Raw genomic sequence first — 144179 nt, forward strand, 5'->3', positions numbered from 1 at the left:
TAGTACATAGGAAAGTTTTCCGAAGAACCGTATCCTTCTCTTTATTTCTCCGGTCTGATTTTCTTTATTTAGTTTAACTAATTATCCCAAATATACATATTCTTTTACTTGTTCTACAGTTGTTTGTGCAATAATTGTAATTATTAATTCTTCTGGTTGGCTGGTCATAATTTTCGTTTTATTATAATTCATTTGTAGACCTATTTTTGTTGATTAGCTATTTAATTTATCCATCATATTCTGTAATTCTTTCCTTTTATCTGTTATTAATACAATGTCGTCTGCATATCATAAGTTATTCAAGTATTGGCCATTTCTGTTAATACCGCGTTTTCCCATTGTAATTTTCTCATAACATCTTCCAAAGCTTAAATGAATAGTTTGGGTGATATAGTATTACCCTCTCTGACTCCTCGAAGTATCTTAATGGGCTCCGTTTGTTCAATTATTTTGATGGATGTTGTTGCTTGATCATATATATTGGAAATTAAGTCCGTATATCTATAGTCTATTTTCTCATTTTGTAAAGACTCCTTTACTGCCCAATGTTTCACCTTATCGAACGCTTTTTTAAAGTCTACAAATGTCATATACATTGGGATTTCATATTCGTTGGCCTTTTCAATTAATATTTTTATCGTATGCAGATGGTCGCTTGTACTGAATCCTTTTCTAAAACCGGCTTGCTCTTTTGACTGGTAATTATCTAACTTACTTGTTAATATGTTTGATAGTAGTTTAGATAACAGTTTGTACATTACATTTAGTAGCGTTATGGGCCTATAGTTTTTCAGATCTTTTCTATCGTCTTTCCTAAATAATAATAGTGTTATTGCCTCGGTCCATGTGGTGGGTATTTGTTTTCTGTTCAATATTTTATTCATTAGTACATAAAGGACTTCCACTACAGTTTTCCCTCCATTTTTTAGCATTTCCACAGTTATTCCATCTTTTTCAGGAGATTTGTTGTTCTTCATTTCTTTGAGTTCCTTTTTTATTTCATTTTTACTGATTTCTGGTTGTAGGTCAGAGTTAACGTTCTTTTTTTTCAGTTGTAACTGATTACGGATTTCTTGGGTTGGTTTTTGTTCTGTTTTATAGAGATTTGTAGAACATTCGTGCGTTATCTGTAAAATTTCGTTTATATTGTTGGTCTCCACTTTTGTACTTTTGTTCTTTATGCTATTAATTTGTATGTTTCCCAGGTTCTGCTTAAAGCACTTCATGTTTCTATTTTTTTAATTGTTTTCTCTGTCTTTTCTTCCGGTACTCTCCGTTTACACTCCTTGATATTTTTTCTAATAGTTTTGTTTATTTCTTTGTACTCCATTTTATTTCCGTACCCTTGTTCTAGTAATGTTCTTCTTGTGTTCATAAAAATCTTTGTTTCCTGTAATATGAAACTTTCTTTTTTTGTTGTTGTCTGTGCTATTTCTTTCCCCACTTTTATTAGAGTTCCAGTAAATATGTTTATTTCATCGATATGTTTGTGTTCTATATCTTCCTTGGTCGGCAATATTTCCTTTATTCTCTCTTCGTACGTCTTTTTTTTTTAGTTTTTCCATGTCTAATTTCTGATTATTTTCCATTTTCTTTCTTGTTTCAAATCTATTATCAATGATCAGCTTGGCTCGGATTAGTCTATGGTCGCTACCAGTTGAGAAGCGATTTAGGGCTGTTACGTCTTTAACCATGGATTTTTGCGTTGAAAGAATATAATCAATTTCGTTTTTATTTTTACCATTGGGACTAATCCATGTCCATTTTCTTTGGGGTTTTTTCTTAAAGAATGTATTGATTGCATATAGTTGCTTCTCCTCCAAGTAATTCATCAATGTGTGATGTGTAACAATACCGTTGAAAAAAGGATTATCAAAAAACTTCAAGTGATAGGAAAAAAGTTCTCTATTTCAACAACATTCAAAACAACAAACACTATTTTATTTTAAACTAAACCTAACAATGCACAAAAAATAACAAAGAATTGTATTTACAAAATACCTTGTGAATGCGATCAGTTTTATTTAGGTAAAATATCAAGGCCAATAAATGTTAGATTAAGTGGACATCAATCTTATATTAAAAATAGAGAATTTGAGAGATCTCAAATATTTAAACACGCTTGATAAAAAAAAACAGAGTTCAATGGAACAATTAAAGCATAGTATTAAAAGAAACAGATGGTAAAAAGAGGAAATTTAAAGAAGGGGCTCGAAAATTATGATAAATGAGACCAATTGCGTTGCAAATTTATCGCCAGAATGCAGTAGGATCTGGTTACCCATACTCATACTAAAAGAGAAAATACTTACCATGACAGGATAGTATTATGAGGTTTTTACTGATTTTTCCTCATGATTTACCATGGAATAGCTAACAGAACAATTTTACTGTCAGCGTTGACTGTGGTTGTCATTTTAAAGACGAATCTCATGCTATGTTTTTTCTGAAGGATATTCTAAAGTTAAAGTTGATTTTGCGTAATCAAATAAACTATCTTAAAATAAAATCGTCCAGAAACGCAACTCAGCAATATTGGCAATACCGTTTTAAAGTAGTATAGGTCGGTTAGATGTAGTGAGTCAGATAAAATTAAATTATTAGAAGAATTTTTCGCCAAGTAACAAAAAGCAAAATTTGTTCACCTAACAATAAAAATCATTACTTAAAATTTGTTTAATTTATTAATGTTTTGTATTTTGAGAACGATTTCCGAAGTGGAAATCGAAATGTCAAAATAAACTTATTTTAAACTTAAATTGTGGCTTATTCTTAATAAAAATACTAAGTGCTTTAAGATGCCTTAAGAAAATAGCTTCAGAACAATATACTCGGTTCGCTATTCCCAGTCCGAACTGTCTAGTGAATTTAGTAATTATTTTTTTGCGAAGTTAGTTACTTTTTGACAGACTAAAAGTGGCTGGAAATTACTATACAACCAAGCACACGTACTCATAGGCAATATTAATAGTAAACAAACTAAATAGTAAATAAAATAGAACTTTGCGAATTACCGACAATCAATATTTATTTATCTGCACCATATAATAAATCGTTATGCTAAATTATAACAACTAAAATATATTTTTTAAATATATACTACCCAAAATTTGATGGGTTTAGTCTACACTTCCACTATAGAATAATTCTTTTTTTTTTTTAAGAAAGAAGTCTTCAATAGTAGTATACTTGAGCTATTAATACTGAGAAGTAGGAATTGTTGTGTTGTAGGTTTCCGACAATGAATCTGTCAAAATATGCCCGAGCTAAGCGAATGGAGTATAATAGAAATTTTATTTGTATGCTTTTTTATTATTTGTGTTAGGTTTAAGATCGATAAAGAATAGTGGAAGAGGTACTTTTCTTATTCTATGTTTAACATTGATTATGTTTCCCATATAGTGATATTTTTTCACAAGCTTGATTTTTATATCATATCTATATTAAAACTAAAAATTAATAGGAAAATTCCATTAGTTGGCTGTATACCATCGTTTAAAAAACTTATACAGAAGTAAAACACTTCATATTTGTATTTAGGTATAAAACATATAATTTGACGTTTCGATCTAGATCAGATCATCCTCAGTGCCTTCTTTTGTAATTGAAGCTAATATTGTAGCTGTGACATCAATATATCGTTTTACATTGTTTCAAATTTAAATTTTAATGTGACTCTAGGTCGATGACATTGAATACAAATTAAATACTTAAAGAGCAACATGTTTCTTTACTGGACTTGAACACGTGGTTCTTGTCAGTTGGTCTGTGTCGTTTTAACAAAACAGTACGAAACTATTAAAATGCCGCTGTTTTGACATGACGCGGCTGCGCTTTCATTAGTTAGATGATGAAAAGGCCTATTGAATTAATAACTGCATTAAGACTGGTGTCACTAAACAAACATTTAGTCTTGCCAGGACATAACTTTTAGAAAGTTGTATTCGAATCAGCTTTTCATTGACTTAAAGAAATCTTTGTTGAAATCGCATAACCTTATAATGATATCAGTAATAAAGGCGCTAGTCAAACAACTGAAGGTCCGAACCTCAAAACCATTCGACCAGTTCTTCCATCAAAAATATCTGAGAATTTTTTCTAAAAGACGTGAGCATCTGAGTGGTAGATTGTGGAAATTGCCTTCATGCATACGATTTCTTACATAATCTCGGCTCATACGTACGTGTAAGTCCGTAATTCGTTTAAAATTAAACACAACATTTAGATACAGCCCTTTCACGTATAGAAATTTGTCTTGACAGTAGTTCTACTTTTAGGAAAACACCGTCATAATCAATTTACGACTCCATTGGAGACATATTTATAATCACCAATAATTTCACAGTATTGGGCACACTCCAGGTTACTCAAGTTTTACTGTATCTTTAAATCTCTTGAATAAAGCATATTTCAAATCTTAATGTTGTTAAATTATGCGAATGACTCGCAGCTTAAATAATACCTGCGAATCCCAATAAGACTATACTTTTGTTTGATTATTAGAGGTTTCCTTGTTTTGTTATATTATTTATTTTATATATATATTATTGAAAGGATATTCCTAAAAATATGCTAAATTTAAACCCGCTGACATGCCAGGACATATGATACATTTATCAATGTTAAGCTTCCTCGCCTATATTACCAGATAGCTGGAATGAGTGGGTGAAACGGACTTTATCAATAACTTCCAGTCGCAGTAAACTTGATCTCTTATCAGTGGCGTAGTTAAGCGTTATAATCTCTAAAAACATTAGTATAATTAAATTTTTAAGCGTATTTTTGTTTTTTTCATATGCAATTTTTATAATACCTACACATAATTTGATTTTACTGACAAGACTGTTTTCGCAGATACTGGTAAAATATTTGTATTATGAGAGTGTTTTGAAAGATTTTTAAAAATGAGATTCACCTAAAAAAAGGACAATGCTTTATAGTTTATACAAAATTGAAATATTGGTATTCTGGATAAAATTCCAAGTACACACGAAATATTAAACGTCGCAATAGCGCTTATATAAATAATAAAAACAAACGAAAACGTGACAATGTTTGCAACATTGATGGTTATACACTTTTACGATTTTCTTCATAAAACTGGGTATTTCGAAGGGTTTAATACAAAATCCACAGAAAACTTATATAAAAAAAGAATATTACAAAAGGTTGCTAAAAGTGAAGTATTAGGAAACGATAACTTCGAGGAAAGCTGGAATAATCTCAAAAATAACCTAAATATTGCAGCGACAGATAATATATCAAAAAAAACCCATGGTTTACAGACGAAGTGAAGACAAAATGTGAAGAAAAGAAGAAAACCTTTTTACAATACAGACTGCAACAAACACAAAAGGCATACAAATAATATAAACGAATAAGAAAAGAAACGAATAGTTTAGTCAGACAAATAAAAAGAGAACACTTACAGGGCTTAACAAAACAGATTGAATACGACTTCTACGGAACACAAAAAAAACTATAAAGAATGATCAGAGGACAAATAAAAAGAAATAAACGAACTAATAAAAACGAATAACTATTTAAATGGGAATAAGCCACAATTAAAGGTTAAAATACGTTTATTGACGTTTCAATTTCCACTTCGGAAATCGTTCTCAAAATACAAAATCGTTCTCAAAATACTAATGTTTGTATTTTGAGAACGATTTCCGAAGTGGAAACTGAAACGTCAATAAACGTATTTTAACCTTTAATTGTGACTTATTCCCATTTAAATAGTAATTAATTTAAAATGCCACAAGAAAATAGCTTCATAACAATATTAATAAAAACGAAACATATTCAGAAGGAAACATATGTAGACTACGTCCGATCCCTATTTGATAAAGGTGACGATAATAAACCACAACACCAGAAGTGACAACAAACGAAGAAATAAATATTAAGGAGAAAGAGATAAAGGACGCATTAGGGAACTTATAAAGAACGGAGGGTCAGATCTGACCAAAAAACCATTAAAACTAATCCAAAAATAATAAACCTCACTTTAAAAAGGGAAAGATCGGACCTGGAAAATTACAGAAAAATTAATTTATTAATTAATATAATCTAAATAATACGGTGCGTTATTAAAAGCAATATCCTCCTCCTACGTACTATCTTTATCGAAGTTGGCGATTAGTATGGCCAAATCTTTTTCATTGTAAGCTTGTTTTCCTTCAGTTCTGGTGCAGTCTATTATATTTCTGAGCCACGCTTTGTTTTTTTTTCTACACCAAGTTATCCTTTAATTTCTCCCTCAATAATTAGTTGTAATTGAGGACAACAGGTATTGACGAGTATTCATTCTACGTTGGTTGTTCTTCTGATCCAACTTCGCAACATTCTTCTGTACAGCAACATTTCAAATGCATTTAATTTGTTGATATCGCCTTATTTGAGTACTCATGTTTCGTAGCCATACAGAAACACGGACCATCTATAACATTTTGTGTTCTCAGTCTTAATGGTATGGACAATTTTAGGTTGCAAAGTATGTTTCTCATGTTCATAAATCCTGCTCTGGCGATTTAAATTCTTCTGTGAATTAATTTCTTTTAAGTAGCCTAGTTGGCAATTTATGGTAATATTTGGAACAATTATGTAAAAGGTGTCATCAAAATAAAAAAAAAACAATATCTAAATATCATGTACTTTATATCTCCTATAAAACTGTGATCTAAATTGGTGCAAGTCAAGCCACATACACAATCGCACAATACACAAACGGAAAGAAAAAATTCATCTACTGCCCGATGTCGTGATATATTTTAAAAGGATTTCTATCTATCTATCTATCTATACAAGAATTTTTACAGCTGTCGCCGCCTTCCTTCTTTTAGCCAACGTCTCCAGTCCTTTCTGTTCTGCCATTCTCCATCTCTAAGGTCTCGTCTTGCCATGGCCTCGTCCACTTCATCCCTCCATGATCTTCGGGGCCTACCTCTTTTCCTCCTTCCTATTGGGCTCCAATCCGAAATCTTTGCTATCCACCTTGTATGGTCTGTTATTCTCATATGTCCATACCAAATTAAACGTTTTTCTTCGATATAGCTGAGTATGTCTTGTTCTACTGCCATTCTTCGTTTTATTTCCCCATTTCTGATGCAATCCATTTTTGTCACTCTGTAGCTTCTTCTCATGAACTTCATTTCAGTTGCTGTGATTTTGGACCTGTTTCGTTGATTTATTACCCAATTCTCTGCTCCATAGGTCATTATACTGCGTACCAAGGTGTTATAAATTCTCTTCTTTGTATTTCTGGTAATCTGTCTATCCCACAGTACCCCGTTCATTTGTTTAATACATGTTCTTGTCTGTGCTAATCTGCTGGTTATCTCTTGCTCGGTGGTTCCTTTTTTTGAGAGTATGAATCCCAAATATTTGAATTTGTCAGCGCCGTTAATTTCCCTATTATCGTCCATTTCCAAGTTTCTCGCTGGTTCTTGCTCTGTTGTTAAATATTCGGTCTTTTCTAGATTTATTTCCAGTCAATTTTTTGTGTATTTCTTTTTTAATTTTCGGAGCATATAGCCCAGATCTTCTTCATCTTGAGCCGTTACCACTTGGTCATCTGCAAAGCTTATTGTGTACAAGAAGTTGTCCCGGATTGGTATTCCCATTCCTTCACATTTCCTTTTCCATGGTTTTAATATTTGTTCGAGGAATATCTTGAACAGTGTCGGAGATGTAGAGCATCCCTGCAATAAGCCTTGGTGCCGTGGTCTTAAATTCGTTGGAGCATTTAAAAGGATTTGTCACTACATATTAGGAGCTGAAAACACAGAATATACTGGAGTAGCCATACTTATAAACAATAGAATATTGAAATATATCAGGCAATATGAAATAATAAACGGTATACTCATAAAAATAATATTAAAAAGAAATCCTAAAAATTTCTATCATTCGGGTGGACAGAGTCCAGGGACTTAGGTCCTTAAGTTATTTTACAAAAAGAAACTATAGATTCTATACTTTTAAAATATTAGGATATAAGCTAACTTGCTTTTATAAAATGTAAATAATGTAATAAAACATGGAGGGAACAAGAAAATCTCGAAAGAAAGCGAGGGTCTGAAATACCAAAACCAGACTAAATTTAGGTATCTAAAAATAAAATTAATATTTTGTAATATATCAGCAGTGATAATAGCTTGTACTCTTCGGTCCATCTGCGTGAAAAAAACTATGAAATTGTTTTCTTCAGAGAGATCTTCCCAAACCTGTTGTATATCGTGCCACAGCTCTTCAGCATTTTGAGGTATAAAATTACGCCAATACAACCGTTTTATAATAACCACCCACACATTCTCGATTGGGTTTAAACCTGCACTGTTTCTGGGCCATTGTAAGGTTTTGATATTGTTATTCTGGAGTTGGTTTATTTTATTTTCAGTGTAAACAGGATAATTATCTTGTTAGAGAATGAAATTATTTTCTGGATACAACTGTTCTACACTGGGAAACATAATGTTCTCTAGAATATTCAGCTAAGTCTGATCAACAAACCTGCCATCAATACGCCATACCATTCCCATTCCTCTAGATGAAATCCATTCCCGTACATTGGCGCTATAATGACTAGCTGCTCGATATCTATCAACATATAGAGAATTAAATCTATTATTATCTGGTCTGCACCCTAATTTTGCCCTTTTTAGAAGATTGAAAAATTTTCTCATCTGTAAATATTACCCTAACCGAAAAGTCTTAATTTTGTAGCTAATGCTTTAAAGCAAATATAAGTCTTGATGACCTCTGTTGTGGTGTAAGAGCTTGTTTTTATTTGCTACAGTTCGGTACCAAGACCCGAAGTTGTTGTCTTTCTTTCCAAAAACTGTGACATAATCCTTGCAGTTTTCGCATCTTCAAAAGAATTCTCTTCTAATCTCTCCAAAAGTGTACGATCTTCATGAGTCGTAGATATTTTTGGTCTTCCAGAACCGTGCTTTCTTTCGAGAGTTTCTTGTTCTCTCCATCTTTTATTAATATTCAAAACTGTTGTTCTTCTTACGTTAACATGGTTCGCAACGGCAAATAGTGAGCAACCTTCTTCTAATTTCCTTACAATTCTTTCTTTTAGTACTTTGCTTGCATGTGGAGCCATTTTTTGAGGTTGAACAGAATAAGTTATCTGAAAAATTTTAAGATTTGGCAGAGACATTGACAGCATGTAAATAAGAAGTATGTATCCTTCAAAATACACTGCTAAATTTTCTACAAACTCCACTCTAAGAGTCGTATCAGTTTTTTTAGGAACCAGCTGTACATTTATACCGGCAGTGGCACTGACACTGCCACTTTCTACAAAATCAGTGTTCTTATTATACGCAATATTTTTAACCACAATAGTGATGTGACGTCCCACGGACACTATTTAAAATAAATAAATTTCACTCTCTACTAAATAAACTGTTTGCTTACTATACCGCTGAGCACAAGCATCCGGTCTGTTGTAAAAAAGATAAGATAAAATGGGATCAAATTTCGCCACATCTAAAGCATTCCACAATATATTATGTAAGAAAGTTTTAACATAACTTACTGTTGCTATAAGAAGGTTTAATGTCAAAAAAAAGGTTTGGCGAAATTGTATCGAAGGCCTATCCAACGAGAAGAGATAGCGCGCCAAAACAACAGGGCGTTGCCAAATTTGTCTTAGTCAATGATACTGTCTCTTTAAAATATTGGTATACTTATTGATGACATATTTCTAAAGTATTTGGAAATAACATATAAGGAAGTATGCGCTGCCGTGGGCCGTTTATTTGTTCAATATTATGGAATCTTCTTAAGACTTTGTAAGCACTTTACTAGGTTCTGATGTTATAACTTGGATGGGTGCTCAAGTCATATAAAGTCTTCCGCGCAGAATAGTACCCTGGACTATAACATAATAGACAATGATGGTAAACGATTAGAGGTATCATAAAACCCTAATTTTTTTTTTGTTGAGGCTGTAAAATCCTCTAAAGACGTCTGTTGGATTTAGAGTAAAAGGATACGCCCAGGTGCATTTCCCCTCTTGGAAGTCGTGCCCTAGGGTGCGTTTATGTTACCTTTCCTAGCAACTAAAATCATCCACAGCCACACACGTCTGCTGTCGTTCCTGTTTGGATTGTTTTTTCTTTTCAATATTTTAGTTAGTGCCCCCAGAATTTTTTTGTATTTATTTTTTCCTCCTACTACCATTTCCATTATGTTATTCGTTTTAACTTCTCCCACTTTTTCTAGCTCCTCCCTCTCGTTCGTGAAGCTTTTGCAATTAAACACACAGTATTTTGCCGTGTCGCTAACCGTGTTTAGCTGTGTCGGTAAACCCGCGGTCAACGCCGCAGTCCTCTTGCTTTTTTATTTTTACCAGGTAGGCTCTGAAAGAGCCGTACTCGTAAGGAACTGTATGAAGAAGCAGTAAGTCTCCCTATAGCCATGTCCTACTCAGTCTCTTACGTCCGGTATGTGTATTCAGCCTTATGTTTGTTTTTTTACTCTTCTTGCCATTATGCGTTGCTTAACACTCTCTCGTCTGCTTTGTCGTTTTTACTAATACCGTACGTGATTGCTCTACCTATCACTAGTAGGTAGATTGGTGACACCCTGCTGTCACTTGTAAGGTAACTACTGTTGAGGCTGTCTTATATGCGCGTACGACTTAGCAGGGTCTTTCTTTGAGTTTTCTCCAGAATTCCTCTGTATTTTTGTTTATACATTACCTGATACTATACTGGTCCTGCGTGTAGTATGGTGGAGTGGACCAATTTCATGAGAATTCTTCTTAAACCTGTTCCTGGATCTCCTATGTCGGGCATAATCTTTGTTAGCGCTGCTGTGCTTTAATCGGCTTTTTTTGCAGCATATATGTTCACCAAAGCTCTGATTGATGTCCAGTATTACGCCTATATATTTGACTTTTTTGACAGGTGGTATATTTTTTTCTACCAAAGTAAAGGAGATATGCCCACTCGCCCTTGAACCTTTGAAGATTATGGCCTCCGTCTTCTGTGTGGCTAGCGTCAGTTTTCTCTCCTCTAGCCCACATCCATAAAACCCTAACCTAGATAAAGAGAAACAGTCATATATGTGTCATAAATTTCCATAGAAACCAAATTCATAAGTTTTCACTCATACTGGAAAATAAAATCAGTGTGACAAAAGAGAAATTTTAAATGTCAGGTTCTCAAAAATATAGATTACAAAAAATAAATTACTTAACCCCTTGAGGACCAGTGGTTACCGCTACTAACTATATATTGAATAATTTTTCTTTATGTGCCTGCTGGTTTCTCACTAAATCTGTTCTATATAATTGCTTGCCTATGTACCTTACAATTGTATTTTAGTAGCGATTTATACATATCCCGGGTAAAAAAGTTAATATCGTCATATTTATATGAATCGTACATTGACAGTGACATATTCGTTGTCTTGCTTTGTGTATTTATTTATTTCGAGTGGTTTATCTTGTAAAAAGTGTCTCAAAAATGTCAGGTGGGTAGTATATTGTTTAGATAATGTAATAGTAACATAAACAGAATAGAAAGTGTATCTGACGTGACTTTTACCGGTACGTTTTATCGCCGGTTTTGGTTGGTAACCACTAGGCACTTGGAGTTATTTTTTTTTTCTAGAATCAAAGACACACTGGTCCGTAATAGACTTAGAAAATAAGAATCCACTCCACTTTCAGATATTATTAGATAAAATGCCAAGTGATGCTAAATCAGTGACTTCAGATTTGGAGAATGTGATAAACGATGAGCTGGAAGTTTTAGAAAACAGTAATCTGGACACAGAAAATATTGTTCCTCAGCAAAACAAAGATGAGGAAAGTGATGACGATTTGCATCTGACTCAAAGTTAAAGTAGACTCCAAAAAGAGATCATAAAATGGGCACTTGACGTTTCACGCGTGAATTAAATCAATGAGGTTCGGGAAGAAACTGGACCAAATGTACCCTAGACCATTGAAAGTCCTACAGATATGTTCCTACACTTATTTCCTGAGGAGCTCATTAAACACATTGTTTTACAAACTAATTTGTACGTTATACAAAGAAGGGGTAGTATTAATAATTTTATTGCAACAACCTGTGAGGAATGCACTTTTTTTTTTCTTTTTGGGTTTAGTGCCTAGTGGTTACAACTGGTAACCATATCCTGTAGTGATATCAGTTATCCTGAAAAGATTAAAATGTGTTTTTGTAAGTTCAAAGAACACTAAAAAATTTAAAAAAATCATTAAACGTTTGTTTTTCTTAAAAAAATTAATTCCGACCTCAAAGGGTTAAACAACTTGTGATCTTGATGTTTTTTTTTTATTTTTATCATATACTTGTAATTACGATATAACAAAATTTTAATTTGTTTGTATTTAATTTATAGCATATCGATATAATCTAATATAATCTAAACATACACTTACTTTTATATTAATGTGTCCCAGTTTAGACTCGCGACATTTTTTTAAAAGTTGTAAATCAAGATTTTTTGCCTTTTAACGACTCTCCCGAGGGTTTGAATTGGTCTAAATATCTGGAACCGTGTTTTTAGAAATTTAAATAAAATTCTTTTTTAATGAATTATTATATCTCGATTACTGAGATCACTGATATATTCGAAATAAATATTAAACAAAAAAATAATAATAAAAACTTTACCAGCCGGAGATTAAAACTACATAAATGTTATTTTGCTGAATATTTGGCGGTAGCTGAGGGTATTGATATACATCAGTGTCCATGTTTAATCTATATTCGTTCTATTGATTTAATTATTCTTCCTATTAATGTATATTATAGGTACACAATGTATATTTACCCTACTAATATTTAAATTTTTGTCTTTAATAGAACTGTATTCCAATATGTGCTTTAATTTTCTTTCAGTATCTCCTAGTAACACCACAGCATCAGCCTATATTTAACATCATGTATGTTACTTTGAAAGTATGCCGGCAGTTATCTTATGTAAAAGTGGATACCGTTAAATTGTTTTAAACTTTACACAGAGATAGCTTTGGTCATGCTGGTAAGTTTTCAAGTTCTCATTGATCTAAGACTCAAAAATTAATTGTTTTTGAGTTACAGAGCTTCAAAATTTTGGTTTTTACACCATTTTTTAAAATCATAAATGTAGAAACGTGTCGTGCCATGCATTAAATATATGGCATCTGAATCTAATTATAAACAAAGACTGGATCTAAATAAGATTTTTTAATATTCCCCTATCAAAAAAAAAATGAGTGGAATAATCTAGGCAGAATATCTACATGGATATCCCACTGATCAATGGAGAAAGTCCCTCGAATAACGGAGAAGTGCTACAGAGATGTCCCACTTTCCTCCATAGATGTCTGACTTATTTTGTTAGAGACTACATATACGCAGAAACCTCCAAAATAATGCCAATTTACATAGAAGACACAGGAGAGGCCGATTTATGCGCAGGAGTGTTTAGTAGATATTGCCAAGGTGTAACAGTACGGCGTGTAACGTAGAAACTGATACATATACGGAAGCAGTCAGATAATATATACATGCGCAGTAAAATTCAGTGAAACTGATATACTATAGAAGTTGCTCTAAGATGTGATTGGGCGTCAAGAAAGTAATAACATAAACCTTCCAAAGTATCTTGTCAGGCTGTATACCCTTATTGCTAAAATAAAAAGAAAAACAGGTATTAATTTTAATATTTAGTCTTAATAATCACAAATTTAATACCTAGCCAAATATATACAGTATAATTTATATGCTACCCTCCACCATTTAATGTACAGTTAACCTAGTTACTTAAATACTAAAAAATTCCCTGGTTATACACAATTAATCCCTGATGCTCTGAATTTACAAATAATAAAATATAAGAAAATATTTATTGACTACCTAAAAAGGAAATTTGCTTTCCTACTAGAGATGTAACTCTGTACTTCGGCTTTCAAGTAAATGTCCCAAAAAAGTAATAAGGACAATATTCTGACGGAATAAATGTCCAAGGGTTAAAAATATAATATTAAAATATCAATAAAGAACTCTCTGATTAAATGTATACATATAAAACCGTACAAAAGAGTTGAAAGGGAGGATTTAAAACCTCAACCTATAGTTGACACTTAGTCCTTAAATATGATTTGGTATTATTTTAGAAAAAGGGCTGATCTTTATTATTATTTGAAATAGTAGAATTTAAAGTTAAACAAAAAAATAATAGACAAAGATTATTAAAATTGATAAATAAAACTTAATAAAAATGAACAGTGTTCCACACTCTAAATGAGGGAGGTCTTTCCGACTGGTTCCCTGAAGTTGTCCGGTAAAGATCTGGACCTCTGAAGGAGCAGCTATGACAGAGGAGAATCAACCTGGGATTATGTGTAACTCCGACTAGGGAATAACTTAACCTCTTCTTCTTTTAAAAAAAATATCCCATAAAAAAACAAAATAAACGAATTCTTGCCCTTGACTTCTACTTGACTCCTAAAGTAGGCTAAAAAGAATATTTGTGTTAGAGTTCTTTCTTACTATGGATAAAAAAAAGTAGGGAAAAACACAAGGTTTATGAACCTTGAAAGGTTTTATAAAAAGTTACCTATGAAGCATGAAGTATAAAAGCAAAAAACCTTAATGGTTTTGTAAATAATGTGACCTTCGTATGGTTTGACAATATTTTAAGTAAAATGGATTGATTAGATAGATAATTTTAACGAAAAGCATGCTATGCATATATTTTAGAATATAGAACAACGGAATGAGATAGAATATTTTATAGATACTCTTAATAGATAATAGATAGTTTTAAAGATAAATAATTATATGTTTTTAAGGCCGGAAAGTAAAATAGAAAATTGACATATGATTTTATCTTATTATAAATACGTAGAATATTTTTTAATGAAATGATGTGAAACATTACAGATAGATATATCGACTATCAAAGGAAGCATGACAATATTATAGACATCAAAATGGCTGACGGTTTTTATATATTTTTTTTATTTATAATTGGATACACTTACCGGCTTAGAGTGGCTACAAACCAAACGGGGCACTCAAAAAAAAACAAACCAAAACTTTCTGCAACATCTTCTTCCCCAAAAATACTTTAATATTCTCAAAAACTTCTAAGCCATCACTGGCCAACTACTTTTAAACCCAAGTGTCTTTAACCAACGTCAGGGCAGAAGTGTGCGATGGCCACTCGTTTTTAGTGAGCTAAGCATGTTTGCCAAAATGGCCGCTTGGTGTCGCTGTTTAATACCAACTTACAATTTAAAAATTAAAAAAATTATTATCAGGATATGGATTTAAAATTTTTATTTTAAGTGATTAAAGAATTATTGAAGTGACGGACTCGTTACAAACAATGTTTTATAGTTTTTGTCTTAGATACATTATTCTGATTACAATCTTTTGCTTTCTTTGCTTTATGTTTGGCTACGTTATACATTCCTTTATTCCTACCTGGTGTTAAGGTTTTCTTATAGATATTTATATGATTCTACTTTATCTTTTGCTTTATTTTGTTTTTTGTTATGAAGATTTATTAACACTTTTTTAACCAGTTTTCTATTCTTTTTTGCTTAATCTATAATTTAGCTTTGGTTTAATTTTAACAAATTATATAAGCACTCTCGCTAATGTTCCAGATCTCTCATATTATTAACATCCTTCATCTGACTTTTGTATTCAACTAGGAATTTTTATCTCTCACCTCGATATTTTGCCCTTTTGTCTCATGTACTTTCTAAGTATCTTCGGTAAAAGCAACTTGAATTGTTCTTCTTTTAAATGCAGCCACTACCTCCATATTCTTCATAGATTTCTACGATTCCAAGATTCAAAGGGTTCGGTGGCTAATTTGGCATTCGGATTATTTTATCTCGAGATATGCTATTATTTTTAACGCACAATGCGTATTATTAAATTTCTTCTCTATCTCTCCAATGGCGCTACAGTCCAAAGCGAACCTTGGCCTCCTACAAACTATGCTTCCAACCTTACCGGTCCCGCACCGGTCTTTATCAGGATCCCACGTCTAGCAAATTTTGCGCGTCTTCTGCAACTTCATGCTCCCACCTTTTCCGTGGCGTATCTTTTGGTCTTCGTAAGAGATCGGTGCTTCTTTTTAATAGTTGATAAAGTTCATGGTTGTACCTGGATCTTCATACTCCGAGTTCGTTAATAGGTCCAAATATCTTTCTTAGAACTTTTCCTAAGTTTCTAAAGTTTATCATAAAAATACTGTTTTATCATAAGCAGCATTTGCAAAAGTAAATGCATTTTTTTAAGTGTTTCAAATTTTTGAGGCGTAGAAACCTTTGGCCTTTTACTACTTTACGCCGATTTGTCTAATTAATGAATAATTATTTTTCATGAACAGATACCTCCAGTACATGTTTAGAGTAACTAGCTAAAATACAATGTGTAAAAAGTGAAATAATTTAAATATTATAATAAACGATTTTATTTAATTAAACATTAAACATTAATTTTGCAATGCAAAAACGTTTGGAAAGCTTTGTCTGTCACCAAAATTTCTACTAATAGTGTATATTACAAAAGATAGTTATGCATTGTCACCTTTTTCCTGGCATAATAGACTAGAAGCCCATGAGAAATTTTTTAATGGTTCATTTGAGTCAGCATAAATCACAAAAAAAACAATACTACAAATATGTAATAACAACTTTAAAAGCTCTGCCGTCAATTCTTATTACTCCAGTTTCCACTTTTACCCCCGGGCTTCCCCCTAAAACTCCCCTTGTAGCAAACGCAAGTAAGTAAGTAGTAAAACGCAAAAAAATCGATTTACCAAGAATCCGTACGCTGTAGAAAAAAATGTTTTAAATAAAAAATGTAGCTGAGATAGTTTTAAACAAAAATGTTTATTAGCATTTTTTGTGTAGAATGAACCGCACTCTCACAAATAACGCTTGAAACGACCGTTGATTTTAAATGTAAGTTACGCGCGCGAAATCAATGTTTATTAAAATTTGTATCAAAAGGCTTGTACACGAAGGCTGCACTCTTTACCTTTAAAACGAATCTTGATTTTAATCGGTAGGGCACATGGATCAAAAGATATCGAATTTTTACCGTCGAGCTGATACAAATTTTATTGAACATTGATTCGCGCGCGTAACTGACATTTAAAATCGACGGTAGCTTCAAGCGTTGTGTCTGAGAGAACGGTTCATTTTACAAAAAAGTGCTAATAAATATTATTTTTGTTTAAAATCGTCCCAGCTGCATTTTTTATTTGAAACATTTTTTTCTACGGCATACAGATTCTTGGTAAATCAATTTTTTTGCGTTTTTACCACCTACGGGGGATTTTAGGGGGAAGCCCAGAGGTAAAAGTGGTAAACTTTTTTTGTATCTATCAAAATTAATATTCTTGGCAAAATTCAGCTTGTTTGTATGATTTTTAGGGGTTAAATCTCTCACGACTGGACTATATCAATATAGGTGAGTCATAGGTAAGATAAACTTACTACTTATGGTAGGCTGGGGGGGGGGGGGGACTTTTTGTTCAAACATATTTGTACGGCATTTATATTTTAGATACGTAATACAAAAATAAAAAAATAATTACCTGCGACCTACAAAATTGGTATCATACAGGAAAAAATTTTTATTTTCGGAAAACTTTTTCCCCATTTTCGGCAATTTGTCATAGTACAGCATTCATACACAAAGTTTCAGATTGGTATATTTTTCTTCGGATATCGGATTTTTTTTGCAATTTTTGCATAGTTAATGAGAAAATCCTGAACTGTAAACGTTTATAAAAAGTACACCCAACTTTTGTCAAAATAACACCCAACACTCGTGGAATAATTTATACAAGTAAAAATCTACGTTTCCAATTCAATTAAGAAAGCTGTTCTAAGTTTTAAAAGAATACCTCGGAAAATAAAATATATACTAAACTGGAGCGTATGCAATTCTTATTAAATTAAGTGTACATTTTAATCATATAAAGAGATATTTTATGGAAGTTTTCGCTTGCTTCATTAAGTTTGATATTGATTATTAATGTCCAGCCCTAACTCGAAAATTAGGTCATTTATATTATGTTTTTAGATTAAACGACGAAGTTGTTTAAATCGGTGTTGCAAATTAACTAAATATTAATTATTGTATGCCTGAAAATAGAAAATACAAAATAAAAAAGATCCGTATAAGTAAAAAAATAGTAAGAATTAAAACATTTGCTACAAAAATAATGAAGTCGTTAAAAAACAGAAAGCTATTCTTGAATAGTACAAAAACTATTAAACGATATATATTATTATATTCTTGAAAAGTACTTAAAATAGGCTTTGAAATCAGGTATTATTTGCCATATTATCCCATTTAACTGTGCAGTGGAAATGAACCATCTCTTATACCGAAGAATTAAAATTTCATTCTAAAATTTTAACATACATTACCAGTACCAGTTTCATTTGCACCAGTATCTTTCTGCGCTCGTATATTTTATACCGTGAAGAAATGTCAGCTGTTTTTTGTATGAGGTGTCAGAGATTGACGTTACCAATCACGTTACTACTTTCGACGTTGAATATCGGGGATATATAATTTGGAATCATATATTATATACGGTTTCCGAGATTTTTAAAATTGCTTTCAACAAGATATACTAAGAAAAATTCGTTCCCGATTGAGACAGATTTATGCCATGACTACACAAAATCAAGGTCATGCATTTTCTGTTCTTGCTTCGGAGGTACATAAATATACTAAAATTTAAAGAGGAGACAATTTTTATGGGTGTGAAAATCATTTTTCTGTACAAATTTTTATTTTTTGAAAGCAAAGTGTTGAATGAGCAGAAAAATAATGAAAATTTCTAATTTTTAACAACTTTTGCATGTTCCACGACTAAATCTACATCCAAACAGTTTAAAAATAACCCAGAAGTCAACAAGATATGTTTTTAGACGTATTTTTGCACGATTATCATAAATCCATTGTCAAAATAAGCGTATCTGTCGTTGTTTGTGAGTTATAGCGTTTTATTAATTTTCTTAAAACTGGAAGTAAATATTTCCATTTTGATAATTTTTAATAGTTTTTAACGTAACAAAGTTAAGTTCTGAATCAGAATCTGTCGTCAGTTTTTCTCCAGCAATTACGATTTTTTTAATCCACGACTGAACAGATGGATATACACATATATAGTCTATAAAAAATGATACACAGATACAGAGAAGATTATAAAGATAAAATTGTGAATCGTTTTTCATTTTTAGCTTCACTATAGACCCAATAACAAAAATTAACGTGTTTTGCTTGGTAAAAAATGTATTATCATCTACAAATAAACTAAAAGTTGTCTACAAATAAACAATTGCTACACTACAAGCCTATATTAAACCGGTTTGGATATATGATTACTACTTTTGGGGTCTTGTTAGTTAAAGTAACCAATTCATATATATATATATATATATATATATATATATATATATATATATACAAGGATTTCCACAGTTTTCACTGTATTCCTTCACTCAACCGTTTTCTCCAATTTTTCCTGTTTAGCCAGTCCCCTTTCTGTAGGTGTCTTCTGCTCATTTCTTCGTCCACTTCATCTCTGAAAGATCTTCGGGGTCTGCCTCTCTTTCTTCTTCCTATCGGGCTCCACTCTGTTATTCTATTTATCCACCGATTTTGGTCTGCTCTTCTGACATGTCCGTACCAGGTTAAGCTCTTCTGTCGATGTAGTCTATTATGTCGGAGTTCATTCCCATTCTCCTCATAATCTCCATGTTATTTATTCTATCTCTTCTTGTTACTCTGCAGCTTCTCCTTAGGAAGTCTATCTCTGTTGCTCTTATTTTGTTTTTGGTTTTCTTATTTATTGTCCAATTGTCACACCCATAAGTGAGGATACTTCTTGTCATGGTATTATATATTTTTTTCTTTGTTTTGTTCGTAACCAATTCAATGATTCATAAGTAAAAGTGGCTACAAAATGGTACCATTAAGTTTAGGCTTTTGTCAGAAGCATTTTTAGTTAATTTAGTATGGAAGTTTCTACGCCGAAAGTGGATAGGACCTTTGTCTTCAAGAATTTTACGTAAGTTAGGTTGGAACAAAATTACTCAGTAATATTATGGATTCGATTGTAATATCTAATCCATAAGGTAATTAAATTGAGAAATGTAAATATTTTCACTTTTACTCTTAATACATTTACAGACGCTCTACTACGTCATGCAGCACGTATAAGTGTATACTATACTGCAGTGCTTACGACGAACTAGTGTGTCTATTTTTTTTCTTAATTTTAACAGGGGAAAATTTTATTTCTCAACATATAATTAACAATTTTTTTATGTAATTTAACTCATATAATTGGATTAAAGCAAAGTTTTTATACCTACTGGAATCACATTTCAGAGTTGAAATATTAAAGAGGAGCTGAAAGGGTATCCCATATAGTTACACACAATATTTAACTTGAACTTAGACATCCCATAAGAAAACAGTTTCAGAAAATTGGAACAGTAGGTTCTTCGCGTGCCATATCAGAATTATCTGACGTTGGCGATCACCATTGCGAAGGTTTCTCGATCTTCTGCAATATGGAATAATTGTCCTGCATTTGATATCTGTGTCCATTCACGAATGTTTTCTAACCAAGAAACTATATAAATGTTTATTTTACTTATTTTTACCCATCCAAAAGATTTATATATATATATATATATATATATATATATATATATATATATATATATATATATATATATATATTGTTATGATTTATTGTTTGTTTGAATGATGAGCAATGAGTATTTTTTAATAATATAGGGTTTTAATCGCGGTTCTCAAAGAATTAGTTTGTAAGTACTTCTTTAAATTATCTTTATTATATCTATAATGAAAAACACATATATATCTAACCTAGCCAATGTAAATTTAAAATAAACTATCTTTAAATTGAAATTCTTATGAAACTAATTAAATTCTATAGACAATGTAAAATTTAAATAAACTATCTTCAAAATTGAAATTGTTATGACACTAACTAAATTATATTAACAAATTTTTGTACCTTTCTGTCACTGAATGCCTAAATGAACTGTTTTCCACTGTATAGATTATAATCACCACTCAATGTCTTCTTCTTAGCCTCGGTTATCCTTGTTTTTGTGAAATTACTTTTTCCAATTATTAGCTTCCACCAATTTAAGATATTTTTCTTCACCAGCATTTATAAACCACCAAGCAAACCAGCAAACAGCATTTATATTTATTCTTCTTTTCTATATACCAATATCCAATCACCAAATATATTATTTAATTTTAATATTCAATTAATACTTCTTCCATTATCCAATTATCATTTATACATAACATAATTTTTAATCTTCAATATTTTCTTTATACTGTTTCTTACTTTTGATTTAACTTACTATATTGAACAATTATAACTGATTTGAATTCTTCTTACTAACTGAATGACCCCTAACTGATTGAACTGAATGGACTTTCTTACTAAAACTTTCTGACTGACTGACTGACTTTCTGAATTAAAATCACCGGGTATTTATATCTTTTTGGATGTTCCAGAACCATCTGGTAAGAAATCATGTTCCATTTGTTCTATTAAATACATGTCTGAATTTTCTGGAACAAACCATTTCGCAAACAAGGCCATCTCCGGTGATCTAGAGAATTCCATACTTTTCTATTAATAATTTTGTTGACATTTAGGCTTTTCAGATCAGAATAAACACTTAAATCAGTAAATATATATAAATTAAACATTTTAAACTAACATTATAATTATAACCCCACTTAATATTCGTAATCATTACTTAAACTGTCACTTCGAGAGTATGTATATCTGGTTGCCTAATCACATGGCTCACTTAAATATATCTACCACATTATAATTACTAAAATACAACTTTTTACAATTATTATATGCTAATTTCTTAAAAATGCCCTCACATAAATATATTTTTATAAAATTCTCTAGTATATAACTTATTAAAATAACCAAACACTCTCCATATCTAATATTATACAGTAGTGTAACTTATAAATTATTTTCTATAAACACCAATCATATCAATATATATATATATATATATATATATATATATATATATATATATATATATATATATATATATATATATATAATGTACCTTTCACCGACCACTTAAGGTTTTCCTTATAAGCAGATTTAATATTAAGAAGAATACATATTTATTTTTCTTTGCATAATTTTTAAAGATAAGTTTTAATCTTTCCGAATTAGCTAGTAATATAGAAAAAATAATATTATACAAGTTTAATTCTTTTTTTAAATGTTTCAGTAATTATGTATAATTTCATTGAAATGCTCCCTTCACCGACCGGCTTGAAAAATACTATATACTATTATTCTATTTGAAAGTAATTCTTCCAAAAAAATACAATTTTGTTCAACTTTCATATTACTTCTTTTAATTGAAAATTAAAATCTAGTCGGTCGGTAAATGCTCAAGTGAAACGTTGGTTTATTACCTTTAAGAAAAAAAAATATTCTGGATGACAATTATTCAATGTCAATTACTAGATTCCTCTGAGCGTCGGTTAAATTTGCCGATCTTTTTGGTTTATATAAACCCGTTTCCTGCTTTACCTTGTTGCCGAGGTTAAACATATCGTTTTTGCGGTCTAGTGTCTCTATTTCTGTACATTGTTCTTCCCTCCACTAGTTTTTCATTTTGCTACAGATGTTAAATTTCTTTTATTTTTATTTGTTATTTATTTTAACTTTATCTGTTTGATTTTAGGTAAGTCAATCATCTTTAACTTAAAGCTTGTGGTGAGTACATTTTATTATTTACTTCTAATACTGAACGTATCTTACTCGAAATGGCTCGGATTCATAAAGTGGGAAAATATCGTATATATTATTGTAATTTAAATTATAACTTGCTTTAGTAAGTTTTATAATAAGATAAATTTATTTAACTAGGGTGGATCGAAAAATCGAAGTTTTGGAATAGTGCTCAAAAGCTACCAATTGGTATTACAAACCTTTTTTTGCGATTTTTTAAAAAATTATCATCTTCTGCCCTCTATCGGGGGTTGAAGAATTTAAAAATAAAAATAACAACTTATGATTTTAATTGAAAAGTTAAGTAACAAGCACCTATATGGTATTATTATAAAAATGATATCGATATTATTATAAAAATGATATCCAATTGAAATATCTTGTTATTTTTATTCCTCTATCCACTTCCTACCCTTTCTCTGAATTTTGATTATTTATTGTTTGTAGTTTTTTGACTTTAAATTTTGGAAAATCTGCACAAGTCAATTTTTGCCTTGATAAAACTGTCACTGTTTTGTGACCCAGCAACGGATCAAGATATTTCAGTTACGAGCTTCACGAACCTCCCTACAGATTGGGTGTCACAGGGAAATATAGCGATGTCGATAATTTTTTCATGATAGCCGGAACAATATTTTTCAAATCTTCTGCTTTCAAACTTTGAAACAATAGAGGGCAAGTTATTTTATTGTTTTGCCAATCAATCAGATTATTACAGTTATCTGCGTCAAAATTAATTTGTGGAATAATAAAGGATCGGATATTAAATGAATCATTATTTTTCCTAAATTTTTAAAAATGCGACAAAGTGCAAACTCATGCAGCATACATAACAGAAGATTTTCCCGGTGTACAAAACACTTTTCAAATTTTGCTTTAGGTATCGACTACGTTTTATTATTTGTAAAACATGCCTTGCACCATTTACACATGATGAGTTGCATTTTAACTCATATAGGAAACCATAAAGGAGCAAAAATAGTGACAATAATCTTGGCCAGTTCCCTTAATTCTGATATTGGATTTCAGTTGGATTCGCCAACGTGGGCCATCGAGAATAACTCAACTTTCCAGGTTTTCGGTTTAATAAATTGACAAAACACTCCCCTGTAGAAATTACGACACGACTTTAAAACAAATATTTCTGATCGACACTCAAGTCAATTAAATCTACTTCTGGTAACGCATAGTCAATAATATTGACTATGAGTTACCAGAATAATACAGATGGCATATTTTCGTACTGCACTATTTGATTTCCTAACCGACCTTTTTCTGTTCTAAACCCGAACACCTTTTCTTGATTGGTCTCTTGATCTTCTCAGTTTATTTCTATATATTAAGTTATATTTTTGTCCCATCTACAAAATGTCTTCAATGTTTGATCTCAGGGTATTGATTCAGGGTATAATATTTGTTATATTGTATTCATAGGAAATATCAACTTATCCTTTTGTTCTACAGTTACAAAATCATGATGTATTAATAATCAGTAATCTCGATATACCTTCAAGAAACAAAACAATAATATGTCCAGTCCTAACATTTGGTTCAGAGAACTTCAACAAAAAGTCATGAAACCTGAATCAGTAGATCTCAATGGAGTGTGAAGAAGACGGTACAACTTTAAACTTTATAGATAGATAAAGATAGACCAGATTACCAGATATCGTAAAACATATTAAGATAGGACGTCTGAGGTTAATAAGGCATGTAAGGCGCTTGGAACAAATTGAACCAGCTAGAAAAACACTACATGATAGACCTATTGGTCAGAGAAGAAGAGGAAAACCCAGAACAAGATTCGTTGACAACATCGATGAAGACATGAGACATATGGGAATACGTGCTTGGCGGAGGACGACTTCTAAAAACCTAGAATACAATCATTCAATATTAAATTTTTTTAGTCGTATATGCGGTAAAAATATGAATTCTTAATATTGTTAACTCTTACATTAAATTTATATTTTTAATATGTGTTCATTGTATTTAAGGTTTTAGAACATGCAGAAATTATTATAAAGAATACCCTTTTACCTAAAACTAAAAATAAAAAAGTTTTCTATATAAATATAATAAAAATAAAAAATAAAAATATAAAATAAAAACGTTTATTGCCTTACAAAATATATTTACATGTCAAACTTAAAAAATTTTTGCCTTCTTTCTTCGGCGTACCGCTCTTGCACCGCCAGCGTTTGTTGATTCTTCCTCTCGGCTCCTGGATTTTCCTTGGTGGTGTCCTCGTCTGCTTCTGTAGGTACTTGTATCGGCAAACGTACCTACTTCCCTGCACGCCTGGTTTTCTAGACCCTGATCAGGTGGTCGATCAGTCTGTGGGTGGATCTAAATATCCTCTGGATCCTGTTCTTCTCGAGGATATCCCTGGTCTTTCGTAGTCTTCGCGTGGCCTGGTTGAAGAACCACCTGGTTCTGTTCTCGGCCACTTCCCTTAGTGGCGTGTATCCTAATCTGTTCCTAATCGTCGCGTTTGTAACTCTATCCTCCCATGATGCTCCGTCGATGATTCGGTAGCATGATGTCTCAGTTGCTTCTAACTTTTTCCAGTGTGATTCCGCAATGGAGCTCCACACTGGTATTGCATACAGAATCACCGACCTAACATATGCTTGGTAGAGCTGAATTTTCTTAGCCTTCGAAAGTGAACTGGACCTAAAAATGAAAGGAAGTATTAGTTTTTTAGCTGCATTAGCTTTTACCTTTGTTTTTTGTGTATGCACCCGGAAGTTGAGTCTTCTGTCGAGGTGGACTCCTAAGTATTTGACCGTCTCTGATTCCTAAATTCTGTTGCCTCCTACTGTGATCTCGTTCCGTGGTGGTCGTTTGTCCTGGCTAAAGATGATGAACTGCGTCTTTTCGGCGTTGATCTTGATTTTCCATTTTTCGGTGTAGTCCGTGATTTTTTCCAGGTGGTACTCCATGTCATCTATGATTCTTCCTTCGTCTTTTCCGGATGCATACACTGCTGTGTCGTCTGCATACAGGGCTGTAGAAGTCCTTGGATCTGTTGGAAGGTCTGAAACAAAAATGTTATATAATATGGGTAATAAGATGCTGCCCTGAGGCATTCCTTCCTGGATTTCTTGGATCGTCGACATCTTTTGATCAGCTGAAACTTGGAATGTTCTATTGGATAGATACATGTCGCAGATGTTGATGAGGTAGTGTGGAAGTCTAGCCTTATCTATCTTGAACATTAGTGCCTTCTTCCAAACCGTATCGTATGCTTTCTCTATGTCCAGTATGGCTAATCCTGTCTTCTGTTTCCTGTTGAATTTTATCTTCGTGTCGCTGATAATCCTTGCTAGTTGAAGTTCGCAGTTTGTTCCTTTTCTGAAACCGAACTGGTCTTCTTGGATGATTCTTCTTCTTTCTGTGTGCTTTACCAGTCTCTTGTAGATGATTTTTTCTAAAATTTTTCCCATCGTTTCCAGGAGTGATATGGGCCTGTAGCTTTCCGGTCTTCTTCCATCTTTCCTTGGTTTCAGAAGAGGTATGATCTTGGCGTGTTTCCAGTTGTTCGGAAAATGTCCTTTTTCCAGGCAGTATTTGAAGATATAGTACAGCTGTACTATGATCTTCTTCGGAAGTTCCTTGAGGGTGATGTTGTGGATTCCTTCTTGTCCTGATGCTCTGCTTCCTTTCAGCTTCCTGATGATTTTCGCAACTTCGCTTGGGCTGGTATGGTCTTCCTCGTCTATTTGGAACTCGTTCCTTCTTCTGATCCTGTTGTATTCTTGTTCGACTTGCCTCCTTGTTCTTGCATCCAACATATCCTGGTTTTGTCTGTGTGTGGCTGCCATCTTCCTTGATATTGCATCTACTTTTCCTTGGGTGTCGTAGTGTGTTCCCTCGTTGTCTATGATTTGTGGCATCTTTTGTTTTCCTCTTCTTCTTGCCTTCAGCATTTTTCAAACATTTTCATGGTTTTCTTCAGCTCTTCTGATGTTGTTGTGCCACTGGTTTTCAGTGGGACTTCTCAGTCTTACTCTTATTTCTTCAGATAGAATGTCTCCGTAATCTTTGAATTCCTGTCTTCTAGTCCTTTGGAATGCTCTTCTGGCCTTGTTTCTGTCCTTGATGATGTCCTGTAGTTCTGTTGGAATGACCAGTCCTCTGTTGTTCGTCATGGATTTTGGAATGTTGGTTTCCATGGCACGTTGAATTCTTCTTGTGATTTCTTCAATTTTTTCCTCTACTTCTTCTGTTGATTGGAACTCTCTCTTCATTTCCATTTGGTTTAGCTGTCTTCTGTAGTTAGGCCAGTTAGCATCTTTCCATTTCCATCTTTCTACTGTTTCTATCCTTGGTAAGTCGACTCTCGATGTCATCCTTCCTATTACTGGTTTGTGGTCCGAACTGCATTCGAAGTAGGTTTTGACGTCTTCTATTATTACATCTTTGGTGATGAAAAGATCCAGTGTTAAGTTGTTGTGTCCTCTTATTGGGCTGATCCTTGTTGGTTCGTCTGGAGCGAATAACATCCTATCTCTGTCTTCACAGTATCTTAGTAGGGTTGTTCCTGGTGCTGTGTCTGTCATACATCCCCATGCTGTGTGTTTGGCGTTGAAGTCTCCTGCTACGACTACGGTTGGTGCTGAGTTGAGTAAGGCGTCTAATTCTTCTATGGCTAGATCTTCTGACTGCTTCCTGTAAATTGAAAAGATATTAGCTATACCTACTTTACTTCCAACACTTTCGAATTGGTATGTTTCCATCAAAACTTGGTTCCATTCTTTGTTGTTTTTAACATAGATGGCTACTCCTCTGTCGTTTGGTTCGTCTCTTCTTCCGAATCCATCGTAGTTTGTAATCCTTGGTAGTTGGGAGTCCGCCATGTATCGTGTTTCAGACAGGCATATGACATCTGGATTATGCCTTATGACTGTCTCTCGAAGTTCCCTGATCCTTAGCCTCAGTGATGCTATGTTAAACTGGAGTATCTTCAGATGTTTATGGTTCATCGTAGATGTCTTCATACTTCATGAAAACCATTGCTTTTTCTGCAAATGATTTTGCCTGGAGTAGTTCTTTCTTCATATCTTGAAGTATTGCCATCATTTTCTCTACATTAACTATTTGGTTAATTTCCGCCCAGGTACTCTTGATTCCATCTGTCCTTGTGGATGTTTGCTGTCCTCCTTTACTAGCTTGAGCATAAGATACTCCGCTAGTGGTTGTCCTGTTCCATATAAAGCCGACTTAATATACCTATATACTTTATGTACTTATGTAAGTGTACCTTTCAAAGCATTCTACAAATTTTACACCAAATTAAATCCCTGTTTCAACAAACTCGACAAATAACAAGTTTTTGCACGTTTTATTTAAACGAAATCCATGATGCAATTACTTGAAAATTGATTTTTGCCACAGCTTTGCAATATCCGATTAGGAAAAATATAAACTACATTTGACATCGTTTCAGTTCAGTTACTTAACGTAAGGTTTTTATGTTAGTGGCATGTAAATGCTTTTAAGCTTCGATTTTCAATTTTATTACAGATTTTAAAAGCTGTAGCGATTTTAGTAAATATTAGTATATAACTTTATATACAAAAATTATTGGGCCCAAATTAGATCAGATTTTTTCAAGTTTTTATATGAATATTATACGAGTTAGAACGAAAGTGTAATTTTCATGTTAAAAAAATTATTAAATTGTTCACTTTTATGTTAGTTAATTTTTGGACTACGTTATAATTTTGAAAAACAAAACTATTTGATTGCACAAATCATCATTATTTTCAGCATATTCTACCGATTATGGTGTAGCCACCCTTACATACTCATTCTTCATTTCTGCCCACGATTGTCTAAAATTCGTTTTTCTGTGCCATGTTGTACCGGCACGTTTCCTTATGTCATTGTCCCATCTTAAATTTGAAGGTCTTCTTATTCTCTTGAAGCCTCTTGGATACCACAGTGTAATATATAATGTTAATTTGAAAAGGTACCATCCTCTATAATTTGGTTCCTATAGAAAATCTAAAAATTTTTAAAACACGCCACATTTTGTAGACCAGTTTTCAATTAAATTACATTAACCATCTAGATATGGCAAACACAACCCCCAAAATCTTTAATGAAAAGGGTGGAATTTTATTTTATTTTCAGCACTTTTGATATTTAAGATATTTAAGTATAAAATGATTTGCAATAAATTACAAAAATTCAATGAAAAGTAACTTCCTAAAGTAAAAGTAAATGTAAAAAAATAGAAGTTACTTACTAAAGTAAATGTTCGAAATGTTATTCATTATTTTGTAAACAATAATAAAGCCCGCTCTCAAACTCCTTTCTAATAAAAAAATCAATCATTTCTTTATTTTTCATAGTAATTATTTCACTAGAAGTTTTATTTTATGGTATTCTCACTCAATCCGTTGAAGCAACAGGTGTTGGTTGCAAACTGCTCTGTGAAGGTACTAAACAAGCAATTTTAATTGTCTGTACATGAAATATTGTTTGTTGTGCTTGAAACCTACTCAGCAGCATACAGAATAGTAGCAATATGACTACATACTTCACCAAGCCCTGCCATACAGGTACAATGAACAGTACACACTGAACCATCTTTTTGTACAATGATCCAGACTTTCAGTTTTGGTTCCCTTGCTTTCATTGAATGTTGTACCTAAAACAATGAAATACACGATAATAATTTATTTTTCCAAGGGCGTTTTCTAATGTTTCATTGTACCTTTCAGAAATGCCAGAATCGGATAGTAATTAAATACAATAAAGCTTAATTTAAACCTAGTTTTTAAGATTTAATGTGTAAATTAGGTACTGTACAAAGCTAGTTTGAATACCGCATAGACTAGAGAAACTATTTATATTTACTGATTGGTCACAAATCTTTATAAGTATAGCAAAATTTTAATTATATACAATCAGCTGCCTATCTCTAGAAGACAATATAATTCACATATAATATTTTACAGTCTGCTCAAATCGTTACTGCTATAGATAAATCTTATTATAGCCAGAACGAATTCCTAAAGGACAATATTCTTAAATAAATTATTTTAACATCCATATTTTGTTTTTTAAAAGTGACTATTATTATTATTTTATTTATTTTTTACTTGTAAACGACTTGCCAAATGCAATTACTCTGCCTACTAGCACCATATAATCATTAAACTTCTTCACACGAACTTTTTCTAGAAATCCTGGATCAAAGTACTTGTATGCTGTCAAGCTTTTGTAGGCTTTTATCTGTTCTTGAAAATAATAACTATGTGTTAGTACCAGATAGCTTATAATATCTATATTGGTGATAGGAGTTACATATTCTTTTCCAAACTCCACATCCAAATCACTTAAAGTGCAGTGATCGCACATTATTGGCCCTATTTTCTCCAAATACCTTTTGGCTGATTCTTTGCAAGATTTTGTAAAATCCCATAAATAGGCACTTGACTTTATTGCTGGATCCAGCATAACATCAAATACAAAAATAATCGAGAAAGATTGAGAAATACAAGTAGTGATGTATCTTATCGCATAAAAAAATTCAGGAAATAATATAAACATAAAAGCTACGAAATCAAATTTATTGTATGCCAATCATTGGCCATATTGAATGTCAAAATATTGTGTGATTTGGAATGGCTTATTGCACAATACACTGAAGTTAATAAGGTCTAGAGATGTTACGTACATTTTACGAGACTATAATGCAAAAAGTGGAGCAGTTATAGCTGAAAATATAGTAGGACAGTTTTAATTGGGAACTAGAAGCGAGAGAGAAGAAAAGCTCATAGAATTCCAGCTTTCTAAGAGAAGACTATATACATGGAAATCTCCTTCGCATACAGAAAATCATATTTTTAGAAATCCAATAGATTTCATACTCGAAAACAGTTAACAGATGTTAACTTAAAACAAAATTCGTTAGTGGCTGTCATGAAAATAAAATTAAAAAAAAAATTAAACTCGGAATACAAGGATCCCAAATTAATATAAGAATACTAAACAACTAAAAAATTAAAAAGAAATTATAATTTCTTAAAAATTAAAAAGAAAAAACTTATTTAAATATTAATATGCACAAAACACCAACTGATAACAAACAAATTATTCTTCTTCTTCATGTTCCGCTCCTATCGGAGATTGGAAATCATTCTGGCAATTATAATTTTGTTGGTTACGCGCCTGAATAGTTCAATTGAACTGCATCCAAACCATTCACGGAGATTGCGTAGCCATGAGATTTTACGTCTACCTACGCTACTTCTGCCTTTAATTTTATCCTGCATTATATTCCTTAGTAGTTCATATTTTTCACCTCCCATGATGTGCCCCAAGTATTCCAATTTCCTGATTTTTATGGAATTTAAAACTTCGCATTGTTTTCCTAGTTGTTCGAGAACTTGTTCGTTTGTTTTGCGATACATCTATGATATTTTCAAAATACGTCGGTAACACCACATTTCGAATGCTTCTAGGTTTTTAATGTTGGATTTTTTAAGTGTCCAAGCTTCAACCCCATACAAAAGGGTAGGGAAAATATAACATCGAAGCATTCTTACTCGGAGCGATATATTGATATCGCGATTACAAAAAAGTTTTCGCATTCTATTAAAAGTTGACCGTGCAATTTTAATGCGGCTTCTCATTTCCTTTGTCTGATCAGTATCTTTTGTGATCCATGCTCCAAGGTATTTGTACGAAGATATTTGTTCAATTTCTGTATTATCTAGTACTAGCTTAACTTTGATGTTTTGTGCTTTTGTAAATATCATGAACTTGGTTTTCTTCAAATTTATTTTTAGTCCATAATTGTTGCAATATATATTTAGTTGTTCAGCAAGGTGTTGCAGTTCTTTTAGTGTTCCTGCCAGAAGGACGGTGTCGCCAGCATATCTTATGTACATGTAAAATGTAACAGTCAGCATATCTTATGTACATGTAACAAATTATGGACGTACATAAAAAGTGGAATAATATAAAAGACATATTATTCACGAAGGTTTGACAAAACACAGGTCAGAAGTTAAAAAACAATAAATGACAGACAAAACACTACTTACTACACATGGGAGAAAGAAGTATATATAGAGGAAAAGGTCTTCAAAAGTATAAAGAAATACAACGGAAAAAAATCAAAACAGCTAAGAAAATGTATTTGATGAAACAGTGTGTACTATAAAAACATCTTATGTGGTATATCTACAATAACTAATTAGTATTGACTAATCCTTATTCTAATATCGTCTTCGTATTTTTATTTTCAGTTATACAAACAAATGTGTGTTTTTCAATGTCTCTCGTTCATGGTAGTTTTAATGTAAGTTTAATTTTAAATAATTCGTATACGACTTATTCTTTATTGTAAGCAAAAACATTTTATTTGGTATTAAAGGAATGATTGAAAGTTCATTAACTATTTTTCAGTAGGTCCATTTTCAATAATTATTGACTATATTTATCTCTGTATAAATAGGTGAACAACCGTTGAGACTTGAACGTTAAAAGCTGAGACTTGAACATTAAAAAAAAACAATTTAAAAAGAAACGAAAAATCTGGTTATACTGCAGATTATTAAACATATGATGGACTTATAGAATCATAAATAAAGAAGTACTGAAAAGGGATTGCTAAAGAAACAGAACTATTTACAACTATAAAAACAAGAAAGCTGGAATACCTAGGCCACGTGATTGTAGGACCAAAACATGTCATTTTGAAACTCATAATACAGGAAAGAAGATATGTTGGCCAAAGGCAGAATTCTTAGTTAGTAATAATGCAGATCGGTTAATTTGTTTAGAGCAGCAAGTTCAAAAATAAAAATAGCCAATATGATTGCCAACCTCCGTAGGGAGATGGCACGCTAAGAAAAACAAATACTATCAAACGCTGTAGAACTATATAAAAAAAGAAGTATTAAGAATATTTAAAGTATTCTTTTTGACAACGTTTAATTAAATTCGAAATTCTCATTTTATTTAAGGCAGATGGGATTATGGTATAAGAAAAAATTTGTTTATTATTCCAACTACCAAATTATAGAAAAAGAAATATTTCATATTGAAATAGTTTAGAAAGCTATTAAACGTCTCATAGTATTAAATTTAATATCCAAAGTTATCAAGGTTTAAAAAAATGACGAATCATTCTCTGTTATATATTCAAAAGATTTTACGGTTTCGGCTGGTGATAACATGTGCTTTTATGGCGTTCTCTAAACTACAACGCCATACTACTAAATTTCCATATTATGGAAATTTACTAAACCATTTTATTGGTGTTATAACTCTCTGCAAAACATTACAATTTTCAGTCTAGCTATGCCAAAGTATAATTAAAATTAATGGACTATATAATACGATATAAATGCTACAAGTTTTATGACTAAGGTGTATTGTTCAATATATATATATATATATATATATATATATATATATATATATATATATTATATCTAAATATATATATATATATAATATATATATATATATATTATATATATATAATTTATATATATATATATATATATATATATATATATATATATATATATATATATATATATATATATATATATATATATATATATATATATACTTATTTGTATATATAAGAAATACTGGATATTATTGACTGTCGATATAAACAAACAACACAGTTTATTAGAGCTGCAGTCATGGAAATGTGTTTCATAAAATCTAATACGTCTTGTATAAATAAAAAGTCAGACATAGATAAATTGAGCAACATTTATTGTTACTTACTGACAAAACATCAAAAATAAAATAAAGATTTACTTTTACATATGCACACCATAATACACCTGCATACAAAACATGTTGCATACTATCAAGACAGGTTTAATATACTACTTCCATTAATATAATAGCAAGAACTCCTAATTACCGTTTAATCACACTATTTTTGTTTTTTTTTTCTGTTCTCTATGGATCAGTCAAAACACACCATTAAAAGATGTGCCGAACAAAATTTTAACTTTCCAACTAAATTTTAAAATGTATTTTGTCCATTATTTTACATGTTATATTTTATATGTGTGTTTTTAATGTTGAGTGTCGTAGTTTTACACAAATAATCTCAACGACTAGTAAGTTGTAATGACAATTTGAGATATGTTGTAAATATTTACACTTTCTTCTAATTACAGTGTCTTGAAGAAGGAATAAAAGAATTCCGAAAGCTCGACCAAAAGTCAAAAGAGTGTTTCTATAACATCCCGGCCAAACCAACTGACTGCAGCCCTAATAAACTGTGTTGTTTATATATATATATATATATATATATATAAACATATATATATATATAATATATATATATATATATATATAATTATGCACAGATATCAAAGTGAGGTCCTGACACTACACGCACTTAGTGAGGACCGGTAGAAAACGTAGACATAATTGTTTCAACTCTTCATAGTGACCTTGACAAGTAAATAGCAATTAAAAAATGACCAATATACACAAAAAAAATTACGTGTATGTGTCCCGTATTGTTCAAGTATATTGCCACCCAAGTGAGGCCATTATACGCAGCTGTTAAAGTGAGACTGTATATATTTTTTAGTTATGCACACAAAGTGAGGACAACTTTACGTGTACATTTCCTTACAGCTCATCAAGTAAGGACCATACAGTGTTGTCGATAAATATGAGATTAGTGGTTTCTACCGCCTTTTTCTGTATAACACAGTAAGAATTATTGTTTCGATGTTTCAGTCACTTGTACTTAAGAAGGATTTCGCTTTGTTCTTGCTCGTACTGTTTGTTAATTTTATAACATTTTAGTACCTAAGCATTAAATCACGGTAGACTTGTCGGAGACTAGCTCAAAGAAATAGTTTTATATTTTTCAATAATTTACATTAAAGATGGATAGGAAATCAAGAATTTTAAAAATGGCATTAGTTGAGAAAAATAATAATAAAAATGGAGGACAGGACAAATACAGTGATAGTTCAGGAATGCGAAATTTATATTGCATTATTATGTGTTACAATGTGGGCCAAGGAAAACAGTCCACTTCGATATTTGGCAGTATTTATTATATTTTAAGGAAATAACGAAACAGGTCGATTTTTGATCTAAGGCGGACATTACGGTACATACATCTGTCATTTGTCAAACCCCACCGTTTCACTTCCCCCACCTCTTATTTTTAAATAGGGAATAGGGGTTGTCTGCTTTTGCTTTTTGTACACTTTTTCGTTGTCACTTTTAATGCTCTATTAAACCGTTATAAAAAACTGTATATCCGACCTTTCGTCTTTTTGGAACCATCATCAACTTTATTGTTAGACAACGTTTCGACTTCATAAAACCATCTTCAGTGAAATTAAATGGAAAAATAAAAATACACAGGGTGAGTCTGTTTTTTTTTGAAGTACGATTTTACACTAGACCTCATTTAGTGAAAAAAATTTCATATAAACAAAGGTCGTATAATGCTTTGTTTCTGAGATACGGGGTAATAAAATATAAATCATTTTTTAGTTTTTCGCAAACATCTCAAAAATAGTATTTACAATTGACTTCTAATTTTACAGTTATTAAAGGGCCATTCAAACTTATCGAAAACATAAATAAACTCATAACATTATCAATCAGTGACGTGCACCGAGGTTAATAGTTGCACTATTTTAAATAGAACTCCTAGGCCACTGCATATTTGGCAACATTTCTATATTTTTTTAAATGTTCGATCAATTTTACATAAAAAGTTCCTGTTGTTAAAATGTATTTAGTTTTTGAGAAAAACAGCAGTTAATCATTCTTTGCAGTGTTTTTTTTTAATGCTAAAATTTATCGTTTTTAATATTGGCTGTTGATAGAAGTTAATAGTAAAAATCATAATATTCTTATTGATAAATAATAACATTTGGTACAAAATTTAATATTTTTAATATTATTTTTACTATTAACTTTAACCAACAGCAAATATTAAAAAAGATAAATTTTTACACTTAAAAAAATATCTGCAAAGAACGATTAACTGCTGCTTTTCTCAAAAACTAAAAGAGATACGACATTTTTACAACAGGCATTTTTTATGTAAAATTGATTGAGAATTTAATAAAATTTAGAAATGTTGCCAAATATGCAGTGGCGTAGAAGTTCTATTTAAAATTGTGCAACTAGTAACTCCAATGCACGCCACTGATTGATAATAAGATGAGTTTATTTGTATTTTAGATAAGTTTGGATGCCGCTTTAATAATTGTAAAATTGGTCAATTGTAGATACCATTTTTGAGATATTTACAAAAAACTAAAAAATTATTTATACTTTATGACCTTGTAGCTCAGAAAAAAAGCATTATACAACCTATGTTTATATAAACTTTTTTCACTAAATAAGGTCTACTATAAAGTCCTTATAGCCATAAAGTGTTATGGCGTCGAAACGTTGTCTAGCAATAAAGTTTTATATATCGTTGAATTTCTAATAAAACGATAATATCAAATCTGCAGAAAACTGAATTTAGTACTATTGGAAAAAATGAAGTTAATGATGGTTCCAAAAAGACGAAACGTCGGATATAAAATTTTTTATAACGGTTTAATAGAGCATTAAAAGCGACAATAAAAAAGTGTTATTAATTTTGTTCTTAGTCTGTTAATAACTCAAAAAATAAATAAAAACCGAATTGCAAAATTTTGGTTTTTTGTGAATTTTTTCAAAACGGCTTAAGATATCCTTGATTTTTTAGTGTAAAATTATTGCGCTTTTAATTACGCAACTTTGCCCCAGTTTAACCTTCTCCCTATGTTTTACTTTGCATCTAATTTAACTCACCCTGTACAATACAATTAACTTTTTGCATAAATATTTTACAAGTTTCTAAAATGCTTAATGTTTATTATTCATCAAAAACATTTTCTGTTTACCATTTTTTTAGGTAATGAGATCAAAAGAAAAAAGATTATGTAATAAAAAAGACTATTGATTTTTTTGCGATACAGAAGTTCTTAAATTTTCTCGACATATTACCAGACATCATGAAGCCGAGATTGAAGTTCAAGAAATTTTGTCATGTTCAGTTTGTAGTAAAAAAAGAAAAATACTTTTTAATAAACTCAAAAGCAAGGGAAATTTTCTAAAAAGTTTTACCAATGATCGTGTTGTCCCTGTGCGAAAACCTTTATTGGGAGAACTAGAACCAGCAACAATATCATCCTATTTACCTTGCAAATTTTGTAAAGGTTTCTATAAAAGAAAATTTCTTTATAAACGTGTTAAGAAATGCCCTCATAATACAACAGACACCACAGAAAGAATTATTGCTCAAACAGAAGGACAATCTTTATGTTCGACATATTCCAAAAGTGATTTTTTGAGGAAAGAAGTATTTCCAAAAATGAGATCAGATATGATATCTTTTCAGCTAAAACCGATAATTTAATTTGTGCTGTTACAGAACGTTATTTGAAAAGTCACCAAGATAAACAGTTCCTACTAGTTGCATCAAGAAAAATGAAACAACTGGCATCTCTTCTAATCGAAATAAAGAAGAAAATAAATGAAAAAATTTGCTTGGTGCACTAGATCCAATTAACTTTGATACTATAGTAAAATTTACCAAAATAATAGCTAAATGTGATACTGATAATGAAAGTTTTGAGCGCCATCATTAGCTGCTAACATGGGCACACAATTAAAAGAATGCGTTGATGTATCTTATAGTATACAACTTAAAAGTTGTAGCACATAAAGTGAAAATATGAAAAAAAATAAAGTTTTGAAAGAACTAATTTCAAGTGAATGGCAGTATGAGATCTCTACTGAACAAACGAAGAGTAGGTGAACTACAAAGAATGACCGTAAATTACTACACAACTAATATCGACAATCAAACCTCTACATAATTTGATAGTTGTATCAGCGAGAGTGAGAAATTTCTCATGAACGCTTTCAAGCGAATAGTGATAAAGGGAAAACGAGGAGGGGGAGTTCCTGTATTATTTTTACAGAAGATATGTCTAAAAATATAGAATTACTTTTGGCCCTCAGGGACAAAATTATCAAACAAAAAAACGTGTATTTATTTGCTAACACTGTGCTGTATATAACTTATTTATTTTTAGAACATAAGAAAAACGCTCGGACAGGTCGATTTTTAAAATAATCATCGTATATTATAGCGTCAATGTTTCGAACTTTACGCGATACGTTTTCAGGTGACAGGCATAACTTTGATTTTCTAAATAGGAAAGTACATGATGTGACACCTTATTTAAAAGCTTTTGAAATACTGATTACAAAAATGTATATTATTTTAAGCCATTCTGAGAACACAGGCGCAAAATTTTGCTCGAAATGTTTTTAGCGTTTATTTTTTTTCGAATCCTGAGAAAACTCTTAAGTATTTTTGAAAAATTTAAACGCAGAATAAAATAATACTGTATTATCTATGATCGAGAGTCCCTGAGAACTTCTATAATATTTATTTTAATAAGTCACAGAGGTGAAAAAAATTTTAGTCTGATTTTTTATTTTAAATATATCATTCAAAAGAAACTTTTTGTTTATTATAAGGGACTTTCTGCCCTCGGCAATAATGTAGTCTTTTATTCTGCGTTTAAATTTTTTTAAAATATCCATTAGTTTTCTCACGATTCGAAAAAAATAAATGTGGTTAAAAAGAATTCGACCGAAATTTTGCGCCTACGCTCTCAAAAAGGATTAAAGTATTATACATTTTTGTACTATTTGAATTTATGCGACGATCCACTGTTTTAAAATGGGTTGAACAGATGTTGCCAGTTGTATGGTCCTCACTATGTGTATCGTAAGTTATTCAACAGGGCATAGAATATACATGGTTAGAAAATATACGCCAAAGTCAGCGCCTCTATGCGGAAAATCTCTAAACTAAAAATTGATGTGGACCATACAAAATGAGGTCCCACTTTTTTTTGTAAAAAAACAGTTTTTGCTATCAGTACATGTCTACGAAAAAGTCTTACATTGATTGACTAAGTGAGGTCCATATACTGGACCTCACTTTGTACAGGACCTCACTTCAACCGCAGTTTCTTTTGATATGTGGCTCACTTAATACGCTGGGAGAAAATATATATATATATATATATATATATATATATATATATATATATATATATATATATACGTATATATATAATATATATATATATATATATATATTATATATATATATATATATATATATATATATATATATATATATATATAAATATATATATATATCCAGGGATTCTACAGTATTCACTGCCTTCCCTCGCTCAACCGTTTCCATCTCTCTCTGTTGTTCCATTCTCCATCGTTTAGGCCTCTCTTACTCATGGCGTCATCTACTTCGTTCCTCCATGATTTTCGGGGTCGTCCTCTTTTCCTCCTTCCTATGGGGCTCCATTTGGTTATTCTCTTTATCCATCTGTTGTCACTAGTTCTTCTTACATGTCCATACCACTTTAGTCTTTTTTGTTCTATGTATGTTAGTATGTCTGTTTCTATTGGTGTTCTTTGCTTTATTTCGTCATTACTTCTATTATCCATTCTTGTTACTCTGCAGCATCTTCGCAGGCATTCCATCTCTGTTGCTACTATCTTACTGCTGTTTTTCTTGTTTATCATCCAATTTTCAGCCCCATATGTCATAATACTTCGCACTAATGTTTTATAAATCTGTGTTTTTGTTTTTATATTTAGGTGTCTATCCCACCATACTGAGTTAAGTTGTCGGATTGCTGTTCTTGTTTGTCCTAATCTTTGTGTAATTTCTTCCTTTGTTGTTGCCTTTTTCGTGATTATAAACCCCAAGTATTTGAATTTATCCTTTCCTTTGATTGTTACGTTGTCATCAATCTGTAGATCTTCTATGTCTTCTTTATTGTAGATAGGTACTCTGTTTTCGCGAGGTTAATATCTAGGCCAGCCTTGGTATATTCTTCTTGTAGTTTCTTCATCATGTAGCTGAGGTCGTCTGGGTCTTGTGCAATCACTACTTGATTGTCTGCAAAGCTTAATGTATATAGGTATTCGTTCCGTACCGGTACTCCCATGCCTTCGCATTTTCTTTTCCATGTAGTCAAGGCTTTCTTTAAGTATATTTTGATAGTGTTGGAGATGTGGAACAACCTTGCAGGAGCCCTTTTGTTGTGGTGAAGTCTCCTATGATTCTTGTTCCCATTTTAATGGACACAATTCACATTGCCTCCCATAGTTCTAACCTTGGTACAGAGTCATACGCCTTTCTCAGGTCCACAAATGCCAAATGTATATCTCTATTTTTTGCTTTTTTTTTCCAACAGTTGATCCAGTGTGTATATGTGGTATATGCATGATCTTCCTGCCGTGAAGCCTGCCTGATCCTCCCCGATTTTGCCTTTTATCGCTTGTTCTATCTTTTCTCGCAGTATCTTCCCATATAAACTTCCTATTGATGATATTACGGTTATTCCTCTGTAGTTTTCGCATCGTTTTCTATCTCTTTTCTTAAATACAGATGTCATATATGCCTCCGTCCATTCCTTTGGGAGCTGTTCTCTATTTATGGCTTTCTGTAATATCCATTGTATCATATGGATATACAGGGTGGTCCTTAAGTAATTGTACAAACAGAAACCGTAGATTCTTTACTTTAAAATATTACGATTTAAGCCAACTTGCTTTAATACAATGTTGATATTAAGAAAGATACAGGGTGTTAATATGAAAATTAAAAATTTTATTTTTCGCTATAACTTTTACGTTTGTAAATATTTTAGACAAAAATTTACAGCTGGATGCTTTTGAGTGGGATAAATTATAATTTTATACATAAGTTAATGTAACATATAGAGGGCGCCACATATGTCACATGTGTGGCATAAATTTGCGCTTAACTTTTTTGCTCTTTAAGTTAGCTCTATTTGTGTTAAAAAATATTAAAGATACATTATTTTTACAAAGAAAAGGTATACTTGTTAGTAACCTCAAAATTCAACGGTTTTCGAGATAATCGCATTTTATAATTCAGCTGCATAATAATATTATTGCAGCTTGCGGTAAAGCACTGAATATCCGTAGATAGGCATAATTCATAGTTTATTCGTATTAAAACAACTTAAAGATGATAATGTTACATCACAAAATGCTTTGTTATGGCTGCTTAATGTCTTATTAGAGAAAAGATTCTTCATCTTCTTCTTTAGGTGCCGTGTCCGTATTCAGACGTTGGCTGTCATTATGTTTACAATTTCCCTTTTCTATCGCTTCTTAAGTTCCTATACTGGCGTTGTATTACTTTTTCTCTATTGTAAAATGCTGAAAACCCAAAACATGTAGTTTATGCAAGATGGCATACCTCCACATTCTAGAGAGAAGGCAGTGAGAACATACCTAGATTAGATTAGATTAGATTATGTGAGGTCGTTAAGGCCATGCGGCCTCACTGCACTTCGACCTATAGAGATCTTTTGTGCATACCTTAATCTAGTTAAACTCTAGAATGCCAATACTTCTGATGAAGTTGATTAGCTTCCTAGGTGACTTGTTTCCTATGTCAGAGGACGCCAGACTGACCTCTCCTAGGAATTTTAGTCTTTTGCAGAACAGTGCTACGCAGTTGCATAGTATATGTTCTGCCGTTTCTTTTTCATTGTGACAGAAACGACAGTTCTCACTATCTGATTTGCCCATCTTCTTGAGATGATATCTCAGAGGGCAGTGACCAGTGAGAAGGCCAGTGACCATTTTGATATCTTTTTTACTCATTTCGAGAAGGCAGTTTGTTGCAGTAGGCGACACTTTTATGAGCCTTTTTGCTTGCCTTTGTCCTGGTGTGTTAGACCAATATGATCTTAGTTGATTGAGTTCCCAGGTACGGAGTTCCACTCTGATGTGGCTTTTCGATAGTCCACAGAAGGGTTCCGGACCCTGGAATGGGGTATTAGCTCCTTCTTTTGCGAGGCTGTCAGCTTCCTCATTTCCTGCAATTCCCTTGTGACCTGGCACCCACATCACAGTTACATTGTTGCGTTCCGCCAGCTTCTTGAGAGATTGTTTACAGTCCCAAACCAACTTCGACTCACATGTAAATGACTTTGGAGCCTTTAAGGCGGCTTGGCTGTCTGATAAAATAAGGACTCTTGCCCTACGGGTGTCTCGGTTGAGACATTCTTGGGCACTTATGTCTATAGCATGTATTTCTGCCTGGAAGATAGTTGGGGCGTTTCCAAGAGGTTTAGATAGCCTGAAATTGGGCCCAGTAACTCCCAGTCCTGCCCTTTCATCTATCTTAGATCCATCCGTATACCATACGAGTGAACCTTCTTCCACTTTTGGTTCAATTTCTTCACCCATTTGGTGGTTTTTTATGACCACTTCAAAGGGTGTTTCAAAGTCGAATTTGACTGGCATAACATCTGTCGGCATGTCCTTAGAATCCAATGGAATTTCTTCTAAGATTTTCAGGTGGCCAACTAGATCTCCAGGTTTCATTATTTGTGTCTGTCGCAGTTTTAAGGCGGTAGTTACTGCCTCCCTCCTTATGCAGAACTGCAAGGGAGGAAGGTTCAGCATCGCCTCTAGAGCTGCAGTGGGACATGTTGACATTGCCCCTGTAATTCCCAGACAAGCTAGCCGCTGCACTTTTTGAAGCTTGGCGTTAGCTGTTGTTTGTTGTGTTTTTGGCCACCATACGAATGATGCGTATGTGACCATGGGCCTAATTATTGTTTTATATGACCAGAGAGTCATTTTCGGTTGTAGGCCCCAAGTTTTTCCAAACGTCTTGCGGCAGGTCCAACTTGCCACCAAAGCTCTGGATAAAATTTTTTCAATATGACTATTCCAGGTGAGTTTTTGATCTAGGGTTACCCCCAGATATTTTACTTCCTTGGAATAGTCTAATGTGATGCCATTCATAGTTGGAGCCTGTAAATTGTATTTACGTCGCCTTGTGAAAGGTATCAAAGTCGTTTTACTGGGGTTGACATTTAAGCCCTCTTTCGAGCACCAACTTTTAATTTCGTTAAGAGCAGTTTGCATGAGACTAGATATAGTCTGGTCATGCTTGCCTCTAATTGTAACAACTAGGTCATCTGCGTAACCTTGGGTTATAAAACCAGAATCATGCAACTTAGTGAGAAGGTCATCCACAACCAAAGACCACAGCAGAGGCGATAATACTCCCCCTTGAGGGCACCCCTTTACCGCTGTCACAGTCTCCTCCAATACTAGCAGTGATGATTCTCGTTTTTAGCATTGACTGAATCCATTGTATTAGTGAGACTTTAATGCTCCTCTTTACTAGTGCTCTTTTTATGGATTCAAAAGAGGTATTATCGAATGCTCCCTCTATGTCAATGAAAACGCAAAGAGCTATTTCTTTTGCCACTATTGTCGTTTCAATTCTTTCGACTAGCGAATTCAGAGAATTTATAGTGGATTTGCCAGTCTGGTAGGCAAACTGATGTTTGTGAAGTGGTTTCCTCGCTAATGTTTCGCTTCTTATGTAGTAATCTACTAGTTTCTCCATTGTTTTTAGGAGAAAGGAGGTCAGGCATATAGGACGATAAGAGTTCGCTTCGTCTGTAGGACGTTTCCCCGCCTTTGTTATAAATACCACCTTTGCGTCCCTCCAAGTTTTTGGAATGTGACCTAACACCAGGCTTGCTATGAAAAGCCGCTGTAGTTGCGGCTGTATTTGCATGAAGCCTTTTTGAAGTAAAGCAGGAAATATTCCGTCCTTACTAGGGGATTTAAAAGGTTTAAAGCTTTTAACGGCCCATTCGATTTTATTTTGTGTAAAGATTTTTTCCGCTAGTTGCCTGCTGGATCTGTTGAGGCCCCTTGGAGCCTCTGCCAGCTGCACACTTTGCGGTTCATCTTCTTGTATTTGTCGAGAGCCAGGAAAATGGGTCATTAACAGTTCTCTAATAGTTTCCGTTAGACTCTCATAATAATCACCATTCGGCTTTTTGATCAGTCCAATTTCATTTGTGTGGTCTTTTGAGAGAACCTTTTGGAGCCGTTGTGCAGGAGCTAATTCTGTTATACCTTCGCACATTTTTCTCCACGAGTTTCTTTTTTGATTTTCTTAGTTCTTTGTTGTACTCAGTAAGGGCATTTCTGTAGGAGTCCCAACTACCTGTAGATTTTGCCCTATTGAAGAGTTGTCTGACCTTTTTTCTAAGTTTGGATAACTCTTTATTCCACCAGGGAACATCCCTAGGGGTTCTCTTGTGTTTTAGAGGGCAGCTTGATTCATAGGCCTGTATTATGGCATTTTGAAGTTGCCATGAGGCTCGGTCTAGATTTTCTTCTGTGTCGAGCGACGTATCGAGTTCCTCCATTTCGCTTTCGAGACACTCTTTATAAGTGTCCCAATCGGTCTGTTTTGGGACTCGATATTCCTCAAGACCCTTCTCAGATGTACCCAAGTCGAACCTTATGTGTTGATGATCCGACATTGGGGCTTCATTCGAGACATGCCAATTGTATATTTTATTTGCTATAAACGAACTAGTTAGGGTTATATCAAGAACCTCTTTCCTAATTGCGTTTATAAATGTGGGTTTGTTACCTCTGTTTGCAATATCTAAGTTATTAGCAGATATATAGTCCAGGAGGTGCTCACCCCTGTTATTGATTCCTGTGCTACCCCATACTGTGTGGTGTGCATTTGCATCGCAGCCAATAATTAATTGTCTGTTCTTGCTCTTGCACCATCCCATAAGTCTTTGAACTTCCTCTGGAGGTGGATGGTTTTCAGAGTCACCCGGAAAATAGGCCGAAGCAATAACGATTTCTGTTGGCATTTCCACTATTGCGGTTACCAAATCTGCCGTGGTAAATTCTGGAACAGAAATATATTTAATATTATGTGAGAGCAGTAATGCTGCTCTTGGATTATCAGTATTGATATTATAGAGTAACCTACTTGATTTCATGTTGAGTCCTTGTATTCGTCCTCCATTAATCCAAGGCTCCTGTAGGAGGCCAATGGCTAGGCTGTCGTCAATGAACCTTTTTCTAAGCACACTGGTAGCTGCTTTTGAATGTTGAAGGTTTATCTGCAAACATTTCAGCCTTTGAATCATTTTTATAGGTTGGTTTGGGGATTTTTTAATTTTCCCTTGCCTTTATTGTCTGGTTTCCCAGATTTTTTTTGGTCACTAGCTGATTCCTTGGAGTCAGGCCTTTGCTTGCCTGTCCTCCTGGATTCATCTTGAGCACTTTTTTGCTCATCCGGGGCCTTAGACAGCGTAGCAGGTTTTTGAGACCCGCTAGCTGATTCCTTGAAGTCAGGCTTTTGCTTGCCTGTCCTCCTGGATTCATCTTGAGCACTTTTTTGCTCATTCAGGGCCTTAGACACCGTAGCGGGTTTTTGAGACCCGCTTGTTGTGGGTTGATTTCTGCCACTCTTGTCTCTTAGGACCGTACGACCATATCTGTAATTGATCGTATGCCCCGTTGATTTTAGCCTTTCGGCGGATTGGCTGTCCACTGAAAGGGTTAGAATTTCCACGGCTCCACTCGTAGACCTATTCAGTATTCTCCATGCGGAGGTATGGAGGCTAAAGTTTTGAGCCTCTATTAGACCTAGAATTTTCTCCGTGGAATAATCCTTACTTCCGGGAAGGTACGCCGTAAAGACTTCAGTGTGAGGAATTTCTGTTCCCTCTACAAGTCTCAATGTGGCACCCTTCCATGGCTGTATCTCTCCAATGTGTGTCTTTAGCCACTGCAAGGTGGCTTTGTCGGCGCACATCAAAGCTAGCCAGCCAGGTCTGTTCTGAGCGCTCAGAAAGTTAGGCTTTTCGAGAACATACCTAAATACAACTTTTCTGAATGTTGGATTGGTCGAAGTAGTCACATTCCTTGGCAATGTTGTGAGATATTGATATAATTATTTAATTCATAAAAAATCCCAAAAGAATACTTATTATTTATTAGACAGCAAACACACAGGCAATTTAGTTCAACATAATATTAGTTCTTTATTAAATCATAATAGTCCATTTGTTTGAGATATAATTATAGTTACTCGTAAGCTGTAACATAATCATATAAATAAGTAATGTCATCGATAGGTTATTTCGTGTATATATAAGTAACCAATGAACGAGATACCTCACAGTTTAATACATTATTTAACCTCTGCGATAAATAAGATGTAGTTCCACAATATACCATAAGATTTGGATATGTAGCCAAAAGAATATATTCATCCATTATACATTATAGCCACCACGTAGCCCAAAATTTAATCACCTTGATTTTGGTGTATGGGGCGCATTAAATTAACGTGTTTATAAGAATCCCATAAACATTCGCAACCAACTGTGGGAAGAAATAAATACTGCAGCAGGTTCTGTTGCAGCAGTGAAGCTGTTTAATATGAGACGATCTTGTATGGAATATATTGTCAAATGAATTAAAGAAAATGGTGGATATATCGAACACTTACTTTAACAAAAAGGTACGTTATTTAGTTTAACTATTTCTTAATTTATTTTGTAAACAAAATGTTTTGATTATGACTTTAATTTAACATAAAACGTAAAATATTTGACGTAAAATCCTATTATTCTGTTATTTTGTCAAATCCTATTATTAATTCTACTGCTGATATATTTATTTTATTTAATATTTCGTTAACTATTAACTTTAGTTAAAGGTATTTTATACCAAAATTCAGAAGTATTAATGTTTTTGTCCATTTTTCCTTCGTTGCCTTGAGTAACTACCTTAAATCAGAATTATGCAGCTGATTTGTAAAATGAGATTATCTCGAAAACTGTTGAGTTTTGAAGTTATTAACAGGTATACGTTTTTCTTGTTAAAATAATGTATCTTTAATATTCTTTGTCACAAATACAGTTAACTTATAGAGCAAAAAAGTTAAGTGCAAATTTATGCCACATATGTGGTTTATGTGGCGCCCTCTATTAGCTACATCAAAGGGTGCATGAAATTATAATTTCTCATATTAAAAAGTACCCAGTTGTAAATTTTTATATATAAATGCTTACAAACATGAAAGTTATAGCGAAAAATAAAATTTTAAATTTGCATTTTAACACCTATCAACATTTTATTAAAGCAGTTTGGCTTAAGTCGTAATATTTTAAAGTGTAGAATCTACTGTTTCTTTTTGTACAATTACTTAAACACCACCCTGTATATTGATATATATATATATATATATATATATATATATATATATATATATATATAATATATATATATATATATATATATAATATATATATATATATATATATAATATATATATACATATATAATTTATAATAAAGTAGTTAGGTATTATTGAGTCTTTATTATTATCTCTAGCTTTCGCAAAATTTATTTGCGTCTTCAGGATATGCTAAAATATGATTATAATTATTTTATCAGTAAATACAATGAAACTAAAATGAAATAGTTTTTGTATAAAACAAGCATAAAAATTTAAATTCATTAAATTTTGAACATCACAAAACGTTAAATTTATTAAAATTAAATTCTTGTTATTAGTAACTAATTATGTACAATGTTTTAACTTTATTTAATTTGTGGAAACATGATTGGCAATTACTTTTGATATTTGATTTATGTCAGAAAGAGATTCGTTTCTGTTATTATATTTTTCTTTGTTGATAACTAATTTTCGCTTTATTCTTTGACTGATGTCCACCATCCCATTAATTTATACTATTTATTAACCTTAGAAAGCAATGAGTTTTTATGTAGATTATAGTATAAACATGTTTTAGAGATTAAACTCAAATTGTAATTGTAAATATAGAGTATTATTCCTTTGTAATTTGTTAGCATATTAAAATATAGACAAAAAATAAAATAAAAAAAAAAAGAAAAATAAAGAGAAAAAATGAGGAACTTGGACAGTCCATAGTAAAGTAGCTATTGATTTAAGTAGATAGCTGCAGAAGAGTTTGCTGTGGAACTCTGTGCATCTAATCTAAAAAAAAACTAGAAACAAATTACCAAAAAAGAGACTATATATTAGAGATTAATACTAGTATTAGTTTTAGGATGAGATTGTATACGAAACAATGATTTAACTTCATCTGATTATTTTAACAACAAAGTATACTGGACCAAATTTAAATAATTAAATTTTTTGAATTTAGTCAGAAAATGTAATATTAGTGAATTATAATATTAGTTTTCATATGATAGAATGTAATTATAGATATTACTTAGGTTATTAATATCAGTTTTTTTATTAACACATTGATATTTATTATTTATCATTTCTAAGAATTCTCTTTTATTTAATTGGTTTTCATGTCTTAATATCTTGGTTCCATTGGAATTAAAATTCTTATTAATTGCATGATCCTTTAATGCACATGTATTTTTATTATTTCTGAGATCTATAGATCTTATAGATGTATGTCCGATGTATGACTTATCACAATTTTCGCATGGTATTCTATAAACTACATTTGAGTTTTCCATAATGCTAATAGGTGGTTTAGTTTTTGTATACAATGATGCCAGTAATTTAATATTTATAGTTGCAATCTTAATATGAGAATAGTTAGCATAGACTTTAGTTAGCTTAAATGTTAATATTGGTATGTAAGTTACTGACGTGAAAGTAAATTGAGATTGCACAATTTGGTGATTTGGTTCTCTTGTGTGATTCATGCCAGTCATTTTATTATTGGGTTGTTAAATATAAATTTGTTAATTAGTTTAATTGGGTAAGAATTTTCCAATAAAATATCTTTTAGTTCCATAAATCCTTTGTTGATGTTATTAGTGTGTGATAATTTGATTATTCTGTTTTTTTATAGCCAATATCAAATTTACTTTCATATGAGGTAAATGTTGTGAATGATTGTTAATAAATTTATTACTAAATATAGGTTTTCTGTACCATTCAGTACTTGATACATTTTGTGCATTTCGTTTGATTCTTATGTCAAGGTATGAGATGATATTATTTGTTTGTGTGCTATTAGTGTGTCAGATGAGTAGGCAGATTGAGACCTCAGTACCGTTTGACGGTTCTTGTATTTATACAGAAACAGAATACTGGTACGTCACGAGTGAGGGGAGTAGGCAGATTGAGACCCCGAACTCGAACGGAGCCGTATCACTCTTAATAATGGGTCCAAAATGGGTGCCGAAACGTCGAGTTTTCAATTCTAAACGCGGTTCTTCCCATATATATATATATATATATATATTATATATATGTATATATATATATGTATATATATATATATATATATATATATATATATATATATATATATATATTAAACCTAAAGCTAAGATTCATACTATTACAGTAATTAAACTCAACAATATTCCGTGTTGAACCGAGTGGGTTATCATTGTGCCAATGTATTGGTTATAATACTTATAATAATTCCTATTTCAGAAGCCAACGAGTGAACATCAGGCTTCTACTAATAGTATTTTTAATAAAAACTTGTTAGTTTAATGTGATTGTTTATCAAGTAAATATTGGTAAGTCGATAACACTTAAATACTTTCGACAAATAAAATTAGGCCAGTCGTTTCTGGCCATACTTAATATTTTGGCATCCAAAATATTAAAATCAAATTATGGCATCATCATCACAAACAGTTCAACCTAGCTTCGCTGCAGTTACCAAAATCACACAGAAAAAATCTGTAACAGCAACATCATGTCCCAGTAGAACTCAAGCCATTGTTATGAACGCTATCCCAGATGTAGTGCTTTTTGATTACATAAAGGCAATCGGCGAAATCGTTACCCCTAAAGAAATAACCTTTGCTTCACGTATTTATAACCAGCGTATATGCATCTATCTTTCTTCCGTAACCGTAGTAGATAATCTTCTAAAAAATAATCCGACTATTTCTGTTAGAAATCAAATAATATCTATTCGCAGACTTATCACACCTGCAAAGAGGCTACTACTTTCTAACGTGTGCCCTTCGATCCCGAATGCACTCATAGAGCAAGCACTTAAAACAGAACTTGGATTACAACTTGCTTCCCCTATCTCGCTTATCCGTTGTAGTTCACCGGAAGACGAATATGCTCACATCTTCAGTTTTCGACGCTCAGTCTTTGTGATACCAGATAAAGAATACTTTGAGTTAAATACTTCAATTGTAATCTCATATGAAAATACAAATTATAGGATCTTTATTACTTCGGACAAACTAGACTGCTTTTTATGTAAGCAATCTGGACACACTGCAGACTCCTGCCCTAACCCTCAAGAAATGTCTAGCAATCCCTCTCCAAATACAACTTCTAGCCAAATGCCAATTGATCCTCCTTCTAGTATATCTCCTCTTTTACCCTCCTCAAAAAAAGAAATCTATTCAAATAACCAACCTACTGACATAACAAACCCAAATGAACAGTCTATAACACCATTATCTGTCCCTTCTAACTCTGGCATAAAAAGAACTCATTCCACTGACACAAGTCTTGAATCACCTTCTTTACTGGTTACTGCTAGCCCACCAAACTCTAATACCTAACTCTAATAACTCTAATAACACACCAAACACAACAACCGTTGCAACTCCTAAATCAGCTCCTAAAAAGAAAACAAAAACTGATGACAAAGAAATTGGTAAAATTAATCCATCTGCCATTCAAGTATTAAAAAATTAATTTGTGCTAATTCAGAAAAATTTTCGTTATCAGCATTACAAATTATTGCCTTCCTAGAAAATTCCTTTGGGAGTAGTGATCCTCTCAAAGAAGCTCATAATTTCACCACAAACATTCATTCTCTCCTCGAAGATCTTACACAAATATACCAAACTGTATCCGATAGATCACTTAAAAATCGCATTACAAGAATAACAAAAAAGCTAAAACGCACATTAAATCCTATAGAAGCTGACGAACATATTAGCCTTACGTCCAATAATTCATGTGACTCTAACTGCAATGATATGGATTTTTTCTAAAATTACGTTATTAGTACAAGGTATATTCTTTCTACTAACTAAGTTTTTAAATTCACTATTTTAAAATGGAACTGCGACGGATACTATCCGCGCCGTGAACACATTCAATATCTTATATCAATTTATTATCCAGATTTTCTTTGTCTCCAAGAGACTAATTTTAATACAACTAATATTCCTCATGTTAAATCCTTTGAAGGATACCACTTCATTAGGACGAACTGCTTCAGAGCTAGTGGAGGTGCATCAATATTTGCGTCCAGCGAAATCTTCTCAACAATGCTACCATTAATAACGAATCTTGAGGCAATTGCTATAACTACATATTGCCCAAATAAACTTACCATCTGTTCCATATATATTCCCCCAAACCATTCTTTAAAAGAAGAAGAGCTCCTAGACCTTATATTCCAACTTCCACAGCCGTTTATACTCACAGGCGACTTCAATGCACATAACAGTATGTGGGGTTCTCAATCAACATTTGGACGGGGAAAAGTAGTTGAAAATATTATTAACTGCACAAACTCATGTCTTCTTAACACAGGATCTAATACTCATTTTAATATTTTCTCTGGATCGTTCTCTGCTATAGATCTTAGTATTAGTTACCCTAAATCTGCACCTTTTTTAACCTGGCAAACAGCTGACTATCTCTTTGATAGCAATCATTATCCGATAATAATTTCCAACAATTGTAACGGGACTGCCTCTGCCAAAAGCTATTGGCGCCTAAATAAAGCTAACTGGCCAGAGTATTCAAAAGCTGTTGACACTCTCTTTCTCGCTCATGATCATCTAATAATCAATGATGTAGACTATTTGTTAACGTCAATAACAGACACTATTCTTTCAGCTGCTAAGACTTACATTGGCAAAACATCATTCTCTCCAAATCATAAAGCAGTTCATTGGTGGAACTCTTCTTGTGAAGAGGCGATTCGTCTATCCAAAAAAGCTTTAAATAAGTACCAAAAAAATAGATGCCTTGAAAATCTAATAAATTACAAAAAGTTCAAAGCCAAAGCCAAACACGTAGTTAAAAAAAGTAAAAAATCATCCTGGCAAGATTACGTATCATCTATCAATGAAAACTCCAATCCTAGCCAACTTTGGAAAAAAATACGACAAATTCAAGGTCACAAAACTAATAATAAAATTACTCGTTTAATTTCAAATGGTATAGAGATCACTTCACATGAACTTATTCCTAACGCTTTTGCCAAACATTTCGAAGAAAAGTTCAGGAATAAAACCAATAATATTACTTTATCTCATCATGACTTAAATTCACACAGAAATCGTCTGATATCATTTGAATATAGTAGATCCCTTAATTCTCCTTTCACTATCCATGAGCTAATATTTGCCTTAGCTAATAGTAGAAACACTGCAGCTGGGACCGATGATATTCCTTATGCATTCCTAAAGCACTTGTCTAATTATGGTCTTAATAAACTCCTTAATTTATACAATATAATCTGGAGTTCCCATAAATTTCCATCTCAGTGGAGCAAATCTATTGTTATACCAATACTCAAGCCAAATAAGCCAACTATCTTTCCACAATCTTACAGGCCCATCTCTCTCACATGCACTATGTGTAAGCTAATCGAAAAAATGATCAACAAACGTCTTTTATGGTATTTTGAAAAACACAAGATTATTCCAAAGGAACAATCTGGCTACCAAAGACATCGCTCCACAAGAGATAATCGGGTAATACTCCAAACCCATATCTTCAACGCAATAAATTGCAAGCAAGATTTGATAGCAACTATCTTTGATATAGAAGGCGCATTTGATACCATCTCTAGAAATGCAATTCTTGACAAACTTTTTGAATGTAACCTTACTGGCAACATATACGCATTTATCAAAAACTTCCTAACATCTAGATCGTTCAGGGTTTCTGTCAATAACTTTCTTTCTTCTCCACACATCCAACATGATGGAGTTCCTCAAGGTTCAGTTTTAAGCACATCCTTATTCATTCTTTCGATTAGCAAGTTAAGTGAAAATATAGCTCCACCAATCAAATGCGTATTATATGCCGATGACCTAATAAAATAAAATCCAACGCAACTACTAGTAAAATTCTACAATTAGCAGTAAATGACCTACAAAACAAAGTAACTTCTCTAGGGCTTACCCTCTCCCACTCTAAATCCAAAGTAATTAAATTTAGCAGAAGAATGAGTTCGTTTGATCCTGAAATCATTATCAACAACTTCAAATTACCGGTTGTTGATAATTGCAAAATATTAGGGCTGATATTTGACTCAAGATTAACCTGGAAACAACATATACAGGAACTTAAAGGAATTTGCCTAAAAAGGTTAAATATAATCAAAACACTCTCACATTATCATTTTGGCGCGGAAGAAACCACGTTACTGAAAGTTTACAGATCACTTATCCGCTCCAAGCTAGACTATGGATGTTTTGTCTATATGTCTGGTACTAAATCAATCTTAAATTCACTAAATACAGTACACAACACAGCTATTCGTCTGTGTCTTGGTGCATTCCATTCTAGTCCGGCAGAAAGTCTTTACTGTGAAGCTAATGAACCTCCTCTGTGGCTTAGGCGAGAAAATCTTCTTCTTTCCTATGCTGCTGCAATTTTTTCCAATCCGTCCAATCCAGTATATAATTTAATTACATCATCACACCATCCCCATAACAACCCTTCATGTAACTTAATTTTAAATCCTATTCCTAGTCTTCTACAACCGTTACTAAAAGATATAAATTTGTCTGAAACCAGAACTCTACCTTTTTCCAACAATCCCTATTGGACCAACATACTCCCACATCATGATATTTCCCTCACCAAGTTTAACAAAGAAAATACCAGTATTAGTACATTAAGAATTCTTTTTCTAGAACTTATAAACAAAAATAAATATAACATAGTTCTTTACACTGACGCGTCAAAGACTGAAAGTGGTGTTGGATATTCTGTAACCACTGTACAACAGCCTATCAAACTATCTAAAATTTCTCCTTGGTGTAGCATCCACACTGGTGAACTACTAGCTATCTCACATGCTTTCAAATATGCCCAACAATATCCAAATACACACATAGCCATAAGCTCCGATTCACTTTCCTCTATACACTCCATTAATGCTATATCCACCAACCATCCTATCGTCCAAGATATTCATGACACATATCAGCTTCTTATAAACCAAAATACAACTATCACTCTGATATGGGTACCATCCCATGTTGGTATTAGTGGTAACGAAAAAGCTGATTGCCTTGCCAAAAAAGCCGCATCATCCACGGACACCATTATGAATATACAAATTTGCAACGATCTCAAAGCTAGACTGAAGAAGCTGAATCTATCCACCTGGCAGACTCACTGCAATAATGTTACTTCAGCGCTGCATGAAATTAAACCCTCAGTGAACCTTCTTACCTATCCCAGTTTATCTCGAAAAAATATGGCAATCATACGGAGATTGCATATAGGACATACCCGTCTAACTCATGGCTACTTGATGACATCATCTCCACAACCAAAATGTCAGCACTGCAATACGACTCTCCGAATCAGGCATATATTTATCGAATGCCCTTTTTATGCCAAAATACTAAACTACTAAGGCGTAGGCGTCTTGACTAGTAATAACAATTGACGTAATAGTAACAGATGACGGTATAGAGCTACTATTTTCAATGATTTTAAATGAGACCTTATGGCATTATATATCTTACTTGAAAGGTATTGAAAATACCTATTCAATCATACGAATTTTGTTTATATCTAAGCTAATTTTGATAACTACTGAAATTATAGTTTCGCATTTAATTAATAAAAATTTAAAAACCAGTTCTTGTATGTAGCGTTAAAAATGGGTTCCATCTACTTTCTGACAGTAATGCATCTTATTGCTCCTATTGTCGTACTCGTTTAAATGTGTTAGGGGAAATTGCCCTACATTCTTCAACAATTCGTTATTTTAAAATGTCAATACTGTCGGGTGCTGTAGCGTTAATCTTAGATTGAGTATGTTTTCAACGAAAGACGTGAGGTTTTGTGTTACTCCGGTGCCTCATATAGTATGGATTAAAATTTCCATTGCGGTACCTCCGTCAGTAAAACAAATGTTTTTATGCAATGTGGATGTTGGTAATTTGATTGGACATATTTTTACAGAATTCTATTCTTCGGTCGAAGTCATCATCTTGAAGTTGGTGCACAATTTTTATTTGGTGTTATTGGTGATTTATTTTTAGCGAACTCTCGGTGTACTGTTATTTCACTGATTCTACAGATAAATGCAAATTGGGCTGTAGAAGAGGAAGCGTTCACTACCATTTCTGCAATTTAGTTGATTTGTTTTCATCAGTAATTGTTGATCGACGTAATAGTTTGGCATCTTAAACACTAGGTACCTGTTTCTTCAAACTTGCGAAAAAGTTCCCTCACATAAGTCCTCGATATGGGGCGATCGGGGTACCTCCTATTAAAAAGATGTATCGCTGCATGGAAATTGTTTTTACATTCATATTATTAACACAGATGCTACTTTGTGGGCTACAGTACGTACCATTCTGCCTATGTAAACATTTAAACTGTAAATTTACTTTTACAATAACTTTTTTTAATATTATATTTCTTTACGAAAAAAATTTTCTTCAATCGATTGTTCTCTACTTTGACTTCATCATAGTTTATCTTTGCCTTATATTGATGAATAATTAATGTACTGTAACTTTGTTTAATATCTGTAATAAAAACATTATATACATTGTACAAAGTCTTAGCTACTTCCTATTCAGTACGAAATGGTCAGTTCCTTTTAGCAAAAGTTGTATTAAATTTGCTTTCTATACGCGAATCACATTTAATTAAAAGTTTTGGAATTGCACTTGAATTTACCGGGATGCTGAACTCGATGCCACGAGTCACTCTAAAGAGAAAACAAAGAGAGTTCATTCTTGTGTTACTGAACACACGAAGAATTTTTAAACATGTATATATATATATATATATATATATATATATATATATATATATATATATATATATATATAACTGTTTTGGATGGGTTGGAGTCAATAATAGGGCTATTGGTTAACTATTTTTTTATTCTCGAGCTTTCAATTGTGTTTACAATTATTATCAAGAGCTAAAAAAGACAAAATACTTACAAGGTTGAACTAAAAAGAAAAAACTTTTTAAGTTATTAAGTATTTTGTCTTTTTTAGCTCTTGATAATAATTGTAAACACAATTGAAAGCTCGAGAATAAAAAAATAGTTAACCAATAGCCCTATTATTGACTCCAACCCATCCAAAACAGTTATATATTTGTTCCAAACGAGTCACAAGTACTTCTTTTTTCTTATTCTTATATATATATATATATATATATATATATATATATATATATATATATATATATCAATATTGAACCACATCTATAAAATGTTTACCCGAATAATTACAAGACTAGAAAAATAGTTGGATTTCTACCAGCCCGGAGAACAAGCTGGCTTCCGCTCAAAATTCGGAACAAACGATCACCTACAAACAGTAAAAACCTTAATAGAAAAGTCGCTAGAATATAACAGACCACTGGTACTTATTTTTGTGGACTTTCACAAAGCGTTCGACACTGTGGAATTAGACAGCATTATAACTGCTCTGAACAATACCGGCTTACAAGGTTAGTACAAACATTATACCAAAACGCCACAATGCGTGTAAGGCTTCTTTCAGACGGACGACATTTTGTCGTAGTCGTGTACGGCAACGATATCGTGTATAGCAGTTAACTCATTGATTAAATGTAAACTTTCACACGACGCGATTTAAAATCGTAGTCGTACACGACTGTCGTAGTACCCCGGTGGGATCACTGCGACGACACGATGTCGTGGTCGTGAACGACTGCAGTGGTACAAGCAAGTCCATTCTAGTTTTCACACTTGTCGTGCGTAGGCGAAAAAATCGCGATTTATTCTAAACAGTGGTAGTGAATTTAGATTTAAAAATATTTGACATGACTCTGTCTGTTTTTCAATGTGCCTCCAGTAAGTTGTCATTCCATCGTTTGCGTGATCTTCCTACTGATCGTCTTCCTATTGGGGAACCGTCTCTTGCCGTCTTTACTACTCTATTTGTTGTCATTCGGCTTATATGATCGTTCCATTCTACTCTTCTATTTTTTACCCAGTTTTTGATGTTCTCCACCTTGCATCTATGTCGTATATCTGTACTTCTAGCTCTGTCCCATAGTGTCTTACCATCAATTTTTCTAAGTGTTTTCATCTCTGCTGTTTCTAACATCCTTTTTGTCCTGTCTGTGTCAGGTCTTGTTTCTGCCGCGTATGTCATTATTGGTCTGATGACTGTTTTGTAAATTCTGCCTTTCGTTTCTTTCCCGATATTTTTATTTCTTCATATTGTTTCGTTTAGGCAGCCTGCGGATCTGTTTGCTCTATTCACTTGATCTTCCACTTCGATTTCAAGCTTTCCGTAGCTACATAATGTGATGCCTAGATATTTAAACTCCATCACTTGTTCTAAGATCTGACCTTCCAGCTCCAATTTACATCTTAGTAAATTTGCTGTTATAACCATGCATTTTGTCTTTGTTGGGGGAATTAACATGTTAAATTTTCTGGCAGTTATATTAAATTGGTGCAGCATACGTTGTAAATCATCTTCACTTTGAGAGAGTAGTATTGCGTCTTCTGCATAGCAGATTATTTTTTCTCCCATTTGGTATCCTTTTTTAGTTCTTACTTTTTTTATTATTTTATTCATAATCAGGTTGAACAATAGAGGACTAAGTGGATAACGTCTTTTAAGTTTACCCAGTCAAATGCCTTTTTAAGGTCCACGAAACATAGATATGCCGGTTTGTTGTATTCTAATGACTTCTCTTGCACTTGCCTCATTATAAATATAGCGTCGGTGCATGATCTTCCCGAATTAAAACCTTGTTGTTCTTCTGCTAGTGTGTAACAGTCGTTACTTTTATTACAATTTGTATTTAAATAATAAACAATTTATATGAAAATAATTTCAGAGATGTAGTATGGGTTGCCTAACTTTAAGTGTTCGTTTGCCCATTAAGTGTGTATTGTTAATAATTTAAGTTGTCACTCTGTTCTAATTTGGTACCATTGCGGACAAGAGAAATGACAGGAGACTAGGGGAAGTGGAAAAATGGCTCTTCTTGGTTAATTAACAGTGAATTAAAAATCACTTTTGATCGGGAGTTTGAAGTGGTACATACAAGGTGGCAGTTAGCGAAAGAAAATCCAATTAATGCATAGAATTTCCTTCACTTCAAGAAGTTAAATATTCCAAGTAGAACCATAATAATTTAATTGACGGTGTTTTCGCAAACTCGGGAAGGTGAAGTGAGATTTCTAGCACGGAATTGATTAGCTATCTGGTAAATAATAATTTTTTATATTATAAACATTAGAGTATTTTATCTATATCCTATTATTCAGATTCATTATTTCATATTTTAATATAGTATTTTGTCCAAGGCCATTATATTTTTACTCTATGTGAAGCAAGGTCACGCTACATCCGATTGGATGGTTTTTTTTATCTACCATAATTATCTTTTTGCTCCGGTTTCTTATGCTGAAAGAAACTTTCCTCACTTCTTCTTTGATTTCTTTTTATGAATGTTGAGATTAGAAGTAACGGGGAATTGTTTTCAGCCACCTACCATGGAATTATAAATTTCCCTCAGAACATCCGAGGGAGAGTACCACTTCAACTCTAATAAGAATCAGGGTCATTTGGGACAAGCCAGGGAGTATTGTCTACTCCACCCTCATTTTTTCTCCAGCCTGCACCTAGAGGTAGGGCAGGACAGTCATCATCGAACTAAGCCAATTAGCACCAGCTCCGTACTAATTTCGGACCTCAAGGAGGACTTCGCTGGGACACCGAAGCCATTCGGGAGTATCCTTCCAGACAACTGTTTCACCTAGGAGGACAGTTGGTTTTTACTTCAGAACTATATATATATATATCTTGTTTCACCAGTTCTAGTTTTTTTTATAACATATATATAGATATTAATTAATATAACTCCCCTTGGTGTAAGGTATTGGTAAGTTTGAGCTCAAATTCTACCCAGAGATTATCTTCCATTGTTTTTTGTATTAACCATTTATTTCTTTATTAACTTTAATTATTTCATTATTAACTTTAATTATTTCATTATTTGTCTACTTAACTAATTTTTATATTTCATCTTGCGTTATTAACTCCGGTTATTATCCCTTCAGGATAATATACCGTTTCAATTGTTTAATTTGGCTTGTTCCCATTTATATATATTACTTATTTATTATATTTGAATTTAGAGGTGTTTAACAATATTGTTGGTCATATTGTAGGTAAGTTTGATATATTTACTTGGCTATACGTTCTTCCAACGTTAGCATTATTTTGTTTAAGGTTGTTTTAACCTAGATGTAGGTTGTACACTCTATATCGGAGTTATTCTGTGTAATTTTCCACTTTTTATTATAGTTGTTTTCAACATTTTTTTTAAATATTATATTGTGAAATTTTCATATACTTTTTGGTAACTTAGAGATTGTCAGAATCTAAGAAGTTATATTTAATAAACTTGAATTCGTTTTGCATATAATTTTTTTATTAATATTTCCTTACCTTTTTACATTTACAGCATTTTTGTTTATAACATCAACTTTATTTAATATTAGCAGTATACGATACCTGGAAGAGTGACCGTTACTCTTTTTAGAGTAGTATCCCTCTTCTGGCGCCCTCAATTTGTTTTCTTTGTTAATTTTCATTATATCTATTCATTTTTCATATCTTCTTTTCTATCTATCATACATATTTTCCTGATTTACTGTCTTTAAAAGGCATGCAAATTGGCCGTATCCATCCTTGAGTTTCTAGTGGTCATTCTCTTGCCTACATTGCTAGCCTAGCCACATTCCGTTCAATATTTTTTTTTCATACTTCTTTACTTAATTGTTATCTATTTTATCCCATATATATAGACCACTCTTCTTATACCTCTCTCCTCCTACACACCCCAGTATTTTGCAACATCGGCGTCCCAACGCGGTGCCTTTTCCAAGTTTTGGTTTTAAGACAGTAGCTTTTAGCTGATTTCTTTTTTTTTCTTACTTGAGTTTTTGTATTTTTGCTTTTTCTTTTTTTTTCTTATATTATTGCTGATTTATTCTATCTTTAAATTTTTTATTAATACTAAACAGGTATACTTATACTGCTGTATTGATTTATTAGTTTTATTTATTAGATTTATTAGTTATTAATATTTTGAGACCTCAGTGATAGGTTATAGTAGTACAACTTACATTCTAGGTTGAATTTTGTATTTTTATTGAGAACTTATATTTACTTACTTACCTACACATACTTATATCGTATATTATATAAACTTTTATTCCTACAGCCAACAGTATTATACTTATAGGTACTATTAATTGTTGCATATATATTAATATTTGGTTTAGAATAGTTATAATTTACATATAACTAGAAATTATTTTGAGTATTTTAGTAAGATAACTAAGGTATTTATTTGATTATATATATATATTATTTTTGCTGGCTATTTTGATCTTGGTGGTGTGTTGCTAATAACTTGGCCACATTTTTTTTTCACAAATCAGTCCCGAAATTAACTACTAATCATGAAACGTTGAATCCGCCTGTTTTAAGTGATCACAGATGGTCAACTACCAATTCTTCTTTACCCAGTAGCGTTAAACACAATTCTAATGATTACAGTAGTGAAATAGTTCCATTATCAGTATCAACTTTTAGGTTTGTTGATGATGATGGTATGTCTATGGTTGTACCATATAATATTTATAACCAATCAAATACTTTAGATTTGCGATTCTTTGTTGGCGATAGAGTTTTAAAGAGAAACTTTGTAAAATCAAGGAAAGGTGATGCTATTTCGGCAAAATTTTGCCAGAATTACATTCCGTGTACGGTTGTAAGGGTAATATCTCCTTTGGTATATGAATTAAGGGACAATTCGTCCAACAAACGAATTGGTCAATTTCATGTAAAGGATTTACTGCCTGATAACACCATCGACGAGGTTAGTTCTTCATCCTCAGAAGAAGACTAACTTAACACTTTCGTTTAAGCTAATCTCTTTCTCTGTTTGTCTTTAGCTTATTTTGATTATATTTTGCATTTTAGTCTAAGACTTTCTTAATCACTAGATAACGTAGGTACACCGCTATTTTTTGTATCTTTTGGCATTGGTTAATGACTTCTATAACTTATTAGATAATTAGTAGGTATGACTTATCCATTTTTTTTTTGTATTATAAATGATGCACTTTATAATGAATTAATATTCTTAAGTACTAATCTTCCCAGGAGAATTACTCCTTTTAACCTCATATGATACGAGGGTTGTTTAGTATATATTTACATATTTAGATTTATACTTATAGTTAATCCTATTACTGATAAGGAACTATGGAACTATGTTGTTACACTACTGGATCATATATTGTGTGTTATATCTTTGATATTTGATTCCTTAGTATTTGTTTTGATATATTTGTTCAATATTTGCCAATTTGGAAAGATGTTGTGATTTTTTTTTTATCTTTGGTCTGCTTTATTCTCACTTGTCACGAAAATCTTAAATACTCTACAATAATTTATGTCCTGATTCCATATACAGGATGGTTCTGGAATTAGTTTGGAATTTTGAAGTAGGTAAGGATGACCGGCGCGGCGTCCTTCTTATTTCTTCTTATTTATTCTTCTAAATTTTCTGTCAATGAATCTGTCAATACTCAGCTTTAGTGAATACGTGGGTTCGAGATTGTTGCTCAGCAACTGATCACTGCTGCTCAATTAGGTTCGTACTATATGTGTTTATTGCAGAGTAGGCAGATGTTTATGCCTCATAATATTTCTGGTCAGGAAATGCTCGCGACATGTCCTAACCATTCTTGTGTGATTGTCCAAATATTCCAGTTACCTTTTCACAACTTGATAGGGAAGTTTAATTAGTTCATATTAGTTATCTTACTTCAGGTTATGTTTTTTTTTCTTTAACTATCCCTACACATGTCAAGTTAGTCATTTTCATTATTTAAGAGTTTAGACAAATGAGTTGTCCTCTTAGTGTAATCCCACTTCTTTCCTTAGGCATAAATTGCTGTTTAGATTTAGGACTATTCCCGGATAATTCCATGCTGCGAGAACTTGTTATAAATCTACAGTTTTGTTCAAAATTGGTTGCTTGTTCTCGACATATTTTTTTTCTTTCGTTAGTAATGGTATTATAGGGAAAGTCCACCACTTATATTTTCTTAGGATTTCTATTGGGATTTTATCGGTGTCTGGTTATTCTCATACATCTGTTGTAGCCCCATGCTATAGTTAGCGAATACCAGCACCCTCAAAATTTATTTAGCCTCTGAATTCCTTTAGTCCATTTTAGACTTTAGACTTTAGGTATTTATCTTTATCTTTGGTTTAGTTCAGTTACATATTACATTACTTAGTCTGAATAAGTGTGACAATGCTGCTTCACACTTTAGGAAATTTTGCTTTATTGTAATTACTTAGTTGGTATTGGCTCATATTACCGAATGAGGGTAAGAGCTAATTTAGTTATTAGCATTAGTGAGAATTGGTCCTTTCCTGATCGTTCTTCTTTGGATATGCTCTATTTATAAATCTGGTGTCCATCGATAGTCCGATTTTGGATTCAGTGTCTGATTCCTCACTTATTTGGTTTATTTGGTTATGTAGGTTCGTATCACCATATGTGGGTGTACGTAGACCTCATTTAGTTTTGAGATTTAGTATTGGTGTGAATGGGTCCATAAATCTTCCTGGTCGTTCTTCTTTGGATATGCTTTTATGAATCTGGTGTCCATTGATAGTCTGACTTTGGATTAAGCGTCCTATTTCACATTTATTTTCGTTATTACGTCTTTGATATACTTTGGTATGTTTACGATTTAGATTACTATTTGTGTTATTTGGTTTGGTGAGAATTGCTCCATAAATCTTCCTGATTGTTCTTCTCTGGATATATTACTATGAATCTGGTGTCCATTGTTAGTTCAATTTTGGATTAAGTGTTCAATTCTTAACCTATTTAGTTTATGATTTCTTTGATCTTAGTTTAGTATATCTCCGGTTGAGATATTGGTTGAATTGGCTCATACATTTGCCTGGTTGTTCGTCCTTGGATATACTTAGTCTTATAGATCTGATGTCCATGGATAGTTCAATTTTGGATTTAGTGCCCAATTCGACATTTATTTCTCAGCAAGAATTTAGTTGGTATATTTAGTTAATATTTGGCTTTTAAGCATATTGTCGATTGAGATTTGGATTCGACTTTGAGTCATCTGAGTTTGTGGTGTCTGGCGCCATGACCATTCTTTCTTTTTTTTTTTCCGTGATCTTTAGTTCGTGGTTATTTTTTTTTGTGTAAACTTGCAGATCAACGTGGAATGTTAGGCCAGTACACTTAGTTATTGATACTTTAATTTTATGAAAAAAAATTTTTGACTAAAATTTTTTTTTTCCCGACTAGTAGGGGAATGTAACAGTCGTTACTTTTATTACAATTTGTATTTAAATAATAAACAATTTATATGAAAATAATTTCAGAGATGTAGTATGGGTTGCCTAACTTTAAGTGTTCGTTTGCCCATTAAGTGTGTATTGTTAATAATTTAAGTTGTCACTCTGTTCTAATTTGGTACCATTGCGGACAAGAGAAATGACAGGAGACTAGGGGAAGTGGAAAAATGGCTCTTCTTGGTTAATTAACAGTGAATTAAAAATCACTTTTGATCGGGAGTTTGAAGTGGTACATACAAGGTGGCAGTTAGCGAAAGAAAATCCAATTAATGCATAGAATTTCCTTCACTTCAAGAAGTTAAATATTCCAAGTAGAACCATAATAATTTAATTGACGGTGTTTTCGCAAACTCGGGAAGGTGAAGTGAGATTTCTAGCACGGAATTGATTAGCTATCTGGTAAATAATAATTTTTTATATTATAAACATTAGAGTATTTTATCTATATCCTATTATTCAGATTCATTATTTCATATTTTAATATAGTATTTTGTCCAAGGCCATTATATTTTTACTCTATGTGAAGCAAGGTCACGCTACATCCGATTGGATGGTTTTTTTTATCTACCATAATTATCTTTTTGCTCCGGTTTCTTATGCTGAAAGAAACTTTCCTCACTTCTTCTTTGATTTCTTTTTATGAATGTTGAGATTAGAAGTAACGGGGAATTGTTTTCAGCCACCTACCATGGAATTATAAATTTCCCTCAGAACATCCGAGGGAGAGTACCACTTCAACTCTAATAAGAATCAGGGTCATTTGGGACAAGCCAGGGAGTATTGTCTACTCCACCCTCATTTTTTCTCCAGCCTGCACCTAGAGGTAGGGCAGGACAGTCATCATCGAACTAAGCCAATTAGCACCAGCTCCGTACTAATTTCGGACCTCAAGGAGGACTTCGCTGGGACACCGAAGCCATTCGGGAGTATCCTTCCAGACAACTGTTTCACCTAGGAGGACAGTTGGTTTTTACTTCAGAACTATATATATATATATATCTTGTTTCACCAGTTCTAGTTTTTTTTATAACATATATATAGATATTAATTAATATAACTCCCCTTGGTGTAAGGTATTGGTAAGTTTGAGCTCAAATTCTACCCAGAGATTATCTTCCATTGTTTTTTGTATTAACCATTTATTTCTTTATTAACTTTAATTATTTCATTATTAACTTTAATTATTTCATTATTTGTCTACTTAACTAATTTTTATATTTCATCTTGCGTTATTAACTCCGGTTATTATCCCTTCAGGATAATATACCGTTTCAATTGTTTAATTTGGCTTGTTCCCATTTATATATATTACTTATTTATTATATTTGAATTTAGAGGTGTTTAACAATATTGTTGGTCATATTGTAGGTAAGTTTGATATATTTACTTGGCTATACGTTCTTCCAACGTTAGCATTATTTTGTTTAAGGTTGTTTTAACCTAGATGTAGGTTGTACACTCTATATCGGAGTTATTCTGTGTAATTTTCCACTTTTTATTATAGTTGTTTTCAACATTTTTTTTAAATATTATATTGTGAAATTTTCATATACTTTTTGGTAACTTAGAGATTGTCAGAATCTAAGAAGTTATATTTAATAAACTTGAATTCGTTTTGCATATAATTTTTTTATTAATATTTCCTTACCTTTTTACATTTACAGCATTTTTGTTTATAACATCAACTTTATTTAATATTAGCAGTATACGATACCTGGAAGAGTGACCGTTACTCTTTTTAGAGTAGTATCCCTCTTCTGGCGCCCTCAATTTGTTTTCTTTGTTAATTTTCATTATATCTATTCATTTTTCATATCTTCTTTTCTATCTATCATACATATTTTCCTGATTTACTGTCTTTAAAAGGCATGCAAATTGGCCGTATCCATCCTTGAGTTTCTAGTGGTCATTCTCTTGCCTACATTGCTAGCCTAGCCACATTCCGTTCAATATTTTTTTTTCATACTTCTTTACTTAATTGTTATCTATTTTATCCCATATATATAGACCACTCTTCTTATACCTCTCTCCTCCTACACACCCCAGTATTTTGCTACAAGTGTTATCATTTCATTCAATTTATTTGTTATCACTTTGGTTGTTAATTTGAGTGTTTTGTTTAATAAATTAATTCATCATCATCATAAGTGGCTCGACAATCCGTTGTGGATCTTGGCCTGCTCACAAAGAAGTCGCTACTCCTGTCGATTCCTGGCAACTTCCCTCCATCTTCTAACCCCTAGAATCTGTAGGTCTTCTTCCACATCATCAATCCATCTCATTCGTGGTCGTCCTCTGCTTCTTGTGCCCTCTGGTTTTGAAAATGTTAATCTCTTCGTGTATTGGTGATCTGACATCCTAGCAATGTGTCCAGCCCATCTAAGTCTCTGCACTTTAACGAATTTCACAATATCTGGATCGGTGTATAACTGATACAGTTCAAAGTTGTATCTTCGACGCCATAGCCCATTTTCATTTACGGCCCCAAAAATCTTTCTAAGAATTTTTCTCTCAAAATAAGACTCAGAAGTAATAAATTAATTCCTCTGTAATTTTCCGGGTCCGATTTGTCTCCCTTTTTGAAGAGAGGTATTAGGATGCTTGATCTCCATTCTTGAGGAATTCTGTTTTGTTCCATTATATTTTGAATTAGTTTTAGTAGTTGTTTGGTCAGATCTGGTCCTCCGTACCTTAGGAGGACAACGACAAAATGTCGTCCGTGTGAAAGAAGCCAAACTTTTTTTCACGACACGACACTGCACGACAACGACAAAATGTCGTCTGTCTGAAAGAAGCCTTAAACTACATGATACCACCAGATAAATAAAAGTTTAGTTTAATAATTTAGTATGGAGTTAAAACGTTCTTAATCATAATTTCCAAGTAGAATATCAAAATATTTGCTCCAATTTGCGGTTCGTCCGTCAATGGGATCATTTATTCCATATTCAGATAATAAAGGGGTTTTAATATTTTGGAAAAATTTTGTTGTACGATTCATAGAGGTTAATGTGAAAGACACTTGTATATGTGGGATTGATTAAAATATTTTGCAGCCTTCAGTGAGATAACAGTATCTGATCATCCAGAATCTATAAGAACATTAAGACGGGTCATAAGCGTAACAAAATAAGGTAGCTGTGGAAATGTTTGTAAATTATTCAGATTTATACAGGAGGTGGCTGTTCTTCGGGAGATACTAGGAGAAAATTCTGATCTAGTTCCTGATAGGGGAATCTAGTTTTGGTCGAAATATTCTTCTGTTACTTGCTTGGAATCACAGTTTTCGATGTTAACTTCGGAATTATGAATTTGATTAGCAGCAGTATTGATATGATGGCCATTAGTGATAACGGTCATGGGTTAGTGGTTTCTCGTGGAGGATGTTAGAACGCCACTCCTAGAAGAATATGGGTTTTTCTTGAGTTTGTGGCTTCCCATATTTATTTATTCTATGTTGTACATTTTGTCGAAAATTTGGGGGTTGATTACTTCTAGATGAACTATTATCATACGATTGAGAATCAAAATTAAAATTTGGTTGTGAAGTATTATTAAAATTTGTTTGATTATTCTGTAATGAAGGCCTGAAGTAATTTGCCTGTATGGGCGAAAAGTTTGTGTGCCTATTATTATTATGATTATTTCGTAAAAACTCGTTTGGATTATGTGGTTTTTGTTTGACCAAGGGCTTTCTAGTTTGTTGGCTTTTTAAAAAGTTCATATATTGTTTCTGGTTTTTATGATTATTATAAGCAATACACTTTTGAAGTGCTGCTTCAAGAGATTCTATTTCAAAATGCGATAAATATTCGCAGTATTGTTCATTTATACCGGAACAAAAAGTTTTTAAGGCAATGTTCTTAAATACGGCGTTTTAAAATTTACAGTAGCAGGATTATCATTAAAAGTAATATGTTGAGGCAGATCATTTTAATTGGTAGAAATCAGTTGATGATACTGATTATTGGATTCATTTTGTTTTTGAACTGTTGTTGATAACTGAGTTACCAAAATGACTTCTGAGCTTCTATCTCCATATTTAGTTAATAAACCAGGAAGAATATCTGTCCAGCTTAATTTATTAGAATAATTCAAAAAATTTCTCGAATTTCCTTTTATACGAGGTACAATGAGAGTGTGAATGTACAAAAAACAAACAAAAAAACTACCAAAAAGGCATTACACCATAGTCTTCATTAATAATGCACGTATAGTTACATACGACGTATCATATGGCACTATAGATAAAAATAGATTTACTATAACACAAATTTTGATTCAATAACTTAAAAAAGACCTCTGGCTGTATACAAAATAAACAGCTAATCGAATACTAACATGGCAAAAAAAACAATGCAACTACTAAAAAGGCACTACACAGTATCTTTATTATTAATAAATCTATAGCAACATAGGAGATATCATAGGGCACTATGGATAAAAATAGATTTACCATTGGACAAATTTTGATTTATTGACTTACAGAAGGCCTCCGGCTGAGGACAAAATAAAAAACTGATCGAATCCTAACAGCGACATAGCATATAAAAGGGGCGAATATATTTAGATAGAAAAAACAGACTACCAAAAGCCTGAAAAGGGCGTTTGACTGATTATAAAATAAACAACTAGCCTAATACTAGTTGTCACCTGATAGGACACATCAAATCAAACTACGTGAGACATTTAGTACATATAATGTGTATAGCGTGCCATTACTGTATAAATATATAAATATATAAATATATATATATATATATATATATATATATATATATATATATATATATATATATATATATATATATACTCAGTGACATTAGAAGTGTTACACACAGAAGGAATAATTTCTTAAACTTAATTTTTTGGCAACATGGTAGATTTATATCAAGAATGAAACGATAACGTTGTCAAGAATTTTTATTAACAAGTAATCAAAAAAAAATAATAATGTGTTTGGCTACCCCGCAGCTGAATCAGCGGCGGCCGGCCAGGTGAAGTATGTGAAGGTGAGGTTCACCAAAAAAATATAATTAAATTGAGACAAATAAATAAAAAATGAAAACAACATTATTATATCTAAATTCTGAAATCAATTATTTATTCTCTTTTAATTAATCTAAAAATTAAAAAAGACAACTAGCTTTATTAGCGGTACGTACTTGACGGTCAAGTCCTGACCTGTGTCACTAGCCGTGATAATAGGATTCAGGAAGAGGTGAATATAATTTTTGAAATGCAAAATCCATCTGCATCAGCGTTCACGGTTGCCATGGCAACGTGACGTCAGCCTATCCTTAGTGATAGCTGAGGAGACTGGTACGTGCAGTTCCGCTTAAAAATATATTATTCGTCTTCACCCACTGTTGGATGTGTATTTGGTATTCCTATTTTTCGGAAATTTCTCTAAGCGACAATATTTTGAAATTTTTTTTGTTTAGTGCACTTTATTAATACATTTCTCTGTGGTTTGTTTCGGATTTCGGATATAAAGTGTTCTCGTTGATTTCGTTTGGACAAAAATAATTTTAGAGAGACATGAATCCAATTAATGACTTCTTCTTCTTCTTCCTATGCCGTCTCCATTAACGGAGGTTGGCGACCACATTTCTAAAAATTTCTCTGTCTGTTGCAACGTAGAATAAATCGTCTACAGTCATGTTTGTCCAGTCTCAAATATTTCGCAGCCATGATTTCCTCTTTCTACCTATTCCCTTTTTGCCATCGACTCTACCCTGCATGATGACCTGCAGAAGACTATATTAAATGGTGGCTAAATTAATGACTTGGTGTGTAATATATTAGAGACTCCATTTAGGCATTGGAAAAATGAAGATAAAAGGGATGTCTTTTACATTGTCGACCAACCAGTATTTTAAACATCTGCGTCTGATCCAGAGTGGTCGGCTGCAATCAGCATCTGACTTAGAGTGGGCGGCTGAATCGAAACTCACCAACCCGAGGCGTGGTGTTTTAATCGCCAAAATACCCTCAATGAAATGTCGAGGTTCAGAACTAAAATACTCCAGGCAAGCAGAACTGAACAAGAAAAACTGTTTTCAAGTTATTAGGGCCATAAACTCTAAACATTTTTTTAACGAATTTTTTATAAGATTTGGGCGCGAAGTAGGTACCAAAACTCCTTTTGGCTCCGGCAAGCTTTCCTCATCTTCACTACTTTTTTAGGCCACAAGCCGCCGCCGAGCTGAATACACTCCTTTATACGTCTAGGCATTGACAAAATGAGATGATCGATGTCTGCTTGTGGCACCTCGTTCCAAACAACTTGAACTTCATGTATTAACTGTGCCAGAGTCCGTGGAGAAAGGTGCAAAGTGGACAGTCTCCTTCCTATTCTTCTTCTTCTTCAAGTGCCGTCTCCATCAATGGAGGTTAGCGGTTATGGTGGCAAACGTTTGTCTATCTTCAGCTGTTCTTAAGAGTTCCTCCTTCCTATTGTTACGATAAATATCATGGCCTAAAAATAACTGTAAAATATATGATGACTAATAATTCTGTTTTGTTGTAGGAATTTGGCGAAGGATCTAGAACCAAATTATGGTGAATGAGCCCGGCTAAGCTTGTGGATCTTTCGGTGCGAGACGACGCTGTTCTCGAATATCAGGATTTCATATAAAATAACCGAACTTTGATTGAAGAGGACAGTAATTAAGACAGTACGCTCGCCTATATAAATTATGTGTATTATTCGTTAAATAAATTGATATAAATTATTGTGCCTTTTAATGAATTAAGATAAGAACAAGACATTATAAATTAAGAATTCACAACCAAATATAAATAATTATAAATAAATAAAAGACGTTTCAATGGTGTCGGAAGTGAAATAAAAGTAAATTAGACTTATAGTAATCATAACAAGTATTGTTCCGAAGTGAATATAAAATAAATTGTGAAAATGGCTACGATTTATGAGCTGACAGTGACTAATTTAAGAAGACATCTTGAAGACAAAGTCCCAACTTTCGATGGAAAATCGTCATGGAACAACTACATGAAACAGTTCGAATCAGCTGCAAGAGCGAATGGATGGTCTGAAAAAGAAAAGGCTGTAAACCTGACTATCGCTCTTCGAGGAGATGCCTTAGATGTGCTTCAGACCATAGCCGTAGAGGAGACCGATGATTTCGAACAACTGAAGAAGAGGTTAAATATGCGATATGGCCACGAACATTTGGAGCATGTATATCAGTCGCAGCTTAAAAATCGTAGACAGAAGAAAGATGAGGCTCTTCAAGAATATGAGGTAGATATTGCCAGATTAGTACGATATGCTTATCCAACAGCTCCCGAAGACATGATGGAAAAATTGGCCGTTCAGACGTTTATTGATGGTCTTCGTGATCATGAAATGCAGAGAACACTGCGATTAGCTCGTCACAAAACGCTGGTTGATGTCTTATCCGCCGCCCTCGAATACGAGTCAGCTACGCAGGCCTCTGGCGGGTACAGTAAAGTTAGAACTGTAAAAGAGGAAGGAGATGAAGATAAACTTGACCAGCTTGTTAATATGATGAAAAGCATGGCATAAAAGAAAAGGAAGACCATCAGATGCTGGAATTGTGGCGAAATAGGACACGTACGAAGCTCCTGTAAGCACCCTAGGTACGACGCAAATCAAGAAACTCACCATCAGGAAAACAAGAACGGGTCAGCCTTAGGGGGGCAGCTTCGACCCAGAACTTTTCCAAAGACCCTCTCATACTAATAGCTTCTTTGAAATGTCGTGAAGATAGTGTATATGTAGATGGAGACATAAATGGTAAAAAGCATACGTTGTTGGTGGATACCGGAGCGACCAGAACCATTATGCGCCCGACAGTTATAAACAGCCGAAAGAAACTGTTACCAACGAGGTTACGACTTCGGACCGCTACAGGTGAAAATGCCAACATTCATGGAGAAATCCAGGTACAATTGGGAATTGGAGCAGAAAAGTTCGTCCATACTGTTATAGTTGCTGACATCGAAGAGGATGTTATATTAGGAATGGACGTAATGAATATGCATGGATTCCAATTGGATTTTAAGAATAAGGTAATCAAAGTTGGCAACGAGGAGGTATTTCTTCATCCACATAATGACAACACTGTGCAAGCAGCCATTACAGAAGATACAGTCGTGCCTGCGAGAAGCGAAACGATCATAGTAGCGCGACTACAGGGAATTGTAGACGAAGGGACACCTGTTATGATGGAGCCTTGGAACCACGACGATGAGGTTGGCCGTGGAATCATAATTGGAAAGGAATTGGTGACTTCGGCTAAAGAAATTCCTGTGAGACTTATCAATGTCAACGACTACCCAGTGACCATCAAGAAAGAGACAAAGGTAGGAACTTGTGCACCTGTGACATCCATAATCCGTCAGGCGACGACATCTGATAATTCCAACGACAAATTCGACCAAATGGTTGCAGTTGCAGGACAGTCTCTAAATCAGATGGAGAAAAGGAAATTAAGGGAATTTATTCGACAGTACCGTGATATTTTCGTACCGAAAGGAGGAAAGACGGGAAGAACTACCGTTGTTAAGCATAAAATTGATACTGGTAATGCTAAGCCAATTCGTCAAACAGCTCGACGATTACCACAGGTGAAAAGAGAGGAAGCTGAAACGATTGTTCAGGAAATGAAGAAAGACGGGGTGATAGAACCTTCTACGAGCCCATGGGTCTCTCCGGTGGTCCTGGTTAAGAAGAAAGACGGAACAACGAGGTTCTGTGTGGATTACCTTTTTCTGAACAACGTTACCAAAAAGATAGTTATCCGCTGCCTCGGATCGATGACACATTGGACACATTGGCTGGAAGTAAATTGTTTTCTACTTTGGATTTGAAGTCTGGATACTGGCAGGTAGAAATGGACCCAGTAGATAAAGAAAAGACAGCCTTCACCACAGGATCTGGATTGTGGCAATTCAATGTTATGCCATTTGGACTCTGTAATGCTCCTGCGACATTTGAGAGGCTTATGGAAAATGTGTTGAGAGGGTTATCTTGGAAAACATGCCTGGTTTATTTAGATGACATAATCGTCTTGGGGGAGACATTCGCAGATTATTTGAGGAATTTAGAAAACGTTTTTAATCGACTTAAAGCTGCCCAATTGATGCTAAACCCCAAGAAGTGCCAGCTATTTCAAGGTAGAGTCAATTATCTGGGTCATATAGTCAGTAAAGAAGGAGTGGCCGTGGATAAGGGAAAAATCGATTCCATTAAGGAATGGCCAAAACCAACTGACAAACATCAAGTGAGAAGTTTTCTTGGACTATGTACTTACTACCGGAGGTTTATTAAGAAGTTTGCAGATATCGCTAAACCATTAACGCGACTTACGGAGGAAGCAAGAGATTACCGCTTGGATACAGACTGCCAAAATGCCTTTGAGACCTTGAAAAAGCATTTAATAACAGCACCAATTTTAGGGTATCCACTGCCAGAGGGAGAGTTCATCTTAGATACAGATGCAAGTAATGTGGGAATTGGAGAAGTGCTGTCTCAGATTCAAGGAGGACAGGAACGAGTCCTCGGATATTTTAGTAAAGTTCTTTCAAAACCTGAGCGGAATTATTGCGTCACGAGAAGAGAACTTCTGGCAGTAGTGAAATCAGTAGATCACTTATATCAATACCTCTATGGAAGGAAGTTTTTAATCCGAACCGACCATGCCGCTCTTAAGTGGTTGATGCAGTTTAAGAATCCAGAGGGTCAGATAGCCAGATGGATTGAACGACTCCAAGAATACGATTTCAAGATTGAGCACCGGGCCGGAGTTAGCCACAAAAACGCTGATTCTCTTTCTAGAAGGCCATGCCCAGCAGAGTGTTCCCACTGCAACAAAACGGAATCCAAGGAAGCAGCAGTGCTAAGAACAACGATGGTCAACGACGACTGGACGCCTACTAAGATCAGAGAAGAATAAGAAAGAGATCCAGTTATACAGAAAATTCGAAAATGGAAAGAGGAAAACCGTCGACCACCTTGGCAGGAAATATCAAACCTATGCTCATTAGTTAAGACGTATTGGGCCCAGTGGGACTCATTTATCATCGAAGATGGCTTGCTTAAACGAGTCCTGGAAAATGATGACGGTTCAGAAAAGAGAAGACAGTTGGTGATCCCAAAGAGCAGAATAGCCGAAGTACTTCGTCAGTTATACGACAGTCCATCGGGAGGGCATTTTGGTGTAAAGAAAACCCTTCAGCGAATTCGGGAACGGTTTTATTGGATGAACAGTTCCGACGATGTAAAGGACTGGTGTAAGAAATGTACTATTTGTGCCACGAGTAACGGGCCTTACCGAAAAAGGAGAGCTCCTATGAGACAATATAATGTTGGAAGCCCGTTTGAAAGAATAGCTTTGGACATCGCTGGGCCATTTCCAGAAAGTGAAAATGGAGGCAAGTATATGTTGGTAGTAATGGAATACTTTACTAAGTGGGTCGAGATTTACGCACTTCCCGTCCAGAAGGCCGCCACCGTTGCAGATAAGTTGATCCAAGAATATATCAGCCGATTTGGAGTGCCTTTAGAGATACATAGTGACCAAGGCAGGAACTTCGAAAGCGATCTATTCCAAGGAATATGTGATAGACTAGGCATGAAGAAAACAAGAACTACCGCGTATCATCCGCAATCGGATGGTATGGTAGAACGAATGAATAGGACAGTTGGCAAGTATTTGACAAAGATGGTGTCCGATCATCAGCGAGACTGGGACCAATACCTTCCGTTCTTCACAATGGCCTACAGATCTGCTGTTAACGAATCAACAGGCCAGACACCAGCCAAAGTCCTATTCGGACGCGAAATGCGACTACCTTATGATCTCGAGTTTGGATGTCGACCTGGAGAAGATGTAGCAGGTGAAGATTATGTGATCGAATTACGAAGAAGAATGGATGATGTACATGAGTTGGTCCGTTCCCACCTTCAGATCGCTAGCGACCGAATGAAGAAACGGTACGATACACAAGCCGAAAAGGGTTGCTTTAAGAAGAACGATAAAGTATGGCTGTATAATCCCAAGAAGCGAAAAGGTTGTTCTCCCAAATTGCAGTAGTTTTGGGAAGGTCCATACCTCATTATGGAGAAGATCAACGATGTCATCTACCGAATAAGCAAGATTCCGAGGGGAAAGCCGATGATAGTACACCATAACCGGCTGGCGTCTTTCGAAGGTGACCACGACGTAGATGAAGAAGTGGAAGTAAAGCAAGTCCAAGACGTGTCTGACCTCACGTTTGAGGAATTCATGGGTGCCTATGGAGGTACCGGTAAAGCAAGACATGGTGTTACCACTGAAGAAAAGCAAGATCTACTCGCGCTCCCCGATGACTACTCGCTGGCCCTTACCATCCCGGCCAGTATCAAAGACGCACCAGGGTTGGCATCCGTTTTTCGAAGGAAGTTTGGTCGAGTTGCAGAACTTCAATGCCAAGTGCCAGCTCCCGGTAAAACTCTAAAACTCCAAGATACATCACGTTACCTTTTCTACCTGGTAACAAAAGACACTGCCTGTGACCAACCTACCTACCGAGATGTATGGGAAGCCTTACTTCAATTGAGAGAGCACGTACTAGAGTCCGACGTGCAAAAGTTAGCTATGCCAAAGTTGGAGTGCCGCCAATTAGATTGGAGGGTTATCCGAAATATGGTGGAGGAGATCTTCAAAGACACCGAAGTCCAGGTGTTAGTCTGTTGCAATCCGCATAGTTACTGGTGCGGAGAGAAAACCGTCCCTTGTCATTTTTATACAACTGGAAGTTGTAAAAGAGGGTCCAGTTGCCGATACCATCATACAGTTCCGGTTCCAGTCCCGACACGGTTCCTGAATGCTATATTACGCCATTCTGCCACTTAATGCTGCCGTTCTCTGCACCAATTCAAACGTTGATGACAGTGGTCCACAGTCAAAGGAAGCACTAGTCGTGGTCGGAATGAAACCAGTCCAAATGCTCGAATGCGACGTACATATAATGTACGCATACTCACTGGTCTACCTATTACTCCAAACCATTGGTCAGCAATTTGTCGCGTAGTAGCAAAACGGTATCGCAGAACCAGTAATCTAAAGCGCCTATCTTGACGCTCTGTGGTACGCCTCGGTTGATCAGTTGGTCTTCTTCGTGTTCCGTTACCTTTGTTTGTCCACACACAGCAGACACGCATAACCGTCATTGCCGTACAATTAACACGACGGTCAACTTTGCGATATAACAAACATACACACATGTCTAAAAGTTTGGAATACGTACAAATAATATACCTACGTCTAAACTTTTAAAACTGTTGTTGATATTCATTCTAGAGCGTTTTTAAATGAAAATAATAAAAAATTTGAATCGTTTTTGTATGATTTTGGTCACATTCAACTGATTAGCGTATTTACACATTATTTCAGTCTTTGGTTAAATTTGGATTAAGCCTTTAAAAATGCCTAGAAACGTGATATCTCATTTTGACAGATCTAAAGTAATTGATTTGTTACAACAGGGCTTTAGTCAAAGTTATATCACAAATATTGTTGATGTTACTCAGAGTGCTGAATCGAAAATTTAAAAAAAATTCCAAGATACAAATGACGTCAAGGATCGTCCCAGAAGTCGACTGGATCAATAACATTGATAGCTCGTAGAAATCGTCTGGAATCTACAAGTGGTATATCCAGAAAAATTTCTAGGCTTCAAGCCGTAAATATGCCGTGAATATTTTACGGCAAATCATAACACGCAGACTAAATGCGGTAAATTTGTATCGTAGAAGACCCCTACGTGTTCCTAAACTAACCTACCAACACAAAATAGTAAGGTTGCAATGGGCTAGAGAAACGGTGCATCATGGTCCTAACTGGAATAACCTGATGTTCTCTGATGAGTCAAAAATTGGCTTGGTATCTGATTAGCGAAGAACACTGGTTTGTAGGGCCCCAGGACGACAAGCCCGACTAGAAACAGCCCAACCGCGTCTCCCATTTGAAGGTGGCAGTATTATGGTTTGGGGTGGTATTATGAGTGGTACACAGACGCCACTACTGGTTCACTGGTGACTGGTGCTGTGTACATCGAGGAAGTTTTAAATCCTGTCCTACGTCTATTTTGAGGGTCGGTAGGTAATGAATTTGTGTTTATGCATGACAACGCACCTCCTCATTGAACAGCAGCAGTACAAAATTCTCTGGAAGAAGAAGGAATATCTACATTACAGTGGCCTTCGAATTCTCCTGACATGAACATGCTTGGGACATTCTCAAAACATGCATCAAGAAGCAAAACAATCCCCTTATTACACTTCGAGAAATAAAAGATGATGCTCGTGAAGAATGGGAAAGAATTCCGCAAGGACAGCTCGACCAGTTAATCGGCAGCATGCCAAACCACCTACAAGCATGCACAAAGGCCAATGGAGGAAATACTAATTATAAGTTTTATTAAAAATTATTTTTTCTATACTAATTTATTTTTAAATGTAAGTTGTACATTGTAAGTTTTTCACTCCAAGAGAATAAATAATTTTTTTGCATATCGTTTATCTGGTTTTGAGATTTATTTAGTATTATTGAGAATTGAAACAAAATGATGTTTAACTATTCAGAAGATTTGATATATAAAAATCAATAAAAATATGAAATATTCCAATATTCCAAACTTTTGGACATATGTGTATATCATCATCATCATTTTGGCTTTACAACCCTGTGTGGGTCCTAGCCTCCCCAAGAATTTTTCTCCAGTCGTCCCTATCCATCGCCTTCCTCCGCCAAGCACGTATTTCCATATTTCTCATGTCTTCATCGATGTTATCTAGGAATCTTGTTCTGGGTCTTCCTCTTTTTCTTTGACCAATAGGTCTATCAAGGAGTGTATATCTCTATACGCAATAATTCTAGCCCTGTCAAAATCGCTAACATGGTGGTAAATTTTGGTGTCTTCGAACTCGAGGCATTTTCTTAGACTGAGGAATAATAACTAAAAATTTCTATACGAACCGGTTCTTACAAATCCGTGTCTTGACAAAAAAATTTAAAGATAAACTTTATTTTTACCAAAAGTAGAAAAGATAAAACATTCGTATTGTTATCATAGCATGTTTTAAATATAGTCAATATGTTGCCAAAAGTTCAAGAAATTATTCCTTATGGATGTAACACTTCTAATGTCACTGAGTGTATATATATAAATATATATGTATATATATATATATATATATATATTGTGACAATTAGGGTCTATAGAAAATAATTTATAAGTTATATACTACATAATATTAGATATTTGGTTGTTTTAAATAAGTTATATACTAGAGAATTTAATAAAAATATATTTATGTGAGGGCATTTTTAATAAATTAGCATATAATTAAGTGTAAAAAGTTGTATTTTAGTAATTATAATGTGGTAGATAGATTTAAGTGAGCCATGTGCCTAGGCAACCAAAAATACTCTCGAAATTTGACAGATATTTATACTCTGAAGTGACGTTTAAGAATATTTACAAATATAAAGTATGTTATAATAATATATTGTTTGAAATGTGTATTTTATTAAATTAGAATGTTAAGTTACTAATTTAATTATATATTCTGATCTGAAAAGCCTAAATGTAAACAAAATTATTAATAGAAAAGAATGGAATTCTCTGGATCTCCGGAGATGGCCATGTTTGCGAAATGGTTTGTTCCAGAAAATTCAGACAAGTATTAAATAGAACAAATTGGAACATGATATCTTACGAGATGGTTCTAGAAATTCAAAAACATATAAATACCCGTGATTTGGATTCAAGATGGCAGTTTTTGGCAGTTTTTAAGTTTTAGTCAGAAGTCAGGCCAGTTTATTATGAAAGTTAGTTAGAGTCAGTGAATCAAGTACAAAATAGTCCAATAGTTTAATATAGTGAGTTAAATGAAGATTAAAAATTATGCATATAATTTAATGCACATTTATAATTATACACAAATAATTATTGAAGATAAAAAAAGGTATATTGGAAGAAATTAAATTATATTATGGTTGGAGATTAGTATAAATCAACTTATAATAATTGGATATTGGTATATTGAAAAGAAGAATAAATATAAATGCTGTTTGCTGGTTTGGTTGGTGGTGTATAAATGCTGGTGAAGAAAACTATATCTTAAATTGGTAGAAGCTGATAATTGAAAAAAGTAATTTCACAAAAAACAAGGATAACCGAAGTACGAAGACTTTCAGTGGTGATTAGAATATATATAGTGGAAGACAGTTCATTTAGGCATTCAGTGAAAGAAAGGTACAAAATTTTGTTAATATAATTTAGTTAGTGTCATAACAATTTCAATTTTGAAGATAGTTTTGTTTAAATTTTAGATTGTCTATAGAATTTAATTAGTTTTATAAGAATATCAATTTAAAGATAGTTTATTTTAAATTTACATTGACTAGGTTAGATATATATGTGTGTTTCATAATAGTTATAATAAAGATAATTTAAAAAAGTACTTACAAGCTAATTCTTTGAGAACCGCGATAAAAACCCTATATATTATATTATTAAAAATACTCATTGCTCATCATTCAAACAAAAAACACATCATAACAATTTGGCACCCAACGCGGTGGCTCTCTATTTAAAAGAATTAGTTTGGGAAGATAAGTGCTCTCATATAATTAAATTAATTATCAGTAGAAAGAAAAAATTATAGATTTTATTTTAATTATATTTGAACAAGTAAAGTCTCAAAATGTCTCAAGGAAAGAAAGGTACAAGAAGCAAAAAGAATGAAGAAGATGTGGAAGTAGAAACACAACCTATACAAGAGGAGAGTTTAGTTCAAGCTCCACAAGATACTGCAGAAATGAATCCAGAAAGAGAGGAAAATGTCAATATGGCAGCTTTGATGTCATTATTGATGCAGATGAACAAGACAATGGAAGAGAATACGAAAAAAATAGAACACAAAATGGAACAGAATTCACAAGAAGTCAAAGAAGACATGAAAAAAATGGAACAGAAAATGGAAGAGAATTCAAAAGAAATCAAAGAAGACATAAAAAAATTGGAAGAGAATTCAAAAGAAGTCAAAGAAGACATGAAAAAAATGGAACAGAAATTGGAAGAGAATTATAGAAAATTAGAAAAGAAAATAGAAGATAATAATAATAAAATTGTAAAACAAATGGATAAAAAACTTGAAGCTGCAGAGAAAAAAGTAGCAAATGAAATAAAAAGTATACGGAATGACTACAAGAAAAGGATAGACATTGAGAGGACAGAAGTAAAGAGGATTATTCAAGATAATAAGATAGATATAGAACAGAAAATAGAGTTACAAAAATGTAACTTAGAAGTAAAAATTAACGAAGACAGGAGAAACACAGAAGAAAAATTAGACGATATACAACAAAATATCCAAATAAATTGTAATCAAATAAGAAATGTGGAACAGAGAATAGATGATATTTCACAAATGAGAGACATAGGGAGACCTTACTTAAATTTAACAAATGAGACTGGGATTAAATTCTCTGGTAATATAAAAAATTTGCATCCTAGAGTATATATAAATAGTTTAAAACATAAATTAAGAGTTGTGAATAATATTAATGATATTAAAGATTATATTAGAATGACATTAAATGACAATGCAGTAACTTGGTTTGCTAGTATTGAGAATGATTTAGATAATTTTCAAACATTTGAAAATAAATTTTTAAATTATTATTGGGGTGAATTAGAGCAAGCCAAGTTTAGAGAAATTTTATATTTTGGAAAGTATAATCAAAATTTAAAATCAAATATGGTAGATTATGCATTGAAATTGATAACAGTTGCAAAATATTTAGAACCACCACTTAGAGAGGATGAAACAGTCTTAAATGTATCTAGACATTTTGATGCTGATGTTGTGCAAACCGTAACTGTACAAAATATTCAAACAATAGATAGTTTTATTAATTTTATTCAAAGAATACAAAGAGGCAATATGACAAGTAATAATAACAACAGAAAAAACAACAATACTTTTCAATATAATAAAAATGATAATCAACAATATAGACAATCATATAACAATAACACTAGGTATGGTGATAATTTACAAAATTTTAATAATACTAACAGTAATCCAAATAGACAGAACTTTAATAATAATACTAGTTATAATAGACAAAATTGTAATAACAATACTAGTTATACTAGACAACATTTTAATAACAGTACTAATAATAATAGACAAGATTTTAACAATAGAAGAAATACAGAGCGACCTAACTATAACAGACAGGTAAATTGTGTTCGAAGGAATAGAAGCTGCGAAGACAGGGAACGAAGTACTACAAGGCAGGAAAATGTGAGTAGAAGTCATAGTAGGGAAAGACATAGTACATCAGATCCAAGTGGTCAGATACAATCTGACAATTCTAATAATCAAAATTTTGTGCAGTAAACTTTCTGAATTACAAGTTAGGCCATTGCTATTATGAAAAACCTTCTGAATTTATTTCTTTAGATGAAGATAAAATTATTGAATCCATTAATTTAATTTATATAAATGCTTTGGCCAAAAATAAAATGATTAAAATTATGATAGATACTGGTTCAGAAAGTACATTAGTCTCGGAGAATTTTATTTTTAATACATTAAAACTATCAGATATAATAAAGATTCCAAAAATTAAAATTATTGGTGCAAATAATAAGAAGTTGGGTGAAATTGATAAACTAGCCAATTTTAAAATTAATATTCTTAATAAAGAAATTAATATGCAAGGATTTATTGTCAAGGATTTATGTGTTGATATATTAATGGGAAATGATGAATTGGAAAAGAAGAAAGTAAAGATAGATTTTGAAGAAAAAATGGTAACTTTGGAAGGGCAAATAATTAAATTTATGCAGAAAGATGAGGTAGAAGAAGGAATAAGAGTTGATAGGATATTATTAAAAGAAAATAGTGATGTTTATGAAGAAGAAATGTATTTTGATGATAGGGATATGTCCCAAAAGAATGTAAAGAATAATTATTGTAGTGAATATTTAAGGAATGGAAATTTTAAGCAGATGGATGCCTACGAGGCGGAGTGCGTAAAATTGGAAGCAAGGAATAATGAGTACATAATGAAGAATAATGTTATTTGTAAAGAAGAAGATATGATGAAAGTTTTAAATTGCCCTGAAGAATATAAATCAATAGTCATTTCCATATTGCAGCAACACAAGGGACTTGTCAATAAAGAAAATAGAATTGCACAGAATTATATCCATAGTATAAGAGTTAAGGAGGAAAAAGATTTTAAAACAAAATCATACCCAATACCATATAAATACAGAGAAGAAGTAAACAAAACAATTAATAATATGTTAGAAGATGGGATCATTGAGAAGGCAGACACACGTTTTATTAACCCCATAGTAGTAGTACGAAAAAGATCAGGTGAAATCAGGTTATGTTTGGATGCAAGGAATATTAACAAGATTACTGAAAAGCAATTTGAAGCACCAATGAGTATAGATGGAATATTAGGAAGAATTACAGGAATGTCATTTTTCACTAAAATCGATTTACAGCATAGTTTCTGGTTAATACCTCTAGAAAGAAAAAGTAGACAGTATACAGGATTTCAGATAGATGGAGTAGTATATCAATTCAAAGTAGTACCATTTGGACTTCAATCATCTTGCAGTGCTCTATGTAGATGTCTTCATGATATTTTGGATCAATATGAACATTTTGTAATTCACTACATTGATGATATCTTAATTTTTTCTAAAACGGCTGAAGATCATGAGAAACACCTAAAAATTATAATAAATAGATTAGACAAAGTTGGACTAAAAATAAATCAAGAAAAATGTACATTTTTTCAAAAAGAAGTAATATATCTAGGTTATAAACTTAACACTAAGGGAATCGAAATGGATCCAGAACGGACACAAGTCATTCAGGAATATAAAACACCACACAATTTGAGAACTTTAAGAGGATTCATTGGAATAATTAATTATTATAAAAGGATGATACCAGATCTAAGTATAAAAGAAATTCCATTACTTGAACTACTGAGAAAAGGTGTAAAATGGAGATGGGATCAGAGAAGAGAACTAGCATTCCAAGAAATTAAAAACATTTTTCTGTCAAATTTGAAAATATACTATCCTGACTACACACAGCCATTCATATTAAGAACAGATGCATCAATAGAGAGATTATCAGGGGTATTATTACAAACACATGATGGGGTCGAATACCCAATACAATTCATTTCAAGAATTACAAAGCCACATGAAAAGGGTTACTCAGTTTCAGAATTAGAACTAGCAAGTATAATACACTGTGTCACAAAATTAAGATTTTATTTGTTGGGTAATGAATTTACAATAGAAACAGATCACCAAGCTTTAACGTCTATATTAAATAACAAATATGGAAACAGTAGAATATATCGGTGGAGTCTAATACTTAGTGAATACTGCTTTGAAATCAAATACATTTCTGGAAAATCCAATATAGTGGCAGATGCTTTATCAAGGTTAGAAAATACACCACAAAAAGGGCAGCGAACAATAAAAATTGGATTAAATCAATTAGTAGACAGTACTGGATTATATTCTAAAGAAGAAATTATAAGAGATCAGATCAATTTGAGTGAAAAACAAAAAGTCCTTAGGAAAGATGGGGTATATTATAAAATAATAAATGGCATAGAAGTATATGTAATAACTAGAACTTTAGCAAAGAAAATATTGAAAAATTTACATAACAATTATATGCATATTGGTTCAAGAAAGCTATGGATGCTATTTAGGGACAATTATTTTGCAAAGAATGACATAAGTATAGCAAAGGAAATTACTACCCAATGCCCAATATGTCAACTAAACAAAGAAAAGAATTTCAAAAACCAGAACACATATAAATCTAATGTTGTATATGAAAAACTAAATACAGTTTCCATGGATTTTATTTCAAATTTAGTTCTCAGTCCAACAGGAAAAAAGCATATACTAGTGATAGTTGATTTATATACAAAATTTATTAAACTATATCCCTGCTCTAGAACAAATGTTAAAACATTAAAATTATATATTAATCAATTTTTCGAAGAAATAGGACCATTTAGAAATTGCATAATAGATAATGCTACATATTTTAACAACCAAAAATTTCGGGCATTTTGTGAGAAAAAGGGAATCAACATTCATTTTACAAGTATCAGACATCCTCAGGCAAATCCTGCAGAAAGATATATTAAAGAAGTTATAAAATATTTAAGGATACTGTGCCAAAACCAACATGAAACTTGGCAGCAACATATACCACAAGTAGAGTATTTTTTAAATAATACACATAATTTGAACACAGAGGAAGTACCAGAATATTTAATGTTTGGCCATATAGGAAACAGAAAGTGGATTAGTGAATATAATCAGGATATGTTAGAACAAGTAATGCAGAAAGTGAATAACCGAATTAGGAGGAAAGCTGAAAAATATATCAGAAGACAAAATCGAAATATAAAAAAACCAATCACATTTCAAAAAGGAGACCTAGTGTTAATTCGTTCACTTAGAAAAAGTAATGTTAAAGAAAACCGTTGTAAGAAATTACAACCAATGTTTGAAGGTCCATATACAATTGAAAATCAGAATGGACTAAATAGTTATGTGTTAATAGATGCAGAGAACAGACTAAGAGGCCTGTTTCATATCAATGACATCTTTAAGTGTCATGAAGAGATGGAATAATGTTTTCTATACCTTTAACACAAATATAATAACACTAATAACTTACTGATATATCCATTTTATTCAATAGACTTGATTTGTTAAATGGTAGATGGTAGATGTCATTATTTTGAATCAATTTGACATCATACTTGTTGAATTTTGTATATATGGAAATTAATTTGTACCCTAAAAATCATAATTTGGGGTTAGATACAGAATTGATTGTGTAAATGTCTTTATAAAAAGTGTAAAACTTACCAATTCATATGAAAGAAAGCCTGTGGAATGGAAATAATTCCTAGATTTTGTCTATAAATAAACAGAACACAATATAGATTACATTTTTAATTAAGGTTATATTTTATTCTCTGATAAAATCCATTCTCTATTTGACATGACAGTTTGACCATAGAATAGCCGAACTGTGCTACGTTGTTCTCTGTTTTGACATAGACAGCGAACAGGGATGTATTTAACACATTTTAAATAAAAAAAAAATTGAATTATTAATTTATTAAATTTAATAAGGTATGAGAAAATTAATATTTAAAAAAATAATAAGTAAATTATTTATTTTAAATATTATTTTGGGGTATTGTGACAATTAGGGTCTATAGAAAATAATTTATAAGTTATATACTACATAATATTAGATATTTGGTTGTTTTAAATAAGTTATATACTAGAGAATTTAATAAAAATATATTTATGTGAGGGCATTTTTAATAAATTAGCATATAATTAAGTGTAAAAAGTTGTATTTTAGTAATTATAATGTGGTAGATAGATTTAAGTGAGCCATGTGCCTAGGCAACCAAAAATACTCTCGAAATTTGACAGATATTTATACTCTGAAGTGACGTTTAAGAATATTTACAAATATAAAGTATGTTATAATAATATATTGTTTGAAATGTGTATTTTATTAAATTAGAATGTTAAGTTACTAATTTAATTATATATTCTGATCTGAAAAGCCTAAATGTAAACAAAATTATTAATAGAAAAGAATGGAATTCTCTGGATCTCCGGAGATGGCCATGTTTGCGAAATGGTTTGTTCCAGAAAATTCAGACAAGTATTAAATAGAACAAATTGGAACATGATATCTTACGAGATGGTTCTAGAAATTCAAAAACATATAAATACCCGTGATTTGGATTCAAGATGGCAGTTTTTGGCAGTTTTTAAGTTTTAGTCAGAAGTCAGGCCAGTTTATTATGAAAGTTAGTTAGAGTCAGTGAATCAAGTACAAAATAGTCCAATAGTTTAATATAGTGAGTTAAATGAAGATTAAAAATTATGCATATAATTTAATGCACATTTATAATTATACACAAATAATTATTGAAGATAAAAAAAGGTATATTGGAAGAAATTAAATTATATTATGGTTGGAGATTAGTATAAATCAACTTATAATAATTGGATATTGGTATATTGAAAAGAAGAATAAATATAAATGCTGTTTGCTGGTTTGGTTGGTGGTGTATAAATGCTGGTGAAGAAAACTATATCTTAAATTGGTAGAAGCTGATAATTGAAAAAAGTAATTTCACAAAAAACAAGGATAACCGAAGTACGAAGACTTTCAGTGGTGATTAGAATATATATAGTGGAAGACAGTTCATTTAGGCATTCAGTGAAAGAAAGGTACAAAATTTTGTTAATATAATTTAGTTAGTGTCATAACAATTTCAATTTTGAAGATAGTTTTGTTTAAATTTTAGATTGTCTATAGAATTTAATTAGTTTTATAAGAATATCAATTTAAAGATAGTTTATTTTAAATTTACATTGACTAGGTTAGATATATATGTGTGTTTCATAATAGTTATAATAAAGATAATTTAAAAAAGTACTTACAAGCTAATTCTTTGAGAACCGCGATAAAAACCCTATATATTATATTATTAAAAATACTCATTGCTCATCATTCAAACAAAAAACACATCATAACAATATATATATATATATATACATATAACAATAACAATTTATTGTAGTGGTGTATCGGGTATGCGGTCTGTTATTTGAAAAAAAAAAATTTTTCTTTTAATTTTCTCTATATTTCGCTGATTTTTTGTCAGCTTCATCAGAAGACAACTAAAATATGGTTATAATTTGTATAAATATTAAGTGAGAATAAACAATGAATTACTTACAGATTTAGAGTTTAAAATATCTCAAGATGTTCTTGTACATAATATGTTCAAAACAGTACTAACATGATTGGTTAAAAGCACCTAGGTCACTAGTAATTAAATATAAAAAGCAAACAAAAAGAACCAAGAAACAATTAAAACGGAATAAAACTACACATTAAAAATATACAGTGTGATTTAAAATATAATTGTAAACAGAAAAATTATTTTAACATACTAAGAATATTACAGTAGATATTGCTCAACTGTCCCGTGTCTGCCTTGTAATTTACTGCATATCCTTCTCTATTAATATGACACATTTCTAAAAACAATCTTTTTTTGTAATTATTCTATTGCTGTAGAACCCTGACATTTGACCCCAGTTTTTAAGTAATGATCAACTGCCGCACATGTATCCTTCTTTTTTGTGCAGTTACTTTTGTGCTGTGTGACCCTTTGTTTTAGTCATTGAGAAGTTTGGCCAACATAACAGCTCTGGCAATCCAAACAAGGCAGTTTGTAGATAACATTAGTTTTATTTACAGTTGGTGTCTTGTCTTTTACTTTAGAAAATAGTTGTCGGTCTTCTAATAAATTATATTGGACAATTTTAATGTTGGTAAATTGTTTAAATAAACTAGTCACAAAAAGTATTAACTGTTTTAGTAATGGTAGTTTTTTATATTGGATTGTTTGTACTGCTCCATTATCAGTGGGACCGTCAAAACTGTCTGAGTTAAATATCAATTTTTTAAAGATATGTTTTGGGTATCCATTATTTTCAAAGATGTTTATGAATTTATCATCACTAAAATGCCTTACCCTATTCTTCATTAAAGTCACTGTATTAAACTTTTGATGAGGAGGATGATTTGAAAAAAAGTTTAAATGTCTTCCAGAGTGTGTTGGCTTTTGATACCAATCTATCAATATTTTGATTTGTTCAGTTCTTATTAATTTGGTGTCCAGAAATGATATCGAACAATCATTTTCAATCTCTAAAGTAAATTGGATATGTTTATTAAAGTTTAACTTTGAGTAAATTTAAATTACTCCTTCTGGTTAAAAAACACACCATAGTTCCTTTTAATTTAGCACTTATAATTTTGAATGTTACGATAAGATGTCACCAACGATTAATATTTTTATGAAAAATTAATTGCTTGTGCTTTTGTTAATAAGAATATTTATTTCTAGGCTTTAGTATGTTATATCCTTCTATGCAATTTTTTAGATACGAGTAAAACTTTTTTTAATATGTAAATTATATTTGTACAACATTAGTATAAAAATACTTGGTTGTGGCTTTTTTGAATATTTGCTATTGGTGTACACACTATACCACATATGTAGTTGTGATAAATAAAAGGATGTTCGTAGTTAAAGGTTAAAGTTAAAACTCAAAACAATAGTTAAAACAGGTTTGGTTTAAAATTCATGGGGCACTGTTTTAAAAAGTTTTTAAAACAATCCATAAATGATTTTAATTATTGCATAAAGTATTGTTTTTAAAAATTAAAGGACAAGATGAAAAAACACTTTATAGTAATTAACTGTTAGGATAGTATTACTCTTAAAAATTGTCTCGCGGCGTTTGTGAGATTCACAACCTAAAATGAAGAAAAATGGCTTAACTTGTATTGTTGTGTTATTAGGATAAATGGATATATTCGAGTCATCAAGTTTAAAATTTAACAGGGAAATTCTTATTCGTCGACTCTATATCATGGTTTAAAAAAACTTACAATGAGGTAAAATCTTTTTTTGTCAAATGGTATAAAATTTGTTTATTAAAATTTGTGTCCAAGTGTATAGACGTACTCAGAGCTCCGCTATCTAATCAGTGGTTATTAAGTAGTAATTAAGATATCATTAGTCGGGAGTTAGATCAATGACCACGGCTGTAAGCTATCACGATAAATTCAAGTAGGCTTAGGTGAGCTAAATATTTAAATATTTATAATGTTTTCTATTCATACCGAAACGGACACACTTTTTTTCGCTATTTCGCGAATTTCAACAAAATAGTAGCTATGTTCGCAGATAATACACAACGTTCACAAAAGGAGCAGTCGCTTTATAATGCATGGTGTCAGTCAGAAGAAAATGTTAAGAGACTTAACATGGATAATCAACGGTTGAGTCAAATAATCGCCGATATGGAAAAGAGATTAGCACAGCTGGAAAAAGCTGAACAATATACTCGCGGGAACTCATTAAATTATCGAAAAAAAAAACACTTAAACAATACAATATAAAACACAATATAAAAGTAAAAGTTATAATATTAACAAACGTTAACAAGGCATTGTTAATGCATGTTGCCAAACTCTCGTTTAATTTAAACATGTGGACAGTGTACATAACGTTTTTAGACGGATGTGACCTTGTTTGTTACTTTAGGGGCATAAGGCACTATTCTCCGTTCATAAATTGTTGAGAGCACGAAATGTGCCTCAAACTCATAAAACGGTCGTAAACCATAGACGTTCCTGAGGTGTTTATTCATTAAATAATAATATAATATTTTTTAATACCGTTATATATATAATATTAATAATATTTTAATACTAATATATTTAGCAAAAAAAACAATTAAAACTTTCACGGCTAATGTTGTGTAATTACATTATATTAATAAAAATAAGAATTTAACCATTAACAATTTTGTAAATAAGAATACCTTATCTCTTTGGATATTTCAATACTAATCTTGGCGTTTAATCACTTTACTAGAAAACCTGGAATTCATATCCGAAGGTACTATTCGTTGCAAGACAATTAGGATGGAATTCCCCAGATTTTTAATAATATAATGGGTATTCGTTTGTTCATTTTATATTCGAAACTTAACTTAAAAGGGTGAAGTTATTACGAACGAAAACAATTTTTTTGTTTAGTACGTTTTTGATCGCATGTAATTTACGGCTCGTCGGTGTGTCCGCGTCTACGGCAGTAATTAGCGTCTCGAATATTTCTTTTGCGAATTATATTCATTGCGTGAGTGATTTTTTATTCCATATACCTACGAACATATACGTACCTTTCGCTCGTGCTTGTTTTGTTGGATCGTTTGTGATGGCTTCATCATCAACATCATCAAGTTTTACACCGGTACTGTTGCGCACAGTCAGTAAGTCTGTCTATTGACCAAGAGAGAAGACTATTGTCCTGAATGTTTACGATGCTCTGGTTTCTCAAAATCCCACAAACACTGTTCGCAACATAGTCGAAAGTTGTGCCAACATGACTGGCGTAGGAGAGTCAACTATATATAGGTTCCTATCAGAAAGAAAAAAACACAGTATAGCTAACCCAAACACAAACGAACACTTAAAGAGAGGGAAAAAGCCTATTGAAATTGATGAATTTGCCAAAAATGGTATTCGAAGGAAAATTCATGGATATTTTTTCAAAAAAGAAATACCAAACCTAAACAAAATTTTACAAGAAGTTAGAGACGACCCGGATTTGCCTCATATCGGACGAACTAAATTGCGGCAAGTTTTAAAAGAATTAAATTTCCGGTGGGAGAAATCAGACCGAAAATCACTTTTGATTGACCGGGAGGAGATAATATGTTGGAGAAGAAATTATCTAAGATCCATACGAAAATTCTGGGCTGAAGCAAGGCCCATCTTCTACCAGGATGAAACGTGGGTAAACTCAGGTCATACTCTAAAAAAAAATTGGTCAGATAAAAATATATTAAGCTCCAGGCAAGCCTTTATGGAAGGTTGGTCTACTGGTATCTCCCCATCTTCTGGTAAAGGCAGTAGAATAATAATTTCTTACATTAGCAGTGAAAAAGGATTTGTTAGGCATGGTTTGTTGGAATTTCAGTCCAAAAGCACAAAAGACCATCACGAGGAGATGACAGCTGATGTTTTCGAAGAGTATTTTGAGCAGATGATTGAACACATACCACCAAATTCAATTATATTATTAGATAATGCACCTTATCATTCACGACTAGTAGAAAGACTTCCAACGACTGCGTGGAAGAAACAGGATATTCTTGACTGGCTGCGGTCAGCTGCGAAGTATCTGCCTTACGAAGATGGAATGGTAAAAGCAGAACTTCTAAAAATTGCCCGGCAACACAAATTTAAGTTCAAGGAATACGTAGTTGACAAAATGGCGGAAAGGCGAAACATTACAGACCTTAGACTTCCACCCTACCACTGCGAAATAAATCCAATTGAACTCATTTGGGCACAAATGAAAAGTTATGTGGCTAGAAAAAATACGTTATATAAAATAAAAGCTGTACGTGAATTGTTATACTAGTCTTTACAACATATTACAGAACAAAACTGGAAAGATGCAGTAAGACATGTAATAGAAGAAGAATAAAAAATGTGGGATCTTGATAACATAATTGATGCGACCGTAGAGACACAACCGCTAATTATTAACCCTCAAGATGACTCGGATTCCGAAGTTGATCCTATTTATTTTGAATTTGAATAGTTTTCTAATCGTAATTATATAAGGTAAGTAATAATAGTTGTAATCGTAAGGTATTAAAGGGGAAAGGCGCAAAATGTCGCCTGTCAAAATATTCAATGTGTTTTAAATGTATCCATTTTTTTTTTCAAATCCTGAGAAAACTAAACAGCATTTTTAAAAAATTTAAAGGCAGAATGAAATATTTTTTAGAATAAATAAAAAGTTTCTTTTGCATGCAATATTTTCAAATAAAAATTATACTATATTTTCTCTTTTATTTTCACCCCTGTTACATAACATATTAAAATAAACATTGTAGAAGTTTTCAGGGACTTTCGGCCCTGAGTAATAATGTAATCTTTCATTCTGCGTTTAAATTTTTCAAAAATATTTATTAGTTTTCTCCGGACGACATTTGGCGCCTTTTTCCTTAATTAAATAAATGTATCTTTTACAAATGGCAAGAAACTTTTTATTTTTGAATAAAATAAATAAGTTTTATTAAAAAATACAATTTACATAAGTACAATTTAAAAAATATATTTATTTAGTTCAAATAAATGTTTCAATCATATACTCTACGATACTGGTCGTTTATCTCTAACTATTCAAAATACCCCAGTAATAGGATTATATGGTATTGTATTTCTTCAGATATAAGGTGGGTTAGTCAAAAACGTCTTAAACAGTCAGTTTTAGGTTGGTTTTTACTATTATATCGTATTACCTATCCTCTCTGTATTTCAGTTTTTTAATTAGGGTTAAACTTGTAGTGAGCTATCAACAAATTGTGAACCGACTGTAGGCTATGTACTCGTAGCGTTGTATGGCTGTAACTATAAAAGGCGCATAGTGTTTTAATTTTGATTCTAAAATAGAATCTAGTAGGGCTAGAAAATAGTGTCATATAACTCTGAAAACAGTATTAAAAAGTAAAACAGTATACATAAAATATTAATTTTAACAAAAAAGTGGACATAGTGTCTTATGTTTCCGATGTACCTACTCGTTAAACGTTTATTTTTAATTTACTAGCAGCTTCTCACTGCCTGCTCGCTGCCAATAATATTTTGAGTCCCTGTTTACATTAATCGTCACCGAAATTAAAATGCATGCACCAATGACCTCTATTTTATGACCTACATTCAATTGGTGTTTGTTATTCAGTAATTTACTGGTAATCCCAAATGCTTTGTTGACAAGCGGTAGAATGTAAGTGCTATCAGACGCATGTAAAGTATTTAAAAACATTTAAATTAATTATTATTGTGATAGAACAAGTTGTGGCTAGATATTACCAAAATGTGTTATTATCAAGTAACTAAGTTAATAAACGTATCGTAAATATTTTTTACAAAATATTAGGTGGTAGTATACAAACTGTCTCACAAGTAGACAATAATTATTCACTTTCGAGTGAAAACGGATAACTGAAGACTAGAACAACGGTTTTAAAATCTAGTTAAAATACTGCCACTTTACACATTCATCGCAGACTTTCTCCTTCTTTTTTAGCCTATTTTAGCCATTTGGATGTCTTCTTATTGGATCCAGGTTATTACTTTGCCTTTTCTTGGCGTTCCTGTACTTCTTTAACCGTTTGGTCACTGACTTTTTTTACTACTCTGTGGTCTTCCATTTTATTTATAAGTATGGCTTTTTTACTCATTTTTTTTTATTTCTTTTTAATAAATACATAGACTTTTATTTTCTTTAACTTTATTCTCTCTGACTTTTTTCGTTTTACAAATTTCCATCAACGTTATTGTTTTCTTGGTATCAGGTCTCGTCTTTGCACTATAGGTCTAAGTATCTCATTAGAATTTTAGTAAACTACAAAAGATTTTCTTTTTTTTATTAATATTCTTGTTTTAAAAACTTTTGTCATTCGACTTAATTTATATAACAATCTCTGCAGATGATTTTCACTCTATATATTAAATATGATATTATGTTAGTATGCATTTGGGCATTAAATAATTTTTGAACTTATAATTTTTAGGAAAAGCGCACAAACACGCATATTTAACCCTGGAGTACGTAAATTTTACGTACTGATTTTAATCTGACAGCTACTGAAAGAAAACTAAACGTGGCAATGCGTAGCCGCGTGAACTACGCTATTCTCACTTCAGAGTGTGCTTCATGGTCAATAAAACAAATAAATACTCGCTTTGATTTTAGTTTGGGTTAGGCTTTGACCATAGTAGTTATAACACTCTGTACGTAAAAGATACGTTTGGTTAGTATCCGCGTAAAAAGTCTTTTACGTAATTGTGACGTGTTATTATTAACGTATAAATAAGATGTCTACAAAATCAAATGTTAATCTAAAGCGTCCTCTTACTGAGAAAGAATTGGAGAAAATTATAAATAAAAGTGACTTCAGTGATTTAAGTGATACAGAAAATGATCTAGAGGAGTTAGAAAATCCATTTGACAGCGACCAGAGTATTAAAGATAGAGACTATGATCCTACACAGGACGAAGAAAATGTCTTCACAAAACTAGCTAACACCTGGGTAGATACACCACCAGAAACTCACAAAGAAACAAGAAATACATGCTCTCGTAAAAGAATTAAAATTACGCAGCAGCCGTTATCAGAATCAATATATACTGATAACAGTATTGAACAAAAATCGTCTGTTATAATATGGAATAAACAGTCTTTAGTAGGTAAAAACGGTTATAAGTGGAGTAATTTACCAATAAATAATGAAGGTGGTAAAGTCGCATCCAGAAATATTATTTATATCCGTCCAGGTCCAACCAACTTAACTAAAGATGCTATAGAACCTATAGATGTTTTTTATTTATTTTTTACAGATCAGATTCTGGACGAAGTTTTGATACGTACAAACGAAAAAATTGCAGAGTTACGAGAGATGTACCAGACAAAAAAGCTACTGCTTTAGAAACGACATTGCCTGAACTGAAAGCACTGTTAGGTTTGTTATTTTTATCTGCAGCTTTAAAACATAATCACCTCTCAGCTGACGTTTTGTTTGATAGCACTTATTGTGGCCATAGAGATAAAGCAACGGTGAGTAAAGAAATGTTTAATTTTTTGATCTATTTTTTACGATTTGATAACTTCTTGACAAGAGAAGAACGTAAAAAATAAAGTAGTTTTGCTCCAATATCTAAAATTTGGAAATTTGGTTCATTGAGTTTTGGTCAAAAATTAAAAAACTAGTTCATATGTGACAATCGACGAACAACTCCTAGGATTTCGTGATAGGTGTCCATTTCGCATGTATATGCCAAAATAACCTAGTAAATATGGCATAAAAATATTTTTGGTTTGCGACGTGGCTGCGAAATATGTGATAAATGCAACGCCGGATCTAAGTAAATCTACTGTAACCAACTGCATTCGTTTAGCAGAACATTTTATCAAAAGCCTGACGAGACCTTTACATGAAAGTAGACGTAATGTAACAATGGACAACTGGTTTTCCAGCATCCCTTTTGCGAATAAATTATTATGTTCCTCTTACAATTTGACAATGGTCGAAACACTCCAGAAAATAAAGGAGAAATACCTCCTGAGTTGCTCGATAACAAAACTTGGAAGTGCGGTTCAAGTATGATTGTCTACGATGAAAACATGACTTGATTATCTTATAAACCTAAGCAAAATAAGACAGTTCTTCTACTTTCAACTATGCATTTTTCTGTAAACATTAATCATGAAACAACAAAACCCGAAATAATCCATACATATAATTCAACTAAAGGGACTGTAGATATGTTTGACCAAATATCTCAGAAAATTTGCTGTAATAGGAAGACAAGAAGGTGGCCGCTATGCATATTTTACAATATGATGAATATTGCAGGAGTAAACGCTTTTGTAATCTACCATCACAATGCAACTAAAAATAAACAGGAGCTATTATCAAGATTAAATTTTATGCTGAAACTTCATGAACAATTAACGAAGCCGTGGCAACAAATAAGACTCCAAACAGTACCAAGTTTATCAAGAAGTCTCAAAGAGAGTCTTTCTATGCTTTTGAATTTAACGCATTTTGCTGAAGACCGCCGAGGTCTCTAAGGGAAAGGAAAATGGACTTACTGTAGTTTATGTTCTACAGCAAAAAAACGAATGACAACTACCAAATGTTACAAATGTGGGAGTGCCTTGTGTAAAGAGCATCAAATAAAAATATGTATGGAATGTGTACATAAATAAAAGGTTATCGTTTGTATATTTGTAATGATTATTATATGCACAGGTTTATCGTGTACATATTACAAGATTAGGTTCTGTGTCAAAAGTATCTATTTTATGTTGTTTATGTTTGGATTATTAATATTTCAATGTTTTTTTATTTGCATCGTTTCTAAATAAACTTCTCTTGAAATTAAACCATTTTGTTTTAATTAGATATGAAATAAAAAGAAAATACTAGACCTAAATCAGTGAGTACATAAAATTTACGTATGTTAAAGAAACGTTAGTATTTTAGGGTTACACGGAAAGACATTATCGTCGGCTTAATGACACAAAAATGTATCTCAAAAATAATTACTTTTCAGGAGAGCTTATTTAAAGTTTTTAAAAAATTGATTTGCATTTTGTAATGACCTGTAGTTTATTCTCATCTTTTTTGTTCCGTTTACATTTTTCTTTTTTCATCTTTCTCAACTTTTTCTCATCCATGCATCTACTAAACTAGGTCTTTTCGGTACAGGTACAATAAGGGACAATAGAACACTAAAATGCTCACTATTCGCTCCAACAGCTATGAAGAAAAGGAAAGGTGAACTTACGATTACAAATCAGATAAAAACACAGGAATTGTGGTTTGTCGCTGGTACGACAATAGTGTCGTTACAATTGCATCTAACTCTTGTTCAGTAAAACCACGTCACCTTGTCAAACGGTTTTTCAATAAGGAGAAGAGACAAATTTTTGTTTCTCAACCAAATATGATGAAGCCATACAATTCTTTTATGGGCGGCGTAGACCGCTGTGACCAAAACATTAGTCTTTACCGGATTCCTATAAGAGGGAAAAAATGTTAGTTTCCCCTAATAGTGCATAAAATTGACATGGCTATTCAAAACGCGTGGCAATTGGACCAAAAAGACGGAGGAAGCCTTGATCAGCTTGAATTTAGAAGGCAAATAGCTTGCAACCTTCTGTAAACCTACAAAAAGATACCAAACGCGACCCAACAAGACGGAATCCCAACACAGTCTTACATTCAAGATATGGTGGTATAAACCGTTTAATTGTTTATCAAGAAAAACAATCTCGTTGCGGATTTTGCAAGAAAAAGGTTCAATTTTTGTGCGAATTACCATTACACCCTAAATAATGTTTAAAGGATTGCCATACTTTTTAATTATTTTTGTAATAATAAAGTTTTACTTTTTAATATATATACTGCTTCTTACTGCTGTCCTTTTAAAAGAACATGACATATTTTAACAGCTAATGCAAAAATTAATATTTTTGTATTTTTTGTCGTTAAATAAGACACATTTCCTTATATTTTCTTAAAGTAAGGATAAAATAAAAAAAATAGTTTTAGTAATATGGGGGTTAATCAAATATTTTTCTATGCATGATTTTTGTAGAAAATAGTTTCCATGTTTCACATCCGCTAGGTGTCGTACGACAATATAATATTTGAAATGATGGTTTTCATCTTTTCTAACCTTTGCACGTTATTTCCCAAAAAGATGTATGCATTAGTTTCCTTTGTTAATTTTGATGTACTATGAAGCTTATTAAAATACCATATATATTAGACTGTTGTTAACAATTACCCTTTATATATATTCTCGCATAAATTAGCAGGAACAATAATTCCTTTCTATTAATAATTAACTCGTCAGTTTTGTATTAATCAGTGACAAGATTGTCATATAATGAGACGTCATGTCGAGACCTATCAATCTTTAATATTTCGGTTCATTATACCTAGTGATTGGTGATATGGCAACTCTAGACAATGTATTTTATTGTTACGTTAGTATTGCAATGAATATATAATTAAAAGTGGCATCGATTAAAATTATTCATTGTGATTTAATAAAAATTAATCATTGAAACAAACACATTTAATGAAATTGCAGCCTGATAATATAAAAAATATTAACAAGAATAGCAAATTTCAAGCTTTTATAATCAGATATAATATTTTAAAACTTTGTGATGTGAAGTGATTAACTTTTTCTACAATCAAATCTCCATTATCACATTAACCCATTATCGGTCAGCGTAGTATTTATAGATCACTGAAAATTTTAATTTTCTTTTCAACCCTTAAAATTTGTTTTAATTTAAAGAAAAAAATTTCCCAACGATATTTTAGGCTGCAGTAAACTGAATTATAAGTTTTTATTGAGTAGTATTTCTAATATCGTTTAAACAAAAAATTCACAAAATTGTAATGCAATCAATTCAGTGGGTTTTGAATATTAAGCTTGGCATCGTGACACGAGATTTTATATATAAAGGTATACGTGTTCAACCTAATTATGTAAGAGAGTGACGGATACGATTTTTTGATTTTTTAACACTACATGATATTGCAACTTACATGTATTTTTACAATAAGGAGATACTTTTGACCACTAATATCGTGTTTTGCCGTATAGGTATAGATTGTGTTAGGGCAAGGATCTGGTTTCTCAAGCTGTTAGTACTTATATTTTGTTATATTTTTCACAATTTTCTGTAACATTTTTCGTTATAACCATATGTATTTATTATTGTTCGTTCCAGCTCCTTGTTCGTCATTATGTAGAGACCACTGACTCATAATCTTTTTTATTCATTCAAAATTACAAATCGCCATAATTAAATAACTTTTTTTGAAAAACAACAGGATACTGTGGCAGACAATTTTAAACTAATAATAAAAAAGTACTGTAAAGTATATATGCATATCTAACACAGCTAAAAATAAACCCGTAAATATACTAGATGAAAAGGAACAAATGGTATCGTTCACATGCAAGTGCGCGTTTAGAAGCAACGTCGTCAAAACGTGGCTCTCATATAATACGCCGCGTTTGCAGCGCGTTTCTAGTTGGACGGCGTTATAATGATTGTAAATCGAATATTTGGCAACATACGTACATAAACGTTGTTGACAATAACTTGTTGATGCGTTTAGGTAAAGAAGTAGTGTCAGTTATTGCTTAAATTTTTCTATACCATTAAGAGAGCTATAATTTGTACAAATATTTCCAAAGTCCCAATAACGCGTAAAAGAACAAAAACCAGTAACAAAAGAAATACTACAAAGATATACACAATATCCGCGTAAAAGAACAAAAACCAGTAACAAAAGAAATACTACAAGGATATACACAATATCCGCTGTGACAGCGCGTAAACCTTTTTTTTTTACAGACCTTGAGAATATCAAGTTGCAAAGTCAATGCAGCATTGAAAGCTATGAAACGTCCAATGGGCGTTCGAGATTGTCGTGGTCAAAGTGGAGGTCATAATAAAATTAACGATTATCGTGTATAAAAAGTAATTGAGCACATAACGAAATTCCCTAAGTACAAGTCACATTACAGAAGAGCTAACACAGAAAGAGAATACCTAACAGAACAAACAACATTAAGTAAAATGTATTAGTTATATATTGAAGAAGCATACAATGATCCTGTTAAATTTTCGTTTTACAAAAAAATATTTTTAACACGATTTAATCTTCAAAGAAAAAAGTTGAAAAAATATAATTATTGTAGTAGATGTGATTGTTTCGAATTAGAAGTTAAAAATTGCGCAGATAACGAAAAATTAAGCAAGTTAAAGGAAGAAAAAATGTGCACTTAGAAGAAGCTGAAAATGTATAATCTAGAAGAAAGCTAGACATAAAGATGAGCATAGATCAACCAGAAGTGTAAACCTTTTGTTTTGAATTAGAAAAAAACTCTTCCCCTTCCGAGAATTCCAACAAATATCGTATATTATAAGTCAATTATGTATTTACAACCTTGGTATCCATAGCGGCAAGGATAACAAAGGTCATTGTTATGTTTGGATAGAAAGTGAAGCTGGTGGGGGAGTCCAGGAAGTAGGTAGTTGTCTTAAGAAACACACTGTGATGGGTAGCTCTTTCGGGGCGATAGACTCAGTAAAACACAGGTTTGAAATAAAAATAAATCTATTAATTTAGTATATATACAATAAAAATAAAAAGGAATTCTACGTTGTATACTTATACAATAAATAAAAATAAAATGAATTCTACGTCCCCGTCTGGATCCCGCGATAAATGAAGTCACCGGCGAACGTCTATAAAAGAAAAGAAATTAATTAGTACTAATAAGAAATGAAATGGGGGAAATCGATCGCGCCAGATTTATACTCGCTTTCGCTTCAATTCAGCGAAAGCTCCGAATGTACTCGCAAACAAAATATTTAGCTGTGCAGACCCACGGCAATGTTCAATACACAATACCGATGGGTTCCGCTTGATTAAGGACAGAGTACGATCCTGAATACGGAAATCTCTCTGTCCGGGTTGGCTCTGTGTAGATCCACGGTAATGTACAATACACAATACCGATGGGTTCCGCTTGATTAAGGACAGAGTACGATCCTTAATACGGAAATATCTCTGTCCGGGTTGGCTCGCAGGTTCGCTACACCGGCGAGTCAGGGAGCCTAGAGCGCTAGCTACAAGACTGTCTAATTCCGCTACTCACACGCCTTAAATAGCCGTTCTGAATCCCACGTCGTCGTCTCGTTGTAGAAGTGGATGCGCAAATATTGACACTCCCACGGTTTGAACTGTTAAACGATCAGAACATCGTTACAACACTGAAGAAAATGTTACTTCTGCAAAACATGTAGTTTTGTGGTCAGACCGTAAAAAATTAAATTACGCTATCTCTTTTCTGGTCACAGTTTTTTACCCAATGATAGTGATTTTGGAGATATTGAAAATGCCCTAAAATTTCAACAACGTTTATATACCATTAATGATTACCTGAACGTGATGGAGAAATCCAGTAAAAAGAACCCACTAGTAGTTCACAGAATGAAAAAAGAAGAATTTGTTGGAACAAAGAAGTTGGAAACTAAGATTACAAACCGTAAATCAGACATAGAAAACAGTAAGGTAAGCTAGCTTAAAACAGGAGAAATTGAAATAAGAAAGGATAAACCACTGAACATTTTTATGAAAACTGATTTTAACACTAGCGAAGTTTAAGTAGATCTTCACAAGAAACTTCAAAAAGGACGCCCCGTTGCAATGCAATCCCTAAGTAACCACTTGATTCCTCTTTGGCCCACAGGCAAGCCACTTTCTGTGCCTAAGCTTAACGGCATAAGATCTTTAATGCACCTAATATCAAATGATGCAAAACCTCTGTATCGCTTCCTTTTCAGTAACAATACAGTAGAAGATGACATTGACGGATTTGATGGAGACTTAGACTTTGACATACGAGATGAGTAATGTTTATTTACTATTTTCATAATATTCAGAAAATTGTACCTACTGTTAACACTGAGTTCTTTTATATTTTTGATTAATTTCTTAAGTAATATAAATAAAATATTCAAAACAACTACTTTTATTGTCATACCCAAAAAGAAAAAATAGCTTGTGGCCTACTAATCATTCACTAAAAGTGATATTTTAGTTACGCATCACTAGACCAACCGACCTCCATGTCGCTTGGTTTATTGATGTATAACACAATTACACAATGTGGCGAAAATCGTAAGTCGACCAAAAGACTTTTTCAAGTTACTATTTCGCACTTAGAGAAAACATACAAAACTGTCTTCGAAAACAAAAAATTACGACTATTGTAATATATACTAAATTTTAATAGAGTAAAAACGTTGAAGTCAAATATCTCAAAATCAATTTTTGGCTCTTGGTCTAGTGATGCATAACGCCGTCCAGGTATAGGAGAGGTATTTGATCGTACATATACATATTCAAAATCAAGCGCGCGCTTTTGCTCTGTTGACGTCGCTGTACTGTGTTGGGAAATGGTCTGGCTACAAATGAATTTGAAAATTATTATACGGAATTGTTCATCGATGAAGTGTAAAAGAGAAGATATATTTCGGACATGGATTATGACGAATACAAGAGTGGAGTTTTGCTCACTGCTATATTACACAACGTAGACTTAACGGATTCCTTCGAATTTGTAATCTTTATTTTCTTTTGTGCGTCGTCCACTTAAAGAAAGTGAAACAGTCTCTTCATAATTTTTACTCATGACTAAATATTTAAGGTACAAGAACTACTCCAAAATCCCACAACAATTCCTCTTAAAAGAGAGGTTTAAAGAAACTTGATTATATAAAAAGTAATATAAAGAAATACCCTAATGATACGAGTTTTTTTTTGGGTTAAATGGCATGCATTACTGCATTTTCACATGGTGATAAGCATTATTTTAATAAATTTAACAGTTCATCAAATAAGGTTATACTCATTTGGAAATAGTAAAAAACTTTAAAGGGTATTTTTTGAATTTGGGGTACAGAGTCACAAAATAACCCATGGTCAATCTATCATTAATTAAAGGATGCATCTACCATCTTCTTTGTAGTCTTTTCCTAGCTTTGAATGTACGGTGTAACAACCAAATACATGCTAACTCCTCTTACTCCATAACCGTATTGGCTGTCGACCGTATTGGCTCTACTACAGGCCCTAAGACCTCTACTGCATAATTATATCGCTGCAATATTATAGCCAACAAATATTTTCAAGCCTTACTTCTTATAAACTATATACAATCTTATTTAAACCAACACTCCATGATAAACGGTGTATTTTAAATGAGTTGTGCTAAAAATAATATACCTACGTTTATTATTTCAAACAAAAAAATTTAAATACTTTGTATCAAATCGTTACGTTTGAAGTCGTTAAAAAATTGATACGATTGTAGGACCTGTTTTTTATGTAAAACGAAATGTTTTTAAAGGAAATTTCACAAAAGAGTTCCAAGGTAAACACGTCCCTTTTATGTGTTTCTGCTCATAAAATCAAATGCTTTTTACGTTTAGAAATGGAGAGATATAGAACGGGACTTTCTAAAGACTCGTTCTAGATAACCTACTTAAGAAGTTGTATAGCAAACAGTATCTAATAAAATAGCATGTATAATGTAAAACTCTAAGTTTTGTTTCAAGGTAAAGATCTTTTCTATGATGTAGTTAAATGTTTTTAGTTTCATACAGCAACTCACAGCTTAAATGATGCAGTAGCTACTTAATAAAACTAGCAATAAAACTAGCTTGTCTTTTCAAGTCTTTTAAAATAGTATAAGCTATTCTTTGGGTTTTAAAAAATATGCCATACTTAAATAACAATAAATATTAAATTATTTTATATATGATTTTGATGTCACAGCTAAAATGAAGCATACTTTAAAACAAGAAAATTAATAAAGAAAATACACTCTACGCATTAAAAAATAATAGCTAATTATTTGTTGGTCTTCTTTCGTTGTTAATTACAGCCTGCAGTCATCAAGGCATTGATTCAATCAAATTTCTAGTGTACTCTGGAGAAATTTAATTTATTTCTATTTGAAAAAACATATTTTTAACAAACGAAAACAGCTTGGAATTAAATTAAATTAAATTAAGAAATATGTATTGGATCATTGGACGCAATTCAAAACTATCTTTGGATAACAAAATTTTACTCTACAAGTCCATCCTCAAGCCCATATGGACTTATGGAATTCAGCTATGGGGCACTGCTAGCGTCTCCAATACAAACATCTTACAGAGATTCCAAAACAAGGTGCTGCCTGCCATAGTCAATGCGCCATATTATGTATCCAACGAGGTGATTCAACACGACATCCCCCTAGAATCTGTGAAAGAAGCCATACAACGTTTTAGTGCTAAATACTGTGAACGAGTGCTCGTGCATCCTAATGCGTTTGCTCGACAACTAAATGTGCGGAACGTCTTTGAAGTGCGTAGACTAAAACGGCAATTCCGTCCCACTTGTGCCACTGAACATAATAAGTGTATTCAAACTAATAAAATTTTAATTTTAGAATTATAAAGAGGTTACTCACTGGAGTAACTCTCTATATGTCTGCATTTTTTACCATACCAAATGCTTAATGCCCAATGGGCAGATTGTTGTACTCAATGGAGTTAATAAAAAAATGTCTATTTGATATTGAAGCACTATTTACTTTATTTTTTAATGTCAACCACAAATTTTCAATAACATCAAATCTGGTGACTGGGCTGGTGTTTTAATAACATTTTGGCAATTATAAAGCAAATAAGTACGAATCCAATATGACATGTGTTTTGGATCGTTGTCGTGATAAAACCGTTAATTGTTAATAATAAATACCTTATTTTTTAACACTAACGGCGAGATGCTGCTTTAGTATATCCAAGTACATGTATTGGTTCATATTCCCTTCAATAAAATGTATGTTACCTACTCCTGCAGATGACATACACCCCCATATTCTCACTCCACCTCCACTGTGCTTTACCGTAGTTTTTATATTTTTTAATTTTAGTTCTTCATTCGGCTTTCTCCACATCGATATTTTTCCGTCGGGCCCCAACACGTTTATTTTGGTTACCTAAAGTATAGTTAATACTGCCCGGTTGTAATTTATCGTAGGAATATCTACAGGCTACATAATTCTGGTCGCGTTGGGATACAATGCCAATAAAATGATTCGTAACTTTGAACATAATTCACTGATTTAAATGGTTAATTGAGTTTTATGTCCATCAACAAACAAAATAACTGGAAATTTAGTATTTTTCGCATCTAGGTATTTATATGAGATGTTTCCTATGTATTCATAAAAGTTTTCATTCTTCATACATCCCGTATCGCTACATCCTATACCATATTCTCATGAAACTGAATTTATAATTATTTGTAATGTTTGCTGCCCTTTACAGTCAACACTCGTTTATTCTTGGGACACAAAGGAAATCAGATTTCATCCACTTTTAAAACACTAATAAACCATGATCTATATCTACCTCTTTCGGACCGATTGTCAGTAAACGGATTGGCACATGAATTTGCGTCAGGAAAACCTTTAATCGAGTCTTGGTATATCTTTCACTCACTCGAAAACCTTTGTCTTGGCATGTTTTAATATAATTTTTTAGACGATTCTCTTCCTTCAAACAAAGAATATTATTGGGCCAAGGGTAGTATTTTTATTAAGTTGTTCACTTGATTTAACCGTTATATCTAGACCCAAGTACCTGATATGGTAGTCTATACTCTCCGAAAATAACAGACGCTTGGCATTTTTGTTTGTTTGCTTTCAGTGTTAATTTACCTGTGCTTACAAGTTGTTATATTTTTGTGACTATATGCGTGTTTTATGTTGTAATAATGGCAAGAAGAGAAGTGAGTGCTAGCGAATTTAAAAGGTAAGTTATTACGGTTTATTTTTACAATATTTTATACATAGATCATTCAATTTTAGAATGACGTATGAAAAGCAACAGAAGTACTTGCAACAACGCAAAACCAGGAATCAGATGAGGACTATGTTCCGCAAGCAAACCAGATGGAGATGAAGCTTCTGAGGTAAAGGACGTTTTTACTGATATCAATAATAAGATTGAAATCATGTATTCTTCGTACATGTCCATACCACTTTAGTCTTTTTTGTTCTATATATGTTAGTATGTCTGTATTAGTATGTTAGCATATTTGTTTTTTCACTTTTCTATCTTTTTCTCTACATTTTTTATAAACTTCCTCGTTGTTTGTAGTCATCCATTTTCTGCATGGTTGCTTTTTTTCTTCAATTATTTATTTTGTTGGTTTATTTATTTCATAATAGTGCAGTTTATTTATTATATGTTATTTCTCTCCAAGGGTAGTTCTATATTGTATTGTTTTTTAGTGTTTAACGATTCTTCGGTAGCGGAGGTCTTGTTATGTTTTCAATTAATGGCCATTTTTGCTGTCAGTAGTTTATGGTCAGTTCCAAATTCTGTTCCTCTTCTGACTCTCACATCTTTTATCTTTATTGTGGTATCTTGTTTAACTATTACGTAGTCTATTATCGATGTCAGCTTACGTGTTTCTTACGTTTATGTATATTTATAGATATTTTTATGTCTAAAGAATCCGTTCGTGATTTTTAGGTTGTTTAGTTCGCATAATTTATTCAGACGTTATAAGTTATCGTTTTGTTTATCCTTTCCAAATCTTCTCACTACTTCATCATTTTCTTTCCTTCCGGTTCTGCCGTTAAGGTCTCCTGTTATAATTATCTGCACGTCCTTTTTGATTAGCTCTATTTGGTGTTGAAGTTGTTCCGTGAAACTTTTTTTTTTCTACTCTCGGGGAATCGTCTGTTGGTGCATATACTCCGAGTATCACTGTCTCTTTACCGTATTAGCATTTTAATTATCCTCTTATTGATTGGCTCCCATATTTAAACCCTGTTCTTCCACTTATTTTTGATTAGTATTCCCACTCCTGCCTTTGCTCTACATTGCTAATTAACTCCACTCCAGCAGTGGATATGGTCTTCTATTGTTTTCGTTCCATTTCCTTTTTTTTTGGTTTCTGTTGCTACTCCTTCCTTCCTTTCTACCTTTTTATCGTTTTTTTTTGTTGAGCTTTAATAAGATGGGTCTTTGCAACATTGCTGCCCCCCCCCTTATCCGATGGAGATCCCTTGCCCATGGTGCTAATCTAAATTTATAAATAAAATGTAATAATAATTTTTTTACCAATAAATTAATTAAAAAGGCATAAACATGAGAATAAAAGTGAGAATATTTATTTATGTAAAACATTCCATTTTACGAATAATTTTTAAAGATTTGGCTTTTCGCTAAATATATCCAACCCACATTTTTCAAAATATCTTGCCCTTAAAATTATGTTTTTAAAAAAATATATAAAGAGTGTCTAGCAAATAAATTTCGAATGTTAAAATCACCCATATAGACGTTTAAATTCTTCTTCTTCGTATGTTAGGCCTTAGGGTGGGGATATTTCTGGTCTAATGTAGCAGTATTTGCCATGTTGACTACTAGCTATCTCTCCATCTTTTAGTTGGTCCGCCTGGCGGTCTTTTACCTTTTGGTTTTCTTCTCGATGTTATGTATATCTTCTTGATATTATACTACGGAGTTTAATCCGAGACACTCACTAAAAAAACTTAAAGCCTTCGAGATGTGGCTATACAGAAGAATCCTGAGGATATCATGGACGGACAAGATAACCAACGAGACTGCACTACGAAGAATGGAAAAAGAAAGAGAAGTGATGTATATGATTAAAAGGAGAAAGTTAGAATATCTCTATATCTCTAAATACAGATTACTGAAAATAATCCTTCAAGGCAAAGTATTCGGAAATCGAGCAATTGGGAGAAGAAAATATCATGGTAAAAAAACCTGAGGAAATGGTTCTCCACAACAACAACCAATCTATTTAAAGCATCAGTTAATAAAATATTTATAGACAGAATGATCGCCAATATTCGAAACGAATAGGCACCAAAAGAAGAAGAAGACGCAATCTTAAATTGATATCTTGACTGCATAATATTTGTCTCTGGTTACTAAAAGTATTATACGTTTTTATTTTTTAAATTGTGTGGTTGCGTTTATTAGTATTTTAGCCATTCCTATTAGATTTTTGATTTTAAAATATTAAACTGAGAGGGAAAAAAAGTTAATGAGTTGTAAACACGAAGTGCTTCGGCTCTTGATATTTGGCTGAGTGTGAACCAGTGAAACTGCTAGTTTTTAATTATAGTTTAAGTGAGCAAACTAACTTTAAACTGTAAGTTCTATACCACATATATATTATTTAAGCATAAAATTGCGTATTTAAATCATTTCTATTCCTGTTAGTCTACTACAGCAACTGTAGATAGACACAGGTTTATGATTATAACTAATTAACCAGTCTATTATTTGCGAGAAGCAAAAGGTTATTAGTTTCGGTAGTACCGTCAAATAAATTACCAATATGTCATCAGATGTTACTGTACAGAATCTCTGGGATATTAAATATTATTGCTTAGCAGCCTCCCAGCAAAATGTTCTAACAAAAGAACAAGCTATACTTTTCAGCCCTATTAATAATGCACAACTTTAAGATTATCTTATTCCCTTAAGTAATTTAATAAATCCCAAAAACATCTTATTCACGTCTCTTTTATCTAACAATCGAATATGGATGTATTTAAATAGCAAGCAAGCTGTTGAGGATTTTATGACGAACTTAGGTTCTATAGAGGTACATGGAGATTTAGTCAAGGCCAGAAAGCTTATAACGCCGGTAAAAAGACTAGTTCTATCAAATGTTTGTGCTACTATCCCACATAGCGTAATAAATCAAGAATTAAAACACCTTGGCCTAAACTTAGTTCCTTCATTTTATTAAAAATCAGTGGCTCACTATAAGAATATAGCTATATTAAGATTTAGAAGGCAAGTGTTTATTAGTCCGCATAACATGATTCCAGATTTAACTGTTGTAAATTATGATAATACTAGTTATAGAATATGTTATATCTGTAAACCAACAGTTTACATTGCTAGTAACTGCTCAAGTAATAAAAAGTCTTCTTCTTAGCCTTCAGTGCTCTTAAAAACCTCTACTATTAAACCTTCCGACTCTTCTACCAATGCTTGTAATCAAGTTAGCCAAACTTCTAATAATGATCATAATAACAAAAATACCAAAATATTTCCACACGTGTCTACACCAAATATCTTCAACTCTACATCAGTGCAAATTATACAGCTTGTTTCTGAAGCAACCCAAGATTTAAAAACCAATGAATTTACTCCACTGGAATATACTGCTACAGCCGAAAATATGGAGGTAATTTCACAGACTTCACTAGCGATCACGAAATAATCACCCTGTCCAGCTGCCAAATAAACCATAGAGGAAATATTATCTCCACATGTCGAAAATAATACTGTTAATAATCAAACATTTCTTCTTCCTGCTCAGCCTCGTAAAACCAAAACTCAAAAACCTAAAAAACCGAAACGCTTATTACCTATCCCCGGATTCTTTAAGACTTAGTCTATCTTAGAAGTTAAATGGATATTGCGTTTTCATCGAAATTATTTATAAAATAAACGTTTGAAAAAGGGGTATGTTTTTTACTTGTAAACAATTGTAATATATTTTTTAAGCTACATACTTGTACGTACAAGCATTGGATAGCTGGTAAAAAAACTAACATTTAAAAAAAAACCTTCTATGACCAATAGGAACAAAGTTAGGGACTATTTTGATGAACTTTTGGAGCGTGGTGGCAGCTGCTACTCATCCCGCCTTTTTTACGCATACTAAGATATATTACCGGTTTTCTATTATATAGATAAGCTTTCTTCTATTCACACGAATACACATAAAATATACCTATACATATATATATATATATATATATATATATATATATATATATATATATATATATATATATATATATATATGTATATATATATATATATATATAGATCGTCAAGGTAGTAAATTATTATAATTAATATAAGGAATATAATAATTTAATGTCTAAGATATTACCTAAAATTTAATTTATGAAATATTTAAATATTATTACATCATTGATATAAAATGAAAAGAAATATATGTTTATTTTTCGGAATTTGCCGAGATTTCCGGGGGAGGGTGGGTGAAAATTATGTCATTATTATTAATGCTGCGACAGACTATTCTAGCTTCCTAGCTAAATTAAAAAAAAAAGAAAATTTTTACGATGAATTTCAAATGGACTTAATTTTTCCGAGGTTTTCTATATTTCCCGGCCAGTGAAAACTATGTAGTTATTCATATTTCAACGAGCTACCCCAGATTAAAAAAAGGCATCTAGCTGCAATGAATGCCTAAATAATTTTTCCTAGGTGTTTCAATTTGAAGTTCCAATCCCGAAAAAAAAAAACGGATCTGAAACAGTTATCCCCTCCACTTTCCTATGTCAATCTTACGAAAGTGCCTTCGTTTCGAAGGGCTGTAAGTTTCGAAAAATTTAATGAATTTTATAGCTATAAGCTTCAATATAAAGTTTTGATTTTGTTTCAAAATTTGTGCAAATTTTACTTCTTAATTTTTATAAACGATGGAGATATGATTTTTTTAAAAAATAGTCCCTAACTTCGTTCCTATCGGTTATAAAAGGTTTTTTTGTAATGTGAGTTTTTTTACCAGCTATCCAATGGTTGTACGTATAAGTCTGTAGCTTGAAAAATATAGAAGGTATTACAATTGTTTATAAGTAAAAAACATACCCCTTTTTTAAACGTTTATTTTGTAAATAATTTCGATGAAATCACAATATGAGCAAGTTCTCTCAATAGTTTAAATATTTAGCCTCACGGATAAATGAATTAAATAACTTTTAAACTATTTGACCAATCGGGGGGAAATTTCGCACAAATTTAAAAGACGGTAATTTCTCGATGTTCAAATGTATTAATAACATTTTATTTTGTAAATAAAAAAATTTAAATAAATTTATAAATTAGTAAAAAAACTGTTTTTTTGCAAATATCTCTGTAAATTATTTATCAATTTTAATTTAAAAAACGAGAAAATAAAGATATTCTTAATATAAAAAAAATGATATAAATATTGTTTATGTAAAATATAAAGGAAAAAACTTGTAGACAAAAAATCAAATTGTGACCATAAATTATTGTTTAAAAAAAACGCAAGGTAAAAATAACAGTACTTTTTATCTATTCGTCATCTAGTAACCCCCACCTATGTCTTAGAAGCTTCAGATATCTGCGAAAAATTTTGCCTTGAAATCGATGATTTTTACATAACCGGACTGGGCTATGACCAATTAATGATGCTCATTAAAAATATTCAAGACAGTCAAATCCCTATCAAAATTTTTTAAGGAATACACATTTTCTTGGTCTTATACATTTGCTTATCATCTTTGATCAATATATTTCTGACAAAGCTACAAAACATCGTTTTATAAGCCTAAAAATTAAACTGCTACGTTTTCTCGGGCAAGACCCTACTGACAGCGAACACTCTTCAACTGAAACATAAAATTCAACTCTATTTTACACTGGAATATTGATGGACTTTTCCATCGCCAAAAAATGCTGAATATCATTCAATCAGAACACTTTTCGTCTAAAACACATGCCATTTTTATTCTCCGTTAAAGTTGTCGCGAGAATTAATGTACTATTTTCAGCGGCTAGTATTATTTGGTAAAGAAAATTTTATTATTTTTTTCCATAGCTAATGTTAAAGTGTTGCTATAACAATAATTTTGAGTAGATAAAGTATCACTTTAACCGCAAGGGTAGATAAAGTGACACTTTAACAGCAAGAGTAGATAAAATGTTTTAACTTTTTTTTATTCAAAAAAATTACGAATGTAAACACATAAGGATTAAAAACAACTGAAATTTTACAATTAACATTATTAGAAATATCTATTTTTGGAGCATCACAATTTGTACTCGTTTGCTTAAACACTTGCTTCGAGGTACTGGATTGATTTTATATTGGATACAGAGTAATTCATATCCCTAGCAACGGAGCAATGCAATTGCGATTTTTGTGCTAAAAATTACAATTTTCTTTAAAATTCTATTTTTTATCTGAACTTGAAGTCTTGCTATAGAAAAAAATGTTGTATTGCACACGACGACAAAATCGCATTATCTTCTCGAGCATAATTAGTCTAAAAAACGCTCTCGAAGATAAAGTACAATTTTATCGTCTTGTACAATAAATAACTACCATACCTACAAATATGCCTCCACTTTTCCCTACCTAGGCTCAATAATAAATGACAACAACAACATCAGTCAAGAAATACAAGCACGGATTCTTAGCGGTAATAAGTGCTTTTATGCATACAAAGACTTAATGAAAAGTAAGTTACTGAATCGTGAGTCTAAGCTGAGAATCTACAAAACAGTAATTAGACCAGTGGTCACATATGGATGTGAAACGTGGACCCTCTCAACCACTGATGAAAATCAACTGAGAATATTTGAGCGCAAAATACTAAGGAAGATATTTCGACCAACCCAATGCAGCGATAGCTCGTGGAGAATTAAAATGAACCACGAGCTGGATGAACTAATGCAGAGCGCAGATATTGTCAGATTTGTAAAATCACAAAGACTAAACTGGCTTGGTCACCTAGAAAGAATGCCAGATAATCGAGCTGTAAAAGAAGTCCAGAGATGGAAGCCCCAAGGAAACAGAACAAGAGGAAGGCCCCGTAAAAGATGGATAGACGACGTAGAGAGGGATCTTAAAACCATGAACATCAGGTAGTGGCGAAGGAAAGTATCCGACAGGGCAGAATGGAAGAACATTGTTAAGCAGGCCAAGACTCACAAAGGGTTGTAGCGCCATTAGAAGAAGAAGAAGAAGAAGACAATAAATAACTATTAACTATACTTAAGTTTCAAATCGGTCTTTTGTTAAAGTCGATTTATCAGCCCGATATTAGCTAGCTAAAACTGTATCTAATGTTAGTTATAGAGAGTTTTATTTTTAATTGGCAATTTTTTCAAAAGGAAATTTTTGTATATTGATAACTATGATTCCAAAACAGTTTACAAAAATATTAGATTGAAATAGACGTGATTAACTAATGTCATATTTTCCGCAATTTTTTATTCCAAAACTACGAAATAAAATTAAAAGTTTTTAATGTAAATCAAAGGTATACCCTTAAAATGGAAAGCCTATTAAGGTATTTTCAAACACTTAACAGACACTCATAATAAACTTAACAGTTCCATAAAGAAATAAATCACTTACATTCCGGCAGAAACTTCTTGAAACAGATGGCTACAGACAACAAAGAAAAAGCAGAAAGAAAGTTTGAAGGAAATTAAATTTTCTAGCGAACTAACGACCTAGCGGTAGAAAACTTTATTGTCTACCGACTTGGAGAGAAAGTTTCTCCGGAGAAAATCAATTCAGTTAAAGCTGTGTAAATTTCGATGCCCTCCGGGAGATGGCAGCACATTTTTTAAAACTTTTAGTCGGCATGTCGGCGTGTTTATTTTTAAAATAATTGGAAGAACTACTGCAAAAATAAATCATTGTAAAGATCATATTAGTTTAAACAGAATCGATTACAAAACAAACCAAAATAGTATGTATAAGTTAAAATTATCGGAATATTCGGTCAATTGATACTTTGTATATACGTCTTCAATTTATTAATAATAAAAATTAAAGAAAACCGTTTAAACCTCTTCGATGACAGAATTAGAAAATGGTTGACATCTTGGTTTACGGTTTTCTTTTTTTTACCCATAATTTCTTGGATTTTGAAAATGAGGGATAAAATGTATGTATAAAAAAATTAAAACGACGATAATAATTTTTAAATTTTCTGATGAATTTTTAAATTTTGTGTAGATACAGGAAATAGATGTCAACATACTCGTTTACAAAACAAACAACAAAAGGAAACGCAATTATCAACACTTAAAGTTTATTTCTAAATAAATTTAATGAGTGTCAAATAACCTAGTTAGCTGAATTAGCAGACTACAGTAACTTCGTAAAGAAGCAAATACTTTCATTTTAGAAGCGTCCACAAAAAACTAAAAATTTCGCCAAATCAAGAATTGGAATACAAAGTAAATACTTAACTTGCATGCTATGAAACAGGAATAGTAACACACTCCCACAAAATGAAAAAAATTGGTGCTTGAAAAATAACGAATTTTAAATATTTTTGATGCTGTTATTTCCAAAACGTCTTTTTTTATATTAGTTTTGTTTAATCGATTGTCAAATTTCACCTTTGCTTGAAAAGATATACACAAAGGCACCGGGAAATCACCCAGACGGACTTACAGTAAATATGATAGATAATGTTATTGTAGACACTATTCGCAAATTTTAAAATATTTGCTTGCTATAGCTTAATATTACCATTACTCTCACTATTATCGCTATTATCGCCTGTAAACGTAATCACTACGTGTTTCATTATAGTATCAACATGAACATCTAATTCTCACATTTGTTTTTTTACCATCCCTACATGGGAAATAGCATTCTGCCATCCTAATAGCGTAACCTGATCATTAATGCTATTTAGCAGACGCTTTACATCTTTAATTTTCAAAGTTACATTATGACGTGTCACATAACCCTATGTTTGTGTCCAGATTAGCTCAATAAGTTTTAATTTGCAGTGATATGGTGGACGTCTTAAAACAGTAACAGTAACTGATAATAGTATTTACTACACAAGTAGATAAATCTGTAGCCTTAAATGAAAAATTTGAGAAATCCAAAGAAAGTTAAAAAAAATGAATAATATCCATACCTAATATCATTTTATGTGAAATAAAAGGAACTATTAACACTTTAAGTGATTGAGTTTTACTCAATAAAGTAACAGGTAACCAAACATATCCTAAAGTACTCTGAATGTTTCCATCAACAGTAGTGAGTTAAACTTAGACATTATAATTAAGTGCTAAATTGAGCTTTTTATGTAAAAATAAAGAAGGAGAACCAATAATACTAACATTACTGCCACTATCAAGAAGTGCAGAGATTGTCTCATTATCTACAAAAATAGAAATATATGGTCTATTATCATTAGTATGAACATCTAGTAATGGACCAGAATTGAAATGTACCTTCGAATTTAAAGGACCGCTAGAAGAAACGGAAGTACTAGAAGAAGGTAAAGTTTCAGATTTTACTGAAGAAAAAGTGCATAAATTATCATTAGATATAAAAGAAGAAGCAGTTTTAGCTATAAGTTGTTTAAAAACACTCACTGGCTTTGGTTGTTTAAACGTTTTTGAAAAGTTTTTCCTATGATGTTCTTGCCTTTGCTCGATGTTCCTGGCACAGATGTTTGGCTGCTTTGAGGCATGCTGTCTGCCGAAGCTTGACCTTGCAAACCGTTTTTTCATCTGTGGTAATATTCTTAAATCCACAACCATGACAAAACTGTTTCTTGGGTTTATTACACACTTGAAAAGTATTTCCTTTCATGTTGCAGTTCCAACATGTAACAGAGGAGGAAAGAGACTCAACAGAAAATTTGCTGCGAGACGAAATAGTAAGAAAAGCTTCTAATCTCTTACAATACTTTGTAAGGTCTGCCACTGATTCCACATCCTAGAAAGTAAGAGCCGTGACATATTCAGGAAGAAGACCATTAATAATTTCATCTACTTTTTCACACTCAGGAATTGATTTTAAAGACCGGAGCATCAAAGATTGCATATAACAAATATATTCACAGACTGGTTGTCTAAAAAACTGTTTTGTGGAACGTATTTTGTTCCCACAAATTTCTTTCATGATTATATGGTAAATAAGTTTCCTTTAAGGAAGCAACTAATTCAGACCATGAATTAAAAGATTTTTTTGTGAAATGATTATGCCACCAAGTAAAAGCAGCACCTTCAAATAAATCTCCTGCAGAAATGAATAAATCTTTATCAGTGCAGTTCCTAGAAAACTTTAAAGTTTCATTCTGTTCCAGAAATGGAATTAGAGGTTTTTACCAGAAAATTTTTTAATACTTCATAACAGGAACAGACTTAACAAGTAATGTTGAAGATTAAGAATAATTAATGTTTACTCTATCAGGAGTAGAAGCAACAGGTTGGTTTACAATATTTTGAATCTGCTATCAGATTTTATATCAGATTTTATATCTAAAATCAGAAAAAAGACCTAACAGATCAGAATAGGAAGCTAAAGCTTGTTGGTAATCAACATTAAAAGATAAATTGACCAAAATATCAGAAAAACTACGGTTACTGGCTTCCTGAAAAAGAAGTCCACTAAGAATCTTTCGTTTTCCCTCAATTATTGTATTTGGGACAGAGACATTCGTAATAAGAATTTCTTATGATAATTCATCTGTCTTTAGATGTTTAGGCAGCATCTTAAAGAAATAATTAAAAAAAAATAAGAAAATAATTTAAGTACGCTATCCACAAAAACTGGTTAAGTAAAAAAAACAAACCACGTAGATCAAAATGAAAGTACCTACCATCACAAAAAAAAATATGTAAAAATGTCTAAGTATAAAACATAAGATAAATAACTAAGACTGTAAGATTGTTAATTTGCCACCAAATCAAAAATTCAGAGCTTAATTCTTCGAATAAAACAAGTAGTAACGTGGTCGTCAATGTGTAACGATAAGACTACCAAAGAGAATTAAAATACTATTAAAAAAATAATATCTCAATCAACCATGGGAGTTTATTTTCTATGCTTTCCTAGCTCAGAGTCTTAAGTGTGAATTCGTCTTTTCTTAAAGTATGAATTAAACCATGAACCCTTACTCTGATAGCAAATAAAACAATTATTTAACTAATTATATTTATTAAAAATAAGAAATAATCGACCCTGTCATTGCAATAAATTTGGACGATACTTATGGCATCGATGGGTGATTGTGTGGCCGCCCAATTAGATGGTTTGTTCCACCTGACAGCTGCAGTTGGGTCTTTCAAAGCATGTTATTCCATATATTCTCCAGTAAATATCCCATAAAACCAATAAAGCCCATAGTCTTCTAGAAATATCCCATAAAGCCAATAATATCTCCAATAGTATTTCAATTCAGCCAACAAACCTTCATAGTACAGCCAATAAACTAAAATATAAGGAACGGCTTGTGTTAGAGAAACATCAAAGGGGGTTTAACTTTCTTGTAATTTTACAAAATTACAATGAAACAAATAGCAGATGGCAAGGATAAAATGAAATTGAATTACTATTGAACTTAGTTAAATTTTGTTACAATTCCTACTGCACAAAATTAAAAAACCTGGCTTCGAAAGAAGTAAGGTTATGAATATTGAACATGTTGTCAGAATTATAGAATATAGATTACAATGAAAGTACACACCCCAAGAGAATCCTGCAGACCATAAAATTAAGCTTATAATAATTCCTACCTTCTTTTATAAATTCTAATTACAGACAAAAAATAATCCCTCCATAAAAGGTGATTAACAGAAAGTAGGAAGGGGTTGCAATGAAGTTAGCCACAGATGTCATAGGACGTATGCCTATGATGTAATTAGCTCTTCTGCTAACATATAACAGAATATCTAGTCTACCGGGCAGAAAGAGAGAGGGCGAATATTTATTTTACGGGACAGAAAGAGAGAAAAAAGAAAGACAGAGGGCACCAACTACTTTTTGAAGAAAAAATACTAATAAACGAAACTAAATGTAAAGGAATTAATAAATTAATAAAGAAATTAAAATAAAATAATTATTTAATTATAAATTAATAAAGATGTGACGTGTATAATGTTACAGTACCTACAGTTTTTTTTTTCAGATAGCCCTATTAAATGTTTTTAAAGTAGTACGGTATATAGATCTTACACAAGGTAGATTGCCAGTTTTATTTTAGAAACTTTTTGTGAGTTTCTAGAGTCTAGTATTTTTACATTCTGGTTAACGTATTCATCGGGTGCAAATTTAACTTTCTAACTTATCTTATTTAAAAACTTTGCCTATTTAAGTTGTGAGAGTACATGAGAAACAATAAAGAACAAGTTTTATTTGCAAAACGAAAGCTCTACGTACACCAATCTAAAATGCGATAAGGGGAGAAAATACGACATATATTTATTTTAACAGAAAATGAGAAACGTGGAAAACAATTACATGGAACCCCATGAGGCTAGCTTTTAATCACACTCTACGATAAGTAATCATTGTTTTACTGAGAAATCGAAACCTTTTCTCTATAAAAAGCAAAAGAAGAGGCTATTATAAAAACTCTCCATACAATTGTTTATTTTTTGTTGTGATAAAAAATAAATTTTAAATGTAAAAATTAAGACTTTAGAGCAAATAGATCAATAATAGACAAATTTTTACAATTAAACAGATCCTGGCTAGCTCATATGAATTAAATCTATCAATAAATGTATTGCTTATCTATTCTCGACAAACACATTATGACACAATAAACATACATAAAGTAATTAACACAATAAAATATTTTGGCTTTTCGGTTAAAATAATAAGAATAACTATATCCCTTCTGAATGAAATCAAAAGTAAAGTTATAATAGAAGGTCATATCTCCCACAGCATTAACATTACTAGAGGCCTACGAGAAGGTGACCTCTTGTCTACTGTATTTTTCAATTTACGACCTTGCCATAATAACAAGAAGACCAACAGTATTAAGAGACATTTTTAAAAGACTCGAGAGAACAGCCAGGAAGTATGAGAGTGTGGGCTGGAAGTAAGTGAAGAGAAAACAAAGTTTATGGAGATGGGGGGAAATAATGAACAGTTAGAAGAGTTTTGGATAATATCTGCTTCGGACAAGGAATATAACTTTAACATAGTTGAATAGTTAGATATTTGGGAGTAACACTAACAAGTAAAAATGAAAAGAATCAAAAAATCAAAAGAAGAATGGCTGAAGGTAGCAAAATTGCTGTAAGTCTAAATAAGATGCTAACTTCAACGAAATCATTCAGAGGAGGAAAAGGAAGATAATATAACGGTTATCCGACCAACGGTGTTTTATGCTAGCGAGACCCGGAACTTAAGCAAAACTATAGAAATAAAGCTAGATAGATGGAAGTGGAAAATACTCAAAAAAAATATTGGGGTATGAAACATAAGCATATCTGGAGAAGAAAAACAAATACCTAATTAAATAATGCAAATATATGGACAACAAAAAATTTCAAACATTGCGAAAGTTCAAGGACTAAGATGGCTCGGACACGTAGCTAAAAAGCAGGAAAGAAGATTTCCCAAAGAAAAAATAAATACTGAAGCAAAACTGGAGAAACCTAGCACAAGATAGGAAGAAATGAAAGAATACCATTGAAACCTTGGGCCTCGTGGACCTGTTTAAGCTGATGTATATATGTATATATATATATATATATATATATATATATATATATATATATATATATATATATATAAAATTAAAGACTTAAGAGTGGGAGGTGCCATTCTGAGACGGTACAAGTGATGCTTTAAAACAAGTACGACTTTGCATAGGCAGACTGGGTGGTAAAGTTCATATCCTAAAACCATCACATTGATTAATAGCAAACATTGGGAGAAACACCTATGATATTCAGGATAATAGGATATACGTGAATAAGATATAAAGAAATAAACATCGGCGCGGCGGATCATATCCAAAAGTTACATAGGGAGTGCAGCTAGATAATGGTCAGTAGATTTTTTGTTTGAACACGACAGATACATATAAAAGCACATATAAAATATACACATTCGTCATCATTATCAATCAGCCCTAATTTGTCCATTGTTGAACATAGGCCTTCTCCAGATATTTTCATCTATTTATGTTCTGCGTCTGTGTTGTAGAATAGATTCAAGATATAGGCAACGAATACATAATATATATGAAAATGCAACTATGATAGTACAACTAGACGAAAATACAAATCCCATCCCCACATTAAGAGAGGAGTGAGACAAGGAGACGTAATATTGCCAATGGCAACAAGTTAAACCACCTCAGATTAGCTGACAACATAGTGATTATAGCGAGCACATTCGAGGAACTGCAAATTATGATGGCGGAACTAGCAGTCAGTTCCCAATTCGTCGGCCTAAAAATGAATATGAAAAAAAAAATGAGAAACACAGATGACCCCAGACGTATAACTATAAATGGCAGTGAGATAGAACAAATTCCGGAATATATCTACCTAGGTCAAATCCTGAGACTTGACAAAGAGAACCAAAGTGCGGAAATTACTAGAAGAGCAAGACTAGCATGGGCAGGATTTGGAAAACTTAGTTGGATACTTAAGAACCGCAAAATACCCCAATACTTGAGGAGTTCAACCAATGCATCCTTCCTATCATGACATATGGATGTTAAACCTGGACCCTAACCAAGGCAAATATGAATAAACTAGCTACAACAGAAAGAACAATGGAGAAAGCAATGTTAGGTATACGACTGTCAGATAAAAAGAGGAACGACTGGGTAAGATCCAGAACAAAAGTCAAGGGCACAGCAACAAAAATTGCCAAACTTAAATGGAGCTTCGCGGGCCACACTGCTAGACAAAAAGACCAACGTTGGAATACTACAATACAACATTGGAGACCTTACGAAAGTAAACGACCAAGAGAAAGACCACAGATGAGATGGGTTGATGACATTAAAAGAATAGCCGGAACAAATTGGAAATATGTTGCTCAGGATAGAGACCGATGGAAGGAGTCTGGAGAGGCCTATGTCGAAACATGGACGACAGAAGGCTAAGAAGAAGAAGATGTTCTGCGTCTCTGCTATTCAATTGGTCACAATTATTTTAGTTTCATCGGTCCATTGCGATGGAGATCTTTTCTGGCTTCTCTTATCTACCCGTAGTCTACACTCAACCTTTTTTTTGTTAACCTGCCATCTTTTATTCTTGCAATATGTCCCGCCCATTTCTATTTTTGCCTTGTAATACGTTCGATAAAGTCCTTCACTCCGGTCCGTTTACGAAATTCTTCGTTTTTTAGTCTATTTCTTTAGGGACTCCACATAATAAAATTTCCTTCATAATTCTTTTGCACAAAAATTTATGGATTAGCTTCTTATGTAAACGAATCTAAACCCTCTTATGTCCAAATTTAATGAATTTCTAACTACTGTTTAACTTTTAGACCCTCATCTTATTCTCCTAACATAAATATGGCTCAATTCGTTTATCCCAAATGCCATTGTAAACATTGATTATTTTACTATATTTCGTAGAGATAGAGGTACTCGTCGAGGGGAAGGAGTTCCATCAGTAATAAAACAATAGATGTACCCGGTATAGAAAAAATTCACTTACTTATTACCAATAACTTTTTCACATTTAATATAGTCTGTATACCGACCTCCGGATACAGTATTTGGAGGTACTAAGGTAGCTAGTTTTTGAACGCCACTCATATATAAATGACCAAATAATGTCAAAATCTCTTCTTTGCTTATTGCAGTTGTAAAACATGGAATCCGACTAAATTTGGTAGATCATTTAAAGATTATTTATTGGTCTGTGTACTAAGTAATATAGTCTATCATTGAGTCGCTGTTAACAGGTTTCCAATCCAAAATCTTTTCTGGTTTATTTGAAGCTTAATCATTTGCACTTGGAAAACAAAACAGTAGGTGTTTTTGAACTGTGCGAGTGTTCTTTGAAGAAAAAAACCGAGTTTTATATTACTTTATAGTACTCATATATTACTTTTACATATATTACTTTTCTTCTTTCATCGCTATCTTTCTGCGATGAATCTTCACTTTCCTCTTAACTAACCTTCGGTTGTGATAACATGGTATCAGAATGTTTACTTTCATTTAGCTCTTTGTCTTCATCCTTACTCAAATTCTGTATTACTTAAAGAGACATAATTATTACTCTCACCAGCCTCATAAGCACGCACAGTTTCTTGTAACTCAGCCTGAGCCAACGCTTTGCTCGTAAAAGCCATTTACTTATATATTCAAAATTTCATCTGGAATTGTACTATATAATAATTGAGATGAGAATCTAGGCTATCCCTCTCTAGAAAAGTGGTGACTATGTACACCAGTGTACCATTCTAGGGATTAGTCAATTGGCTGCAGTGCGACCATTGTAGGACAAATGTTTTCAAAGAAAAAAAAAAAGATCAGATGTTTATATACACGAACTTAATTTCAGATACAATTAATTTTCTATCACAGAACACGGAACCTGCTAGATCAGTTAAATTTCTTGGTATTCATATTGACCAGAATCTGAATTGGGGGGAACAAATACAAAATACGACAAAAAAACTGAATAGAGCCTGCTACTCATTAAGGGTGTTAAAGAGCTATCTAGACCAGGGGATTTTACTATCAGTATATTATGCAAACTTTTATTCTATTATGCGATATGGTGTAATCTTCTGGAATGCTGCAGTAGATAGCTCAACTGTCTTTATAGTGCAAAAAAAGGCAATCCGTGTGATCTTAGGATTGAAGGCGGAAGAATCCTGTAGAGGCCGATTTAAATCACTCAATATACTCACTTTCTCAGCCATCTATATATTTAAATTTATTATGTTCCTTTTTAAAAATTTTTCTTTGTATTTTCACCTGCTTCCCAATCATGAATATAATACAAGAAGCCTTAATTTGAATTTGCCATTTCACAGATTGTCTATTGATTGTCAATAACAGAGAGAAGTCCTTTGTATGCGTGTGTTAAATTTTATAATAGTCTACCATCTGACATTCAACAGGAAACACACTATAGAGCTTTTAAAAGAAAGGTTTTTCAACACCTAGTTGACATTGAGTCCTACACTGTGGCGGAGTACCTGGCCTATCCTTCTCCTTGATCAGCATATTTAATTTGTAATGTTAATATATTTTAAATGTGTGATGTCAATATACATATATATTTTTTTTTAATCTGTAATGAATAATGTGAGGTTATTTGCTCAATTATGCTTAAAAATTTATGCAAATAAAAATTTACTCTACTCTACTCTCTACTCTAATTACAACAGTTTATAAAATATCTTTTTTGGTATTGATTATTATGTGAAACCCAGCGCTACGTCGTTTTTGTTTTCAAAAATGACATTTTTTTGACACATAAATTAGTTGATTTATTCAGTCATAACATAATGAATAGTTCATCAAGAATCATAAATGCAAGAAGGTTGGATACGTAGCTGAAATGGATCTAAAAAATATTTCAAATAATAAATAAATATTAAATTATTGAAAAGACTGATTAATTTTTTATACACACTTATGACAAATAAAAGAATGGAAAAGAAAAATATTTTTTTAGTATATAAACATTTTTAATTCCTAGCTAAGCGCTATTGTCTTACAAAGCCAACCTCAGAGCTATAAAGTAAAGTAAAGTTTTAAAAAGCACCACTACAAGACGGATCCCATTTGGTGGAAAAATCTACAATTTTTCTTTTTTATTTATAAAAGTTTAAGTTTCATGGAAAAAACACATACAAGATAGAAAAACATATTAAACAATTTGTTAAATGTACGGGTGTAAGAACCCGACCATTTGATTGAACTTGAAGGGACAGACTTCAGTAGTATTTAACACATTCAAAATCGCCGGTCGCTTGAAGCGTTGTTCGTGAGAGAACCGTTTATTCTACAGAAAAGTTGCTAGTACTGCTTTATTTATATTTTAAATTCATAGTTATCTGTTATTTTTAGAAATTATATGTTGACGGAGGCTAATTCAAGGAAAAAAAATGTTAATTTTAATATATTGTTATGGATCAGTTTATCGATCAGAAATAGAATAAAGAGTTTTTTTATTATTTTAATATACCGCGGGCATATAAGTTAAAATACAACCCTGTACTTATTTGTAATAGTTAGAATAGGAGAAAACATTGTTACGTGACGGGACTCTGACGAGTTTTTTCGTGAGTGACTGAGTGAATAGTGAAAGGACAATGGAACCCGTATAATTATAGATTTAGGAATAAACTTGTAATTGTATTTTGCGGTGGGCATTTTTCGAAAGTAAATAAGAATTAGATTTAGATATGAGATAACAAGAATTTGGAAACTTATTTCTGTTGAAAAAGGCAAAATTGTTAATGGTTTCTGAAAAGTAATTTGAGTGAAAGTAGTTTATTTGTTTTAAATATCATGTTGGAAATTTTCTAAATCGAAAATAAGTGAAAAAGATGAGTGCTTATGATTGGTTAGAAAGGAATGGTGGGAATGAGAGAGTTGAGAAGGTTGTCTGGGAGAGATTGAAAGAATTATTATGTTACCGGCAGACCAGAAGAGAAGACGTGTTTTCGTGTAGTCAATCTGAGTACCAGTGTTTTCGTTTGTTAGTGAAAAAGGTGGAAGCTGAGAGCAGATCAAAATCGAGAAGATTAATACCTCTTTTGAGTCTGCATAGTCCACGAGATATAATTGAGAAAGAAAGGAGAATTTGTGAATAAAGAGTACCGGTCAAAAGAGGCTTGAGCTTGTTTTCGGAGGAGTAGTTTGCTGGTATGCGGTTTGGATCGATGCTGAGAACGGGAAAGATTTGATGGTAGCCGGACATAATCAATAAAGGAAGGAACTGTGGTTTGATCGAGAGGAGACATCATTGGTGTAAAAAAATAAAGGTCAGTCAAATAATTTGAATAAAAGAAAATTTTAAGATATTCTAAAGATAAAATCAAATATAAGCATACGAACTAAGATTCCAAGTTTCAAAGAGTTATTTTTTTTGTGAATAAATTATATTTTTATATGGTCATTTTTTTAGTAGATATTATTATAAAACAGATCAATAGATAGTTTGTAATTTAAATTAAATTTAGAGTATAGGAGTTTGTTGGGAAAGATAATTGCCCACAAAAGTTATTTATTAATATTCATCGTATTGCTTATTGAAAATAAATAATAATTTGTGTGCATATTTATGTTGTTTTAATGTTACTTCCGTTTCCTGTTCTATCCCGATTATGAGCAACTAGGAGATACTGAACCCACTAGAAGAGATATATAAAGTAAACTGATTAAAGTAAAATTAAAAAGGCACCCTGAGAATTTTTAATAGTAATTTATTTGTATGACTCTGCATAAATTACTGAATTAATTAATTAAATAATTGGATTAATTAAATTAGTGTTAATTAATAATAAAACATCATAAAGCAGATCACAACAATATTTAAAACAAAATAAGTTGTTTAAATATTTTTTTAACACTTTTCGAAGAAATAAAAATTCTCTTATGTAGTTTCCCAAAAAAAGTAAAAGTGTGGAGATATTTATATTTGATTGCTGCAGACTGGTGTATTGGGAGTCTTCGAGCAGGAAATTATAACAGGGAGAGCTTGAATAAACTCAACAAACATGTTCATTCAAAGTGCGTATCCTGACCTGACATACAGAAGGTCAGGCATACGCCCATCAACACGTTGCTATGACGACCTTGTCGCATCAAACTGTGCTGAGGGTGTAATCTGTATCGCATCGAAGTTTGCATTCTAATGTTTTCTCTTTTATTTACGCGTTTACGGATTTGTAGGCCTGTCTCAGTTTAGTTGTTGGATTATTTGATTTTACGTTACACAGAATCGAAGCTCTACGCATATCAACAGGCTGATCTGTTTTAAAAACTCCCGGAGTAAAGCAACCAGTGGTGGAAGACACAAATAAAAATATAATATTTCTGTTGAACATGTTTTACGTAAGATAATTATTATTATCATATTTTGAAATTTTTGTAAAAAAATACATTTTACTTTAGTCTAAATATTAAATGAAATACATTATGAAATATTTTAAACAAATTACGAAAACAGAAATCTGCCGCTTTGGCAGAAATTATGTATACCCGGTTCACAATTTGTTGATAGCTCACTACAAGTTTAACCCTAATTAGAAAACTGAAATACAACCTAAAACTGACGGTTTAAGACGTTTTCGACTAACCCACCTTATATCTGAAGGAATACAATACCTTATAATCCTATTACGGGGGTATTTTGAATGGTTAAAAATGAACGACCAGTGTCGTAGAGTATATGATTGAAACATTTATTTGAACTAAATAAATATATTTCTTAAATTGTACTTATGTAAATTGTATTTTTTAATAAAACTTATTTATTTTATTCAAAAATAAAAAGTTTCTTGCCATTTGTAAAAGATACATTTATTTAATTAAGGAAAAAGGCGCCAAATGTCGCCTGGCAAAATTTCCAATGTGTTTTAAATGTATCCATTATTTTCGAATCCGGAGAAAACTAATAAATATTTTTGAAAAATTTAAACGCAGAATGAAAGATTACATTATTACTCAGGGCAGAAAGTCCCTGAAAACGTCTACAGTGTTTATTTTAATATGTTATGTAACAGGGGTGAAAATAAAAGAGAAAATGTAGTATAATTTTTAATTGAAAATATTGCATGCACCAGAAACTTTTTATTTATTCTAAAAAATATTTCATTCTGCTTTTAAATTTTTTAAAAATGCTTTTTAGTTTTCTCAGGATTTGAAAAAAAAAATGGATACATTTAAAACACATTGAACATTTTGACAGGCGACATTTTGCGCCTTTCCCCTTTAATACCCCCTTTCCAGTTTTGTTTTGTAATATGTTATAAAGACTCGTATAACAATTCACGTACAACTTGTATTTTATATGACGTATTTTTTCTAGCCACATAACTTTTCATTTGTGCCCAAATGAGTTCAATTGGATTTATTTCGCAGTGGTAGGGTGGAAGTCTAAAGACTGTGATGTTTCGCCTTTCCGCCATTTTGTCAACTAAGTATTTCTTGAACTTAGATTTGTGTTGCCGGGCAATTTTTAAAAGTTCTGCTTTTACTATTCCATCTTCGTAAGGCAGATACTTATTCCGCAGCCAGTCAAGAATATCCTGTTTCTTCCACGCATTCGTTAGAAGTCTTTGTACTAGTCGTGAATGATAAGGTGCATTATCTAATACTATAATTGAATTTGGTGGTATGTGTTTAATCATTTGCTTAAAATACTCTTCGAAAACATCAGCTGTCATCTCCTCGTGATAGTCTTTTGTGCTTTTGGAATGAAATTCCAACAAACCATGCTTAACAAATCCTTTTTCACTGCCAATGTGAGAAATTATTAACCTACTGCCTTTACCAGAAGACGGATAGATATCAGTAGACCAACCTTCCATAAAGCTTGCCTGGAGCTTAATATATTTTTATCTGACCAATTTTTTTAGAGTATGACCTGAGTTTACCCACGTTTCATCCTGGTAGAAGTTGGGCCTTTCTTCAGCCCGGAATTTTCGTATGAATCTTAGATAATTTCTTCTCCAACATCATCTTCTCCTCCCGGTCAATCAAAAGTGATTTTCGGTCTGATTTCTCCCACCGGAAATTTAATTCTTTTAAAACTTGCCACAATTTAGTTCGTCCAATATGAGGCAAATCCGGTCGTCTCTAACTTCTTGTAAAATTTTGTTTAGGTTTGGTATTACTTTTTTGAAAAAAAAAAATCCATGAATTTTCCTTCGAATACCATTTTTGGTAAATTCATCAATTTCAATAGGCCTTTTCCCTCTCTTTAAGTGTTCGTTTGTGTTTGGGTTAGCTATACCGTGTTTTTTTCTTTCTGATAGGAACCTATATAAAGTTGACTCTCCTACGCCAGTCATGTTGTCACAACTTTCGACTATGTTGCGAACAGTGTTTATGGGATTCTGAGAAACCAGAGCATCGTGAACATTCAGGACAATAGTCTTCTCTCTTGGCGAATAGACAGACTTACTGACTGTACGCAACAGTACCGGTGTAAAACTTGATGATGTTGATGACCAAGCCATCACAAACAATCCAACAAAACGAGCACGAGCGAAAGGTACGTATATGTTCGTAGGTATATGGAATAAAAAATCACTCACGCACTGCATATAATTCGCAAAAGAAATATTCGAGACGCTAATTACTGCCGTAGACGCGGAAATACCGACGAGCCGTAAATTACATGCGATCAAAAACGTACTAAACAAAAAAATTGTTTTCGTTCGTAATAACTTCACCGTTTTAAGTTAAGTTTCGAATATAATAATATTATTAAAAATCTGGGGAATTCCATCTTAATTATCCTGCAACGAATAGTACCTTCGGATATGAATTCCAGGTTTTCTAGTAAAGTGATTAAACGCGAAGATTAGTATTGAAATATCCAAAGAGATAAGGTATTCTTATTTACAAAATTGTTAATGGTTAAATTCTTATTTTTATTAATATAAAATAATAACCAACATTAGTCGTAAAAGTTTTAATTGTTTTTTTGCTAAATATATTAGTATTAAAATATTATTAATATTATATATAACAGTATTAAAACATTATATTATTATTTAATGAATAAACACCTTAGGAACGCCTATGATTTACGACCGTTTTATGAGTTTGAGGTATATTTCGTGCTCTCAACAATTTGTGAACGAAGAATAGTATAGAGAAAGTACTAGTGCAGTCAACAAAGTAAAAATTTTTATAGTGTAGTCATAAACATATTATGGCCGGGAGGGTCTAGACAATAAACAAATAAATACAAAAATATTACTTAAAGTATTTATTTGCCAAAACAGCGTGATATATTAATGAAACAAACAAAATATTCATTATTAAAATAAACTGGGAAATAAATGGGAAAGATCAATGTTAAATATATCATGTCTTTATATCTGGCACTTTGATTGGCACTTTGGTTAAAAGCAACTTGCTTTTTCAAAAATTTCACGTTGTAGCCATCTACAACAACTTCTTCAGTTTTGGCGGCATAATGTCGAACTGATTTTTTTCCAAATACAAACCACGAAATTATAATTATTCGAAATTTAGTAAGGTCCTCATTCTGATCTTTTTTGTTGTGTCTCTTTTTTAATTTCTTTTCTGCAATTGCATTGGGTTCCAGGGTATCGGTTGCTATTATGGTTGTTCTTTTTACCTGGACCTTTTCTAGTTAATTTTCTTTCTGAAGCTTTCGGATATGGTTTTATTAGGGATGGTAAGTAATCTTTCTTGTGCTTGCTTTGAACTAGAGTGCCGGACTGTGACAATGCGGAGAGGCTAAATTGCGATGACACCTCCAGAGTATGATTTGAAAATTTACTCGATGAATAAACATTGGGGACTTTTGATGTTAAAGGAACCATTCTGTCTGTTACAAACGACCACAGAAAGTTTTCTTTACCAAAAATATGTTTCTTTAATGCAACGAAATCGAGATTTTCTGTTGGAACTAGTTGCAGATCGATCTTAAGCTTTCGTACATATTGGTGGAAGGCCATAAATTAATAACGCCTTTCCTGGATGAGAGATAATCCAGTGATCTGCTCCTTGATTGAAACACCTTTTAAATGGTCCAAAAACAGTCCTATCTTTTGGTTGCAATTTGTTAGATGTGTGGGGTGGAAGAGTTAGAATTTTAATTCCAATATCTTTGCAGTAATCAATAGCAGAAACAGATAAATGGGATTTATAATTATCCATTAATAAAATAACACGGCGTTCTTAAGAACACCGAACATGAGTTACAAAATGCTCTAAAACTTTTAAAAAATTTCTCAATGGGACTGGTCATCCATCCAGATGAATGCACTAAACTGGTTAAACATACTCTTCTGGAATACCATTTAGCATACTATGTTTGTCAAATTTTTTTCTTGGATACACCCACACTGGTGGAAGTGCTGTTTCATTTGCTCCAATATTACCCACTAAAGTAATTAGTTCGCCTCTCTCAAGCGACACTACTTTATCAACTTAATCTTCTTCTTCTTCTTTTGGCATCATAACCCTGGATGGGTCTTTGCCTGTCTGGCTATGTCCTTCCATTCAGATCTCTCTTGTGCCCTTCTTCTTCATTGTCTTATGTTCATTGTTTTCAGGTCGTCTTCCACGTCATCCAACCATTACGTTCTGGGCCTTCCTTTTTTTCGCCTTCCTATGGGCTTCCATTGTAACATTTTTTTTGTTGTTTTTTCATCGTTTTGTCTCTGCACATGTCCCAGCCATGACAGTCTTTGACTTTTTACAAATCTTACAATGTCATAACCTTCATTTAACTCATTAACCTCGTCGTTTCTCCTGATTCTCCATGTGCCATCTTCCTCTTGTACCGGGCCATATACTTTCCTCAGTATTTTTCTCTCGAATATCCTGAGTTGGGCTTCATCTTTTTTCGTCATTACCCAAGTTTCACATCCATAGGTTACTACGGGTCTAATCAGTATTCTGTAGATAGTCATTTTGGTTCTTTTGTCTAATAATTTCGATGTCATCAATCTTTTATTAGCATAGTATGTACGATTCCCGCTGGAAATACGTGCATTAATTTCGCTACTTACGGAGTTCTTCTGATTGATTTCTGTGCCGAGATATGTAAAGGCATCCACTCGTTCGATAGTATAGTTGTCTATTGTGATATTATTTTCATTGTCAGTTATTCTTTAACTTTAACTTTATTAACTTAATGCTGACCTTTAGTAGCAACTACTTTTTGAGTTTTTTGAACTGTGGTTACGCCCGTCTCGTCCCAATTAAATATATCTGCTCCAGTAAAGCTGTGCCTTTTTAGAATCTCCTCTAACTTACCTTGAAATTTACCGGCTGTAAATTTATTGAAACTGGAAATTCTCGCTAAGCTTGTATTCTCCGGGGTTGGTAAGGATAGTTCAAATTGTCGCCATAAAAATCCTGTAAACCAGTCCGTCCCAGCTGGTTTATTTACTTTCCAAGGTTCTTAAAATTTGACTTCGTTTTTTTTAGTCAATTCGTATGCTAATCTGCGAGTCGCTTTTGGAGTTCAGCCATGGTACATGTTACAACATCTATTAAGGTACAACGCAAGGGAGGCTTCCATTTCATTAGAAAACACTTGACATATGACGTAATGTGGAGAAAATGTCGTATTGTCGATTCTTACTTCTCTAGCTTTCTTTACAATATATAAAGCTAGTGTTGATTTTGTAACTTCATGCTGTTGAGGGATTTTTCTGATAGAAAACTTTCCAGATAAAACATAAGCTGTTGCACTTTGCATGGCTTCTTCGGGAATCGTTCTTCGGTTATTCGCTTATATTTTTACGGCATGTTTTCTGTAACAATTTTATAAATTAGGGAGGGTTTGGACAGATGTCCATACCATCCCTCAAGACAGTTCAGATAAATAAATACAAAATTTATTAGAGTACTTTTATATATCGTAAAAATAACAACAAACTTTTATTATTTAGGTTAACCAAATAGTAATACTCAATCAGTATCCCAAAACAAACAAAACCAGCTAATTAAAAACACAGTTTCAAATTGCTAAATATTAGAACATGGAAAATTTCGAAAATGGCCAATCATCATAACAAAGTAACCTGCTGGCTTGGCGTCTAGACAAACACTAAGAATATAGAAATGCACTTCAACTTATATTTGCGGTTACGCTTGTTGTCTAGTGGAATGGGAATTATGAGTGTGTCCAATACCTCCCGCTGTCCAAACCCTTCTGGCGCTCCCCGACAGGAATTAATAGTCGATATTCCTCTACGTTTCATTGTCAGTGCATACAACTGCCCTTGGCCAAGTACTTGGCCAAAATCCTAGAACCTTTTACCGAAAATGCTTAATAATTCGTCAAAAATTCTTTTTATTTAATCGAACTTCTTAAACAATCCCCTATTAAACCGTCAGACATTCTAGTAAGTTTCGATATCGTTTCTCTCTTTACAAACATTCCTATAGACGAAACTTTAAACATTATGAAAACTTAATACAGTGTCCAGCAAGACCACTTATCTCTCATTAAACGTTGCATGTCCAACACTTATTTCATCTTCCAAAATCAATTCTATAGAAAATAAATGATGCCCCAATGTGCTTCCTACTATTTCCAGTAATTGCCAATATCTTTATGGAAGATTTCAAGACCCGAGCACTATCCACAAAAATGCTCAAACCCACATATTAGATATGGAGAGTGTCGTACCAAATATTTTCTCTTAGAGGCTTTTCTACAGGAATGTGAGTCAATTAACGGGAAAGTCTCAATATAATTTACAATGATTGGTTTATCCCCCTCTGGAACTTTCTTTGCTGGGATATGTCTGCCTCGTTTCTCACCTCCAGTATACAGGATGGTATACTGTATACTGGAGCGGAGTAAAGGCTCAATGCCTGGTTGGTTTCCTAAATATGGTTTAAGTAGTCACTGCAAAACTTTCTCCTTTTGGTTAGTTCTTTACGATATATTGATAGATCTAACGCCAGAAACTGGCACATCAAAATTTTAAATTGTCTTAGAGTAACTTTCGTCAAGTTTATTAGTGACTATTGTTAGTCACATGACTTGAGATTTTTTAGTTGAATTTATATGAGCTATTATATTCCAGTATAGTATTTTTGCTATATTCTACTTTCAGCTAATTTATTAAAGACTGTTTGGACTATTTGTTTAAAATCGACTATGTAATATTTCTTGTTCCTTTTTTTTTAAGAGTAACTATTTCTTTTTTATTTGTTTTGCTGTTCCTTTACAAGGTGATGTCATTGGGAGTAGTATTTCATTCTTTTGAGTTAACTGTAACAAATTCACATGAAAGATTTGATCGTATATCTATTGGTTATAAAGTAAATTCCGTTGAGATTGGTTACTTTTTCATATTGTTACCTTCTTTAACTTAGTATCTTATGAACACTATGTTTATTTAAGTACTTGAGAAATCATTCGTCTTGACCAGACAAAGTAAAATCAAGTAAACATACTAGTCGCTCACCGCATAAGGGGCAACGTGGCCTCGTTTATTTTATGTGCCTCAAACACTCTTCATCGTTTATTTTGCTACAGTTTATAAGTTGATGTACAACTCAGAAAATTTATTTAACCACTTGAGTATTTAACCATTTGACCACTGCCGCTAAAATAGTTCCTTTTAAAAAATCTGCGAATTGAGACTTCCTCAAAATTGGCATTAATTGTATACTAAGTGACATAGAAATCCGAAAAGCCAGTTTAAATGATTTAATTTTAATAAAATTTGGTGTAATTTAGTTATCTTACTAAAAAAACAAGTGAAAGTTTTTAGCCTTATCAGTTGGAGATTCCGGTTTTTATACTTTTTGATTTTAAATTCACTAACAATCTAAAAATGAATATTTCAGCCGCAGTAAAGATCCAAATTTGGCGGACTGTGGTTCTTGACATTCTTTACGATTGGTGAAAGGAGGAATCCACAGCTTTTTTTGAAAGACATGTTCATCACACTGTTGGAGTTATGGTTTGGGCTGCTATAGCTTATGGTTCCAGGTGCTTTAATCTTCATCAGAGGTAATATTAACGCGCAGCGTTATATCCAAGAAGTTATGGAACCCCACCTTTTACTCTATATTGACACCCTGGCAATCCTGGCTAACCTACAGGAAAGGTTTCCGTTAATTCCAGATAGCTACGTACTCAGAAGTAGATACAACCTTAAACGTAAAGTATTACAATAAAACAAACTAAACAATTTCAAAAATGTGTGCACTGCAAAAAAATCAAGAAATATATAACTATCTTTAGGTTTGTCGTAGCTAATTAGTAACAAATTTCTTTTTCTGTTATCCTATACATCGCGGACGCTAACAACTATTAACATAACGAATCGTATTTAATTAATATTTTAAAAATCTCTACAAAGGTCAGATCAAACCACTTACTTATGAGTTTCTTCTTCTCCATGGATCTCTTTTGCCATCCACCTTCACTATAATACACAAGACATAAACCACGGTTAGACCGGTGGGCAACAAATAGGTACATATACAAAGGAAATATCCATTCAAATCATCAAATTTTTCATTCACACCTTTAATTTAATTTTTTGTAGAAATATTATAATAAGTTTAAAAATTGTTGTATTATCTTCACTTAATATATTATTTCTTCTTACAGTGTCATGCACAGAGAATGCGTTGGCAAATTCTCTTAGGGCCGGACGTCTATCTTTTGCGGTATGTAAAAGCTCGCCAGTTTATTTATGCCGGTCCAGTTTTTTATGTTTCGTATCATTTGTTTGCGACTTACTCCTCTCTTGCCCTCAATCTTTGCTTGGATAGTTTTAGTCGAGGAAGTGTGTATTTTTTCCTCTCCGTTAAGTAATTCCCTCTCAGTATTTGCCCTTCTAAGACTTCCTCGTTTCTCACCTTATCTGTTCATGGTATATGGAATATTCCTTCCACATTTCAAAGGCCTTCAACTTGTTATTGAAGGATATTTTTAACGTCCATGTCTCCATGCCGTATAACAGTATAAACCACACAAAACATTTCATCATCCTGTAGCGGAGATTAAAGGAAAGATTGCGGTTACAGAGTAACTGTTTAAATTTAACAAAAGCTTCTCTTGCTTGTTCGGTACGGCATTTTATTTCTTGTTGAGGATCTCATTGGTCATTCACTATCATTCCCAAATATTTGTATGTTTTCACTTGCTCGATTGAAGCGTTATCAACTTGCCGCTGTACTCTTAAAAGTGCATTTTTTTCTATTGCCATGCATTTAGTTCGTCCACCATTTATCATTAAGCCACATATTTTAACTACGGTATTTTTTTTATTTAGCATTAACTTCATATCATGTTCGTTGTCTGTGATTATAGCGCTGTCGTCGGCGTAACGAATGTTATTTATGACATTTATACCACACTCAGAGTCTTCGAGTGCCTTTGCAGAAACATTCTCCACATAGAGGTTGAACAGCACAGAAGACAAAATACTCCCCTGTCGCACCCCTCTTAAAATTTCAAATTTCTCTGTGTTCATTGAATTATTCAGCCTCACTGGTGCTTTTTGATTCCAATAGAGATTTTGGATTAGTGTTCTTGGATATCTTTTTCGTCAATGTTAGCGTTGTGTAGCATTTTTAACATTGCATCGTGTTTTACTGTGTCAAACGCTTTTTCATAAACAAGTAATGTGATGAATATATCCTTTCGTTGGTCCATGCAGTTTTGTACAATAGTATTCTAGCAAAAAGTTGCTTCAGATGTACCCAGTCCGCTCTTAAACCCAAATTGTGTCTGGCCTCTTAGCTCTTCCAGTTTTGTTACTATTCTTGTGTAAAGGATGTAAAGAAATATTTTAAGCAAATGGCTCATTAAACTGATCAGTCTGTGATCTTTGTATTTTACCACTTTTTATAACTTAGGGATTATTATAAAAGTTAAACAACGCCAATCCATTGGAATATGACATTGAAAATTGTTACTTGCATGTCGATGTTGTCACATTCCAATCGTTTTATGGCTTCCGTAGGAATGATATTGGGTCCAGGGGGTTGTCCAGTTTTTCTATTTTAATAGCATACTCCAACTCGGCACGAATGACGGAAGGGCCGGATAAATTTTCTGTGAGTACCTAAGTGAGTAGTTGGCAGATTCGGCCTATTATCTATAAATGGTGATCTGGTCTATCCAGATTTTCTTCCTGGATATGTACGTAGTCTCCTTGATCATTCTTTAGGCGAGTATTATGGTTTTCTTTTATACACTCGAAATTTTTTTAATCTTTTTATGTAGTCCAAAGCTGTTCCCCCTTTCTTGTAGTGATTCCAATTCTTCACACCGTTTTTTCATCCAGCTTATTTGCGATTTTTATTCTTGCCCTTACAGTACGTTTCCTTGTATTGATGTTGGTTTTGATGTATTTTGTACTGTCTGCGTTGCTCCATTAAATCTCTTCTGTCATTCACTCGTTTTTGTAATTTCTTCTTATTTTAAGTTTTAGTCTAATTTTAAGCTCTTCATCTCTCACTAATTGCCTTGTGTTTATGTATTTTTTGTTAAAATTTAACATCTTGTAATCAATCTAATCATTTTAGTGTCCGTTGAAAATTTTTTAATATTTATATATTAATAATAATATATAATATTTATATATTGTTGTTAATTGTGACTTAAAGGGTAGATAGCTTTTTCAATTGTTTAATCTACGAATTTGTAGATTCATTTTAAGAATCCAATTTTTAATGGTAGGTTTACGTCCCTACGCGATTAATCTTGTTTTGTTTTCATGGCCCATTTTTTGATTGTGCAGGGTTATAATTATTTGAACACATCAACTTTGTAGTCAAAAAAGGGAATAGAATTGGAAAAACACGTAGAAATTTATTCTATAAAAGAAAACGGTTTAAACAAACAAGAAAAACATCAGTAAGTTATAATTTTTTTGGTATAAATAAATAGTCCAAGGATAAATTATAATATTAATAAAAACACAAATGATAAAAAAACGAATAAATAAATAAGGACCCAATAGCAGAGGAGTTAATAAAAAGGATTAAAGAATCATTAACATGCAGGATAAGAAGGAATATTTCCCTAGCAGAAATACTCAAGGTAGGAGAAGTAGGACTATGGGATAAAGACGAAAGAAAGACTATTAAAAAAACCCAATTTTTTTACCAGAATATAATTATTACAGAATATTATGTCAAGTATTATATTAGTCGGTCAGATAGCCAAACGGGCTGGGCGGCCAGCTTCTCATTCGCTTCACTGCGCGAGTGATTCAGTGGATGTGGGTTCGTTCCCCAGCAGCTCGGTGTACAGAAAAACAAAAAGTCTAACGCAGCAGTTTAAAATTCTAGATGAATCTGCGGCTTAGACTAGAATATGCTGGTGTCTGATCGGCCTATGGTGGAGCAGTACGGCAAGAGATAAGAGCTTGCGGCTCGGTGATACTCCTCCATAGATCCCTACCGGAAGGGCGTGACGCCTAAAATACCGGGTATATATATATATATATATATATATATATATATATATATATATATATATATATATATATATATATATATATATATATATATTTAACGTGATCATTTCGACCAAAAAACAATTTATAAATATGTTGGAAATATCGGGTATGTGGTCTATATTAAATAAAAAATCTTTGTTTTTTCTAAAGCTCAATATTTCGCCATTTATTTGATGGCTTCATCGGGAGTAACTGTAAAAAACAAACATTTCAAAACACTGACGTACACTTAGATTTACAATACTTACAGAAATTAAAAGATTATACACATAAATAAATTTTTAAATTTTAACATGCATTTTATCAAATGTACAGTGTTCATCAACAATAATGTTATTTTAGTATTAATTTTATTTATACGCACGCTACGCACTGACATCTTTGACATTAGGCGTGTAAAGAGCATTAAGATATAGTTCACTCACTGAACGACAATACTAAGTCGAATACTCGCACAATTTGATTCTTTGAAAACTGGCGTATTTTCAACTCCAACAAATTAAACATCTGCACATAAATAATATGCTTTCTGAATATATAAGTATATTTGGATGATGTAATACCTTAATTACTTTTGAGAACTTTTCTTTTTTTGTTGCTATCTAGTACAATTACATGATTTACGAATAATTGTTTATATTACATTTCTTTTTTACGCTGCTTATTCGCCCAATATTAAACAAAGATTAAAATATGATGAAAAACTACCTATATATCCTATAAAAACTCATGGCAAATTATGCTCTTTTATATTAGTTCAGGAAATGAAGCTCGAAAAAAGTTAAAACCTCGCAATTTTTTCGTCCTGCATGGATTGAGTTGAAATTTTAACAGAAGGTAGGTGATGGCCCAAGGATCAAAATCTATATCGAACCGAAGTGCGCTGATGGGTTTTAGGGTTGAAAACTACCCCTAATTTTCAAAAATTATAAAATAACATATTAAACCTGAATATGGGTAAGATTTGGTTTGAATTAGTTAAATAATTTATATTATTATTTATATATTTTTATACTTTTATTATTTTATTTTATTACTTTTGAATAGAGTTCCATCATATTTCATCCCTTAGAAAGCAACCCTTGTTAAAGATTAATGAAAAAAAATTACTAATTCTAAAAAAATGATTTCGTCTTGAATCGATTTGGATAAAAATTTGGATTTAAGCTCAACTCACGCTCTGCTTTATAGTTTATGTCATGCAGATGAACCCTGATTGTTCTTAGGGGTGAAAACTACTCCTAATTTTCAAAAATTGTAAAATAACATTACAAATCTTAAGATGAGTAAAATTTGGTTTGGATTAGTTAAATAGTGATTTTTTTATACTTTAAAATACAATTTCATTAATTTTCAACCCTTAAAAATCAATTGTTATGAGTGGTATAGGTGAAAACAATTTTTTGCCAAAAATTTGCAACTTTTCAACTTTTGAAAATCACCCTTTAAAACATTGCAGTTTTTATAAACTAATTTAATAGATATAAATTGAAAAAAGTAGTAATAAATACAAAAAAATTTATCAACATAAAAAGGCACCATATATTCTTATACATTTACATAAATAGTGAATACTAATAATTAATACATAAAAAAGTAATTAATACATAAAATATTAAAAATATTTGCATTTATAGGTAAAACAATTATAATATTAATTTTATTCGTCATCAATTACATCTTCATCGTGATCTATGTCATCCTCATCTTCTTCAATTATTGGTGGACTATTATTGTACCCTTCACCTGAGCACCCAGAACAAGTAGAGTTACAGTATAAACCAACTTTTTTGCACCCACATGAAACGCCGCATCCTTTTTTGCATTGGCAAAAAATAATTTTCAAAAGTTCATCGGGTGCAGGTTGTTTGTTCATGCGTACGGGTAATAACAAACCATCTTTGGAATACCATCCCCAATCTGTTGCTCTGATATTTTCATTGCTAAGCCACTGTTGAATTTGGTAATAGCATTTTTTGAATGCTCATCTAAGGCATCAACAGTGGGCAGAAGGGATGATAGCTTTACCGCACAGTTTTTCGTTGTAGCTTTGATGAACTGCTCGTACCGCATCTGCTCGAGAAAAGCTTCCAAATCTTTTATTTTTTTTATCTTGGTAAGTTGCGTGTCTTTAACAGTTCCGTACAACATTATTGCACAGTATCTGCCAGCATCTAAAATATCTTCAAGCTTAGCAGTACTACTGTAAAAAATTTCGGCATGTTTCCTCATGTCCGGTCTTTTTTGAATAATATAAAAAATATTTTTTTTACCTTTATTGTAAAAAGCAGATACAGTATCACAGCAAGTAAAAGCATGGGAAAAAGCTATTAATTTTGAACTAACTGGGTACCCTATTTCAAAAAATTAATTGGTTTTTTTAACGTATTTCCTTCATTTTTAACGATAGAGTGTTTCGTCAAAAACGATTTTGTAGAGGTTTTTAAGAGCTACAAGAATATGTGAATTAAATTTTTTTGGAACCCTTGGTTTTTAAATGGGGTGAGTTTAAAGGGCTCGAAAAAGATGGTGCTTGATCGTAAATCGATGCTTTAAACGGCTATATCTCGCCAAATATTCATTGTACAACAAATCTAAATAAAGGAAAATTTTAGTCATTAAAAAAGCTACAATTTAGTACATTTTTATTTTTTTCATATATTCAGTTATTTCGGAGATATTTAAAAGAAGAAGGGTAAAAAATATGAAATTGTAAATCGTTTCTCGCTTTAAGCTGTACTTTTTCTAAAACTAAGCATTTTAAATGGGTCAAACTTCTTGGACGTATTAACAATACATGTACAAAGAGAATTGCAGAAGGGTGAAAATCGATTTTAAATATGGGGGTGGTTAGGGGGTTGTTTTTATCGATTTTTTCAAAAAAAAATGAGGTATTGACCTTATTTTCATCATAGCTCACTCAATTTTTAAGCTAGAGTCTTTTTTTATGATAGGTCTATTTATGCTCTTTAAAAAAGGTTCCATGAGTTTTCATCATCATTTTTCCGATATTTGACTTTAAATCTTTCAAATTTGGCCTTTGAATAAAACCGCTGAACATTGATAGGCCGTATTTCGGTTCCTATTATATCGCAAAAACATTTTAAAAAATGAATTTTATTTGTCTTTTTAAAAGCTACAAATTTGTTCTCTACAATTTTTTTAATTAAATACACCATTTTCGAGTTATTCGCGAAAAATCGATTAAAAACGTCGATTTTTTTGTCTAAAAGTTCTTACTTTCAATCGCGAATAACTTGAAAAATATCAGTTTTACAAAAAAAATGTATAGAACATTTTTTGTTTAGAATCACTTTTTGAATCGAAACCTGTGGTTAAAACGTAAAAAAAAATTTCACCCTCAAGATGGGATGGCAACCACCCCCAAGGCTTTGGCGCACTTTATTTCGGTATAGATTTTGATCCTTAGGCTATTACCTACCTTCTGTTAAAATTTCTATGCTACTTTTCTTTTCTTTTCTGTTTTTAACTTTTCATATGCTACTAATATATTTGTTATTTTTGAATATCATATAAAACCTCTTACAATATTTTATGATATATTTTTTATATTCAATATGAATAAACGAACTCTGCATGTTTTGTATTTACATTCAGCATAGCAATAGTATAGCAAACATCAATTTATTTGTAGATCAAAACAGACTATGATTATTCCTGTTAATTTTGACACACACTTCTCACGAGTCTGAAATACGTTCTGCTCATTTTGCGACTAAAAGCACCTGTTTCATGGATTATGTCAAGTGTACTTACAGCCGTATGCCCATTTCCAGTACCATTAACAGATTTGTGGGATCATGATAATACCCTTTCTGCTTATCTAAATAATAAACGCACTGTTAACTTAATACTATAGGTTAGACACCAAGAAAATTTTAAAAATGCAGTAACGACGATTTGGCATAAATAAAAAGGATTAAGGAATATAAAAAATTGAACAAATTAAAACTAAACAATTTAAGATATAACTTTAAGCAATATAAATGAAAAAATGGAAAATAAACGTACATCAAAATATGATATCGCTGTCTTTGTAATACTACAATATAATCCCAGATAATTAATTCACAAGAAAGAAAACATGAAGTAGATTTTATCTATATATATATATCGAGAAAAGGAGTACGACCGTCAATCCAAAATAAACTAAGGTACACTCGAAGGGTGGTGTCTATATATATATATATATATATATATATATATATATATATATATATATATATATATATATATATATATATCAAGAAAAGGAGTACGACCGTCAATCCAAAATAAACTAAGGTACACTCGAAGAGTGGTGGGTTTTTCGGTCAAAGTGGAGAAATAAAAGACAAAGAAGGTGGCTACTTCATCTATTTATTGAAGACGTTTCGCTTTCTACTCAGAAAGCATCATCAGTTCATCTAAAAAGAACAATATGAAACCAAACATCCATAGAGAAGTTAAAAAATGTGTGTTACCTTACAAAGACATGTAGCAGTCAATGTTGTTAAAAATATGAAAAAGCTTACGAAACTGGACATTTAGAGTTAAAGTTGTATAAAACAATTAATTGAAACTAGGTGTAGTTTGCAATTTAACAAAATTAGCACAGCAAAAGAACATGTGATAAACATACATGTATATAAAAAAGTTATTATAAAAACTTAAGTAAAAAACATTAAGGTTTATTTTATAGTGTAAAGAACTAGAAAGATCATGAGAATGCACTTCCAACAATTTATTTATAATCAATTAGATTTTAATTTTAACTTTAGGTAACATTATTGAATTATTTAAGATTAATATAGTAATAAAGATAAAAATGAAGTTACCAGTCTTAAGCTTACTGAATCTCGCAGGTAAATGAATTTACAGATTTAACACCCACGCAAACAACGTGAATAGATATGGCCTTGAGGTCAAAATGACAGAACAGCAAGGCAAAGAGGTTGATATTTTGCCTTGCTAAAAAATGTGGACAAAAGTTACTGGGAGTGTAGACGGGGCAAGCAAAATAAACGAACCTTATGCGAACGTCGTTTAGGGTTTATTTGAAGAGCTGGCGGCTTGAATAAGTGAATGGCAAGGGAGTTGGATTGGGGCAACTACAAAAATGAAACAAAGGGGTACTTACATGAATCTCCTGTAACAAATGGACAAACAAAATAGAAGAGGACAAAAAAAACACAAAAAAGTGGGACTTTTTTTTAAATAAATAGACAAAATGGTTCAGAGACATAAATTTACCGTCTCACTACAAACAGTTACAAATACAGATAATGCAAAAATAATTACCATATAAATAGTTACAAAGATTTATACCAAAATAACGTAGAAGAAAAACTTACATTTCCTATCCGTTTACAACATCCGTTTACAAGTGGCAATTGCTAGAAAAATTACAAAAAATTATTACCGGGCTATCAACTGTGGCAGAAATAAATTATTACAAATAAAGAAATATCTTTAAAATGAGACTATTCATATAGCTTAACCTTTTTCTAAATATAAAAACCAACTAATGTCAAAAAAAAACTAGCTGTCAGATGTCAATACTTGAAATTCAAAACTGAGAATAATTATGACAGCCTAACACATATAATTCTAATTATTACAATTTCTTTAATTTATTAAAGCAATTATTATTAATAATAAAAAATGTCTATTTTTACTTTAAAAGTTCAAAACAAAAGAGCTACCTGGATTTCATAAAATTTCCTTACTTTACATATTTTCTGAGGTTGGAACTGGAGATTCACAGCCATTCAAAAAAAATGCATCTTAAGACTGGGACGACGACCAGAGATAAAAAATGAGGATGGAAGCTAGCACTGCAACGCAAACCTGGAAAACTCGTCTCCTTAAAATAACTGGAACAGGTACAACCGAATACAATGGCAACACGTGGTTATCTTTAAAATTGTTGTAAAACGCCATTTTTCAAATCTCTCATATGAGATACGGCATACAACAAAACACAGTGATTACTCGTTCATAATTGACACACTTTGAGTAAAAATCACTTTTGTTCACAAATTTGTCGGTTCCCTTCGACTAAATTAAACATGACTGCTTTCAATGGCCCATCCTCCAAACCTCACTGTAACTACACATTAATCATTGTAACTTCATTTTCCATGAAAAGGGACAAAAAACGAGCAAACATTTGAAATGTAAATTTTGAACAAACGCTAAAACCAACTTTCCCCAACAGCGATCTCAGCGACAGTCTCGCAATTATCTTCCCGGTAACACCTTCTCAGCGATCTAAATAGATTTTTATTTGAAACTAATATATCGAGCGGTTTAAAGATCAAAGAATACCGAGGAAATAACCATCTGTGAAATATAAACAACTCTAAAATGGTTTATACCTACTCGGCGACGCAAAGAGGAATTAAAAATACTTTTATATTTTAATACGTATACGATAGAAAATAAAATACATTTAAAATATTCTTCAGTGTTTTAGCATACACGAGGGGGTTTTAATATATACCAGGGAAGTTAAAAATGCTACAACCTAGGAAATGTGAACTACCTACTGACAAATAAAATAAATTTAAATTTTCTGACAGATAAAATGTAAAATATTTATGTGTCATATAAAGTACTGAATAAAAAGTTATCTGAAAAATAAATTGTATTTTTTGTAGTTCGTTATATTATGTTATAGGTTATTTCGAAATCAAAAATATAAGCAGAATCGAACATTTTGATTTTTGTAATGATATACTTTTTTAAAAGGCTTAGATCAAGTAAACCGACAGTGATTTATATTCTGAGAAAATATTGTATATAGTTGTTAATAAATGATTATAAAAATAGGTGTATACCTCTTTTTATTTACTTTAGTTTAGGCATTTAATGTTTTCATAACCTTGATAATTAAAAAAATGGATTAATTAGTTTTTAAAAAATAATAGTAGTATAGGATTCCAAAATAAAAATTTTGCACATAGTACCTTGGTTTTCAGATTCTGTTAATAATTATAAAATTGAATAAATTATAATATATAAAAAAGACTCAAAGTAGGTATACAAAATATTGAACTAAGGCTATTAGTCTAATTTATTAACTTTATTTATTATAAAAATGTTGCAACACTTTTATTATATATAATTATATATAATATAATATAATATAATATAATTATATACAATTATAAGACACAAGTTTATTTAAAGTCTTTATTTGTACAACATAACACTAATTTATTTTACAATATCAAGAGTGTAGTACGAAATTTTCAAAACTTTCAATAAATCTTCTATATAATATAATGTAAGATCAATTTTAAATTCTGACAATCTCGTAATATTTTTTGGATATATTTTTCTAGGTATCTTCCAGGTAGGTATAAATAATTTTGTATTATTAATAAAAAGTTGAAAAAAAGATAACAGAAATGGATTGTTACTGTATATAATAGAGAAAGCTTTGAATAAAAATCCTTATACCAACGTATACATAGAGTGAAACTTTTAGTGAGAAGTAAAATCTTTACGTTATTGGAATAGGACTGTTATATGCACATCATAAAAGGTATTACAATAAAAATAACACGTTTTTGTGTCATCTAGTAATATAAGCCAAAAGTAGCGATCTAAATGCAAACATGCCCGTCCTCTAAGGTCTCTTATTATTCAATCAAGGAGGTATATTGTGCTTTTTATTTTTCCTCAGTATTCCTAGTAATGAACTAATCCAAATTATAATTTAGTAAATCATTCTAATCGTTCTTAAATACAAATTTCCTAACACCAAAATGATGGTCGCCTAGTTGTAAATATTAGGTCAATGCTGTCTCTAAAGCTCTAATTAATTCAACTCAAAATTATTACTTGCTGCTCGTGGTGATCTCCTGGGAAGTACTTTTTTATTCTGATTTTAATTAGCTCTTTTAATTATATATAAATAAAACAACGATATTCAGTTAATTTGGTTTTTTTGTTTTTATTATACTAAGTATAAAAAAACCAAAGAAAAGCGTTGGCGTCGGTTGTTAGGTGAACAAAATTTTTCTTTGTCAATTCTAGAAGATCCAGCTTTGAATTAACCTGAGTAAAGGTTAAAAATTAATTAATTAATTAGATAATATTGATATCTATTGCAAAGATGATATTGTTAAAAACCAGGAAAGTTAAAGTAAATATCCTCATCGTTACACAGACTAAAGCGTCCACTGCTTTGTATGAGCCTCCGTCAGTTAGTTCCAGTGCTTCCTATCTTGTGCTAACTTAAACTAGTGTGTTGTAAAAAATGGTTAAAACTCGTTTTGAAACGAGGACCTGAAATTTCAATTAGAAAAGCTGAGAAAACCTTAATTGCACGAGCTTTAGAAATGTAGAAAGAAACAGTCGTTAACTACTTTTCTGATCTCGAGAGAATTATGACCGAATATAATTTATATGATAAACCTGGTCACATATTTAATACTGACGAAACAGGACTACAACTGAATACTAGAGCCGATCAAGTTCTAGCAGAAAAAGGTTAAAAATGTGTTCCTAGCGTAAGTCCTGGGGAAAAAGGTTAAACGATCGGTGTAATAGCTTGATATAGTACAGAAGAGATTTTCTTATATGCCCCCATATTGCATTTTTAAGAGGAAAAATAAAAAAGACGAGTGGGATTGTAGTATGTCACCGGGTTCCACGAATAGGAATGTCGGAAAGATCAGCATACGTTAACAGTGACATTTTCTTAGAATGGTTACAAATACACTTTTTGTCGAGAAAGCCTCCAGGTAAAACCTTATTAATATTAGATTGCCACACATTCCATATGACCAACCTGGATCTACTAAAATTGGTTAATACCAGTAGTGATGTTACTAGCGTATTATCTGGCTGAAAATATCATGGTGACCGCAAAACAAATCCACAAGTTTCTAACAACTAGGAAAACAATGCTTTAAAATTCAAGAAAAACAAACAAAGTTTTAAATTTCATAAAAATTAGGGACTTGGAATACTTGGGGCACATAATGAAAGATGTAGAATAGAAACTACTGTAGTTTGTATATAATGCAGGAATATAATGCAGGACAAAATCAAACGCAGAAGTGGCACAAGA

The 144179-nt window shown here is 32.3% G+C and overlaps 1 long non-coding RNA gene across 1 annotated transcript; it reads left to right on the top strand.

The window, feature by feature from the left end:
- The first annotated feature begins 11408 nt into the window (after positions 1 to 11408).
- Positions 11409 to 70115, top strand: LOC140433463 (uncharacterized). Its single transcript, XR_011949975.1, has 3 exons — positions 11409 to 11493; positions 12891 to 13032; positions 69986 to 70115. It is a non-coding gene; the product is annotated as an uncharacterized lncRNA (long non-coding RNA).
- The last annotated feature ends 74064 nt before the right edge of the window (positions 70116 to 144179 follow it).

Source organism: Diabrotica undecimpunctata, chromosome 2 (genome assembly GCF_040954645.1).
Source record: "Diabrotica undecimpunctata isolate CICGRU chromosome 2, icDiaUnde3, whole genome shotgun sequence".
Classification (NCBI taxonomy): domain Eukaryota; kingdom Metazoa; phylum Arthropoda; class Insecta; order Coleoptera; family Chrysomelidae; genus Diabrotica; species Diabrotica undecimpunctata.